This window comes from Bufo gargarizans, chromosome 2 (genome assembly GCF_014858855.1).
Source record: "Bufo gargarizans isolate SCDJY-AF-19 chromosome 2, ASM1485885v1, whole genome shotgun sequence".
Classification (NCBI taxonomy): Eukaryota; Metazoa; Chordata; class Amphibia; order Anura; family Bufonidae; genus Bufo; species Bufo gargarizans.
The window spans coordinates 64934949-65056844 of NC_058081.1; the positions used below are offsets into that span (position 1 = coordinate 64934949).

The following is a 121896-nucleotide window of genomic DNA, read 5'->3' on the forward strand; positions in this document are numbered from 1 at the left end:
TTAAAATTTTTTTGGGGGTATCTCTAAAGTCTAAGGGTCATTTTTGTAAAAAAAAAAATTATCCAATTATCTCATGTGGGGGCTCATTTTTTGTGGGATGAGTGGACGGCTTTATTGGCACTTTTTGGGGGGCTATATGACTTTTTGATCGCTTGCTATTAAACTTTTTATTATGTAAGGTGACAAAAAAAAACCTTTTTTTGCACCTTTTTTTTTTTTTTTTTCCTTGACCGTGTTAATCTGGGGGGTTAGGTCATGGGGTAGTTTTATAGAGGAGATTATTACCAACGCGGCGATACCTAATATGTCTACTTTTAATAAATTATTTTAGTTTTTTTTGGGTGTCTCAAGTCTGAGAACCAGTTTTTTTTATCCGATGTCAGTGCTAAATTGGGATATAAATTTAGTACTCCATGGAAGTGTGATACTCCCTGAAGCAACCGTCAATGCAGAGGCCCGGATGATCGGGGCAAGTGTCGCACTGAGTAGTTGTGTCCTTCCGTATCCCCCTCCTGCGACACACTCTGCACTTTTTTTGGGTTCGTCCCTTCTTTCCAGTATGGGGGACCACACCTGGAAAGTGTTGGCCAGGGACGATCCGGGCACCTACAGTTCCCGAGGTACTCCGGCCTGCTCTTTCCCGGTCCGAAAAGATCAGGGCCTTGAGGACTGCCTCATAGAACTGGAGGAATGTCCCTGTGCTGCCAGCGCTTCGGGATAGTACAAAAGAGTTGTACATGGCAACCTGCACCAAGTAGACCGCAACTTTTTTGTACCATGCCCGGGTTTTGCGCATGGCGTTATATGGCTTGAGGACTTGATCAGAGAGATCAACTCCTCCCATATACCGATTGTAAGCGACGATACAATCGGGCTTGAGGACCGTTGCCGCGGTACCTCGCACAGGGACAGGGGTGATGCCGTTACCATGAATTGTGGACAGCATAAGGACATCCCTCTTGTCCTTATACCTGACCAGCAACAGGTTTCCAGTGGTAAGGGCACGGGTCTCACCCCTGGGGATAGGTACCTGGAGGGGGTGGGCAGGGAGGCCGCGTTGATTTTTCCGCACGGTCCCACAAGCGGACGTGGATCTGGCGGCAAGGGACTGGAACAAGGGGATACTGGTATAAAAGTTATCCACGTAAAGGTGGTAACCCTTATCCAGCAGTGGGTACATAAGGTCCCACACAAGTTTCCCGGTAACACCCAGAGTGGGGGGACATTCTGGGGGTTGAATCCGGGAATCTCGCCCCTCGTACACACGAAATTTGTAAGTGTACCCTGAGGTACTCTCACAAATTTTGTATAGCTTCACGCCATACCTCGCCCGCTTGGAGGGCACATACTGGCGGAAAATGAGTCTCCCCTTGAACGCAATGAGAGACTCATCAACCGCGACCTCTCTTCCAGGTACATAGGCCTCCATGAATTTGGCCCCAAAGTGATCGATGACCGGCCGTATCTTGTACAGACGGTCATGGGCAGGATCACCTCGGGGGGGACATGCTGCATTATCGGAATAATGCAGACATTTCCGGATGGCCTCAAACCGGGAGCGTGTCATGGCTGTACTGTAAAGTGGGGCCTGGTATAGGACGTCCCCACTCCAGTACAGCCTGACACTGGGTTTTTTGACCAGGCCCATATGCAGCACGAGGCCCCAAAATGTCCTCATTTCGGCTGCACTGACCGGCGTCCAGCCACCGGGCCTGGCCAAAAAGGAGCCCGGGTGTTGAGCGACGAACTGTTGGGCGTACAGATTCGTCTGCTCCACCATCAGATTTACCAGTGGGTCACTGAAAAAATGACAAAAAAAGTCATATTCAGTGTAGCCCACTGTGGAAATCTGGATTCCTGATTGGCCTACAAAATCAGGAATCACAGGCTCGTATCGCTCTGGGTTACACCAGACAAGTTCACCGGCAGGGGGCTCCGGTGGATTTAACTGGTGGGCCGGGAAACCAGTACGAGCCCCAGAGCTGCTCGTACTAGTGTGGGCCACAGGGTCCCTAACATGGCGGTCCCCTTGCTCCGCCTGGCGGCGTCTCCGCCGCCTTGGGGGCTCATCATCATCGCTAGATGATGAGGAGGATGCGGATGACAACAGGAATGTGGGGTCATCCTCATCCTCACTGGGACTCTCGGAGTCAGAGGCAATCTGGGCGTATGCCTCCTCGGCCGAGAACGTCCGGCGGGCCATAGGGGAGTGTGTGTCTGCGTGTATATGTGCGTGTGTGTAACTCTTTATTTTGTGTGCGTGTGTGTGGGGGCACGGGTGTTCACGAACTCACCCTAAAACTAACAGAAAAAAAATAAAATAAACTAACTAAAAAAAAGGGCAAAAAATGTGGGGAAAAAAATTCAAAACCGCTGATCAACCGTCCGAAGTTGATCAGCGGTGGGGTGTGCGATGCGCTAACAGTGGCCGGACACTAAGTGCCGGCCACAGTCAGCGTACACGAAAAAAAAAAAAAATGCACCCCAAAAAAGGTGGGGGGGGGGGGGAGGCAGGGGGGGGGCAAGTGGCAGCACCCCTGGGGGGTCTAGGGTCACACAGCTGTGCTGTGGACCCCAGACACCCTAACTTAGGGTGATGCAATCAAAGTTCAAAAACTAACTTTCCCTTTTTTTTCCCTGCCTAAACCAAACTTTCCCTAGCTGTCCCTATGTACCTGATGGGGTCCTGGGGGGCACAGATCGGGTCCTGGGGGGCACAGATCGGGGTGCAGGCAGCGGTGGCAGACACGTGCAGGCAGCTCCTCTCTCCTCCGGCTCCGGAACACAAAAGGAGGAGGAGAGGAGCGCCTGCCTCTTTTGAATCTGCCGCCGGACCGCCCACAGACCAATCAGAAAGCGATCCTGAGTGGTGATGTCACCATCACCACTCAGGATCGCTGGATGGTGATTGGTGGGGTGAAATCACACCACCATCACCATCCTGTTCCGGGTTATCGGGACTTCAAAGACCCGAATAACCCGGAAACGCAGAAAACCGCAGGTCTGAATTGACCTGCGGTTTTCTGCGATCGCATACATGGGGGGGTCACCGGACCCCCCGGCGCATTTGCTCCAAGTGCCTGCTCAATGATTTGAGCAGGCACGGGGTTCCGATCACCGCCCGCCGTGCGGCGGTGATCGAAAATGCACAGGGCGTACATGTACGCCCTGTGTCCTTAAGTACCAGGGCACAAGGGCGTACCTGTACGCCCTATGTCCTTAAGAGGTTAAATCCCTTCCCAGACTCATAGGCTGCTACAATCTTTTTTCTGAAGTCCTCTGACAGCTCTTTTGCTCTCACCATGGTGCTCACTCTCACTTCAACAGTCAGGAGCACACCAAACTAAATGTCTGAGGTTTAAATAGGGCAAGCCTCATTCAACATGCAGAGTAACGATCTACTAATTATGTGCACCTGGTGTGATATACCTGTGTGAGATCTGAGCCAATTTAAGAGGGAATACATGTGAGGGTGTCCTATCTTTTTCCTCAGTTAGAATAGGCATTTTTGTAGAATGACATTTACAGAAGATCTTGAAAAGACTTTTCTTCAGTTTTCTTTGTTTAGTTGGATTACTTTAATCTCTCTGTATTGTTGAAACGGAGATGAAATAACCTTTTATTAAAAATGTTACAAAAAACCACATGCTTTCAAAGGGTGTCCTAATTTTTTCACATGACTGTAGCTGTTTTGGCACCGTTTTTATTTTTTGTTATTTACAACATTACATTCATCTGACAGGTTAGATCATGTGGTATTTTTATAGACCAGGTTGTCACGGACGCGGGGATACCTAATATGTATACTATTTTTTTTATTTATATAAGTTTTACACAATGATTTCATTTTTTAAACAAAAAAATTAATGTTTTAGTGTCTCCATATTCTGAGAGCCATAGTTTTTTCAGTTTTTGGGCAATTATCTTAGGTAGGGTCTACTTTTTTGCGGGATGAGGAGATGGGAGATTGATTGGCACTATTTTGGGGTGCGTATGATTTTTTGATCGCTTGCTATTAACACTTTTTGTGATGTAAGGTAAAAAATATGTTTTTTTTTACACACCGTTTTTTTTTACGGTATTCGCCTGAGGGGTTAGGTCATGTGATATTGTTATAGAGCAGGTTATTACAGACGCAGCGATACCTAATATGTATACTTTTTTTTATTTATGTAAGTTTTACACAATTATTTCATTTTTGAAACAAAAAAAAATCATGTTTAAGTGTTTCCATAGTCTGAGAACCATAGTTTTTTCAGTTTTTGGACGATTATCTTGGTTAGGGTAAGATTTTTGCGGGATGAGATGACGGTTTGATTGGCACTATTTTGGGGTGCGTATGATTTTTTGATTGCTCGCTATTACACTTTTTGTGGTGTAAGGTGACAAAAAAAGGCTTTTTTGTTTACCTGGGGGGGTTAGGTCATGTGATAGTTTTATAGAGCAGGTTATTACGGACGCTGATACCTAATATGTATACTTTTTTAAATTTACTTTTGTTACACAATAACAGCTTTTTTAAAACCACAAAAATGATGTTTTAGTGTCTCCATATTCTGAGCCATAGTTTTTTTTTTTTGGGGGCGATTGTCTTAGGTAGGGGCTATTTTTTTGCGGGATGAGGTGACGGTTAGATTGGTACTATTTTGGTGGGCATACGCCTTTTTGATCGCTTGCTGTTGTACTTTTTGTGATGTAAGGTGACAAAAAAATTGTTTATTTAGCACAGTTTTTATTTTTTATGGTGTTTATCTGAGGGGTTAGGTCATGTGATGTCATTTTTTTACTTTATTTGGGGAAAATTACGTTTTTGTTTATTTTTACTTGAAACTTTAAATTTTTTGGGGGAAAACTTAATTTTTTAAATTATTATTATTATTTTTTTAATTCTTTATTTCTGTATCATATATCAATGTTAACAACAGCACAAAGGAAACATTGTGTTGGGAATCATCGTCTCATGGATTAAGGTATATAATAGCTAGTCACAAAGTAACAAAGCAGGCTTGAGAAGCTGAAGAGCCCAAAAATAAGACATCTTGAACTCGGATCTACTTAATCAGATCTTCGCCTCGGATCATAAAGACCAAATAAAGACATTATCCTAAGGGTGGTAGCATGTAACAGGTTCCCTTCGAGCTTTGGGGGATATCAGAGCGGTGGAGGGTAAGACAATGCGAACTTAGGGCAAATGGGATAGATGAAGAAGAGGAGGGAAAGACGAATATAAGAAGAGAAGAAAAGAAGAGATTAGAGTGAGGAAAGAAGAAACCTGACTGTCAGCGTCAGAAATGGCGGTGTAGCCACTTCACGAAGATAACAAGAACCTGAACTCTTGGGTCTCCTGGAACGCTATCCAACCCCTCCAGGTTTTGTGGAAGGATTTCTCGGTATTCTTCAGCGTGGCAGTAAGATCCTCCTTCCTCATTATTTCCTGAATTTTGTCGATCCACAATGTCATTGTGGGGGCAGAGGTTTGTCTCCACAGAATCGGGATACATGCCCTCGCCGCATTGACCAAATGACGGACCACAGACCTCTTGTAAGTGGCTATAGACAGGTCGCACTGATGGAGCAGAAAGAAGGCGGGCCATCGGGAGGTCAACCATGGTAAATTTGGGTGTAACCCGCCATACTCCCTCCCAGAACCTAGTCAAAACGGGGCATTCCCAGAAGATGTGTAGTATCGTCCCTCTAGTCTCACCACAGCGCCAACAGAGGGGGAAGATTGTGGGAAACATCGTGTGTAGTTTGGAAGGGACCCTGTACCACCTAGAAAGTAACTTGAACCCTGCTTCCTGAACCCTGCTAGCTATAGACATTATGTAAAGGCGGTCCTTCTGTTCCGTCGAAAAAGGTCACCCCAAGGTCTTTTTCCTATTGTGTTATGTAGTTTGGGGGTGGAAGTTCCGAGGGAGAGTACAGTAGGCCATACGTCTGGGATAAAGCATGTCTAAGTACATCTCCACGGTCGCAGAGTTTTTAAATTCAGTTCTATCCCTGTTGTACGTGGTCGCTGGCGGCAATGGGCTAAGAAGTGACGCAATTGTTGGGATTGCCAATATGACAGGGTCGGAGGGATACCGTCAGGGAGGGTAGAGTCAGGTAGAGTCCAAGTGTCTTCAGTGATGAGCTCAGAATACATTCCTGGTGAGTAGAGTCTGAAAGCTCCCTGTGCCAAGCCCAGGCGAGAATTGGGGATTACCTAAGATTGGGAACAGAGGGGAAGGGGAGGGGGAAAGACCATGTTTCTCCGCTGTGGATACAAATGAACGTAACGTCAGGCCAATGGTTGGGTGTAGACGTGCTTGTAAAGGTATGAGGGCGTCTAACCACGGGGTCACAGACAAGGGAGTGGGAATGAAGGACTGTTCCACCTGCACCCATTGTTTGTGCGACTGGTGACAACACCAGTCGATGATATGGGTCAGGTGTTATGCCTTGTAGTAGGCCACGAAGTCGGGAAAACCCAGTCCCCTGTCGCTTTTCGGACGGAACAAAGTGGAGCGGGCAATCCAGGGTTACTTTCCCGCCCATATGAAATGAGGGAGCATTTTTAGGGTACAGATCAGTACAGATCAGAAATGACCGGGGTCAAGTGTATACCTAGGTACTTTAGGGAGGATCTGTCCCATTTAAACGGGAAGTCCTCTGACAGGTCTTGGACCACAGCCGAGGGCACAGTGATATTAAGTGCTTCAGATTTCTGGAGGTTAATTTTATAAGGTGAGTGTAGGTTTTGAGAACACAGAGCAGATTCGGAATGGAGATGTGAGGATTAGTGATGAAGAAGAGTAAATCATCCGCATAAGCGGCTACTTTGTGATGGGTGCTTCGGATTTGCAGGCCAGTTATGTCGGGGTCCATTCTAATGTGACTTAACAGGGGTTCCAGGCAGAGAATAAAAATCAAGGGGGAGAGGGGGCAGCCCTGACGAGTCCAATTTCTGATAGGGAAGGATGCAGAGAATTGGCTGTTCACTCGTACTGAGGCTGTGGGGTTAGAGTAAAGATTACGAATGCGGGACATCATAGTGTCTCTCAGACCCACATGCTCCAGGATTGCAAACATGACGGCCCAGTTCCCTCGGTCAAAAGCTTTGTTTGCATCAGTCGAGAGCAGAAGCATGGGCAACCGAGACATAACCGCCTTGTTAATCATGTTTATGGCTCTGGTTATGTCGCTGGCTTCTCTCAGAGGCATAAAGCCTGTTTGGTCTAAGTGGATAAGGTGTTGTAAATGGGGAGCTAGACGTGTGGCCAGGATTTTAGAGAATAGTTTAAGATCTACGTTAATTAACGAGATCGGGCGGTAACTTTGGCACTGAGCTGGATCCTGTCCTTCCTTCGGGATTACTGCTAATTGGGCTCTGAGGGTGTCCTGGGGGACATGTTGGGGTGTACCGAGCGAGCTGTATGCCGCTAGAAACTGTGAGGATAGGAGGTCCGAGAATTTTTTTATAATATGACAATGGCAACCCGTCAGGTTCCCGATCGGGAGTTTTTAATGGCGAACCGTAGCTCTGTCTCTGACAAAGGCTGATCAAGCCATGCCAGAAGTGGAGAGATATGTTTGGATGGTGGACCGAAACTCCTCAGGATTACCGCTTGTGGGTTCTAGGTTGTACAGTGAGTTGTAGTAGGACCTGAAAGCAGCAGCTAGCTGTGAGGATATTGTTAACCGACAGCCGGTATTATCCGTCAAGAAGGGGACGTAGGAGCGCATTCTCGCGGTCCGCAGTGCCCTTGCTAATGTCCTACCTGGTTTGTTTCCGTGTTCGTAATAGTGTCTGTGGCATCTAACTATGGTCGCTTTGGCCTTGGTCATGCAGAGGGAGCGGATTTTCTCCCTCAGGGAGCGTATTTCATTCCCTATTTGATCCTCTATGGAGGTCTTGTGTTGTGTCTCAAGAGTATGGAGTTTAGTGATCAGGGACATAAGGGTCGCCGCTTTCTCTCTGCCAGTACTTGTGTGTCCTTTAGGAGGGAGGTATTGAGGCACCAGTGCCAAGCTCTAGGTTGGAAAGTTGGTATAAGGAGGGACATACCAACGTAGGAGCGCTCAGCTGCCCAAAGTGACAAAAACAAGAGAGTCTCCTCATGTCGTCAGTGAATAGGGGAGCAGGGAGGTCTCGACGGCGACTGACGTCGGCGATTCCTGATGTTGGTCAGGCGGCCGTTTGCTGGCCGCTGAGATAAGGGCAGTTGATTCCAGCGAGACATGTCTTCGCGTAAGGCTGGGGTGAGGAGCAGAGGCGGAGTGGTCCAGTCAGGAACGGAGATGGGTGGTACCTCCAGGAATGTGAAGGCCTCTGGGAGGTCATCAGTCGAGCGAACTGGGAGAGATTGGCCTCCGGGTTTCCGTATGATAATGTGGAAAGTGTGACCCGCTTGTTTTATGGCCTCCCAAAGCGGACAAGGCGTCTCATATATAGCGTCAGCCGGGAGACGTCAGGTAGAATCGTAACAGGTGAACCCTCGAAGAGGACTTCCTTTTTCTCCCATGCTTTGCGTAAAATGTCCTCCTTCACTTTATAAAAATGTACACAACAGATCACATCCCGCGGCCTATCCATGCTGCGAGCACCAGCGCCCAGGGCCCTATGGACCCTGTCCAGCTCTATTTCGGTGAGCGGGGGTCTGTCGAGGATTTTGTTGAATATGGACACCACTGTATCATGGAGTCGGTCACTGGAGACTGATTCAGGCAGGTTCCGTATTTTGAGGTTGTTACGGCGCTCCCTATTTTCTACATCATCCAGGTGGAGCGAAAAGTCCTTTAATTGAGAAGTATGGGAGAACAAAGCATCTGACAGAGAGGACAATTGAGAGGCGGACGCAGCTACTTGTTGCTCAAGTGTTGTCACTCTGTCCTCTACCTCCTGGACTGATGTTCGCATAGCTTGTATGGCCTGGGTTTGTCTGGTCTCTAACCGGGCTATCTGAGATTCCAAGTCAGCCCTGGTAGGTAGGGCTTTCACCATCCCCCATAGTTCAGTTAACGTGCGGTCTAGGGATATGGGGGGAGGTGAGGCACACAGTCCTGTCCTTGTCTGTGGTGGTGAGGAGGAGAAAATGGCTGGCACTTCTTGGCTGAGGACGGGTGTCTCAGCTATCACAGGGGGTGAGGACGGTACCTTGGCGGCCTGCCTGTAGGTCCCTGCAGCAACCTGTGTTGTCTCATGTGGCGGGAAGACCGAGGAGGCCATAGGATCAGCTGCCGATCCTGGTGAACTGACGGAGCGCTGGTCTCCAGGAGAAGCCGATCGGAGAGGTGAGTAGGCATCTTCCTGGCGGTCCTCTGTTGGTGTGGGCGGAGGAGTCGTAGGCCAAGGCACTGGAGCGGCGTCTGCCATCTTAGGCGAGTCTGTCCCGGAACGGGTTTCCATTGATTTACTGTCACGGCCTGCCCTGTGGGTGTTCTGAGGAGATCTGTCAGAGTTGCTGCACGTGACTCCATCTGACAGTTTGTTTTATTGTCCCTTTGAACTGAATCCCACCTCCCACCCAGGTGTTGTTCTTTAGGTAATTGGTGAGGCTATTTATTCCTCCCTCTCCCTATAGCCTTTTTTCCTTCTGTGTCTGTTGTTACTAGGCCTCTAGGGTGACGCTAGCTCCTTCGGCTGTTGAAGGAGCTGGGTGTCTCTTCCCCTTTTCCCTACAGCTGAGGGTTTGGTTCAGTGTGTTATAGTCGTACGTGGGCATGTGCATATCTACCATCGAGATATGCACATGGGCATAGCAGCTTAGGGGAATTGTTTTAGGGATTGTTAGGAGGTGACCCCTTTGTTCCCTAGCATTTGGGGCCTAGTCAGTTGTTTTGTTTGCCTTGTTGTGTTCTGTTGCCTTCCCTTCTCTTACCTACTGTGACATAATAACCCGCCGTACCGTCATTTTCTCCTTTGCTTTTTGCTAAATGGAAACTATTGATGCTTTGGTTGATCGCATAAATTGTATTTTCGTCTGCGTCCAATTTCATCTGGAGACGAAAACCAAAGAGTAGGGATTGTTATTTCTCTGCCAAAAGGTGATGCTCAGTCTTGGTCTTTTTCTCTGCCGACCGGTTCACAGTCCCTCCAGTCGGTGGATTAATTTTTCGGAGCCCTGGGCCTGATTTATGATGACCCAGACCGGGTCTCTATGGCTCAATCTAAGTTGCGCAGCTTGTGCCAGGGAGAACGTACTGCTGAGTCGTATTATGCTGAATTTAGAAGATGGGCGACTGACTCGGAGTGGAATTATCCTGCACTCCGTAGTCAGTTCTGTCAGGGGCTATCTGAGAGATTAAAAGATGCCCTTGCATTTCATAAAAACCTGATTCTTTGGAGGTGGCCATGTCTTTGGCCGTACGGATTGATAGACGTCTTAGGGAGAGGTGCAAGGTTCCCCTCGGGCAGGGGGTGCTGTCTGGTGGAGAATCAGTCCCTCCTGTCCCTCGGGGTACTATGACACTTGAATTAGGGGCTGGAGATGAGCCTATGCAATTGGGTCAGGTTACTTCTTGCTCTGGTAATAGGAATTTTAGGAAGCTGAATAGACTGTGTTACTTCTGTGGTCAAGAAGGTCATTTCGTTAATGTGTGCCCTTTTATTAAACCTCAAAGTGGTAATGAAAAACAAATAGGGGATTCCTTCAAAGAAAAAAAAAAAACCTCCCTTACTCTTGGTAGTATGAATGGGGAGTCAGAGAAGGCATATTCGTATCCTACCTGCAGTACCCGATTTCTCCTGCCTGCCATGGTGGCGCTAGAATTTTGAGTTAAAGGTATTTGTTGACAGTGGCGCAGGGGTTAATCTTATTGATTTTAAATTTCTTCAGAGTCACGATTTTAAAACTAGCGCATTAAGCAAAGAGATACCAGTGTTTGCTATAGATTCCACCCCCCCCCCTCTTGCAAAGATGTCTAACTAATACTGTTCAGGATATTCATTTGAGGGTGGATGATTCTCATGTTGAGTTAATTTCTTGCTTTGTTATGAAAGGTTTGCCTGCTCCGATGGTTCTGGGTTTATCATGGTTGATAAAACGTAACCCTACCATTGACTGGCAAACAAGACAAATCAGTAATTGGAGTGAATTTTGTATGAACAACTGTCTTAGTGCATCTATTTCGGGGGTGTCCACTAAGGTGTTGCTTCAGTTTCTTTTCAATTTTTCTGACGTATTCTCGGAGGGTAGAGCTCAGGAGTTGCCTCCTCACCGAGAGTATGATTGTCCGGTCAATCTTATCCCCGGAGCAAAATTGGCAAAATCTTGGTTATATAATCTTTCTCAACCCGAAAGAGTAGCTATGTGGGAGTATATTGCCGAGAGTTTAGTAAAGGGACATATTAGACCATCTAAGTCTCCTATGGCCGCTGGCTTCTTTTTCGTAAAGAAGAAGGACGGATCCCTTAGAGCGTGCCTAGATTTCTGGGAACTGAATCTCATTACTGATCCTTATCCCCTTCCCTTGATTCTGGATCTATTTGAGCAGATTGTTGGTGCCAAGGTCTTTTCTAAGTTGGATTTAAGAGGAGTTTATAATCTGATTAGAATCAGGGAAGGAGATGAATGGAAAACAGCCTTCAATACCCCCTCTCACTTCGAGAACCTAGTCATGCCCTTTGCTTTAACTAATGCTCCAGCAGTCTTTCAGCGCTTTATCAATGACATTTTTTATCATTTGGTGGCGAGGTTCATTGTTATTTACCTCGATGACATACTAATTTACTCCCCCGATATGAAGACTCATCAGGATCATTTGAGACAAGTGTTATTGATCCTTCGGGAGAATAAATTGTATGCTAGGTTGGAAAATATTGTGTTTGCGGTTCAGGAGCTGCCGTTTTTGGGGTACTTGTTTTCTGCCTCCGGTTTTCGTATGGATCCCGAAAAGGCCCATGCGGTACTGGAATGGGACCGCCTGGAGAATCACAACGCCCTGATGCGGTTTTTAGGATTTACTAATTACTACAGAAAATTCATCCTGAATTTTTCCACCATTGTCAAACCTTTGACAGATATGACTAGGAAGGGCGCTGACTTCTCTGTCTGGTCGGATGAGGTATTACAGGCTTTTTCTGCTATTAAGAAATGTTTTGCTTCTGCTCCCATTCTGATGCAACCTAATGTGTCTCAACACTTCATTGTGGAGGTTGACGTGTCAGAAGTGGGAGTCGGAGCAGTCATGTCGCAGGGTCCCTCTCCTAGCAAATGGAAGTGTGCTTTTTTTCTCCAAGAAACTCTCGGCCTCCGAAAAAAATTATGATAATAGTGCAGATAGAGACCGGGGGCAAAGTAATGGGACTGGGGGAGGAATGGAAGGAGGGACTAGAACAGTCCAGAAGGAAAGGTGTAGGGTAAAAAATATACATAAACCTCTCAAATGTATGTATACTAATGCCAGAAGCCTGACTAATAAAACTGGTGAACTGGAATTAGTGATGTGTGAGGAGAACTATGACATAGTGGGAATAACTGAGACATGGCTGGATGATAGCTATGACTGGGCGGTTAATGTACAAGGTTACAGTCTGTTTAGAAAGGATCGTCAAAACCGGAGAGGAGGAGGGGTCTGCCTCTATGTAAAGTCCGGTCTAAAGCCCACACTCCGCGAAGATATAAATGAGGGACATGAACATGTGGAGTCACTGTGGGTAGAGATACATGGAGCTAAAAACAACAATAAATTACTAATAGGAGTTTACTATAAACCACCTAATATACCAGAGTCCACAGAAAATCTATTACTAAACGAGATAGACGAGGCGGCAAATCATAATGAGGTGGTTATTATGGGGGACTTAAACTACCCAGATATAGACTGGGAAACTGAAAGTTGTATATCTCATAAAGGAAACAGGTTCTTGGCAATAACCAAAGACAATTACCTCTCCCAACTGGTTCAGGACCCGACTAGAGGGACGGCCATACTGGACTTAGTATTAACCAATAGGCCGGACAGAACAACAGACATGCAGGTTGGGGGACACCTGGGAAATAGTGACCACAAAGTAATAACCTTCCAATTATCATTCAAAAGAGCGTTTATACAGGGAGGAACAAAAATACCAAACTTCAAAAAAGCTAAATTTAGCCAACTAAGAGAGGCCATAGGCCAAACTAACTGGGACAAAGTCCTCAAAAATAAAAATACAGCCACAAAATGGGATATCTTTAAAAACATCCTAAAATCTCATTGTGAGAGGTACATACCGTATGGTAATAAAAGGTTAAGGAATAAAAAGAAACCAATGTGGATAAATAGAACTGTAACGAAAGCAATAAATGACAAAAATAAAGCATATCATTCACTGAAACAGGAGGGGAGCACGGAAGCACTGAAAAACTATAAGGAAAAAAATAGAACATGTAAAAAACAAATAAAAGCGGCCAAACTAGAGACCGAGAGATTAATTGCCAAAGAGAGTAAAACTAACCCTAAAATGTTCTTCAATTATATAAATGTTAAAAAGTATAAATCTGAAGGTGTCGGCCCTTTAAAGAGTAATGAGGGGGAAGTCGCAGAGAGCGATGAGGAGAAAGCAAAGCTGTTAAATATTTTTTTCTCCAATGTATTCACTGAGGAAAATAAATTGTCAGATGACATGCAGAATGCAAAAATAAATTCCCCATTAAAAGTGTCCTGTCTGACCCAGGAAGAAGTACATCAGCGACTTAAAAAGATTAAAATAGACAAATCGCCAGGACCGGATGACATACACCCCCGTATCCTAAAGGAATTAAGTAATGTTATAGCCAGACCCTTATTTCTGATATTTGCAGACTCTATACTGACAGGGAATGTCCCACAGGATTGGCGCATGGCATATGTGGTGCCAATATTCAAAAAGGGGCCAAAAACAGACCCTGGAAACTATAGGCCGGTAAGTTTAACATCTGTTGTGGGTAAACTGTTTGAAGGTTTTCTAAGAGATGCTATATTAGAGCATCTCAACAAAAATAAGCAAATAACGCCATATCAGCATGGCTTCGTGAGGGATCGGTCATGTCAGACTAATTTAATCAGTTTCTATGAGGAGGTAAGTTCTAGACTTGACAGCGGCGAATCAATGGATGTCGTATATCTGGACTTCTCCAAAGCATTTGACACTGTACCACATAAAAGGTTAGTATATAAAATGAGAATGCTCGGACTGGGAGAAAACATCTGTATGTGGGTAAGTAACTGGCTCAGTGATAGAAAACAGAGGGTGGTTATTAACGGTACACACTCAGATTGGGTCACTGTCACTAGTGGGGTACCTCAGGGGTCAGTATTGGGCCCTATTCTCTTCAATATATTTATTAATGATCTTGTAGAAGGCTTGCATAGTAAAGTGTCAATTTTCGCAGATGACACTAAACTGTGTAAAGTAATTTACACTGATGAGGACAGTATACTACTACAGAGGGATCTGGATAGACTGGAGGCTTGGGCAGATAAGTGGCAGATGGGGTTTAACACTGATAAATGTAAAGCTATGCACATGGGAAGGAAAAATGCAAGTCAACCGTACATACTAAATGGTAAAACACTCGGTAACACTGACATGGAAAAGGATCTAGGAATTTTAATAAACAGCAAACTAAGCTGCAAAAACCAGTGTCAGGCAGCTGCTGCCAAGGCCAACAAGATAATGGGTTGCATCAGAAGGGGCATAGATTCCCGTGATAAGAACATAGTCCTACCGCTTTACAAATCGCTAGTCAGACCACACATGGAGTACTGTGTACAGTTCTGGGCTCCTGTAAACAAGGCAGACATAGCAGAGCTGGAGAAGGTCCAGAGGAGGGCAACTAAAGTAATAACTGGAATGGGGCAACTACAGTACCCTGAAAGATTATCAAAATTAGAGTTATTCACTTTAGAAAAAAGACGACTGAGGGGAGATCTAATTAATATGTATAAATATATCAAGGGTCAGTACAGAGATCTATCCCATCAGCTATTTATCCCCAGGACTGTGACTGTGACGAGGGGACATTATCTGCGCCTGGAGGAAAGAAGGTTTGTACACAAACATAGAAAAGGATTCTTTACGGTAAGAGCAGTGAGAATATGGAACTCTCTGCCTGAGGAGGTGGTGATGGTGAGTACAATAAAGGAATTCAAGAGGGGCCTGGATGTATTTCTGGAGCTTAATAATATTACAGGCTATAGCTACTAGAGAGGGGTCTTCCTCTGGATCAACTTGCGGGATAACAGGCCGAACTGGATGGACAAATGTATTTTTTCGGCCTTATGTACTATGTTATGTTACTATGTTATAATGGGAATAGAGAGTTGTTGGCTATCAAATTGGCCTTTGAAGAGTGGCGTCATTGGCTAGAAGGGGCTACCCATCCGATTACGGTATTTACTGTCCATAAGAATCTGGCTTACCTGCAATCTGCAAAGCGTTTAAATCCTAGGCAGGCTAGATGGTCATAGATTACACCAATAAGAACTCCAATGTGCTTTATACCTACCAGCAGCACATTAACTACCTGTATGATTACATTGAGGACCAAGATAATTGAGGCAGAAGGAATAACATTCGCCTCAGAGGAGTCCCAGAGTCAGTAGCGCAGGAGGCTATCCTGTCCGCAGTAAATGAAATATGTAAGACCCTGCTGGGTGAAGATTACCAAGAACCGATTATCATTGAAAGAGCACATAGAGCTCTACGCTCTAAACCCAAACCGGGAGACCCTCCAAGAGACATTATCTGCAAACTGCAAAATTTTGTGCAAAAAGATTTAGTAATGAAAAAAGCAAGATAATGCGAAGAAATTGAGTATGACGGATCCCCGATACTTCTGTTTCAAGATCTTGCCCCTGCAACGTTAAATAAGAGACGTGCTTTAAAACCGCTTAAAGAACACCTAAGACACAGACGCATCGCCTGCCGCTGGCTGTTTCCATTCGGGATGCTGATCACCTGGAAAGAAGAGAAGTATATCCTAAGGTAACTGAGAGATCTTCCAGATATATTTACAGCACTAGAAATACATGATGTGGACATTCCAGACTGGTCGGCTACTAATGACGTCTTCGTCCCTCCCGGCATCACTTTACCGACCCCATTGGAAACAGTGGGAGGTGGCAAACCTCAAAGAACAAAGAAAAAACAAGAAAGACTAACACCTAGACGTATCATTACAGAAGAAGACTAGCTAGTTCTCTGATCCCATGAATGACTGGTTGTTTAATTACTATACGTTGGGATACTAGAGACTCAAAGGGGCGAACTTGTTGAGCACTCAGGTATTACCCCAAGGCTTTTCCTTCCTTAACATCTTAAGATCATTATTTGATCTAGCCAAGGGGCTTGTATGCTCTTCAACTTGATGGTGTTAACTCATAGATCAAAAGTCTCGCTAACTTGTGGTTTCACAGCTCCTCAACGCATTCGAACAGGTTAGGTGTGAGCATTGGCTTCCATAAACATACAGATTTCACAATGACTGATGTAAAATCAGACCCAGGCGGATGTTTCTTACTAGTTAAAGGGACAGTAAACACACAGATGTACACCTTAGCTAACATTTACGCCCCAAACTCTGTTCAGAAACAATGGTTCGAGGAAACCTGAAAAATACTTAAAGAATTTAGAGAGGGGACAGTGATTATGGCAGGAGACTTTAATGTTGCCCTCAATCCTAAGCTAGACACCTATTAGAAAAGTCCGCAATCCCAACAAAAACACTCAAGTGTATAAAAAAAACTATTACATGGAGGTGGCCTGTTAGACGCATGGCGCACACTTAACCCCAAAGAAAAGGATTTCTCGTTTTTCTCTTCTCCTGACAACACATATCATAGACTTGATTATATACTCGTCCCGGCCTCCCAAATCCCCCTATGTTCTGATACCCAGATTGGCACTATGATACACTCTGACCACTCTCCAGTATTTCTCACTTGACACCCACCCCAAAATGTTTACCTGGAGACTAAATGAGACACTGTTAGATAACTCATCTGTTAAAGAAAAGATAGAAGAAAAACTAAAAGAATTCTCTCTTAACGTGTCTGAGGAAATTTCCCCACACATGGTCTGGGAAGCAAAGAAAATAGTCATAAGAGTGAATTTCATTTCAATTTTATCTCATATTAGTAAACAGAGATAAGTTAGAATACCAAGCTTTACGAGAGGATCTCCAAACTAGAAGCAACGCACAAACGCTCCTTGAATAAACAAGTCTCTCTGGAGCTCTCCACAACCAGAGATGAGCTCAAAGAGATCCTAAATAAACAGTCAGCAAAGCTTGAATTATCTTTGAAGCATAAATTCTTTGCTCATGGTAATAAACCTACAAAATGTATGCTTGCGATCACAAGACAACGTAAACTCTAGAATCTCGGCTATTCTAAATGAAAATAAGACAATAGTAAGGGATGACGTTGAGATGACGTTGAGATAGCTGAGGCCTTCTGACGATTCTAGCAGACCCGGAAAGTCTTAGAAAGAAGAAATTGAAGCTCACCAAGGACTTTCTAAGTGAACTTCAGCTCCCCTCTCTAACGTCTGTGCTCGCCAATTAAAGCAACAGAAATCTCAGAAACCATAAAATAAATGGCCAAAGGAAAGTCACCTGGACTGGATGGCTTCCCATTAATATATTATCTTTCCTTTAAGGAGACCCTCTTGCCTCACATGCTAAAGACACTTAATGCAGCTCTATCTGGTAAGCCATTCCCCCCTCAAACAGTGAATGCCCACATCACTCTCATACCTAAACCACAAAAAGACCCGAGCCTATGCTCCAGTTATAGACCCTTATCTCTGTTAAATTTAGATCCTAAAATACGCCAGGATATTGGCTTCCAGAATAAAGCCCCTTTTAAACGATTTGATACACCCAGACCAGACGGGTTTCATCCCGGGACAAGAGGGCAAAGACAATGCATACAAAGTCTTAAACTCAATTGCCTTGGCAAAATAGAATAAGACCCCATTTGTGGTTCTGGGAACAGATGCAGAAAAAGCATTCGACAGTGGCATGGGCTTTTGTAAAATGTACACTGTCTAAGTTAGGCTTCCCCGATTCCTTCATAAAGGCTATTTTTACCATGTATATATATCCCCTAGTGCAAACATCAAAGTAAACTACGCATGTTCTCAAATAGTTAATATAAACAATGGGACTAGACAAGGATGCCCGTTCTCCACAATTCTTTTTATACTCACAATTGAACCCCTCTTACAATTTATCAGACAATCTCCCAAAATAAGAGGTCTAACTTGTAGTGGGCTGGAGATCAAGCAGGCGGCATACACAGATGACCCCCTGCTAATGGTCACCAATCCAACGCAAGCCTTCCCAGTCATAATAAAGGTTTTCACTTCTTTCGGATACATCTCAAATTTTAAAATAAACATACCAAAATCTCAAGCCATGAGTATTAATCTGACATCTAAACTTTTACAAAAGCTACAAGAAGACTCTCCCTTTAAATGGACACGCTCGTCAATTACATTTTTGGGGGCCAACATCCCACCAGACCTGTCCAAACTATATGAGTTGAATTTCCCTGCATTGCTGAAAGCAATACCCGCAATATTAGATTCCTGGTTACCCTCCTTTATCTCTTGGATAGGTAGACGTAACATATTTAACTCCTTAATCGTTCCCAAAATCACCTACTTACTACAAGTCCTCCCAGTGAAATTACCATGTAGCTTTTTTGACTCCTTCAGGAAAATATGTTCCTCCTACATATGGGGAAATATAAAGCCCAGAATTTCCAACAAGATTTTGCTCCTCCCCTTCGTGAAAGGAGGGATTGGCCTTCCCTCTATTAAAATATACTATAGGTAAGTGCACCTTAACAGAATCATAGACTGGGTTAGGAAACCAGTCCATAACATTGGATCCCGTTAGAAGAAAATCTGGCTGGACTTCCACTTAGGTCCCTAGTATTTTCTGAACCAGGAAAGACCACACATCTACATAAGGGTGATTCTCTTGTGTCAACTACCTTGTCAATTTTGGTGCAACCCTGAAATAAGGAAGCTGAGTTCTGAATTCCCTTCGCCCCTCTTGACCATTAGAGACTGCCGGAGGCCCTTCAGTGAGGGTTACCAGATCTTACCTTTAAAATTACATAACTCCATCTTACCGGTTGATGAGTTATTGGATAAAGATGGAGCTTTTCTGGAGAGGACAGCCTTAGCTACCAAGTTTCCGTTAAAAGATTTTAATCAGACCCAATATTTATGTCTTAAAGCCGCCACTAACACAGCTCTAACGCAGAACAGAGGGGATAGGTCACTCACATGGTTTGAGAAATTGTTAGCCCATTCTCAATACCCTTTAAAGCGCTTATTTCCAATATCTCGAAGAACCTAATAAAACAAGAAACCCCCTCCTCTCTCTACTTTATAAAGGAATGGGAAAGAGATCTAGAAGTGAAATTCTCAGATAAATAGACACAGATTGTAGTAGGTGCTCCTAAGACAGTCTCTAGATGTGTTACTATACAAGAAAATGCCTACAAAGTCCTCACTAGTTGGTACTTGATGTATTAAGTTTGATGTATGGATCTACATCAGACAGGTGCTGGAGATGCCTAACTGATAGGGGTACCTTTCTGCATATCTAGTGGACCTGCCCATATTCATAGACTTCTGGGAATTGGTCTTTGGGGTGATTAGAGATATCCTTAAGGTAGATAGTAACGCCCTTCCCGTCTGTCCTAAAATCGCTCTTTTAACCCTAATACCTAGTAATATCGCAAATCTTAAGAATTCTCTGTTGAAAGTCCTGTTAGCAGCGGCTAGGCTACTAATAGCCTCAAACTGGAAGTCGACCTCTCCACCATCTGTTTCTCACTGGCAGAATAAAGTCAAGGCCTTAGCTAGATTGGAGGAACTCTCTCATTGGGAACTAAGAACTCATCACAAATACACACAAATTTGGGACCCCTGGGTAATATGGAAAGCCACTAAACCTCACATAGCGACTTAGATATATTGCCTTCGCTATCATTCCTATTGGATATTGCTTGTTAACTCATTATCACTGAAACAGAATGAATATGCACAAACCATTAACCTGTTAACTCATACCATTTGTTCATTGATAGTCATAGATTAAGAATATAGCCTGGTTGCCTGATAGACAGATAGACTGATAGATAGCTTTGACAGATTATCTTGATGTGCTCCTCTGTCAAGATTTAAAGAGCTTTACTTGTGACCTCTTGACAAGATAATAATAATTATAATAATATTTATTATTATTATTATTATCATTAAACTTTATCATTTACTTTCTACAATGTCTCTGTTATTCTGCAAATTGTTGGTTCTCAGCCCAATTATAACGGACTCCAGAACCCCCACCTTTTATGTGGCAGTATTTCTATTTTACTGTAATGTTTGTTGTTTATTGTATAAGCTGTTACCTTATTCAAAATCAATAAAAAGATTTAAAAAAGAAAAAGATCTACCTCCAGCTTATACAAAAGACGATATACCTCTAGACCGAGATCACATACCTACCTGTGAAACAGCCAATAAATGGGAGCTCCTATCTGTCATATCTGATGAAATGTCACCGCTGAAAGAGTTTGGTGTTGGACTGTTGATAGGCTACGATTGTCCCAAAGCCTTGGTACCACGAAAGGTAATCACAGAAGGAAAGGGTGAACCCTATGCTGTTTAAACTGATCTAGGATGGGGTGTTGTAGGAATACAGCAGATCGCAAACTCAAGACAGGTGACAGGATTGTGTCATCGAATATCTGTCCAAGAGTTACCAACTGTAAGTCCAGCAAAAGTAATCAAGATCCTTGAATCCGACTTTGCAGACTCAGGTTCTAAAGAAAAGAGTCTATCCCAAGAAGACATAAAGTTCATACACACTTTAGAAGAAAGTATTCAGCCGAATCAACAAGGTCATCTTGAAATGCCCTTACCTTTTAGAGAACGACCTTGTCTGCCAAATAACAGAAATCTTGCCCTAGCAAGGATGGGAAGAGGATGGGAAGAGATCCCAAACTCAAGAATGATTATTTAAAATTATTGGAAGGCATCCTCGAAGAAGGACATGCAGAGAAAGTTAAGAATCAGCCTAAAGAAGGAGAAGTGTGGTACATCCCACATCAAGGTGTTTACCACTCAAAGAAACCAGATAAGATTAGAGTAGTATTTGATTGCTCAGCAAAGTACGATGGTGTTACATTGAATGATCATTAGGACCAGATCTTATAAACACTCTGCCTGGAGTACTCTGTAGATTCAGAAAGTATCCCGTAGCGGTCATGTGTGACGTTGAAAAGATGTTCCATCAGTTTCATGTGAAGAATGAAGATAGAGACTTCCTGAGGTTCCTATGGTGGGAGGACGGATATACAGATACAGAGTAAGCAGAATACAGAATGAAAGTACGCTTGTTTGGAGCAGCATCGTCTCCAGGTTGCGCCAATTATGGTATCAAGTACCTGGCCAATCAGAATGAAAAGGATTGCCCATCAGCAGCAAATTTTCGGAAGAAAAACTTTTATGTAGATGATGTTCTTATAAGTCTAGAGTCCACAGAATCGGCAAACTAGTGAAAGAAAGCCAAGAGTTATAAGCAAGAGGAAACCTGCGCCTTTTTTAAATTCATCTCAAACACAGAGTACTGGAATCCATCAGTGACTCTGAATGTGCAGCAACAATGAAGAATGTAAATCTCAATTATGATCATCTTCAAGTTCAGAACGTACTTGGATTGGAATGGAATGTAGAGAACGACAAGTTCTTCTTTGAAGTATCTATTGAAGAGAAAGTTGCAACTAGACGTACCATTCTTTCTGTAGTGGCTTCTATATATGATCCATTCGGATTCTTGGCCCTGGTAATCCTCAGAGCAAAATAAATACTACAAGAATTATGCAGACAGAAGTTGGGATGGGACGAGCCCATACCTGAAAATTTGAGGCCAAGGTGGGATAGTTGGATAAGAGACTTGCAACACTTGAGAGAAGTTCGGATACCCAGATGTTTTGTACCTCATAATTTTGGAAAGTACAAGAAAATAGAACTTCATCATTTTTCAGATGCCAGTAGTTATGGTTATTGTCAGTGCTCATTCATCAGAGTAATAGGACCTCATTTGGGGTTGTCTCTCTGCTCTATCAGGCTATACTAGACCGATTTTTGCAGTGATTAGTAGGACAAAATGGGAAGTAGAGGTGGGGCCGTTAGGGGAATACCAGTGGCAGGAGATATTGGAGAGGACTCCACAGCTCTCACTCAGTGAAGCCCATAGATTGTCACAATTGTACCTTATTCATCGGGTTTACAGAACCCCTCAGTTTCTGTTTAATATACCACTTTGGATTCCAAATGTCCGTGATGTGGGAAGGTGGATGCATGTAAGTTACACATGCTGTGGTCATGCTCGGCCCTGGAGGGCTTCTGGCGTGATGTGCTGCATCTTATTAACGCTCTATACGAAGTTACATTGGATGTGACCCCATTTGTTTGTGTATTGGGATATGTGGAGGATCTGCCAATCACTGAACCCAGAAAGGTAGCGGTGGCCAGAATGTTATATATGGCTCGCAAGCTGATTGCCAAGCATTGGCTAGATGAGTGTAGTCCTAGTAGAACCAAATATATAGCCAAGATTAATTGGCTAATCAATTTGGAAAGAGGGGTGCTATGACCAAATTTGAGAAATTGTGGATTGATGCCCCAGGGCTGGCATCCAGGGAACTCTCAGAGATACCATCTGGGACTAGTGTGAGGGGTACTAATGCCTGATATGTGTAGCTGGATCCGTCTCTTGCAGGATTTAGGGAATGTCTCTCCACTATTTAAGGAGGGGAAGTTGTGTCTGATGACAAAATGTACTTTTACCCACAGGATCAAGGATCAAGGTTCAACGCAGTATTGTTCAAAGTGCTGTAGGGAAGGAGCATGTATTTATCACAGACATGACATGATGGTGGGGTCGGGTGGTGAGGAATGTGGATGATGGAGAGCATCGTAAAGATGTTATGAGAAGAGAGGTTATGGGGGTGTTGGGGGTTTGTGTTTGTAAAATTTTAAATATTTTAATAAAAATTACTTAATAATAAAAAAAAAGAGACGCTGATACAATCAATTTGCCAGGAACCCTTCATTACGGGCATCCAATATGGCGAGAGGCATCTTAAATGCACAGCGTTTGCTGCTACTGGCCTTGGACAACATCTTTTAGCACACTCTCTGACTTTAAAGTTAACCCTACAAAGTCGGAAATGTTAAATATTACGCTCTCTAAGGAGGACACTACACGTCTGAGCACCATTTCACCTTTTCCACTAGTGAAAGGACCTCTGACGTACCTGGGAATAAAAATCTCCAGTGACCTGCAGGAACTTTACACTGTTAATTATGCTCCCCTACTGGAAAGTGTGAAGGGGCTACTACGAAAATATGACTTCCCTTTCCTATCCTGGATGGGATGCAAGAATGTACTGAAGGCTTATGTTTTTCCCAAGCTCATGTACACACTCCAGATGGTCCCAATTTCTCTACCTTCAAGATTCTTTGCAGACATTAAAAGGGCCTTCTTGGGTTATTTGTGGAGGAAGAAGAGGGACAGAATCCCTTTTAATGTATTGGTTAGGTGCAGAGAAGAGGGAAGATTGGGGGACCAGATGTCTATATGTATTATCAAGCTATACAATTAAACAGATGGCTAGAAATGGTGGATCCAAAGAGACACCTAGCACACTTTTTCAGGGGCCTTCCCCACTAATGCCGGCCAGGCTACTTCCAGACATTATAGGAACCCCAGTGGGGACCTACCCAGAGCTATGGAGCTTTTTTGCCTCTACTACTTTAGGGGAATTCTTTCAGGAACGAAAGTTTCCACCTCTTGAAGCTCTCCATGCCTCTCTCAGACGATCTTCTTCCCTCTTTCTATACCAGTGTAATTTTCAAATGGTCTGCCGCAGTGCCTTCGAAGGACATTAACCCCCTTTGAAAAACGTATTGCCCCTCCAATTCCAAAACACAAGTCTCTGCTCTATATCAAACTTCCCTTCCGGATGGAGTGGGAGAGAAGACTGGAGTTGGTGCTGACAGACAAGGAGACTAAAGGAGTGTTGGCATCATCACAAGGCTTTACACCTTGCATTCGCATCCAGGAAGGTAATTACAAACTACTCTCTAAATGGTATAGAACTCCCGAATTGCTGTATAGGAGAGGGTTATCTGACTCGGCACATTGCTGGACATGCAGAGGTGAGGTGGGTTTTCTATCACATATTTGGTGGCATTGCCTTGTGATACGCTCCTTTTGGGATGACGTACAGGATGTGTTACGGAAACTTACATGCCCGGTACTTCTGTGCAGGAATGGACTCGGAAAGTTGATCAGATTTGCCAATTTGAGGAAATGTCCAGTTGGATCTACTAAAACTGGACATTTCCTCAAATTGGCAAATCTGATCAACTTTCCGAGTCCATTCCTGCACAGAAGTACCGGGCATGTAAGTTTCCACTGTTTTAAGTTTCCATTGTTTTATGATCACATGACAGATTTCTCAGGGTGTGGAAGCCATGGCGTGATATCCCATGCTCCCTCTGAGCCCCCCTTCCCCCATCCTGACCAATTTAGCTCCTATTTGATTCTGGGGGATAACTCCTCTGAAGTGCTATTATACTAGAAGTGCCTCCAATTCAAAGGCAATCTTAATGGGGCAATCTTGAGGCGATAAGGGTTTCTTCAAGTATCTTGACGTACAGCGTAGTATTACAGTGTGGGTTTTCTATCTTTTTTTTATCTCTACATCTGAAAAAAATCCACAGCAGAAAAAGGTAACATACTTCTTGTTTAGCCTGGAAACTCATGTATCTGCTGGACAGACAGGCATGCTCAGACAATAAATGACGGATGTTTTTCCGGATGACACCGGAAAGACGGATTCGGCATTTCAATATGCTTCATTGTTTTATGATCTATGCATTGGACATGGCAGGATGACCCCTATATGCAAGAATACTGGGTAGGGGTGTCATTTATAAAAATTTCGGTATCAATTCTCAAAGCTGAAAATAAAATACATTTGCGAAAAGATTTAAAAAGTTTATAAATAAAAAATGTACAAATCAGGTGTATACACAAGTTGTGAAAAAGGTGTTTGAAAGTTACTTGTGCAAGGGAAAAGTGGAGCAGTTGCCTATGGCAACCAGTCAAAAATATGAAAAATTAAAGCAGCACCCTAACTGGTTTCTATAGGAAGTTTTCATAAATGTCCCCCATTAGTATGGTGCATATATGTACCAGTATCTTAAAGGGTCACTGAGTTTTCAGATGTCTTAGGGCTCATGCACACAAACGTATTTTCTTTCCGTGTCCATTCTGGTTTTTTTTTTTTGCGGACCGTATGCGGAACCATTCACTTCAATGGGTCCGCAAAAAAAACGGAAGTTACTTTGTGTGCATTCTGTTTCCTTATGTCCGTATTTCTGTTCTGCAAAAAAATAGAACATGTCCTATTATTGTCCGCATTACGGACAAGGATAGTACTGTTCTATTAGGGGCCAGCTGTTCCGTTCCGCAAAATACGGAATGCACACAGACGTCATCCGTTTTTTTTTGCGGACCACAACTTGGAGGTAAAGAGCAGTATATGATCCATTCTTATTAAAGGGGTTGACCAGGGGTGATGGCCTATCCTGAAGAAAGACCATAAATTAGCTCCTTGGCGACCTCCGCCGTACATGTATGGGGGAAGTTGCCAGTCAGGGTGACTTAAAAAAAAAAAAAAAAAAAAAAAAAAAAAAAGTTTGACTATTACTGGCAATGTGGGCGTATATATTGTGAAGGGGGCACAGCGTGGGCATATCTATTGTGAAGGGGGCACAAAGTGGGCATATCTATTGTGAAGGGGGCACAAAGTGGGCATATCTATTGTGAAGGGGGCACAATGTGGGCATAACTACTGTGAAAGAGCACAATGTGGGCATAACTACTATGAGGGGGCACAATTTGGGCATAACTAATGTGAAAGGGGCACAATTTGGGTATATCTATTGTAAAGGAGCACAGGGGATAACTACTGTGAAGGGGGCACAGTGTGGGCATATCTTTTGTGAAGGGGGCACAGTGTGGGCATATCTATTGTAAAGGGGCGCAGTGTGGGCATATCTATTGTGAAGGGGCAGAGTGTGGGCATATCTATTGTGAAGGGGCACAATGTGGGCATAACTACTGTGAAGGAGCACAATGTGGGCATAACTACTGTGAGGGGGCACAATGTGGGCATATCGTATGCACAATTTGGGTATATCTATTGTAAAGGAGCACATTGAGGGGATAGCTACTGTGAACAGGGAAACAGTGTGGGCATATCTATTGTGAAGGGGGCACGAAGTGGGCATATCTTTTGTGAAGGGGCACAATGTGGGCATATCTATTGTGAAGGGGGCACAATGTGGGCATATCTATTGTGAAGGGGCACAATGTGGGCATATCTATTGTGAAGGGGCACAAAGTGGGCATATCTATTGTGAAGGGGCACAAAGTGGGCATATCTTTTGTGAAGGGGCACAAAGTGGGCATATCTATTGTGAAGGGGGCACAGTGTGGGCATATCTATTGTGAAGGGGCACAGTGTGGGCATATCTATTGTGAAGGGGCACAGTGTGGGCATATCTATTGTGAAGGGGACACAGTGTGGGCATATCTATTGTGAAGGGGGCACAATGTGGGCATAACTACTGTGAGGGGGCACAATGTGGGCATAACTACTGTGAGGGGGCACAATGTGGGCATAACTAATGTGAAGGGGGTACAATTTGGGTATATCTATTGTAAAGGAGCACATTGAGGGGATAACTACTGTGAACGGGGGAACAGTGTGGGCATATCTATTGTAAAGGGGGCACAAAGTGGGCATAACTACTGTGAAGGGGGGCACAATGTGGGCAAAACTACTGTGAAGGGGGGCACAATGTGGGCATATCTATTGTGAAGAGGGCACAGTGTGGGCATATCTATTGTGAAGGGGGCACAAAGTGGGCATATCTATTGTGAAGGAGCAGTGTGGGCATATCTATTGTGAAGGGGGCCAGAATGTGGGCATAACTACTGTGAAAGAGCACAATGTGGGCATAACTACTGTGAAGGAGCACAATGTGGGCATAACTACTATGAGGGGCACAATTTGGTCATAACTAATGTGAAAGGGGCACAATTTGGGTATATCTATTGTAAAGGAGCACATTGATGGGATAACTACTGTGAAGGGGGCACAGTGTGGGCATATGTATTGTGAAGGGGCACAGTGTGGGCATATATATTGTGAAGGGGCACAATGTGGGCATAACTACTGTAAAGGAGCACAATGTGGGCATAACTACTGTGAAGGAGCACAATGTGGGCATAACTACTGTGAAGGAGCACAATGTGGGCATAACTACTGTGAGGGGGCACAATGTGGGCATATCTTGGGTATATGTAATATATAATGTGGGCATATCTTGGGCACAATTTGGGTATATCTATTGTGAAGGAGCACATTGAGGGGATAACTACTGTGAAGGGGGCACAGTGAGGGCATATCTATTGTGAAGGGGCACAGTGTGGGCATATCTATTGTGAAGGGGCACAATGTGGGCATATCTATTGTGAAGGGGCACAGTGTGGGCATATCTATTGTGAAGGGGACACAGTGTGGGCATATCTATTGTGAAGGGGGCACAATGTGGGCATAACTACTGTGAGGGGGCACAATGTGGGCATAACTACTGTGAGGGGGCACAATGTGGGCATAACTAATGTGAAGGGGGTACAATTTGGGTATATCTATTGTAAAGGAGCACATTGAGGGGATAACTACTGTGAACGGGGGAACAGTGTGGGCATATCTATTGTAAAGGGGGCACAAAGTGGGCATAACTACTGTGAAGGGGGGCACAATGTGGGCAAAACTACTGTGAAGGGGGGCACAATGTGGGCATATCTATTGTGAAGAGGGCACAGTGTGGGCATATCTATTGTGAAGGGGGCACAAAGTGGGCATATCTATTGTGAAGGAGCAGTGTGGGCATATCTATTGTGAAGGGGGCCAGAATGTGGGCATAACTACTGTGAAAGAGCACAATGTGGGCATAACTACTGTGAAGGAGCACAATGTGGGCATAACTACTATGAGGGGCACAATTTGGTCATAACTAATGTGAAAGGGGCACAATTTGGGTATATCTATTGTAAAGGAGCACATTGATGGGATAACTACTGTGAAGGGGGCACAGTGTGGGCATATGTATTGTGAAGGGGCACAGTGTGGGCATATATATTGTGAAGGGGCACAATGTGGGCATAACTACTGTAAAGGAGCACAATGTGGGCATAACTACTGTGAAGGAGCACAATGTGGGCATAACTACTGTGAGGGGGCACAATGTGGGCATATCTTGGGTATATGTAATATATAATGTGGGCATATCTTGGGCACAATTTGGGTATATCTATTGTGAAGGAGCACATTGAGGGGATAACTACTGTGAAGGGGGCACAGTGAGGGCATATCTATTGTGAAGGGGCACAGTGTGGGCATATCTATTGTGAAGGGGCACAATGTGGGTATATCTATTGTGAAGGGGCACAATGTGGGCATATCTATTGTGAAGGGGACACAGTGTGAGCATATCTATTGTGAAGGGGACACAGTGTGGGCATATCTATTGTGAAGGGGACACAGTGTGGGCATATCTATTGTGAAGGGGGCACAATGTGGGCATAACTACTGTGAAGGAGCACAATGTGGGCATAACTACTGTGAGGGGGCACAATGTGGGCATAATTAATGTGAAGGGGGCACAATTCAAGTATATCTATTGTAAAGGAGCACATTGAGGGGATAACTACTGTGAACGGGGCAACAGTGTGGGCATATCTATTGTGAAGGGGGCACAGTGTGGGCATAACTTCTGATTATATAACTGCTGACATACATGTATACCATTTTGTGGGGGAAGGAGTTAAATAACCCTTATAACATCTGACAATCCCAACAAATTGCTCTGGGCATATCTGTCACTTGGATATGAGTTCACCTTCACGTGTGTATATATATATATATATATATATATAATGTCTTAGGCTGTATATGATAATCCTCAGTCTTGGTCCAGCAGCTCCTTGTTGGCGGCTCTCTGTCATGCAACTGCTTCTCTGCTTTAAAATGGCTGCCAGTCAGTCCTGTTACCATGGTTACACCTAAGAGGGAATTGAATGCCCAAATTTAAAGAAGCATCTACTTTATCAAAGGCCTCTTATATATTTATATCACTGACTTATAGGGATATTAATATATCTGGAGGTTGCGCCAACATCGTATATACACCAATCAGCCATAACATTAAAAACTCTCTGCCTAAGGCCTCATTCACACAGCCACCGTTTTGGCAGCTCGGATGCGGACCCATTCACTTCAATGGGGCTGCAAAAGATGCGGACAGCACTCCGTGTGCTGTCCACATCCGTTGCTCCGTTCCGTGGCCCCGCTAAAAAAATATAACATGTTCTATTCTTGTCCACGATTTGCAGACAAGAATAGGCATTTATATTGAAGGCTGCCCATGTTTTGTGGATCCAAGATTTGCGGACCACAAAACACACCACGGTCGTGTGCATGAGGCCTAAAATTGTGTAGGTTCCCCTCATGTTGTCTAAACCGCTCTGCCCCGTCGAGGTGTGGACTACACGAGACCTCTGACGTCCTGTAAGTGGTGAGTAGGGTTACTGTCCAAGTTTATGCTGTTAAAAGGGGGTGTTATTTGACGTCAGTGTTTTCTCAATGCTTTGAGTTTTGCTGCCCCCTTATGTGCCCCCACATAGTATAACACCCCGTTTTGTGCCCCTCACGCTGTATAGTGCCCCAACTACTCACCTAGCCCTCGTTCCCTGTAAAGAAAGCAGATCTTTAAGGTGATCTTCACATGACAGATTTTGAAAACACACTGAAAGAATCAGAAAGGAATCTGCGGGGTTTTTTTTTTTGCACATTTTTGATGCTTTTTGTTTTAACCAATACAAAGCTGCATTTTCAGATCTAAGTTTTTGGCGCGGATCTGCCCCAAAAAATGAGCAGAAAACACACCACATGGACTTACATAGAGCTGTTTTTTAATGCTTTCTATTCATTTCAATGGGAGATCTGGCGCATATTCCACCCCAAGACAGGGCCACGCCGCTTCTTTTTTCCACACTTCTTTTTTCACGTGGTAAAAAAAAAAAAAAGCAAGTGCTGCTTCCCATGGAAATGGGTGGGAAGTTGTTTTGAGGCAGTTTTTAAGCTAATTTTGAGGCAGAAATGCTCGAAAATGTAAATTGGCCCTTATTTGCAGATGTACTGCAATCTGGCTGGAGGCTAGGTGCAGCAATGACGTCACTGCATTGCGTCTGTCTGTGCCAAACCAGCCGAGTCTCAGATGGTGTGATGATGTCATCATGAACACATGTGCCAGGACAAAGCTGGCACTTTGACTTCACTGCGACTGCCCGGGCGGAAAAGCCAGCAACTCATGCTTCAGCCTGCATCGCTGATGGCTGTGAGGGGTCAAGTGAGTATTTTATTTCCCTCACTATGGGAGGGGGGCACTACAAGGGATAAGTACTGGAAGAACTACAGTGGTTCACTATAATACTGGAGCACTACAGGGAGCCATTTTAACTACTGGGGGTACTACATAGGGCCATTAGTGGTGTACTATAATACTGGGACACTACGGGGGGGGCATTATACCTAATTGGAGCACTACCGAGAGCTATTACAAGGGATAGATACTGGAAGCACTACAGTGGTTCTCTAATATACTGGGGCACTCTTAACTACTGGGGGCACTGCATGGGGTCATTATAATTACTGGAGGTACAACAGGGGGCTCTACAGTCAGGGCATTATTGTGACTGGAGGCGTTTTAAGGGGACATTACTACTGGAGGTTCTGTGGGGGCATTAGTATTATTGGGCACAATATGGAGGGCAATACTACTAACAGGGGCACTCTTGGAGAGAATATCACTTTAAGGCTAAATGCACACAATCAGGATTGCGTGTCGAAAATCCGCACCGTAGGTCATGTATATTGTATTCTATGAGAATTTAAAATTCTCATGCACACTATGCAGATTTTTTTTTTTTTCTGCGCGGATTTTTATCTACAGTGCAGATTTTTTTTTCCTGACTGGATTTTCTCCATTCACTTAAATGGGGAGAGGAAAATCCACACCAATTGATGTGGCTAGACTGCGCGAATTTCCCTGCGAGAACTGAACGTTGACATTTACCCTAAGGTACACTTACTAATGAGGGCACTATGCAAGAGAATTATTACTATTGGTCGGCACCGTTATATTACTACAGGGGAACTATCTGTATGGCACTGTTATTTCATTAGTATAGTATTTGGGAGCATTGGGGAACACAGTGGGCAGCAGCAAGATGTTGGGTCACCAGGAGGATAGAAAAGTGAGGAACCTAAGATGTCTCTGTGTTATCATGGAGGTCTGGGCCAAATGGTGAAAATAATGAAACAGAATAGTCCCATCAGAGGAGACATCTCTGGCTGTAATAGGTATGTAGTGCTGTATTCTCATGTATGTGTGATTTTTGCGGATAGCACACTGACCATGGGGCCATGCATACATCTGCATTTTTTGTGGACGCATGCGGCCATTCTGCAAATTATAGAACATGTCCTGTTCTGGTCTGTATTGCAAATGAGAATACGAGAACACACGGAAGGTGTCCGTATTTAGCAGATTTGTGGTCTGCGGACTCAAATACAAACAGTGCAACCAAAGATCGCTGTGTAGCAGTGCAGCCATTAAACTGAGTCACACTGTAAAAATGGCAACCAATTTTTGCAGTTCTGGGGTCGAGGTAACTTGTATCACACGGAGACCCCATTTAGTTAAATGGCTGCACTGCTACACAGTGATGTGTGGTCATAAGATGTGTTGTGGCCAGTATCACTGTGTAGCCCCAGCCTTACAGTCCGACGCAGAGCCTCGCGGTGCCCATACTCCTTTAATAGCTGCAAGCCAAGCAGATATTCCTCCTAAACATATGCATGCTTCATTTGGGCAAGCATGCATATGTTCTGAAGGGGGAGAGGAGAAAGCCTCATTCTGACACCTCCTGCCACGGGTCATGTCCAGATCCATCTCTGCCCAAACATTTGTTGTCAACCGAAGAGTCGGGACACCACCATACACAGCGTATGGTCAGCTGGACCAGTGGCCTTCGCTCCAATATGGATGGGGCTTTAGTCAATGTGGTCTTGTCAGGCATTGATTCAATACGTCATATGAAGAGTCCAGAACAGTATCATGGCCTCCATATTACTGGAAGCTGTGACGCCAAGATGGGTAACCTTAGACAGCGATGGCTAACCTCTGGCACTCCAGCTATGGAGAAACTACGACTCCCAACATTCTCCATTCATTTCTATGGAGCCAAGCAAGGGGGACATCTTGGGAGTTTTACCACAGCTGGAGGGCCAGAGGTTATGCATCACAGACCTAGGAAAGGCTTTCAGGTTGGGCAATCCCCACTTACCTTCAGATACTCTAATGCAGGGGTTGGCAACCTGCGGCACTCCAGCTGTTGTGAAACGATAACTCCCAGCATGCATACTTCCTCTGAATACTTCTCAGAACTCTCTTAGAAATGAATGGAGCATGCTGGGATTTGCAGTTTCACAACAGCTGGAGTGCCAAAGATTGCTGACCCCTGCTCTAATGAGTGGATGTGATGGAGAATTTCTTTTTTTTCATGTGAACTCGTGGCATGTCATACTGAAGCTTTATTACAGAGATCGCTGGAATATGGTGCTGTATTTCAGTAGTACGTAGGGATTCTGTGCACTGCTGTCTACGAACCATACAATGTTAAAAGGGGTATTCTTAGTGGTCAGATGAAAAACTTGTAAGAAGGCTGTAGGGTCATTACACAGCCATAGAACGGCAAGAAAAAAAAAAGAGCCCCTTTCCCTTTTGGCATTAGACTGCTGCAACTGGTTTGCCGGTAACTAGGCTTTGTGTGCCTTTATTCAATGGCAGAGCACCTGTGAAATCCACACTTTAAAGCTCATCTCCTTTTGCCTGTTAGCTTTTGGAGGAATCGTTAAAGGGGTTGTCTGCTTTTTCTATATTGATGACCTATCCTCAGCGGCTGTAATTACACCTGCTAGCCGCTGCAATGTCGACAGGGAGTAAGTAAACAGTGAAGAGCGCCGTGTACTCTTATTACAACCGATTGGCGTCAAGCTCCTGACGATCTGATCTTAAAGGATATGTCATCAACATAGGAAAAGTGGAGAACCCTTGAAGGGTGCCCGCATACAGTGCAGTCAAGCCACTGTATCCACATTTGGATTCTACTTGCCGAGCTGCACCTGTACTGCTATTGTATCAAATAGTAAGTAGAGGGGTGGCCCGGCAATTACCGGTTATCAGCGTGTGGATTCCGCAGCCAGCCGGCACCGTTTTTTTGCCGCCCTAAGAGCAAGGTTTTTTTCTCTCTGCATTAAAGGGGTTGTCTCACTTCAGCACATAGCATTTATTATGTACAAAACATTAATACAAGGCAGCTACTAATGTATTGTTATTATCCATGTTGCCTCCTTTGCTGGCCGGATTCATTTTTCCATCACATTATACACTGCTCATTTCCATGGTTATGACCACCCTGCAATCCAGCAGCAGAGGCCGTGCTTGCACACTATAGAAAAATAAAAAAAAGCACCAGCCTATGTGCGCTCCCACGACCACTGATGCTGGATCGCAGGTTGTAACCATGGATACAAGCACTGTATAATGTGATGGAAAAATGAATCCAGCCAGCAAAGAAAGCAATATGGACAATCACAATACATTAGTAAGGGCCTTGTATTAACTTTCCCTACATGATAAATGCCACTTGCTTTAGTGCTTACTCAGTTGGGATGACTTACTCATCAAAAATGTGGCATATGTACTTGTTTTAGGCTCCTTTCACACCTGCGTTCAGGTGTCCGCTCGTGAGCTCCGTTTGAAGGGGCTCACAAGCGGCCCTGAACGCAGCCGTCTGGCCCTAATGCATTCTCAGTGGAGGCGGATCCACTGAGAATGCATCCGTCTGCCAGCGTTCAGCCTCCGCTCCGCTCAGTGAGCGGACACCTGAACGCTGCAAGCAGCGTTCGGGTGTCCGCCTGGCCGTGCGGAGGCGAGCAGATCCGTTCCGACTTATAATGTAAGTCAATGCGGACGGATCCGCTTGAAGATGACACCATATGGCTCAATCTTCAAGCGGATCCGTCCCCCATTGACTTTCAATGTAAAGTCTGAACGGATCCGCTCAGGCTACTTTCACACTTAGAAAATTTTTCTAAGTTATAATGCAGACGGATCCGTTCTGAACGGAGCCACCGTCTGCATTAATATGAGCGGATCCGTTCAGAACGGATCCGCTGAAACGCTAGTGTGAAAATAGCCTTAGACATTTTCTGTGAATCGGCAGCCAAAGATGTGTGGTCTGGATGAGAGTGCACCAAAAATACTTTTCTGGAAGTCAACCAATAGGTGGTGTAAAACTAGACTAGACCAGGGCTGGCCAATCTGCGGCTCTCCAGCTGTTGTAAAACTACAATTTCCACCACACCCTGCTGTAGCCAGTCTTGGCATGCTGGGAGTTGTAGTTTTGCAACAGCTGGAGAGCCGCAGGTTGGCCATCCCTGGACTAGACAGTCTAAAGATGCATCTGATTATTCCTGCATCAGCCATTGTGAGCAAACGCTCATTCGATGGCAGATTGTATATTTTCCACAGTTCCTAAAATGGTTTCCTGGAAGTAGGTGGCCCTGTGCAAACAGGGAATCTGAGGACAAGAGATCCGCAAAACCTGGAAGAACTCTAAAACGCACTCAAATCGGTGCATTTTTTTTTGCAGCTTTTTTGACATATTTCAAAACAATGCACACCCTAAACATTGGTTTTATTCAATAGGCTTCTCTATAGGAACTGAAAAATTGTATATTTGCAAGCAAAAAAATAAATAAAAAAGTACCTGTGAAAGAAGAATCACTCACATGTGCAGCATAGTAAGAAAAACTGTTGCTGTACCGAAACCAACCAGCATTGAAGACTGCATTTTTGAGGGCTTTCTATGAGCGCCAACTGTTTCTTTGGAGGAAAATAATAATAGTTCTTGGTGATTTGCGACAACTCACCTGCTTACTGATTGCTTCCAGGTAAAAAAATAAAATAAAATTCTACACAGGAAAAAAAAAAAACCTAAGTGGAAAATTTAGGGGCTTGCATTAAACATGCATTACATACGTTAGATTTGCTGACTACGTGGTGGGAAATACAGCTTCAGGTCAATACACAGTGGGTATAGACGGTGCGTGAACCCAAGCCCTTGCATAATCCATGTATGTAGCGGAAAATAAAAGACATCTCCGGGAGGGTAAAAACTGAATGCTTTACTTGAAATTCTACATGTTAACATAGTAAATCAAAGGTGAATCTGGAAATTAAACAGCAGATGGGAAGAATGTCATACAGTCCAGGGATGGGAGGCCATTCATGGTTTCACATCATAGTCTTCAGCTCAAAGGGGGAAGAAAAAAAACGAAACATATAAAAATGTACGAATTGCCCCATTTTATGGGGTGGAACGGAGAACAAATCCTATGTATAATAGCTACATCGCAAGGTGGGCGCGGTCGACACCCCCCTAGAAGACAATATACACAACGGCGGTCAATAGGCAGTCATGTTCCGTAACAGTTTCCAATGATCATTAACATAGGAAAAGTGGAAGACACTAAGGAGCTAAAGGACATCTACCCCAACATGGAGGAAGCCGTCGAGGGATCTACTCCAACCAGAAGAATGGCATCGTGAGACAGCCCCAATAAATAAGAGCCCTCCGCAATCAAAGGGAGGAGGATTATAATACAGGTGACAGCAAAAAAAAAAAAAAAAACTTATAGTTTTGCGTGAAGTGAACACTTTCAGGTGTGCGGGGGAAGGTTATATTTGCCCTTGGATATAAAAAGGTCAACGGATTAACTAAAAATCGTAGATGTGGTGCCCCCAAATAAGGTGGGGGGAGGGGTAGTGACAAGATATACAACCACAATATTACAACGTATATATTATATACATATAGGCTCCTTGCCTGACAACCCTGCAACTGTCCCGGTCTTCTATAAGACACCCGTCCCAATGTCAGCAATTGACCTGTAACGGCATCGAACCATCCCTACACCAACCGTACAGGCGGCCAACTTTCATCACGTTATATCTGGGCTTTTACTGCACCGCATCCCAGCTCTGTATTCTGCCCCATGAAACAGGTCTTCAAGGACAGCTCCATAAGCAGACACTGCCTTTCAAGTTATACTGGGAGAACCATTTCACTGGAATATACCCTATTTTAAAAGGCATATATGGTAATATTTTTTACTCAAGGTCTTAGGTTTACAAAGGGATATTTCTGCCAGAGCGGCCCATTTACAGTAGCTGTATTAGACTATTAAACTCCTGCAAGCACATATCAGGCGAGGGATACATTTTCTTAAAGGGGTATTCCGGTTATGTAAAGTTCTCTCTTATGCACAGGATAGGGGATAGCTATTAGATTGGTGGGGGGTCTTACCACTGGGATCCTTTACCCCGTGGAGCCCCTCTGACAACGGAGCAGCCGGTCGATTCATTTCTATGGGAGATCCAGAAAGAATTGTGGATAGGGGCGACTATACATAACCGGAATATCCCTTTAACACTGAAGCGGTGTTAAAAGGGTTGTACAAGCCAGAAATTAAGAATGGACCATTACTTACCTAGCAGATCCAGTGCCGCCACTCCTGTTTTCCCGGGCAGGCTCTGTTGACCCGAGCAGCAGTGGCAATGTTATGTTGAAACATGGCCACTACAGCAAATCGCTTCTTGAGGCCAGTGTTTGGCTGCAGCTGGGTCGACAGAGCCTGCCCAGAACCGAAGCAGTGGCATAGGATGTGGTGGGTAAGTAATGGTCTATTCCTAATTTCAGGCATGTCCCGATTTCCTCCTGAAACCAGACAACCCCTTTAATACCACAGTTTTAGGATGACCAAATGACACTGTGTAGCCTGTGCCTCATTCTTAAAGGGGTTCTCCAGGTATTGATAATGATGACCTATCCTCAGGATAGGTAATTATTATCAGATCAGTGGGGGTCCGAGTACTGGCCGTTACAGTGAGCCGCCAGGCTCACTGGAGCCCGTTCCGGCAGCTTACAAGCACAGCGCCGTATATTGTATTGCGCATTCACTTCAATGGGGCTGAGCAGCAACTCGACTATGTGACCAACGTACGGTGATATCACATGGCCTAGGAAGAAGCTGCGACGCTCAAGGAATGCTGGCCTCTAACTGCTGATGGGCGGAGGTCCCTGGTGTCAGATCCCCGCCAATCTGATACTAATGGCTAGAGATGAGCGAAGCGAGCTTCAGATGTTAAATCCGGAGTTGCCTTGGTCATAACTTTGGATTAAGGGCTCTTCACACGACCATATGATTAAGTCCACATCCGTTCCGCAATTTTGTGAAACTGGTTCGGACCCATTCATTTCAATGGAGCTGCGCCCTAATACCGTTCGGAGATCAGTCTCCGTACAGTATTTAAACATGTGGGCTTCGCTGAGCCGAAGTAAGTTATTTGCAAAGTTGCACGTGGCTTTGTTAAAAAATCTATTACAAGTTATTCAAGTGGAAAACCACTTTAAAACTTGAAACCGAACTCTGCCTGGGTTCTGACTGGTACCTCGGAACCAAAGCAGAGTTCGGTTTCGGGTTTTCCCCTTTAAAAATCAATTGCCAGTGTAATTCAACGAAGCCTTGTGCGACTTCGTCAATAACTTCGGCTCATCGGAGCCCATACATTCTAATACTGTACGGTATTATTCCGATGCTTGCTTCGCTTATCACTACTGATGACCGATAGGACATCAATATAAATTGCCAGATACGGGTATTCTCATCTTAAAACAAGATGGTATATCATGATTATGCCATCACTATGATCAGTGGGGGTCAGACTTCAGAATGGAGGGGTTGCAGCTGTGTGTCCCCCTCACTGTTTTCCACTGCGCAGCTTGGACGTGGCTGTGCAGGGGGAAAAAAACACAGCACAGCCCCACACAAATTAGGGCTCATGCACATAAATGCATTTTCTTTACATGTCCATTCCGTTCTTTTTTTTTCAGACTGTATGCGGAACCCTTTATTTTAATGGGCACGCAAAAAAAGGGAAGTTACTCCGTGTGCATTCTGTTTCCGTGTGTCCGTTCCACAAAAGAAATTTTATTGTCTGCATTACAGACAAGGGTAGGACTGTTCTATTAGGGCCAGCTGTTCCGTTCCGCAAAATACTGAATGCACACGTTTTCTGTGGACCGCAAAATACATACGGTCTTGTGCATGAGCCCTTAGAGGGAGATGCAGCACTGGATTTACTTTTCAGGACTGATGGTGTCCCAGCAGTCAGACCCTCACCATTCTAGTGATGGCATCTCCCCGCAATACGCCATCACTTTAGAATTCGGGTAGAATGCTTTTGACATGCTCACTACCTAAATTTTTAAAGGAAAAAAAAAAAAAAAAGGGAGCAATGGGTGTGACGTAATGTAGACTGCTGCCAGCTAGAGTCCTCATCTTGGCCAGTCTGACTACTAGGGCACCCTACAATCAGTCTTCACTGAAGATGGTTGGATGGCAACTTTAAGCCTGTGAATTTGGGTAAAAATACAAAAATTCTAGGTGTTACCCCATTTAAAAGAAACCCCATCGTATCTGAGGCTTCTTGCACCACAGTGTAAGACTTCCTAGGTCGCACCTTAGCGGCGGGTTACCAAATGTCAACCGATCATCAAAGCATTACAAATGAGGAAGAAGGGGGGGGGGGGGGGAGGAACTATTTCCAATTTTGTAATGTCTTGTTTCCTAAGGGTGCCGCCACACTATGTCTGTTTTGGCCTTTTTTTTGGCTTGTGAAAAACTATTTTTAGAACACAAGGTTCTTAAGACTTTTTTTTATTTTTTTATTCTATAGAGAAGTCTATAAGAAGACAAAAAAAAAAAAAAAAAAAGCCACTGCAGCATAGATTACCATAAAAAAAAAACACCATGGGACAAGAAAAACACCGGGAAACTGTCTTAAAATACCACTACAGACACAGTGGGTGAGATTTATCACAGACTGGTATCTCCTGTGCTGCCAGAAGATGCTCCAAATTTATGGCAAAGCTCCAGATTTCGTTCTTCATTTGCGCAGGAAAACTGGGTTAAAAGTAGATAAATGTAATGGGTCCCACCCTCACCACTCTCCTTTTTGTAAAAGTGGCGAGAGTGAAGCAGAAATTTGTTGCCAACACTGTCACTTTTTTCTTTGGCCAGAAAACTGGCAAATCTGGTAAACCGCCCACAAAGGTTGGTGCATAAAACACCGGTCCTGAAAAATGTCCACCAGTGTTGGTAAGTGTTGTTTAATTTGGCCATAGCATTGCTTGCTCCACAAAAAAATAAAATAAAGATCTCTACCGTAAATGACAGAAGTGGACTATTGTATGGGACTCCATTATTTGTCATGGAAGGGGCAGGTAGGTGCACAATGCTATAGCTATATAGCAGATAACCAGCCATAATCATTAGTTGTAAGGCACAGTATATCACTCAGCAAGGCATACTTGCTCTTCATGGTGCCGTCCACAACAATGCCAACAGTGAACTGGGGTATGGAGTTAAACATTTAGAGGATAAGTGCACTTTTATCTATTTATCATTTTTTAAAATTATTAATACTAGTTCATACAAATATCCAATATTGGTGTATACAGCTCCTAAGCAGACTTGTCCGCATGGTTACAGGCTACAAGCTGTGCGGTCTTACCTTGCAGTTGTAAAACAGGCTAGGGTGGTGTTAAATCCCACCCATTAGTGCTGGTGACATCACCGGGAACAATGCTAGGCAGAAGCCTCCGCCTAGCAATGTAAAAATATAAACAAAACAGCACTTGCCCAGCAGCGCAAGACAAGGGAGACCATCGGAGCATTCATGCTCCGATGCTCATGTCAGAGGACCCGGAAGGGTGAAAATGGGGATATGTCCGGGTTAAGAGCTAAGGAGTTATCTGGGATTTAAAATGGCTACCAGCACCCTGTCCTGGAATAGAAGCAGGACTGGTTGCCACCGCTTGCAGAGCTGTCTGGGAAGGAGGAGGCTCACTACACTGCTCTACAATAGATGGTAGGGATGCAATCCGGCCTACGATATACCATCATGGCTGAGCAGCCTGACAGGAACACTCACCAATATGTAATATATGCAAGTACCAGAGTGTAGCGAGACCCAACCTCCAGCAGCTCAGCAACCGGAGGGCAACCAGTGCTGCTAACATTTCTGGACAGGGTGCAAGCGGCCATTTTAAATCATTCCTGGAGAACCCCCTTAACAAGAAGAGAGGAGCCACAGTGCATGATCAGACTACACTGGGTTTATTTGTAGTCTGTAACCATGAAGACTCAAGTCTACATGGCAATTCTATACACAAAACAGTAGTGGGTTTTTTTTTTAAGTCAAAACTGCTGCCACAGTTGCCTCATTTGCGAGGCATTGCAGCAATAAGAACATGAGCTGCCAAGTGTACCTACCGGTTTAGAGGGTGCACGCAAAACCAGAAGTGTGAAAGAGGATTTAACAAATTAGGGGCATAGTGTGAACTGAATAACTCAAGCTCTGTCCTGGGATTGGGTGGCACATACATAGGATCTAATTGCAATCAAAAACCCAACCCTCCAAATGCATCGTGAACAAACAGTATAAGAAATAGCCAAGTTACTAGAGGGCCTGTAATCCCAGTCTGCTCTCCGCTCTGTAACCGGTAAGGAGACGAAATCACCACAACATCGAAGTCACCAGATAAAGTGAGCAATGGCGCTAGAAGGTGATGTGCCAGTGAACCGCTTTTAAAACCAGCCCGGGGTGTGGTCCAGGGGACAGTGATACGCTCGCCTATCAGAAGTCGTCACCAGATCACAGCTTTATTTTTGCACCGTGTCATCATTACACAACATCCTTCATAGCCTGAGGCCAAGTAGTGGGAATTTCGTGACTTGTCAGGATTTCAGACAAGTTCAATAAAATACCCTACACCTTCAAAAAATAACCTTCCATAACATTCCCCACAGCTCCATAAGTACGGTCACTTCTCCACCCCTCCCCCTACATACTGCAATACCAGCTCCTGCAACCTGGAAAGGTGCTTCTGAATCTTTACACAAAAGCCCAGACCATTACTTTCCACATAACCTTCTTCTAATGGGTCCATTGGTTCCTACTATGATGTAAGCCACCATCAAGAGTTCTATTACAAATTGCATGCCACCATTGGCCAATGGACGCGTCGTATAGGGCGCTCATCGGTCCTTTGGGGTCAATGCAATGTTGATGCTGGAGGTTACTGAGCTTTGGCAGGCTCAGGCTGCTGGTCCTGTGATGAAAGAGTATGTGGTGGGCTGGAGGATTTAGAGAAGTTCATTTCCAGTATGTGATGTTGGAGGTGACGGACCCATTGCTCTTGGATGGAAAGTGGACCTTGGAACTGGACATCACAGAACCTGGTTGGGGGGAGGCAAAAGAAAAATTAGCATTTAATGTTAAAATCTAAAAGACCAGTCCTACAAGTATTCATCTCAGGCATAAGGGATAAGGGTAAGGCCACGGTTTGGCTAATGTGTAGAGACTCCCAAATATCACATCAACAAGGCTAATAGTTAAATCTAGGGGTTTTGCACATGCAATTTTTACTACTACCAGATATCAGCTGAGGTTCTGGTAAACCCTAAAGAAAAAAGCTTTAGCTCGAAATTACATAAAAGTTTACAGCTAAGCTTAAAAGGGTTGATCGAATGAATGGGGCAAAGTACAAAGATATTAATGAGGGCTTGATCTAGAGACTACTGGACCTCAGACTGGGGTGACTGTTCACCTCCCTAACAAGACATTGACCTAAACACACAACCAAGACAACACAGGAGCTTCTGAGGGACAACTCTGAATCTCCTTGAGTGGCCCAGCCCGAGCCCTGACTTGAACATCTCTGGAGAAGCCTGAAAATGGCTGTCCACTGTCCCCATCCAACCTGACAGAGCTTAAGTAGGTGTGCAAACCTTGTGGCCTCATCCCCAAGAAGACTGGAGGCTGTAATCACTGCCAAAGGGGCGTCAACCAAGTCCTGAGTAAAGGGTCTGAATACTTATGTCAATGTAAGATTTTAGTTTTTCCTTTTCATTTTTTTTTAAAGATTTCTAACATTCAGTTTTCACTTTCTCATTATGGGGGACTGAGTGCAGATCAATGAAAAACGTGCTTTTTAAAAAAAAAAAAATTTAAGCACAAGGAGCAACATAACAGAAAAAAGTGAAGGGGTTTGATGACCTTCCGAATGCGTTGTAAAATCAGTTTCTATGAGGAGGTAAGTTCTAGACTTGACAGCGGCGAATCAATGGATGTCGTGTATCTGGACTTCTCCAAAGCATTTGACACTGTACCACATAAAAGGTTAGTATATAAAATGAGAATGATCAGACTGGGAGAAAATGTCTGTATGTGGGTAAGTAACTGTCTGAGTGATAGAAAACAGAGTTATTAACGCTACACACTCAGATTGGGTCACTGTCACTAGTGGGGTACCTCAGGGGTCAGTATTGTGCCCTATTCTCTTAAAGGGAACCTGTCACCGATATTTTGTGTATAGAGCTGAGGACATGGTATGCTAGATGGCCGCTAGCACATCCGCAATACCCAGTCCCCATAGCTCTGTGTGCTTTTATTGTGTAAAAAAACGATTTGATACATATGCAAATTAACCTGAGATGAGTCCTGTATGTGAGACGAGTCAGGGACAGGACTCATCTCAGGGTAATTTGCATATGTATCAAATCGTTTTTTTTTTACACAATAAAAGCACACAGAGCTATGGGGACTGGGTATTGCGGATGTGCTAGCGGACATCTAGCAACCCATGTCCTTAGCGCTATACCCCAAATCGCGGTGACAGGTTCCCTTTAAATATATTTTTTAACGATCTTGTAGAAGGCTTGCATAGTAAAGTATCAATTTTCACAGATGACACTAAACTGTGTAAAGTAATTGATACGGAAGAGGACAGTATACTACTACAGAGGGATCTGGATAGATTGGAGGCTTGGGCAGATAAGTGGCAGATGAGGTTTAACACTGACAAATGTAAGGTTATGCACATGGGAAGGAATAATGCAAGTCACCCGTACATACTAAATGGTAAAACACTCGGTAACACTGACATGGAAAAGGATCTAGGAATTTTAATAAACAGCAAACTAAGCTGCAAAAACCAGTGTCAGGCAGCTGCTGCCAAGGCCAATAAGATAATGGGTTGCGTCAAAAGGGGCATAGATGCCCGTGATGAGAACATAGTCCTACCAGTTTACAAAATCGCTTTTCAGACCACACATGGAGTACTGTGTACAGTTCTGGGCTCCTGTAAACAAGGCAGACATAGCAGAGCTGGAGAGGGTCCAGAGGAGGGCAACTAAAGTAATAACTGGAATGGGGCAACTACAGGACCCTGAAAGATCAAAATTAGGGTTATTCACTTTACAAAAAAGACGACTGAGGGGAGATCTAATAACTATGTATAAATCTATCAGGGGTCAGTACAGAGATATCTCCCACCAGCTATTTATCCCCAGGACTGTGACGAGGGGACATCCTCTGCGTCTGGAGGAAAGAAGGTTTGTACACAAACATAGAAGAGGATTCTTTACGGTAAGAGCAGTGAGACTATGGAACTCTCTGCCTGAGGAGGTGGTGATGGTAAGTACAATAAAGGAATTCAAGAGGGGCCTGGATGTATTTCTGGAGTGTAATAATATTACAGGCTATAGCTACTAGAGAGGGGTCGTTGATCCAGGGAGTTATTCTGATTGCCTGATTGGAGTCGGGAAGGAATTTTTTATTCCCCTAAAGTGAGGAAAATTGGCTTGTACCTCACAGGTTTTTTTTTTTGCCTTCCTCTGATCCAGGATAACAGGCCGAACTGGATGGACAAATGTATTTTTTCGGCCTTATGTACTATGTTACTAAATGAACAGTGAAACAGGAGGAAAGGACAGCTGGAGGGAGAAATCAGATTGAGAACATAGCTTCTATGGGACAGAGCTTGTCCCCCTAGCATGCATGGGGAGAAAGCATGTACATTTACAGAAAGGAGCAGGGGGGAGGAAATACATCCCTCATCCATTTACAATGCAGACGCCTCACCTGCATTTTAACGTGTAAATATTCCCCACAAACTTGACCAAGGATGTCTGCGGAGGTCTTGGCACCAAAGAGGGGACAGGACGAGCTCTTACAGGTGGTCGTGGCTCCTCAGCTTTGGAAAGGTGGTCAGAGACCGTCTCATCCCGTGTAGGTGGGACCTCAGCAGGCTTAGGATGACGTCTCTCAGTTTCTGTTGGGAGTGGGAACACATATTAGAGCTTACTTTAGTCATCTACAAGACTACATCTAAACTAGAATTTTTTTTTTACAAATACGGTATTTTTAATGGACAGTTCCATCTTGTGTATACAATTCCTATGTAGACCCATAGGTCTTCATTGTTACTAAAAACCCATCCTCCGATACACTCATTGCACCTTAGCCACTGTGTGTATGTTAGCAAGAAGATGGAATGAAATAAGACTGCAGAATCAGACTACACATTGTAGTCTGTAACCATGGAGACATTATAGAACTGCATAGGAGCTGCACATCTCGCATGTCCTGGATCTAGCAGGACAGCTCAAGTTCTTTAGTTCAGGGACTGTCCAACTATGCCCCTAAGGGGAAGGAACCTCATCACAGACCTTGCCTTTACATCAGGGTTTCACAAGAGTTTTTGTTTTTTAGAATTGATGTGAGTGCAGCCATTGAATGCCTCCACTATGGTCCACTTGGCACCATTATGTCTCAGCTGGCTAGGACTGCTTGCACCGTGGTTTCACAATGGTTTGCAAAACTAGGTACAGCGCTGGGGATACAAGACCATAGCTAGCTCCAGTGATCAGCTTTTGGGGGTGCTGATGGCCGACATATGCACACAACGGACCAGGGAATCTGCATAAAAGCATTGTCTCGTATAACAGCCGCCACACAACTGAAAGGTGGCCAAAAGCCACAGGTCCGACTATATAGCCAATGCAGTAAGTGCCATCTCGTTGTTCCTTTTTTGATGGCCACCCAGTTCGCCAAATACCATTAAATAGCAGCGAGTTTGTCACTTACTTCATTTGCAGACAACATGGACTTGTGGGAGCCGCTATGTGGTACGCCACCCTCAGACACACCACGCGGGGAGTGGGAAGCCTACAACCCTTCTGTGCTGTAGCCTCTATAGCACTAACTATATGGGCTGCATGTACAGCTAGCTACTGACACTTTTTATGAGACGCTGTATAGCAGTATATAACCTGTGGCTTTACAACGGTTGAGAAACTACAACGCTCAACATGCCCCGACAGCCAGAGCTTGCAGAACACTTCTATGGAGACCGTGTAGTTTTCCCTAAATCTTGCGAACTCTTTGGGCTGGGTTAACAGAAAAGTGCTGTGGCGCACGCAAAGAGCAGATATGCTTTAACTATGTACTTACTGTGTCCATGTACTTCTACTGGCTTTTCGGCTGCCACTCCATGAGCTCCAGCGCTCTGTTCTGCTTCTGCCACCTTGACTGGGGTAACGGATGGACTCTCCCTCTCAGTCACTCCAGGCTTTGGTGACTGCAAAGCCCGTTTGAACTTTTTAGTGTAGGGACGCCCTCCTTGAATATAGCTGAGATAAGCTCCAGCCTTTTGGGGCCGCTGCTTCATCCACTCGCGTAGTGTTTCTATTGGAGAGCCATTGACGCACCACTCTGTGACTCCGAACTGACGAAGGTGAGCCCTGGCATGGCTGGCAAGCGCTTTCCGGTTTTCAAAGAAGAGGCCGCATAGTTCACAACATGCCTCCACTGCAGAAGGAAAATACAATGGGTGTATGGAGAAATGACACAGATGAGAAAACAGAAATATTGGAAAACGCCAAACAGGTTCATAAAATATTCTACTTACATGAGGCTGCTGTCTTCTCCGGAGAGGCCTTTACCTTCACCTTGAAAGGAAGCTCCGTCTGGATGTAAGCCTTTGGCTTACCATCAGGAGAATAAACCTTGGGTTTGCTGTCAGTATGCATGAAGTGTTTGGGTTTTCCTTCTCCGGGAAGATAAGGTTTGGGTCTACCGTCACCTTGCAAAAAGGGCTTGGGCTTGTGCTCCCCATGCATGAATGCCTTAGGTCTGTGGTCTCCTGTCATGAAGCCCTTTGGTCTTCCTTCATGAATGAAAGTCTTCGGCCTCCCATCAGCACTCTGCAAAAACGCTTTGGGTCTTGCATCGCCCTGAAGAAAGGTTTTGGGCCTACCGTCATCTTGAATGTAACTTTTCGGCCTAGGTTCCCCGTGCATGTAAGACTTAGACTGATTGCAAGTCTTTGGCTCTATATTCACAAAGCCCCTTGGATCAGGCTGTCTTGGTCCATGGGACAACGGCCTCTTAGCTGGCATTGGAGACAGGAAGTTGTTATGGGGACGCCCATGAGCAGAAACGGACATATCTCGACCCATTCCTTGAGAGCCAGTCCCAAGGGGAGACAGTCTCTGTGATGGACTGGGTGGTTCATCATCGCTTCGAGGCTCCTTTTTAATGGTAGAAATTTGCTGCTGTGGACCTGGGCGCCTTTTGCGTATAATTTCCCGCAAAGTGTCAATAGGTGAGCCATTCACGTGCCATTCAGTAACCCCCATTTGACGTAAATGAGAGCGGGCATGACTAGACAGTCCCTTGCGGTTCTCAAAAAATTCATTGCAGAACTCACAGCGGATGTCGCGGGTGGGGTCTGCTCGAGAGGCTGGAGAGAGGAAAACGGGAAACAATTAGGAAGGACAATGAGACGAAAAGAGGTGTTGGCTCGAAAAATAGTTAAATAATGAAAAAGCAAATGAGAAGGATCACACTGAAAAGGGAAAAATACAAACAGCAAAAGCAGAATACGCTCCGGTATTCACACAAAGCAGCCAAAGTCACTCCCTAATAAAGCTCAAACACCGCACATGCACCCAAAAGGTGTCCAACAATATAAAAAATAAAAAATTCAGGATTAGAATTGCTAAAAACGAAGGCTAAAACTCACTTTTGCTTTAAACACGTACTAGAGGGAGTAGGGACAAGTTACACTGGGTTTAACTGAGCCAAATTTACCAAGTCTTTCCCTTAACTTTTTGACTAAATATGCAAAAAGTTTGGTATCACAGAATATCAAACTTTGGGTTGGATGCCCACTGCTGCCCCCTTTCCGCTTCCCTTGTATCTCACTGGACTTCTATCAGAAGGGTGGGTAAATTTTCAAATTGGCATTCTAGACCACAACCACTTTCAACTATAAAAATCTATAAAAAGGGAACGAGAAGCCATTTCCACTGCAGATGACACAAAATCAGCTCCCCCTCCCCCCCCCCCGTACTGGTTCTGAAAGCATAGTAAAAATGCAAAACCACCATAAACCTTACATTTCAACAAAGCTAAATATGCCTATGGTCTACAACGGCTACGCAAATACAAGCTCTCTACCCTTGCGCCAAATAAAGTCATGAGCCTGGCCCCTAATAAAGCGATATTCGTAAAGAGGAAAGGGTCACTGACTAATAGATGAATGCAACATACAAGATGGGAAGCGATGAAGATGACGAGCAATGTACATGTAGAGCTTGCGGAATACTGGCCCACTTACACAAGTTCAGAGGTGACAGATCGGTGGGCCACTCGCTGGCTGTGAAGGTGGGAAGCCGAGGTGGCTTGCGGTGCATTGTTTGAGATAACCCACTGAATGAGTGGGATCCGGAAGGGGAAGAGGGAGGATGATGTGAGAGGTGCTTGTCCGGGCCTCCAATTCTGTTGGCCGATCTAGGGCAGTTCCCTGTGGCCATGATCTCCCTCAGGGTGTCGATGGGCGAGCCGTTGACATGCCACTCTGTGACGCCCATCTGGCGCAGGTGGGAGCGTGCGTGGCTCGACAGGCCCTTTCGGTTCTCAAAGAACTCGCCGCAGAACTCGCAGCGGACTTCTTCCGAACTTGGGGCTGAGGAAGGAGGGGATAACAAATGAATGGTAGCCTTGGAAAACAAAACTGTGGCATGGGGCAGTAATAGGGTTTCCACGCACTCACGTGGCTTAGCCTATTCTAATAAAACATATCATCCAAATGCCCTTCAAGGATAACTTACACATTTCGGGCACTAGTATAACTGAGCGGGATGCTGAGGTGCCCACATCAGCCACATCTAGGTGTGCACCAAACAAGACCATAAAGCATCACAAGCAGTTAGATTCAATGGTCAGTAGCGAAGCAAAGCGTTGAGTCTTTTGACCGGCATCAGTAATAATCATAGGGGGGGAAAAAACAAAACTGGAAGACCATCTGCAAGCAGAGAAATTGACGCAGGATAAAAGGCAAGGTGCTCGCTTGAGCCATGCAAGACAATGAAAAGTACAATGCAAACTCCATTTACATAAGAAGGTTCTGCTCCATCTTCCTCAGTATATTTTTTTACGTATCTCGGGCTAGGTTCACATCTGCACATTCTGGCATAAGAACAGAATACCGGAATTGCTGGATCTGGCATTCACTTATAAAAGGGATCTATCGGGTTCGAGCACAAACACCAGCATTTTGCCGCTCAATATATTTCTTCCTCTTATTTTTGCCGGAATCTGTGACTGAGGCGCCTGCCAGAACCTCTGCAGATGTGCTCTCATCCTTAAAACAAAAAGTTTATGGAACGGCTCAAGTCACAGGGTCAAGAACATCCTCTTCTCAGGATAGGTCATCAATATCTGAATCTTGGGAAAACCCCTTTAAAAAAAAAAAGCTAAGTGGCCACAGGTCTGGCTCCCTGAACACCTGGTAATCACTGGGGAAGCCTTGACCAGATGCACTATTACTCTGCCCAGTTGTGGGTGAAAATCCATTGCCACCTGCCAATTACAGAGTCTCCCAGCCTCACTGGTGCCGTGGTAGCAAACACGTGGTGCCCACTCAGTCCAGGGAGCCCTATAATAGGCGTATTATGCCAGTTTTTAAACATCCCAAAAAGACGTTCAATGCCAGCCACAACCTGTCCCCTTCATACGTCTCTGATCTCCATACCTAATCTCTGAGCCTCACACACTTAGTCTCAGATTTCTGCTGGGCACCCCTCATGCTCTGGATTTTGTTAAACCACCACATCAAACTCTGTCCTCGGATCGACACCTTCTAAAAGCTACCCGCCAACTAACCTCTTCAGGAAAGCCGACAACATACAGTAACCCTGCTGCACTACACAGCCGTCGGAGCAGCTACTACCCTCACCTGTCTCTTGGCCCCTCCCATTATAGATTGTAAGCCCCTGTGGGTAGGGTACCAGTCTGCGCTTACTGGATGGTGGATAGACGTTAAAATATCCGTACATAGGTTAAATTTAGGACGCCTGCCATAGTAAGGTCAACACATTCCTGCCACTACTAACCGCCTTCCATGATTTAGGAGGTGGTCTTCCTTCACCTTTGCAGGAAAGAAGGTTTCCTCAAGAGTCGTAGGTCTTGGTATGAGTGGCACAAAAGATTCACAGAAGGGTAGTGGGCATTAAAAGCCAATATATTGCAGTGGGGATCAGGCGAGCACTGATATTAGTCGCAGAAATAAGCGCGTTAGCGTAGGCAGCATGTGATACGCACAGCTCACACACAAGCATCCCATGCACAAACCAGAGGGCAAAAACTCTGAAAGCAAAAATCATGCAGCAAAAAAAAAAAAATACAAAAAAAGAGGGAAAAGCAAACAGGAAAGATTAATAACCATCACAAATGCAAAGATCTGGTGACCCTGCCAAGAGAACGGCCCCTGCAGTGCTAATAGTCTGCATTCATTGCTGGCTACTGACCATTACAGTGCACATAGCACTGGTAGGAGAACACTGGAGTAATTGCCAGTTGTCATCCCAGGCTCCTTGGGGTTGTCTCTTCAGTAAATGACATTTATCATGTAGAGGAAGTTAATACAAGGCGCTAACGTATTGCGATTGTCCATATTGCTTCCTTTCAGTACTTTTTCCATCACATTATACACTGCTCGTTTCCATGGTTACGTCCACCCCGCAATCCAGCAGTGGTGGCCGTGCTTGCGCGCTATGGGAAAAATCACTAGTCTAGGCTGACACTTTTCTGAGCACGACCACCACTAATGGATTGAATAGAAAGGAAGGAATCCAGCTCAATACGTAGACTGTGCAACGGTACTTTATTTCAGCGATTAACCTCTTAAGGACACATGGCGTACAGGTACGCCCTGATATCCTAGTACTGGTGCATTTCCAATCACCGGCGGGCGGTGATCGGAACTGGGTGCCTGCTGAAATCAATCAGCAGGCACCCTGGGTCAATGTGGGGGTCCTGTGACCCCCCGTATCAACGATTGCTGCGGATTAACCACTTCCATGCCGCTGACAGCGGCATAGAAGGGGTTTGTGTTTGAGTGAGCGCATTAATTTCCCGCACTGCTGTGGCAGGGACTCGATGTCTCAGAAGGCAGCCCGATGCCGTGCAGATGCTGCCCAATGCCTTGCATGGCATCGGGACCTGCCTTCTACAGGAGCTGAGGAGATCCAGCCTCAGGCTGGGTCTTCTAGGCAATCTGTTTGTGTACTACTCACTGTAGTACACGAACAGGCAATGCATTACAATACAAATGTATTGTAATGCATTGCAGAGGGATCAGACCCCCAAAAGTGAACATCAGAAATAAAGTAAAGAAAAAAAAAAAGTAAAAAAAAAAAATGTTTAATAAAATAAAAAAAATTAAAAAGCCTCTTCTCCTTATTTTATAATAAAAAAACAGGGAAAAAAAAAACCACAGTATCGCCGCGTCCGTAATGACCAGTTCTATAAATATATCAAAAAGTAAAAAGCGATCAACAAGTTATACGCACCCCAAAATAGTGCCAAATAAATTCATCCCGCAAAAATCATACCCTACCCAAGATAATCGCCCAAAAACTGACAAAAATAAGGCTCTCAGACTATGGAGACACTAAAAACATGATTTTTTTGGGTTTAAAAAAAATGAAATCATTGTGTAAAACTTACATAAATAAAATAAAAAAGTTGACATATTAGGTATCGCCGCATCCGTAAGAACCTGCTCTATAAAAATGACCTAACCCCTCAGGTGAACACTGTACAGTTTTTTTTTTTTAATAAAAACTGTGTAAAAAAAAAGGAGATTTTTGTATAACTTACCAGTTAAATCTCTTTCTCGCTCTTCCTTGGGGGACACAGACCTTGGGTATAGCTCAGCTCCCTAGGAGGCGTGACACTAAGTAAAACTGTTAAGCCCCTCCTCCATCAGCTATACCCTCAGCCTGGAGATAGAGGCTACCAGTTGCGTGTCCAAGTAGTGAAAGGATAACAACCAATAACGGAAACAACCAGCCAGCAACCCAACGGGGCGCCAGACCATAACCCTGTAACCAAACACAGAAGGGTGGGTGCTGTGTCCCCCAAGGAAGAGCGAGAAAGAGATTTAACTGGTAAGTTATACAAAAATCTCCTTTTCTCGCCCATTTTCCTTGGGGGACACAGACCTTGGGACGTTCAAGAGCAGTCCAAGAAGGGAGGGACCACAAACCCAAGGCGGAACACCACCAGAGCATCAGGAAACCGCTGCCTGCAAAACCAGGCGGCCCAAAGCAGCATCCGCTGATGCATGCGTATGCACCCTATAGAACTTTGTGAAAGTGTGCAGAGAGGACCAAGTGGCTGCTTTGCACAACTGTTCAGCCGAGGCCCGATGCCTCTGCGCCCAGGAAGCTCCGACTGCTCTGGTGGAATGAGCAGTGACGCCGAAAGGCGGAGGTCTGCCCTTGGCTCGATAAGCCTCAGACACCGCCAGTTTAATGAAACGGGCAATAGCCACCTTGGAGACCGCCAACCCTTTGCGCGAACCCTCCGGAACCACAAACAGGGAGTCCGTGCGCCGAAAGGACCCGGTGACCTCCAAGTAAATCCTCAACGCCCTGACCACATCCAGACGGTGCAGTTCCCGTTCTCTGGGGTGGGAAGGAGAGGGACAGAGCGACGGAAGGACGATGTCCTCATTGATGTGAAAGGCGGAGACCACCTTTGGCAGGAAAGTCGGGACAGGCCGAAGCACAACCTTATCCTGGTGGAAGATCAGGAAAGGTTCGGAGCAAGAAAGAGCCGCTAACTCCGACACCCGTCGGAGAGACGTGACGGCCACAAGAAAGATGACCTTGCAGGACAGAAGGCGAAGGGAGACCTCCCGTAAAGGCTCGAAGGGGGCTGATTGGAGCGCCGAGAGCACCACATTCAGGTCCCAGGAAGGAACTGGAGGGCGGTACGGCGGAACAGAGTGAGCCACCCCTTGTAAAAAGGTCTTAATTGGCCCTAGAGGGGCCAGGGGACGCTGGAGAAGAATAGACAGCGCCGAAATCTGACCCTTCAGAGAACTGAGGCACAGCCCCAGGTCCAGACCCGACTGGAGGAAGGACAGGATTGTGGGAAGAGAAAACCGGAGAGGTGGGATGCTCCGGGACTCACAGAACCCCAGATAGGACCTCCAAACCCGATAGTAGATCCTAGAGGATACGGGCTTACGAGCCCGGATCATGGTGCGGACTACGTCCGCGGAGAAACCCCGTCGCGTTAAGACGGCGGTCTCAATAGCCACGCCGTCAAACGTAGCGAGCCTAAATGCTCGTGGAAGATCGGTCCCTGAGAGAGAAGGTCTTCCCTGGAGGGCAGTGGCCACGGTGCGTCTGCCAACAGCAACATTAGGTCGGCGTACCAAGACCGGCGGGGCCAATCCGGGGCGATTAGAATCGCGGGGACGCCCTCTGCCGCGATCCTCCGAAGAACCCGTGGCAGGAGGGGAAAAGGAGGAAAGACGTACAGAAGGGAGAATTCGCGCCACGGAAGGACGAGCGCGTCGGCGCCGTATGCCTTCGGGTCCCGTGCCCTGGCCAGGTATAGGGGGACCTTGTGGTTGAATTTGGAGGCCATGAGGTCCACGTCGGGGCGACCCCAGCGAAGACAAAGGGCTTCGAACACCTCTGGGTGCAGGGACCATTCTCCCGGGTCGATGGTGGACCGGCTGAGGAAATCCGCCGCCCAGTTGTCCACCCCCGGGATGTAAATCGCAGATAAGGCCGGCACGTGCGTCTCCGCCCAGAGGAGAATGAGGGTCACCTCTTGCATCGCTGCGAGTGCCTCCCTGATGGTTTATGTATGCCACAGCCGTGGCATTGTCCGATTGGATCCGAACAGGGTGGCCCCTCAGCAGATGGGTCCAGTGTCTGAGGGACAGAAGAATCGCCCTCAGTTCCAGAATATTGATTGGAAGTCTGGACTCCGATAGAGACCAAACGCCCTGGACGGACCGGGGAGGGAAAACCCCCCCCCCCACCCCCGTAAGCTGGCATCTGTGGTAATCACCAGCCAGTTCAGTGGAAGGAAGGACTTCCCCCTTAGAGGGATATGCAACCACCAGCCGAGGGAAGCCCGAGCCAGGGGAGGCAGAAGAAAGGTCCTGTCCAGACTCCTCGGTGATTTGTCCCAGGCCGACAGAATTGCCCTCTGAAAGGTGCGGGATCGGAATTGTGCGAACGGCACCGCTTCGAAACAGGCAACCATCTTTCCCAACAACCGCATGCTGGATCTGAGGGAAGGGCGGTGATGACGGAGGAGACTGCGAACCGACCCGCGAAGGGCCAGACGCTTGTCCGACGGAAGGCGGACCTCCGCCAACTCTGTATCCAGGAGCATCCCCAGGAAGATCAGCCGTCTGGAGGGGGTAAGGGAAGATTTGGGGTGGTTGATAATCCAACCGAACCGCGTCAGGGTCTCCAGAGTGAGTTCCACACTGCGGGATGTCTGAGAGAAGGAGGGTGCCTTGACCAGGATGTCGTCCAAGTATGGGAGAAGAAAAACACTTCTTGAACGTAGAAGGGCCAAGACAGGGGCCAGGACCTTGGTGAACACTCGAGGAGCCGTCGCCAGACCAAAGGGAAGGGCGACGAATTGGAAGTGATCGTCCCCCACCGCGAAGCGCAGGAAGCGGTGATGACATGGAGCAACCGGAACGTGGAGGTATGCATCCTGAATGTCGATTGAGGCCATGAAATCCCCTCTTTCCAGGGAGGCCACTGCGGACCTGAGAGACTCCATCCGGAATCTCTGCAGTCGGAGAAAACGGTTCAGGCGTTTTAGGTCCAAGATCGGACGCACTGAGCCTTCCTTCTTGGGAACCACAAAGAGGTTCGAGTAGAACCCCCTGAACCTTTCCGTCGGAGGCACGGGGGCGACGACACCCTTGTCCATTAGAGAGTGAATGGCCGCGAAGAAGGCGGCCACTCGTACGGGATCTCGCGGAGGACGGGATCGGAAGAAACGGTCTGGCGGAATGGACGCAAATTCGATTTTGTATCCGCAAGATACAATCTCGAGCGCCCATGCGTCTGAGATGTGGGCCCGCCATACGTTCCTGAATAGGAGAAGGCGGCCCCCCACCCGGGTGGGTGGGGGCGCACCTTCAGGCAGAGGGCTGCTGGCCTGTGGGAGCCCGTGCAGGCTGGGACTTGCGCCAGGTAGGTTGCGTCCGAAAAAACGGCTTCTTGCGTCTATCCTGGGCTGGGCCAGAGGAAGAAGAACTGGCCGCGGGTCTAGACCCGGTGGGCTTGCGAAAGGACCGAAAACGGGACGAACCAGCGCGACCACGGGGGGCGCCCATTGGCCTGGACTGGGGGAGGTGAGTACTCTTCCCACCCGTGGCCTCTGATATAAGTTCGTCCAGACGGGTTCCGAACAGGCGGGAACCCGTGAATGGTAGGCCGGCCAAAGAGCGTTTGGAAGCGGCGTCCGCCGCCCAAACCTTCAGCCAGAGTTCCCTCCTGACAGAAACTGCCAGGGCAGAGGAACGGGCAATGAGGGCACCCGCATCAAGGGAGGCCTCACAGACGAATTTTCCGGCCTGAACAATTAGTTGGGCTAAGGAACGGAGGTCCTGAACAGGGACGTCCGACCCTAACTCCCGTTCCAGTTGCAAACCCCATTCAGAGACCGCTTTGCCAACCCAGGCGGAGGCAAAGACCGGTCTAAGGGCCGAACCAGAGGCAGTAAATATGGCCTTGGAGAGGGATTCCGTACGACGGTCCTCAACAGACTGGAGGGAAGATCCGTCCTGTACAGGAATAGTAGTGCTTTTGGACAGGCGAGCCACGGGAGGATCAACCTTAGGCGGGGATGTCCACGTGGTCACAGAATCCGCTGGAAAGGGATAACAAATGTCCAGCTTTTTGGGTGTAATAAAGCGGACGTTAGGCCGAGTCCAAGCCTTGGATACCACAGAAGAAAAATCAGCGTGTATGGGAAAAACCTTGGAGGCCTGTTTGGGGCGGAGAAAGGACACGCCGGCCTGTTCAGAGCTGGGGGGGTCATCGTGTAGCTGAAAGGTATCACGGATGCTAGTGACAAGATGCCCCACCGCGGACGCCAATTTGGACGGAAGCTCTGAGTCCATGTCCACGTCCGAATCCGCCAGTTCTCCCTCAGAAAGCGTATCCCTTTGAGAGGATAGACTTGACTGAGCTCGCACGCATGGCGGAGAGAGCGAAGCATCTGGAGAAGATGTGCGCTCAACCCTTGAACGTTTCTGAGTATGCCGGGCCCTGGAAGATTCGCTGGGAGGCAGGGAACCAGTGGGGGCGGCAGAAACGGTAGTCCCAGCGGGTGCGACAGGGATTGTGGCAGCCTGCGGGAGAGGCGGTCTATCCACGAGACGGCCCACTACGTGTGTAAGGCTTTCCACCGCCTGAGACAGAGACCTAGCCCAGTCAGGGGGTTCAGAGGCACCGGGGGGCGCAGCGGGAAGCGGGCCCTGCACCGGGGCCTGACATGCAAGGCAATGCGGCTCAGATTGCCCACGCGGAAAAAGTTCCTTACAGGCGGTACAGGCATGGTACCAGGGTTTGGGGGCACCTGTGGGATCTGACATGCTGAAGTGTGGTTGTACTCTAATATAGAGACCACAAAGGGTTATAGCAGCTATGACCAGGAGGGTTAGGAGAGGGTTAACTGTCCTACCAGTGCCTCAGAAGAACGTCAGGAGATGGCCCAGATCAGCAGCAGCAGAGAAGCAGTGAACAGCAGTGAGCAGCAGAGAGCAGCAGAGAGCGCCCACAGAAGCCGAGCGATGTACACAGGAGGTTAGAGTCCCCCACCGTGTCCCAGCTTCCTGTCAGGAGTGAGGAAGCGCGGGAAACCTCAGCAGAAAGCACGGGGAACAAGCTCCGCCCCCTCCAGCGCTTGAAATGTCTCCTGTGAAGGAGAACGTAGCTCCGCCCCCAAAATGACGCGCGCGTAAGCCCCGCCCCCTGCCGGGACCGCTAAGCCCCGCCCCCCGTTCTCGGCGGGAAGGGGGAGAGAGAGAAGAGAAAAATGGAGTCAGCCCCGAATGAGGGGGAGGGGGGGGGGGGGGGAGAAAGATAGCAGCGTGGGGGGGAACGGCGTGGGGGTGCTGAGGATGCTGCTGTGCTGCATTGTCCTGCAGATGAGCGCTCAGAATGAGCGACCACGGGTGCCCCCCTTACCCAGAGGGGTAGATGCTGCAGATAGGGACGGGGTATGGGCTGGAATAGCCATCTCACCGTCCGACGTCTTCACCCTCAGTCCTTTCCAGCAGGGTCGCCCCTTCAGCCACTGGCACCGCAGTGGCAGGAAGCTGGAAGAGGGGCTTGGCGTGCGGGCGACCCCCTAGCTGGCGGGATGTAGGGGAGCCATTGCTGCCCAGATCCTCCTATTGCTTCTGTGGGGGAGGCAGCAGTGCAGATAAGTTGGCACTGGCGCAGCTCAACCCCGGGAGAGCAGAGAGGTCTAATGCGTCTCTGGTATCCCTAGGAAAAAATAAAATAACAAAATTAGAAGAAAAAGTAAAAATAACAAGGAGAAAACAGCCCTGCAGTAGCAGGGAGTGTCTTGCCTCCTTGGACACTAAGCTAAAACTGGTAGCCTCTATCTCCAGGCTGAGGGTATAGCTGATGGAGGAGGGGCTTAACAGTTTTACTTAGTGTCACGCCTCCTAGGGAGCTGAGCTATACCCAAGGTCTGTGTCCCCCAAGGAAAATGGGCGAGAAAAAGCAATTTTTTGTCACCTTACATTACAAAAAGTGTAATAGCAAGCGATCAAAAAAAGTCATACGCATCAAAAAATAGTGCCAGTCATCTCATCCCGCAAAAAAGGAGTCCCTACACTAGACAGTCGCGCAAAAAGTAAAGAAAACTACGGCTTTCACAATGTGGAGACACAAAAAAAAAATATTTTTTTTCTCAAAAATGCTTTGTTATGTAAAACTGAAACAAACAACCCCAAAAAGTCATATTTGGTTTTGTCGCGTCCGTGACAACCTTCTCTATAAAAATACCACATAATCTAACCTGTCAGATGAATGTTGTAAATAAAAAAATAAAAACAGTGCCAAAACAGCTATTTCTTGTTACCTTGCCTCACAAAAAGTGTAATATAGAGCAACCAAAAATCATATATAGCCGAAAATAGTACTAACAAAACTGCCACCTTATCCCATAGTTTCCAAAATTGGGTCACTTTTTGGGTTTCTACTCTAGGGGTGCATCAGGGGGGCTTCAAAACCTTATTGGCGTTCCTTTCCTTCTGCGCCCTGCTGTGTGCCCGTACAGCAGTTTACGACCACATATGGGGTGTTTCTGTAAACTACAGAATCAGGGCCATAAATATTGGGTTTTGTTTGGCTCTTAACCCTTTTTTTTTTTTACTGGAAAAAATGTATTCAAATAGAAAATCTGCCAAAAGTGTGAAATTTTGAAATTTTCTCTCTATTTTCCATTATTTATTTTGGAACACCTAAAGGGTTAACAAAGTTTGTAAAATCATTTGTGAATACCTTGAGGGGTGTAGTTTCTAAAATGGGGTAATTTTTGGGTGGTTTCTATTGAGTTAGCCTCACAAAGTGACTTCAGACCTGAACTGGTCCTAAAAAAGTGGGTTTTAGAAATTTTCTGAAAAATTTCAAGATTTGCTTCTAAACTTCTAAGCCTTGTGACATCCCCAAAAAATAAAATGGCATTCCCAAAATGATCCAAACATGAGGTAGACATATGGGGAATGTAAAGTAATACCTATTTTTGTAGGTATTACTATATATTCTAAAAGTAGAAAAATAGAAATATTTCCAAATTTTTTGTAAATTTGGATTTTTTTTTATAACTACAAGTAATCTTTTTTTACTCAATTTTACCACTGTCATGAAGTACATTGTGACGAGAAAACAATCTCAGAATGGCGTTTTAAAAGTTATCACCACATAAAGTGACACTGGTCAGATTTGCAAAAAAATGTCCTGGTCCTTAAGGTGAAAAATGGCCCGGTCTTTAAGGGGTTAAAAGATAAACATCCAGTTTGACGAATCCCCATCTACTGGTTTCGGGCTATTGTGATGTCTGCCCTTACTCATGACATGTCATGAGTAAGGGCAGACATCACAACAGCCTGAAACCGGTAGACGAGGATTTGTCAAACTGGATGATCATCTTTTAATCGCTGAAATAAAGTAGCGTTGCATCGTCTACGTATCGAGCTGGATTGCTTCCTTTCTATTGGATTTCTACTTACCCACATCCAAGTGCGGTTGTTCCGTGCTCATAGTAGATGAAGAGCAAGTGAGAGCCGTTTTGTCTTTTTTGCTGTGTACTAATGGATTGCAGGGTGGTTGTAATCATGGAAACAAGCAGTGTATAATATGATGGAAAAATGAATCCAGACAGCAAAAGGAAGCGGTATGGACAATCACAATACATTAGTGAGTGCCTTGTAATAACTTTCTGTACATGATAAATGCCACTTGCTGAAGTGAGACAAATCCTTTCAAGGGGTATTCCCATCTGGGACATTCATCACAAATCACTAGGATATGCCATCAATGTCATAAGTGTCGGTCCCAGATGTAAGACCCGCTTTTGTCTCTAGCATGGGATCTTTTAAAGTGAAAAGAGAACAGCCGCACAACTGTGGCCACCCTCCAGTCACCGCTATGGGAGTTACAAAAACAGCCAAGCACAAGTTCAGCTATTTCCAGGAGTCCTACAGCAGCAATCGGCGATGCAGTGGTGCTTGCACGCTCCACTCACCGCTATGGGACTATAGAAAACAGCAGGGGGTGCTTGCTGGGCTATTTTTGGAACTCCCATAGGAATAAATGGAGAGCAAGTCACGCATGCGCTGTGTGCCCTCCTTTATGTCAAGGGCCCCATTATGGAAATAGGACCCGTAGCCATCTGACATTGATGGCATATCCTAGCGATAATCCACCAATGTCCCTTTAAGCTTATGAAAAGGCAATGGTGTCTCCTTTCACTATTACAAGAAGCTACCAAGTCCTGCGCCACTGATTGCAAACCTTATGGATACATTCACACGGGACAGATCTGCTGAAGAAGTTTCCGAAAATCCAAATGAGGTTACTTCTGCCAACTCACTTGGGTCACAGAAATTTCTGCAACAAAACTGCCACATGGGAACACACACTTAGAGAAAAGTTGAGAGACCTGATATCTAGTATTGAAGCCTTCGGTATGTGTTGGCCATGCTGCACAGTAAACTATTCCCTAGTACACATCAATGGGTTCTTGCTAGTATAAGCCATTACTTCCTCACCAAGGGGGTGCCAGAACCCCTACAGATTTATAGTACTAGTTAAAGGGTACCTAACGTTTCATAAGACTCCCCCCATACACATGCACGCTCGGTGCAGTTGAACATGCCTGTGTTGTTGATGGGCAGTAAACCCCTGCTAGACATTTTCTGGTGGAGCCGAAAATATTGGGTGATGAAAACGAACATGCTCGGTGCTTCCTTCTCTGCCCGAAGAGTCAGGAGGCCCCCATATGCATAAGATAGTCGCCCAGCGATGCCGAAAGCGGTGGGTTAGACTGACTTTTCTCATGTATGGGGCGCCCTTCTCGCTGCACCCATTCAAATTATACAGGTACTAGAAACTAATTGTCTTCTACTGACAGCTGCGAGATAATCCTAATTCCTCTGCTGTACGAAACAGTTCCCTAGCATGAGAGGCAACGTATGACCCCACCAATCCCCCATTATGTACAGCTACTCTGGTCATGAGAAGCCTGAAGCCTACACTTCACAGAATGTAGCCAGAGGGTGCTCTTTACAGCACCCTACTGAAGCAAAGATGGCGGGTGCACCCACATCAAACTAAGGGTCGAAAGACTACCGGACAAGTGGGTGCACTTCTTTGCCTCACTTCAGTTAGCGTATCCCCCAACATAAAGACAGGTGCCTAATAAGGACCCTACCCAACTATCATCAAGGCTAAATATGAGGCTACTTCTGGCATCTGTACTCTCCCCTCCATGTATCAGGCAGACAGTGTCATACTTACATAAATTAAGCGGAGTCGAGACATTTGTTGGTGACCAGTAAGACTCCATGGAGGGTGAAGGAGACATCTTCAGCTTTTTGGTAGGTGGAGTGTGAGATGGACTAGGACGAGCGTGCCCTGTCAATGAGGGCTTGGGATGGTGGGGGGGTTCCATCTTGCCATGAAGGCGCACAGCATCTGGCTTTCGGGGAGAGCTGCCAGCCTCCATCAGTTTGGTATGGTGACCAACTTCAGAAGACAGAATACGTGGGGCACCGGCTTCAACAATTTTTATCTGGGTACTGTTTCCTGACCCGCTGGGGCATTTGAAGTGTGCGGAAGTCTCTATGGGACCTGTGCTGTCAGACAATTTTAAGTTACTCTCTACTGGCACAGAACGAGGACTGGCATCAGAGACCTCTTCAGAAGAGTCATCGCTCCCCTTGTCGACTCCTTCGGTCCTCTTGGTGAAAATGCTGGCTTCTTTTCCCTTTGACGTGCTTTGCTCTGTGCCAGGTTCTTTGGATGTGCTAACAGCAGCAGCTTTGGTAGGACCGTCGTCAGCGGCCGGGAAGGCTCCAGACAGTCTCTTCTTGAACTCGTCACTTTTGACTAGAGAGTTGAGAGCAGCAATTGCGTGACCTTTGGCATCCGGGTCATTCACTCCCAAGTGGCGCAAGTGAGCACGGGCATGGCTGGATAAGCCCTTTCGCGTCTCAAACCAAGCACCACAAAACTGACAGTCATTTTCTCTGCTGGTTTCACCTTCTACAGCTGTGAAATGAAGGGACGGGAAGAGGGAAGGTGGGGGAACCACAGACAACACAAACGAAATGAGGAAATGGGTGAATAATGAAAGATGATGCATGAAAAATGTATACATGAATTTAAAAAATATATAAGAACGGGTTTATGGATATAAGGAAATAATGCAAGGGAGGAAAGAGACGAAGGAGGTGACATGCGACAGAGAGAGGAGAGGATGGAAACAAGGGAAGAAGAAAGGAATGAAGTAAGAAAGGGGCAGAATAGGCTGTATAGTACAAGAGGTGCCTGCATCAAACCCACCCAAAAGCCCTGAAAAAAAAAGCCTGTGGCCAAAGAGGGCCCCCAACACCACTCACTCAGATTCAGAGGCCCGTCCTCCACCCCCCATTGGGCCTTGGGGGATCCGGGCTGGGGGCTTGCCACCTTCTTGGCCCCCAATAAACTCTCGTCTTTCGGCAGCTTGCCCTGTTTAGCCAGCTCGTTCAGCAGGTCAATGGGGGCCCCACTGCTCTCCGACTCTGGCACCCCGAGGTGCCGCAGGTGGGAGCGCGCGTGGCTGGATAAGCCCTTCCGGGTCTCGAAGCATGCTCCGCATAACTCGCACGTAGTGGGACCTGGGCCTGGCAGGGGTACCAATCACAAACTGAGTTACTGAGAAGGCCGAGGGCATTTCTACTAAGAAGCCTTACAACCCTGCAACTACTGCAAGATGATTTTCTGCTAAAAGCCGGACTTAAAGGGGTTGGCCGGTTTATATTACTAACACACGTGCAGCTAGTAATAAGCATTATTGAGCTATCGGCATGGACTTCTGATAGCTTGATATGAACCTGGCTGTGGTCGCTGGTGGAGAGTTCTGCCCATGAGTGGTCTCCATTCACTCCATGCGCAGTCCAATTCCAGTGTAAGTGAATGGAGTACGCTGATGGGCAGAGCCCTCGATCAGCGGCCATGTTTCTAGCGCAGTATTTGCAGGCAGGTCAGGGGTTAATATACATATTAAACTATCGGACATCAGCATCAATAGCTTAGTAGCCATTACCAGCACGTGTGCAGCTAGTAATATAGACAGGCCTATAAGACCCACACATCAATCTGGATCATGGGAAATGCTTATATTCTGCAGACATACAATTAATTCATCATGTATCTAGAATCTTATTTAATATCATTTACCCTCGCTGAGGTCATAAAGGCACGAGAAGGCCGCAGCACTCAAAGGAGCGCCGGTACATTCTCATCCAGCTGTTCACCGGGGGTCCCGGGTGTCAGACCCCACTGTATCCAGAGGATAGGTCATCAGTATTAGGCCTCAGTCAAACATACGTGGATTTTCACAGACCACGGTCCGTGAAAACCCGTCCTGCCGAGTGCACAGCGTTATTGGTTGCTAGGACACCGTGCGATTCGTGCCGCTGTACAGTAATACACTCATATGATCTATACAAGTGTATTACTGTACAGCGGCGGCGAAGGCACAAAGCACTTGGCATCACAGCAACTAATAACGCTGTGCGCTCGTGCACTCAGCAGGATGGTTTTCATGGTCCGTCAAAATCCACCTGTGTGTGAATGAGGCCTTAAAGTCTTGGAAAACTCTTTTAAGGTCCCAAATCTGCCCGTATCAATCAGTCCCTGCGGAGAATAGCAAACGAAGATCTATCTTACCGGGACATGAGACTGGGGCTAATCAGGCACTGATGATGCCACTGCACACCCACTGCTCTTGGGGCGAATATGGGGTGTACCAGCTTAATCGGCGCATGTGCCCAATGCTGCTGCAAAGGAGTTCTGGACTCTCACAGTAGGTTTGGTTTTTATGTGTTATTCTGCGCAGGAAGAGACTGGTTTTGTGGGGGCAGATTTGGGACCCAAAACCTCAGCCGTCTAATGGCAAGGGCTGGCGATTTGGTGGTGCCAGGATCTGCCACAGAAATCAGCGTTGAATCCTAGATGTGTGAACTTATCCTAAGAGTAACTCGCATGTAGTTTATATGAAAAACATTGAAATAAGACATAATGACTGTCTACTGAGCAAAACCTACAGAGACCATACCAAGGAAATGACTTCAGTGAATTACACTGTAAAACCTGGCAGACTGCTGGATTATAGATAGGACTTTATTATTCGTCCCCTGCAATGGAGGCATGGTAGCTGTCATAAGGGTATTCCCATAACAGACAATGGGGACATATCGCTATAATATGCCCCCATCATCTAATAGGTGCGAGTCCCACCTCTGGGACCCACAATTACACTGAGAATGGAGCGAGGAAAGGTGGTGGAGAGCGCAATGCGCAGCGCGCTCCCATTCACTTGCATGGGGAGAGCACTTGGCGGTGGCCAGACCCCAGGAATCCCGGGGTCCTTTAGCCACCACTTTGCCCACTCCATTCTCGGTGTAGGTGCTGGTCCCAGAGGTGGTACCCTCACCTACCAGACAATGGTGGCATATCCTAGCGATATGCCCCCATTGTATCTGATGGGAGATCACCGCATGTAGCCAATAATCCACCTATATTTAGCTAAGGGGGTATTCCGAGCTGATGACATATTTCTATAGGGGGGAAATCAGAGCTCTCACAGTAGGTTTGGTTTTCATGTGTTATTCTGCGCGGGAAGAGATTGGTTTTGTGGGGGCAGATTTGGGACCCAAAACCTCAGCTGTCTAATGGCAAGAGCTGGCGATTTGGTGGTGCCAGGATCTGCATTGAATCCTAGATGTGTGAACTTAGCCTAAGAGTGATACTGAGAATGAAGGGTTCGAAATACTGAATCAGCACAGCTGCGCTCCAGCCAACGAGCTGTAAAAGGACTGGTGCTGCAATGCCATATCCTAGCAATATTCCATCACTTTACAAGATGGGAACTCCCCTTTAAAGGCTCCATTCACACATCCGTGTGTGTTTTGCGGATCCACAAAACACAGACACCAGCAATGTGCGTTCCGCATTTTGCGGACCGCACATCGTCGGCACTAAGAGAATATGCCTATACTTCTCCGCTATTGCAGGCAAGAATAGGACATGTTCTATTTTTTTGGGATCAAGATTGCGGACCCGTGCGGCCCCATATAAATGAATGGGTCCACAATTCCATTCCGCAAAATGCAGAACGGAATTGCGGATGTGTGAATGGAGCCCAACACCCACATATAAGATGGGTGTGCATTTGAGGCTCTGTACACACTATGTGCCCTTTCCAATGTCTGACTGGATTCTGGCAGATACCCTGACCAGTGGATGCTGCTCTAGCCCAGCAGTCAAAGGCAATAAGAATTCTCACGGAAGTCATTCCAACAATAAATTTATATTTAAATGTCCTTTACTGCTTTGTGTCCAAAGACCTCAATCTACAGTGTCTGAATCCTGCCCCATAAACATCTATGGGAGATTCATTGGAGGCTTCGCACAACTGGTGTGAAAGGGAAAATGGAGCCGCTGCTCTAATATTCAATATATAAACCTAAAATCTCCACCACTTCACAGTCGCTCCAGTTGTGATAAACCCCTTGCCCTCTAAAATGCTTAAAGAGGACCTTTCATCTGTTTTAATTATAGGAGCTAAATACCTGCGCTTGCTGATTATATTAATATATATATATATATATATATATATATATATATATATATATATATATATATATATACACACACACATATACATACACACACACACACACACATATATATACACACACACACATACATACACACATCGCCCCCTAAAGTTTTCCCACTCCGTATGTTAATACTGAGCATCGGGAACAGGGAGGAGAAGCCAGGGTTTCTCAATGGGCGTCTCCTTCTCCCCGGCTGTGACTGGATCGCGGCACAGCCAGGGCAAAGAAGACACTCATTGAGAAACCCTGGCGTCTCCTCCTCCCTGTTCCCGATGCTCAGAATTAACATACTGAGTGGGAAAACATCAGTGGAGCATAGGGGCAATGTTTAAAAAATATATAAATAAATGGGTGGCAGCATCAGCAGGGTTGTTGCAGGTATCCAAATATCGATACCCAATCGATACTTTTGTCCCGGTATCAATACGATACCAGGATTTGACATTTATCAATACTAGGCTGCCCTACTGAGAAGCCTAGCATAGAGAACATGAGCGCGCTGCTGTCAGTGCGCTCATGTTCCCTCAGCAGCACAGGGGAGTAGGAGTCACTCCCTCCCCTGTGCCGCCGCTGCTGCCAATAAGAAGAGAGAGAGTCGGAGGAGGGGCGGGCGCACTGCGCCACCAATGATAGTAGAGGACCTTTCATGGGTCCAAACATTGTAAACCATCAGGATATGTAGAGCGGCACCCAGGGATCTCACTGAACTTATTATTCCTAGGTGCCGCTCAGTTTGCCCGCTGTGGCCCCGGTATAGTCTCCAGATCTGTATGCTAATTGCTAGCATCGGAGCAATGGGGAGGAGACTGTCCAGCGCTACAGCCAGGGAGAAGGAAAGGGCAATCGCCTCCCAATTGCTCCAATGCTAGCAATTAGTATACAGAGTGGGAGAATATACCGGGGACCTAAGCGGGCAAACAGAGTGGCAAGGCACTCAGGAATAATAGTAAGTGCAGTGAGATCCCTGGGCGCCGCTCTACATATCCTGATAGTTAGTTTACAATGTTTAGACCCATGAAAGGTCGTCTTTAACCTTTAATACAGGAGGCGGGTGCCGGCAGAAGACACATAGCCGGCACCCTGCCTGTGACAGGGAGCTGCGATCAGCGGCACCTGAGGGGTTAACTGCCGCTGATCTGCTGCCGACACCCGCCTCCTGTATTAAAGGTTAATTATCATTGTTGGCTGCCGCTTGAAGAAAATTACCTACAGGGACAACCAATGTCATTTACTGTAAGAAAGAAATATGAAGTTAAGGCTGTATTACACCAGCCGATCAGCCAGACAACTGTCGGGAGGGAAGCGTTCCTTCCCGGCAATCGCCTGCTCGTCAGTGGAGTAGTATAGGGAGTAGCCATCGCTATGCCATCGTTCATCTCCATTGCGACTAGTTGTTTGCCAGTTCAGATCGTGATTACACGGCACAATCTACTGCCGGCAAGCGATTTTTAAAAACCTGCTGAAAGATTCCAATTGCCCGATGAACGAGCGTTTGCTCGACGGATAATCAGCGGCAATATTACACTGCCAGATCATCGCTAACGGGCATTACTATGAACACTTGTCAGCAATGTTCTGTCCTGATAATCGGTGGATGTAATCCAGCCTCAAGTCTCTGCAGGCCCCTCTCCTCCCAGCACCCGTCTGCACAACCTGATCACTGTACGACTTGTCATCACTTCCTGCCACTGCTGGGTGTAGCAGCCATGTGGGTGACACCTGATGGGTCTGCCGACCTCTGTAGCCCGATACAACTTCACACATCAGATCAAGGACAAGTCTTATGATTACACCAAATGATGAATCAGGATTTCCCACTAGCAAATCTGCAGACGGCAGGTTATAGAGCAGGAGGAGCTGAGCAGACTGACAAAGTTCTATGCAAAGGATCCAGTAAAACGTGTAAGGCTCCTTTCACACCTGCGTTCAGGTGTCCGCTTGTGAGCGCCGTTTGAAGGGGCTCACAAGCGGCCCTGAACGCAGCCGTCTGGCCCTAATGCATTCTGAGTGGAGGCGGATCCACTGAGAATGCATCCGTCTGCCAGCGTTCAGCCTCCGCTCCGCTCAGTGAGCAGACACCTGAACGCTGCAAGCAGAGTTCGGGTGTCCGCCTGGCCGTGCGGAGGCGAGCGGATCCGTTCCGACTTATAATGGAAGTCAATGGGGACAGATCCGCTTGAAGATGACACTATATGGCTCAATCTTCAAGCGGATCCGTCCCCCATTGACTTTCAATGTAAAGTCTGAACGGATCCGCTCAGGCTACTTTCAGACTTAGAAAAATTTTCTACGTTATAATGCAGACGGATCCGTTCTGAACGGAGCCACCGTCTGCATTAATATGAGCGGATCCGTTCAGAACGGATCCGATCGAACGCAGGTGTGAAAGTAGCCTAATTTAATCATGTACATCCCTGCTCTTTCTATGAGTCCAGAGGGTGTGATGGCCTTCCTTGTATGACCGTCACCGGCTAATAGGACCGCCCACTGGACTCCTAAGACAAAAACAGATATCAATGACTAAAATACTGAATCTTTCCCCACAATTCAATGTGCTCAGCTCCTGCTGCTCCATAATCTGCAGTTTTCAGAAAGGACTGTACAACATGACAGGTTCCCTTTAAGATTTCCCACCAAATATCACCACATGCGTAACATGGCAGAGAGCAGTTTTCCCATAAATCTATCAGATAAGAGAGCTCCTGGTCCCTGGAACAGAGGGGTGCATGCGCGCTCACATTTGTTTATGGCCTATCAACATACTGCAAATGTATAAAAGACTCCAGCGCTCCAGGGAATTATGATGCAATGTGTGATTTCCTGAGGGACCTTCATCAAACAAATACTGCTCGGAGAAGAGACGTAAGAATCAGCGCCTGGAAAGTCTGGAGTCACACATGGAAATGCATCAGAATTCCTTCCGTTTAGGGCCATTCACACAACTGTATATGTGTCCGCATCCATTCTGCAATGTTAGGGAACCATTCAGTCAACGAAGGTGCAAAAGACGCAAACAGCACACAGAGTTACGTTGCCCCACAAAAAAGATAGAACTTTTTCTCTTGTCGCAATTGCGGACAAGAATAGGCATGTCTATCATAGGGCCGGCCGTTCCGCAAAATGCAAAACAAACACGGCTGGTATCCGGGTTTAGCCCACCGCTGATACGGTCGCCTGAATGAGCCCTTATATTGTCTTTACATGGTGGGAACCCTAATGCTAGCACCAATGCTTACAGAGCAAGACATCTTTGCAACTGCCCTGTAAAGAGACCCTGTCACTATGGCAGACCTCTTACTGTTCATCCATTACAACCACAGCCCCCCACAGTGTCAAACGTGATCCCCCCAAGAGACTCCAGAGGACTAGGTAGGGATTTCTCTTCAGAACCAGTTTGACACTATGGAGGCAGTATCACGGACTTAAGCCCCTTTCACACAAACGAGTTTGCCCGCGCTGGTGCAATGCATGAAGGGAACGCATAGCACCCTCACTAAATCCAGACCCAGTCATTTCAATGGGTCTGTGTACATGAGCGTTGTTTTTCACGCATCAGTTCTGGGTTTTGTGAGAATTGCAGCATGTTCTATATTCTGTGTTTTTCACGCAGCCCTGGCCCCATAGAAGTGAATAGGGCTTCAGTAAAAAACACATCGCATCTGAATGTAGTCTGGTGACGCAGTGCGTTTTTCACTAGTGATGATTTGTAAACTGCGCGTGAAAAAAACATCAAAGCTGATTGCACCCGTGCGGAAAATCTGAACGCAATTACAAAACTGACTGAACATGCTTGTGAAATGGTCCAAGTTTCACTGAACGCACCCTTACACAATCCGTATCGTTCGTGTGAAAGAGGCCTTAGAATAAGGGCTCATGCACACGACCGTTGTTTTTTGCGTTTTTTTTTCCCTCCGATATAAGTCCTCTTCCGTTATTCCACAAAACATATCCATATGGTTTCCGTATGCGATCCGTTTTTTTTTGCGGATTGGAAACGGAAACAGTAACTTATTAATGACCAAACACATGAGAAAGACATGGCATATATACGGATGTGTTCCGTGTGCGTTCCGTATTTTTTGCGGACCCATTGACTTGAATGGGGCCTCGGACCGCGATTTGCGGACATTAGGACATGCACACTGAGTACCTTTCGTTGTTTTTGTGGACCCATTGAAGTGAATCGTTCCGCATACGGTCAGCAAAAAAAAATAAAAAATGGAACGGAAGAGGAAAAAAAAAAAATACGTTTGTGTGCATGAGCCCTAACGGTTAGTTGGGAATCACATGTGCACTTTTTAATCAAGTTATTTGAGCCAAAGACAACAGTGGATACAGAGGAAAGTAGATGTAGGAGTCTTGCCTGTTTTTTTTATTTTATCTACTCAAGGCTTTGACTCAAAGTTTGTATCAAAAACTCCAGGTGTAATTGCAGCCTTAAAGGGGTTGCCTCACCTCAAACACTGGTGGTGTATGACTACCAATGTCAGATAGGGCCCCCCCAAATAAACTCTTTTGGGAAGTCAGCTGCGACACTACATAGCTCCATCCATTGTGCGCTGGAGAGAGATGTAGTTCCGGCACCACTGCAGAATAGCTGATGGGTGGGGGTGCGGCGTGTCGGACACATGCCAATCAGGTAATGATGATTAATCCCTAGGAGAGGCCATAATGTAAAAGTGCTAGAAAACCCCTTTAAGGCTGTGCAGTTGGAAGCAGCCGAGCTAAACTGCACTACATAAGACACACTGATCACCTACCTTTAGAGTCTTCGGTTTTCTCTCCACTCTGATCCGATGCCATTTTCTCTACCTGGCCCCGATCTGGTTTCGAGATTTGTGGTCGCCCCAGATCTAATGGAGACCCATCATCCTCATCGGACAGTGCTGAGAAGGACGTGAAAAGAGGATAGGGAGGGGGTGAGACAGGAAACAGACAATGCAGTTACCACCAGCAGTAAGGTATAGTCAGGTAGCAAGACAATGAGATCTGCTCGGCACGGATCAATATTGGAGATGGGGCGGAGGGGGTTAGTGATTGGCTTCCCACAATTCTTGTCGCATATGAAAAATACAAAGAAATATGTGAATGGTAAGAGACGCGTGGTGCATAGTTCATAGACCCCACTCGTGTAAGACGGACATGGAAGCAGCATGGCATCTGTGGCACTTAAGCTGAATGGATGCAGATGTGTCTATTTATCCCTTTACGTCACTTATATCACAGTCACAAACTGATTATAGGGCGCTCTGCCCCGCAGCACCACCAAGATTATCTATCCAACATGCGTCCCCTCCTGTCCAAGGACTGATGCTCACAATTACAGACTACTTAACTTTGATGACGGTCTCTTAGCTCTCTAGATGCTGCGGTCAATAGCGACTAGGAAAGAGCGAATCGACTTCAGATGAAACATCCGAAGTCGATTCGCATATCTAATACTGCTCCGTACAGTATTAGAATGTATTGGCTCCGATGAGCCGAAGTTATTGCTTTGCATAATACCTTAATAAATGAATTTGTACTGTAAAAAACAATTTACCGAAATCGGGTTCGGTGCCAAGTGGTACCTTCTAAATGATAACTTCGGCTCATCTGAGCCAATACATTCTAATACTGATATATACTAATAAAACAAAGTTTTATGCAAATCGACTTCGGATGTTTCATCAAAAGTCAAGTCGCTCATCTCTAATAGCGACCGAAGAGTCTAGGGAGTTAGAAAGACAGGACTCTACGTCACCATGGCAGACAGGGGCCTGACAAAGCCCCCCCCCCCCCCCCTCAGAACAAGCAGCATACACAGCCTAATAGACTGCCACCAGTACAGTGATATAATGGCTGTGGTATACAAGGTATACTAATTTACTATAAAGTGATCTCCGCTAATGTGAATTAAAAGAATAATAATCTGGATCCGTCTCACAAATGCATTGCAAGAATGGATCCGTCTCTCTGCTCGTCATGCGGACAGACGGATCCGTCTTGCATTTTTTTCCCCACATTTTTACTGGTCTGCGCAGGCGCAGTCCGAATCCGGCACTAATACATTCCTAGGGGGAAAAATGCTGGATCTGGCATTCAGGCAAGTATTCCGTTTTTTTTCGCCGGAGATAAAACCGTAGCATGCTGCGGTTTTATCTTTCGCCTGATCAGTCAAAACGACTGAACTGAAGACATGCTGAACGGATTGCTCTCCATTCAGAATGCATGGGGATATGCCCGATCAGATCTTTTCCAGTATAGAGCCCCTGTGACGGAACTCTATGCCAGAAAAGAAAAACGCTAGTGTGAAAGTAGCCCAAGCGGTGTTATTTTGTAAAAGTGGTAACATCTCAGGCCGCAAAAAAAACAAAAACAAGCTACATACGAGTACATAAACGCAAGAACTTCTGGCTCTTGGAATGCGGCAACGTAATGAGACGTGTTGATATTGTGCAAAAGTAGTAAAAAAAAAACAATATGGCAACAAGGCAATTTTATGTTTTCAAAAGAAAAGTTAAATTTTTTTTATTTCCAACAGTAGCAAAACATAAGAAAAACTATATAAACTAAATAAACTTGGTACCGACCTCAAACTAACCAGCACTGCGCTTTTACCACAATTCGCAATAATAATCCCCCCCACAAAAAAAAAAACCAAAAAAAAAAACACGGACTTCATCTTTGATCAGAACTTCTTCAAGGCTGCAACTGCCCCATGTAAAAAGGGCCCTAAAATGTAAAGGCCCTACTACGTCACATTTTTTTTGAGACCGGGCCTTCATGGGAACGCTTGTTTCCCGTTACTGGCCCGTAGATACAACCGCCTGATCAGCTGACAGACTAAGAAACAGACACAAAAAAAAAAAAGGCGATCAATGCGCTCGTCCTGCCCAATACTATCCTAAAAGTCCCCCCCAAACACATTAGCAGGTTCGGCTGACAGTCTAATAATGTGTACGGGGCGCTCCCAACTCTCCGCTGACAAATTGGGCAAAGTGAGCATTGTACCTAATACCTTTGTGCTCACAGGAGATAGGCTGCCGCCGGAGCTTTCTCCTCTCCTCCACTGAAGACACGTCCAGCCAAAACTGAACATGTGTGTGTATGGGAGAGTTGGAGGAGGCGATCGGTAACCTTCCTGTAACCTGTACACTCAGCTGTCCGACCAGTTGTTGCCCAGATCTTATCACTGGGATAACGTCGTCTCCGGGTGTTGCCACCACACAGGACATTCGTGTACTGCACAGCTTCCTTACGTATGGTGCAATCTACACCACAAACCTATCTGGACCCGCTCTCCCCCTCCCCCCCAGCAAAATAAAACTAAAAAGAGGCACCCAATCTTACCAGAGGCTCCCAGTATGGGGCTGTGGGGGTTTTACGGGTCACCTGAGCCTTGTGTACACAAGAAGGGAGAACTTTCTAATCCAAACCAATATATCAAAAGTAAAACAAAGGACTGGCTGTCTGCTGCGGGCGGCTGAAGACTGAGGAGGCTTTTGTTGACTCCCCGGCACTGTGTCAAGATCTGTTTGCAGTCAGTGAATGGGAACATTTTCTATCCAGAGTTCTCCTGTTCCTCACAGCCTCAGGTTTAGCACAACTGTATCCAGTGAGAAAAGCAGCAGGGACCCCGGAGTGACACAGCACGGTATAGGGCAGGGATCGGCAACCTGTGGCATGAAGCATGTTGGGAGTAGTAGTTTCACCACATCTGGTATAGGGGCAGGTGATGTGTGAGTGACCAGTGGGCACGGCGCCCAGAGGGTTGTCTATACTGGATGCTACTGCAACAAACTGTCAGCTCTCAGACGTTTTAAGGCACTGACTAGGTATACAAGAATGTGTCCATTCACTGACAGCAAACAAATTTTGAACACTGATATCTTAATATAGACTATTACAAAAGTTCCTAATCTTATTATATGATTATTAAAGCGACTCTCCGCTTCTCCATAAAGTTAACATAAACACGGGGAATGTACAGTTAAAGGGAAGCGGTCACGTTGAACATGGTGTCTGAGCTGCAGGTGGCACTGAGCAGACAGATATGTACGGTAGTATTATGGGAAATTACTCAGTATAAGGCCCAATGCACACGACTGCATCCGTTACGCATCCGCATTTTTTGCAGACTCAGACTTCAGACTTTGCTGCCAAGCGCAGGACATGTTCTATCCTTCTGCAGAACAAACATACGGATGCAGAAAGTACATGGGTCGTCTGTGTGATCTACGTATCTGTATGTCCCTTCCGCAGAAAGGCATATGTCCACAAAATGCAGACCCCGAGCCATTGAAATCAATAGAGCTGGAATGAAAATGGGAAGGGTACACGGACTGCATCCGTATTTCGCGAATATGCAATTTGAGGACTGAAAAACGGATACGGTCATGTGCATGGGGCCTAACTTGTATTTTATGCATTTACAGTATATTCGGGCTAATTCTGGGCTGTGAAGTCCAGGAGACGATCCCATCACTGATTGACAGCCTTCCCTCTATGAGGAGGAGGTCCTATCAGTGATCTAGAGGGAAGGCTGTCAATCACTGATAGGACCTCCTCCTCATAGAGGGAAGGCTGTCAGAGGAGGCGGTCCTATCCGTGATTGACAGCCTTCCCTCTATGAGGAGGCGGTCCTATCCGTGATTGACAGCCTTCCCTCTATGAGGAGGCGGTCCTATCCGTGATTGACAGCCTTCCCTCTATGAGGAGGCGGTCCTATCCGTGATTGACAGCCTTCCCTCTATGAGGAGGCGGTCCTATCCGTGATTGACAGCCTTCCCTCTATGAGGAGGCGGTCCTATCCGTGATTGACAGCCTTCCCTCTATGAGGAGGCGGTCCTATCCGTGATTGACAGCCTTCCCTCTATGAGGAGGCGGTCCTATCCGTGATTGACAGCCTTCCCTCTATGAGGAGGCGGTCCTATCCGTGATTGACAGCCTTCCCTCTATGAGGAGGCGGTCCTATCCGTGACTGACCGCCTTCCCTATATGAGGAGGAGGTCCTATTAGTGATTGACAGCCTTCCCTCTATAAGGAGGGGGTCCTATCAGTGATTGACAGCCTTCCCTATATGAGGAGGAGGTCCTATCAGTGATTGACAGCCTTCCCTCTATGAGGAGGGCCTGTCAGTGATGACACCTTTCCCTCTGAGGAGGAGGTCCTATCAGTGATTGTATACACAGTTAGAGAGAGCTGTCAATCACCGATAGGACTGCAAAGCTCAGAATGAACAGGGATATAAATTAATTAAATAATTTAATACAAGTTTTACTGAATCTTTTCCCAAAACCCTATAGATCAGTCTGATCAGCTCCTCCTACTCTATAACCTGCTGCCTGCAGATTATTATTATTATTAAAGATCAGACACCGTCTTCAACATGACAGGTTCCTTTTAAAGTACCCAGTGGTCTTTGGTGACGATCCGTCTCTCCAATTATCCAGACAGAGGGGAACAGGATTCTCTCTATAAACATACAGACGATGCAGCACTGTGTGATGTGCTCCAGCAGAAACCATCCATACACCACGGCATGGAACCTGTGTGTAACATGAGGCCAGGTATATTATAGAGCCACTATGTATATAACATGTGATATGAGGTCAGGTATGGTATGTAGTTACTATGTAGACTTGTAGAGGATGTGTGATATATGTGGAGGTCAGGTATGGTATGTAGATATGCGATATATGAGGTCAGGTATGATATGTAGATGAGATGTGATATATGTGGAGGTCAGGTATGATATGTAGTTACTATGTAGAGGTGATCTATGAGGAGGTCAGGTATAATATGTAGATATGTGATATATGAGGTCAGATATGATATGTAGTTACTATGTAGATTATATGTGATATATGAGGTCAGGTATGATATGTAGATGAGATGTGATATATGAGGAGGTCAGGTATAATATGTAGTTACCATGTAGATATGTGATATATGAGGTCAGGTATGATATGTAGATATGTGATATATGATGAGGTCAGGTATGATATGTAGTTACTATGTAGATATGTGATATATGAGGTCAGGTATGATATGTAGATATGTGATATATGATGAGGTCAGGTATGATATGTAGTTACTATGTAGATGATATGTGATATATGAGGTCAGGTATGATATGTAGATGAGAGGTGATCTATGAGGAGGTCAGGTATAATATGTAGATATGTGATATATGATGAGGTCAGATATGATATGTAGTTACTATGTAGATGATATGTGATATATGAGGTCAGGTATGATATGTAGATGAGATGTGATATATGAGGAGGTCAGGTATAATATGTAGTTACCATGTAGATATGTGATATATGAGGTCAGGTATGATATGTAGATATGTGATATATGAGGTCAGGTATATGTAGTTACTATGTAGATATGTGATATATGAGGTCAGGTATGATATGTAGATATGTGATATATGAGGAGGTCAGGTATGATACGTAGTTACTATGTAGATGATATGTGATATATGAGGTCAGGTATGATATGTAGATATGTGATATATGAGGAGGTCAGGTATGATATGTAGTTACTATGTAGATGATGTGATATATGAAGGAGGTCCCGTATTACGCGTACATATAACGTACGTGAGGACACACGTGTAACACACACCCACCTCCCCCCGGTCCCCCTCCCGCAGTCTCACCGTCAGACCCCTCATCCCCAGCGGCCTCCTCTGCTTGTCCCCACCGCGCAGGCCCCGCTTCCTCCCGCTGCCACGGACGGCCGCCTCTTCCCGCCGCACTCTGCTCTTCCTGCTCTTGGCCCCTCCTTTCCGGCGGTGTCCCCAGCTTCCCTGACCCGCCGGCGCGCAGGGCCGCGCTCTCTGCTGACTGACCCGGCCCGGCCTCCTTTGTCCGCTCGCAGGGCGCAGACATCATGGGTTACTGAAAAGGAGGGGTTTGGGTGGTGCGGGTGCGAGGGCAGGCGCTCCCAATGGAGTGCCGAGCGGCGGCGAGAATCGGGGAGTAGCCAATCAGAGGGAAGGGCGCGGATACAGTACAAGCAGAAGCACACAGCAAGACAGGCAGGATCAAAAGAGCACAGAGCAATCGTACACACATCAAAGGTCTGCGGCTGTTTGAAAACTACAACTCCCAGCATGGTGTGGGTTGTAGTTTCCAGGTCACTATACAGACTTGGCTGTGAGCCTGACTGGCCGTCTCTCCTGGTGAGTCTGGTCACTGGCATCAATGGTAGTCTTCCCTAGGGTCGGATTACCTGGCATCCTGCCAATCTATAGACAGCAATAGCCTCTGGTGGGCACTGTCTACCTCCAACTAATAGGAGGTTTTCCTAATCTTTACATAAGTTACTATTTCAAGATCTCAGATTGCTGTCAGTGAATGGAAACTATTTTTTTTTTCTTTTTTTTTTTTTTAAACTGTCACAAGGTCAATTGCAACCGTAATTTTACCGCAATTTAAAGACAACTTTATATTACCGTATAACATGGAAAAGCCTGAAATCCAGTCCGACAGAGACCTCTGCTAAAGTGGAAAGGCCTTTTACAAGGACTGATATACAAGGCAAGAAACCAGACATTCCTGATAATTGCCTGATTGCAGAGGGCGGCATTTCCATGCAGCAGTCACCTCCGCTGTATGCGGACATGCAATCAATACAGTGATCGCTGGTCCCCATAGGAAATAACTAGTGACGAGCGACGCGAGCGTCGGATGTTACATCGGAAGCCGCTTTGTTCATAACTTCGGAAAACCACTTTAAAACTCGAAACAGAACTCAAGCTTCTGTTCAGAGGCAACAGTCGGAACCGTAGCCGAGTTCGGTTTTTACGTTTTAAAGTGGTTTTCCCACTTTAAAAATCAATTAACAAAGTTATTTGACAAAGACTTTGTGGATAACTGACTTCGGCTCATCGGAGCCCATACCTTCTAATACTGTACAGAGATGGATCTCCGTACAGTATTAATACAAAGTTATGAACGAAGTGACTTCGGATGTAAGATCTGAAGCTCGCTTCGCTCATCTCTAGAAATAATGATTCCTGGTCAGCTGATCCCTGTGCACACAGTACAATCCAGTGCACCGGAAGATTTTTGGCGTCAGCAGACAGACAAGATCGCCTGATGAATGTGGGCTTCATCTTTCAACTTGCTATCAGTGTCAGATAGGGGCAACAGAAACAAAAACACGTCTTTGTAAATGACCCCCAATCCACCATGCACTAATCCAGCCTGATGAGGTAGCCAACATGAGGAGCATGTGTTAGGTTTCCCATTCACTGAAAGCATGCCGAGATCTTGAAAATGTTAAGCAATTCAAAACTAAAAGTATATTACAAAGCTATGCAGTCACACGGCACTGTAATACCGTTGTGTGCGACACTAAATATCAGTGGAATTGACAAAGGCACAAGGCCCATATTTATCAGTGCTGGCTACCAAAATAATTTTTTTTAGTTGATTTTTATTAACATTTTTCAGGGTTTTTTTCTACAGGGTTAAGTTTTAGTTTGTCTGTAGAGTATATTGCGTTTTTAAATTCACACTGAACCCGTCAGGTTGCTGCTCTGATTGCTCGATGTATAGCCCCTGAACTCCTGACAGCTCCTAAACACGCACCATAGCTAAATTCTTATCAAACTGATAGCCGTTCTCTTCTGTGCAGGATACTGAAGCGCCCGCCACAGGGCAAGACTTTAGGAGCCAGGCGTCATCACATTTACACTGGCTGGTCCCATCAAAGTGCAGAGGGTGCGGCAGTTCCAGAGAGGGAAGAGCCTCAAAGTGTAATAGCAACGCCCCCGTTGCTCCTAGAGGCTCATTTGCCTACAGAGCGGGAAAGCTCCTGCTGTAACCTTTTGCCTCAGATCAAGATACAAGGAAGAGGAAGGAGGAGGACACAGCTGCTGGGACTCACAGAGAAGATTTGGATGCAAGTGAAGAAGGCCAAAATCTATCAGACAGATAGCAGAACCGTTACCAGTGGTCATATTGCTCAGCAACACCAAAAGGTCTGGAAGACAGCAAAAAGGAAGAGGCACTGATCCAAGGATTCAGGACGAATGCCATAAGGAGTCAGGAAGGAAATCCCCCCCCCCCCCCAATGTGTCACAATTATGCAGTTTGAAAGTCACTTCAGTCACATCTTGATGACTTTATTTCAGATCCATTGTACTGGTGCCCAGGGGCTAAATGATGAAAATACTTCTGGACCCAACTATGTCCAGCTTTGGATACATCTGCGTCCATTTGCAATAGAAGCCACGACACTCTGCTGGATTTGTTGCACAATGGATACCAATGGCCAACAGATTTCCTAATAGGGTCCACCATTAAGACAGAAAAAAAAAAAAAAAAAGCATGCAGGGCTATTTCTTCCATCAAATTTAATGGGAAAGAATGGAAATTACCCATATGGGAGATGTCTTTGTACAAAGTCTGTTCAGAGCTACACTCATCGAACGTAGGAAGAAAATCTCCGTACGTGAAGCATCTGAGGGAGCATGCCACAAAGCTGGAGGCTTACAGAGGTACGCTAGAGCAATGCAATAAAGTGGAAGCTCTATAACGCCTCCAGTTAAAGTGCATGAGGCCTTTTGGACCCCTTTGTCCGACCATCTTTTAACAACTTCAAGATGGCAGTCTTCTGTCTGCCGAAAATGTCATCTGTCCCGTTCGAAAATTTAAGCCATGGTTGGCCAATACTACATATGTGCAGGGGAGCGGACGCTTGTACGAACGATCCAACAGACTACTGATCAGCCCCATTCTGCCCGAATAAAACCTTACATGTACGACCAGCTTTAGCATGAGAAGATCAAGCCATCGGCAAAGACAACAAAGTAGTATAACTACAGAAAACTTCTACCATATTCCAGGTCCCCGGTTCTTCGAGAAAAGGTTTCAAGCAACCAATAGCTTTATCCCACTAAGGGAAGTCTTACAATCTAGTAATTTGCATTTTGGGACATGTGTAATCATAAAAACACACATACAGTGTACTATTACCATAGTAAAGCAAAGTTGTATAGTGTAGTAAAATCTGATATAGTGCGGAGATCACCCTTTTGTTCATTGGAACTCCAGTCAAAATGCCATAGAAGTATGAAGGAAAGAACAAATATAGGGAAAATCTTCTAGTCCGCAGTCTGGAAACCCTGAGGATGCCAAACTTCCCCACCAAAAATTTCCTTAATGATTGCATATAAATTGCCCTGTCCGGCCATGGAGAGAACAGGTCTGTGTAGAAAAAAGTGAAGAGAACTGTTGTTCGGACAATTCTTAAAGGATACTACTAAGACAACTCCACATTTTAGGAACAAGCACGACAGAATTTCAGCAGGATTGCACGACGATCTAGGGGCAACCTAATGGCAGGTAAAAAAAAAAAAAATGGAGTGGTCTGACCACAGGTTATTTACCTCTCACTATTTAAAAATACATGCATGCTCGACCAAGTGTGTATGCTTATGAGGTAGTCAAGACAAATACCTCCCACTGAGCATCATTTGTATGACCACTTGTGATCTTTGTAAGGAACACTTGGCCGTTGTACACCACTTAAACAATAAAATAACCCTTTGCACCAGGTCTACAGCCATAAATGATGCATAGGGGGCAATCAGAGCAAGTTTGTATCTACAAGTTTGTGTTTGGCTCTGGTTGAAGGCCACAAGTAGTCCATCATCCACACACTAGAATACCTTCTGGAAAAAAAAACCTATGAAATAACACAAGCAACTGCTATAAAAGATCCAGACAAACACATATAACAAAGTTCTGCCGATGTCCTCCAAAGAACCAACTGGCCACCCTACAGCCAAGGCCTCAACTGAGATGTTGGGTATGACCTGGATCAGTCGAGCCACAAATGCCTTCAAATGAACTTCAAAGGAGTTTACTAGGAGAAGGGAAAAACTGAAGGCAGAATAAATGGTGGAACACTGAAAAGGTCAAATTTTGTTCTTGAGGCTTCGGTGCAAGTTTCTGCCGCTGAAGAATGAATAACCCATTTTGACTTGAAATACAAGTACAATTTATAGTACACTAGCAGAAGGATCCGGCTTTGCACGGGTATATTTCATCTATTTCATTTAATGTTTGTGTGTGTCGTTAAAAGATGATATTGACAGTATCCCCCATAACAGTGACCTCTACAGCAGTGTTTCCCAACCAGTGTGCCTCCAGCCGTTGCAAAACTACAACTCCAAGCATGCCCGCACAGCCAAAGGCTGTCTGGGCATGCTGGGAGTTGTAGTTTTGCAACAGCTGGAGGCACGCTGGTTGGGAAACACTGCTCTACAGCACCCCTCCCCTTTAACAGAGAACTTTACAGTCCCCCACCCCTTAACACTGACCCCAACCCCCACAGTGCCCCGCCACTTTAAAATGGGACCTCCACAGCAGCCCATCCCCTTAACTCTGACCTTCACAGCAGCCTACCCCTTTAACAGCGAGTTTCACAGCACCCCACTCCCTTGACAGTGACCACCTCAGGACCCCGCTGCCTTAAGTGACATCACAGTACCTTGCTGCCTTAACAGTGACCTCTACAGCAGTTGCCCCTTTAATGCTAGGGCTACACGACGACATGTGTTGCGCAATATTTTGTCCCAACAATTTAATTATAGGCTACGCATGTCGCAGTGCAACACCATAGACTATCATTATAAAAAATGTCGCTTGACACATGCAGCAGTGTAGTTGTGCCCTATGTGTCATGCGACTTATTGTCGTCGTGCAGCCCTAGCCTAAAGCTGACCTACAGCAGTGAAGAAAAATGGTTGGGTTGTTATGGAAACCTGGAGTAAAACTGTGTGTATGTGGAGACTAAGGACCTGCGAGCTTCTTCTGGCTGATAAGGGACATGTGACAGTGTGTATGGCAGTTGGGATATGAAGAGAAAGACTTGGAGGCTTGTATTAGCTAATGCAGGTCATTTTTTGGGAATATCTCAGGAACGGTACGACCTAGAGAGCTGAGACCCCCACAAGATTTCTTTCCAGGTAGCAAGGTATGTGCATACCAAGTTTCGTTGAAATCGATGGTTGCGTTTAAGTGATCGCAGAACACACATACATTCCACCAACCTCTGACGACCATATAACCAAGTGAAAACGGAAAATGCAAAACTAAAGTCGACAAGGTTTTATTTTATTTTTTTATATTTGTTCTGTGTTCTTAATGTTGTAGCTATTTACTTTTTAAAAGGCTAGGTCCTCATGTCTTACATTTTGCTGCCAATTAGCCACAGCCTTGCAAAATCTATTTTTTCAGCTTCTATAAGGGAACGCCATAGTATGGCTTTCTATGGCGTATCAGGGCATCCTATCCCTATCACATTCGTGACCCACTGACTTTTGACAAAATGGCTTTAATTTTGAACCTGTACAGTAATTTATATTTCTGTGCACCAGGGACAGAGCAGGAGGACGGCCATGTGATGATGCAACCAGCGACGTAACGACCGGTGACATTATCACTGCACAAGATTAAGGGTAGAAGGAAGAGACGCACAGCCACAGATGAGGTCGTTAGCATAGAAAGGTATAAGAAAACAAAAGCCAGGATACACACTTGGGTCTGATTTCAGGCTGGTGATGATGCAATATGATGTCATCAGTGATGTCATAAAAGCAGGTACAAAGGCTTCTTACCGTCTGTATCGGTGTCCTGTTGCCAAGGTGGAAAGGGTGGCAGTGGACGACCGGGTGAGCGGGCTAGCAGTCGAGCAAGAACATGGATGGGAGACACTGTGAGCTCCCAGTTGGTGATACCAAAGTCTCGCAGGTGGGCACGGGCGTGACTGGAGAGGCCAGCACGAGTGTCGAAACCAGCACCACAGAACTCGCACCGCATCAGGCTGAAGGTACTGGGGTCGAAGTTCGCCACTGCAGAGGGGGAGATGAGATCACCTGGCGTCTCAATGTTGCTCACCCGGCCTCCTCTGCAACTAAACCCTGCTCACCTTATTTTAACTGTGCTAACCAATGAGGCAACCAGACTCCTGTACAAAGCTGTGGTCACTTCTTTCTGTGCTCCTCTGTTGTCTTATCATGCCTCTCTGTCCTCCTTAGTTTACATTTACCATAGCATAGTCCCTTCCATCCTTCTCAGCTAAGACTCCTATCTAGTATAGCCCCATACACTATCCTCCTCAGCCCATAATCAGTCCACCTAGCATAGCCCCATTCTCATCCTCTGCTCAGACTCACTCCATCTAGCCTAGCCCTTTCCCATCTTGATCAGCTCAGATTCATTCCACTTAGCATAGTCTCAATCCTCCTCCGCTCAGACTCGCAGTACCTAGCATAGCCCTATTCCATCCCAAGCCCTCACTGTTCCTAGCATAGCCCTATCCCATCCTAAGCTCTCACTGTACCTAGCATAGCCCTATCCCACCCTAAGCTCTCACTGTTCCTAGCATAGCCCTATCCCATCCTAAGCTCTCACTGTCCCTAGCATAGCCCTATCCCATCCTAAGCTCTCACTGTTCCTAGCATAGCCCTATCCCATCCTAAGCTCTCACTGTTCCTAGCATAGCCCTATCCCATCCTAAGCTCTCACTGTTCCTAGCATAGCCCTATCCCATCCTAAGCTCTCACTGTTCCTAGCATAGCCCTATCCCATCCTAAGCTCTCACTGTTCCTAGCATAGCCCTATCCCATCCTATGCTCTCACTGTTCCTAGCATAGCCCTATCCCATCCTAAGCTCTCACTGTTCCTAGCATAGCCCTATCCCATCCTAAGCTCTCACTGTTCCTAGCATAGCCCTATCCCATACTAAGCTCTCACTGTTCCTAGCATAGCCCTATCTCATCCTAAGCTCACTGTACCTAGCATAGCCCTATCCCACCCTAAGCTCTCACTGTTCCTAGCATAGCCCTATCCCATCCTAAGCTCTCACTGTTCCTAGCATAGCCCTATCCCATACTAAGCTCTCACTGTTCCTAGCATAGCCCTATCTCATCCTAAGCTCACTGTACCTAGCATAGCCCTATCCCACCCTAAGCTCTCACTGTACCTAGCATAGCCCTATCCCATCCTAAGCTCTCACTGTACCTAGCATAGACCTATCCCATCTTAAGCTCTCACTGTTCCAAGCATAGCCCTATCCCATCCTAAGCTCTCACTGTTCCAAGCATAGCCCCACTCCCATCTTCCTTACCGCAGACTCGCTCCACCTAGCAGAGTCCCATCTCCCTCAGCCAAGACAAACTGTATCTAGCATAGGCCCACTATTATCCTTCTCAACTTAGGCTCACTCCACCTAGAATAGCCCCACTCCCATCCTCCTCACCTCAGGCTCGTTCCACCTAGCATAGACCCCCATCCTGCCCAACTCAGACTTACTGTACATCGCATAGGCCCCCCCCCCCCAATTATCCTCAGTTAAGAATCAATACACCTAGCATAGCATCCATCCTTCTGAGCTCAGACTTAATCCATCTAGCATAGCCCTCCTCTTCTTTCTCAGCTGAATCACTCAACGATCAGAGAAAGACAAATGAAAGCTGAAGGCTATATTCATATTATATGCCAGAATAAACACATATGACCTATTCACAGGATACATAAGTGTCTGATTGATGGGAGTTCCATTGTGCACCATGTTCTCGTGATAGGCGAGTGCCCTGTGGATAGGTGATAACTGTTGATTCTGAGACAACCTATTAAAAGGTGAAAATGCTCCTTTGGGGTCACCTGGACTAGTTTCTCCCCCATTTAATATCCCTGCACACAAAGCCTCTGTACATTCTGACTACAACTAGCCAAGTCCTACAAGCTGATGACTACTTAATTTGGTATTCAGTGCATTACAGACCAAAAAAAGATCAGCAATCTACAACAGAGATTACATTTTCTTTAATATCTATAATATATTTCTATTATAGCTATTTCGGAAAGACATTTTCACCATATTCCAATAAATATAAAAAAGACGAACTATACTATAAACACTGTCAAAATGTTCAAACATAAAATACTGCCTGGGCATCAGATATGACCTATTCATAGTAAAGAGTGATTGTGCTACTTACTTAAAGGGGATTTTTAGACTGATGACCTGTCCTCAGAGTAGGCCTTCAATATCCGATTGACGTGGGTCTGACACCCGCTGATCAGTAGCTCCAGTGCCGGAGCGGATGGAGATGGTTACTACTGCACTGAAGTGACCAAGGAACCAACTTCATCTACTGCACAATAGACGAAGCTGTGTATTTCTGGCTCAGGAGATACTTGGAAACAGCTGATTGGTGGGGTATTGACGGTCTATCCTGAGGACAGGTCATTAATCTTAAAATTCAGGAAATGCTCATTTAAAGGGGAATTCTACTTCCTGCAACAATCCACAGTTTAAATCAATTCCTTTTCTAAGAAAAGAGGTTGTTTTCTTTGATAACTGCCCCTGCCAAAATCAACATGCTAATTATCTCTACAGACACTTTATTCATGTATGCTCCAGATAGCATGCACGCATCGCTTACCTTTCTTGCGTTTCTTCTGAAAGGAGTAGTTCTGTTCAATAGCCTTGACTTCTTCTGCCGATATGAAATGCCGTACGTTATAGCTAACTCCAACTCGGTTCAAGTGGCCCCTGACATGATTGGCGAGACCTATCCCATTGTGGAAGCGATCTGGACAATATGGACATTCTCGTTCCTCACTCCTAAGCCCAAGGGCTTCAAGCTGGCTTGCATATTTCGGATCCGTTAACAGGGCATCTAAAGGTACATCCTCTTCTGCTTCTCCCCAGTCATCTCTGGTTAGATGGCGTTCATAGCGTGACAGCAGCCCTTTGTTGCCTGCTGAAAGTTTTTTTCCCAAAGGCTGATGTCCCTTTGGTCTCTGCTTCTTGGCTCCAATATTCTTTAGAAAGACAACAGCAACCTGCTCTCTTAACTGTTGCCTCTGGTCCTCCTCACATTTCCCACCTGATCGGAGGGTCTCTTGAAACCTTTTCTTTAACTTTACGGCAGCCTCTGGGAGTTTGAGAGCCTTTGTGGACTTACCAATTTCTCCCTCAGTATTTAGCTTTTCATGCATAGAATTTTCAGAGTCTTCTTTAGTCATATTGTTTCTTGTTATCTTACTGGGCCCTTTCGCCACAGGTTTGTGTAAATCAGATCTCCACCCCTTTTCTATTGTAGCGTCTGCATCTGGAGCCTTCCACATTGCTTCATTTGCCATTTCAGAGGTTTCACCTCCTTCTAGAGTTTCAGAAGATGATCTGAAAGATGCTGGATTTCCCCGAGTTTCTCCAGCGACCTTTCTCACATGGGTCTTTGCATGTTGAACAAAAACTTTGGAAGAATTTGTACCAAAGAGGCATTTGGGGCACTGCAAACGGGCATCACGTCCTTCATCTGCTAGATTCTCCAATTTGCCAATTTCTTCTATTATTTTCTGTCTGGACTCCTGATGAAGTTGGCGGTGAGATTCCAGACTCTCCTCATCTACAAATCCCTTTCCACATTCGCCACAGGTGTGAGACTCTTCACCTGCCTGCAACCCCTCTCCTTCTTCTTGAGAGTGCTGGAACATATGCTCCAAAAGATGGGCTTTTTTCTTGAAATAAATGTTGCACTCGATGCATGTGTAAACCGAACCCTCTTCCTCCTCCTCCTCTTCTACTTCTACATGTGCATCCTCTTCTGAGTAGTTTCCTCCTTGCCAGGCCTCATGAGCTCTTCCTAGGTGCAGGGCTCTTCTAAAGGCTGGCATGTTAATGGGTGGTGGGTCTGATCTTATCATCAATAACTGTGACTGTCCTTCTTCCTCATCCAAACCTGAAGACCACTCATACCTTCTGCTCTGCAAGTACTGATCTTCTGAAGTCATTCCATCAGATTCCCTTTCACCTTCTTCATGAGCATCTGAAGCTGAATACCCCCAAGGGGCAGTATGGGTGCCAGGCTGGTGTAAGGTCAGATGGTCAGGTGCTGGAAGATTATATTTAGATGAATGGTGGTCTTGATCTGGGCTGTAAGATATTAGGCAGGCAAGAGAAGTTTAAGACTGAGTGTATCTAAGGAGGCCTTCATGCTAACTTTCCCAACTATAAGTTATTTTTCCAGAAGCAAAATACAAACTCCATTTGCTTCAACCTTTCATTAAAAATTGGGACATCTATCGTAAATCAGCAGAAGATAAAATCAACGCATGATTGGCCTACAGCTATTCTATCCAAGTGTTTATGTGAATAAGGCCAGACACCTTATTTCCTGAAGGAATAAAAGGATCAGCATATTGAAATCCAATGTGCCCAATCATTAACTTTAACCCAACACCTGCTCTCAGTCCCCGACAGTTAGCATGTGCACTGCCGCTCCATTATGAGACTACCAAAGAGAAGACAAGTACTACTAGCACTTGCCCATCTCAGTCAGTCTTCTGAACCTTGAATGGAGCAGCACCGTGCAAACTCAATAACCGCTACATTGAAATGGAGGACACGTTCTCATTATCGATTGGACCCCCACCGATCAGACATTTTTCGCCTATCCTGTGGGTTTAGAGGACCTGTGGCTGAAGGTTGACCTTAAAGAGGTTCTCTTTGATGACAGAAACATGGCTGATTTCTTCTAAAAACAGCTTCGCACCTATCCATAGGTTGTGTGTCGTATTGCAGCTCAGCCCCATTTACTTCGATAGAGCAGAGCTGCAATACCAGACACAACCCTTGTACAATTGTGACGCTGTTCCTGGAAGAAAGCAGCCATGTTTTCCTGATCTTGTGCAACCCATTTAAAAGCTTCATATTACTTATCCTACTAAAGGCAGCAGGGGGGGGGGGGGGGGGGGCAAGAACAAGGCACAAGGTATACACTATACTGTAGGTAACATATGCATTCTTCTGAAATATTTGACTGTTATAAAGGTAATAGCTGTAGCCTTCATACAGTCGACAGGACTACATACTAGTCCTTACCGTCCCATAATGCCAGAGTTCATTCCATCCGAATCCCTGGGGTGGGTTATTCTGATGCCTGAAGTAAAATAAAAAAATAAAAATAAAAACTTGTGCATAAAATCATATCGTGCAAGTTCAAAATATGGATGTTCTCTGACTACTTGACCATGGTGTTATATATGTATACAGGCCTATGTGTTAGACTGTGCATATGAAAAAGCAAATAAATGTTTTACCTAAATCACATGCACTGCTCACCTTCTCGGTTGTCTTCTCTATATCCTATGTGCGGGTAGGATGTGAGGACACCACCTTCTTCTGGATAGGCCCCATCATTGGCTTCTCCACCTCCCACAAGGACAATCTCCACACCTCCTGGACATGGTATTGGGGCACAAGCTTCATTCTTCCCAATGGATGGCAGTGGGTAAGGTAAATTATCCACATCATCCTGTCCAGAGAGGTACGTGGAGGGAACGTCTTCCATGAGGAGGAAGGTTTAGGACAGGAAGATCAGAAAGACAAAACGGTGGACAAACAAGAAAAAAAAAATGGAAGTGGGGACCTTAGAGCACCACAGTGAAATCAAAGCCAAGAACGTGAGAGATCTACAAAAAGGTCAAGTTGGATGGTGATAAAGAAGATGTCAAGAGGAAAAAAAGAGAAAAGAATCAAGAGAAAAAAAAAAAGGACTAATTAGTTTTGTTTCAACTAAACTGTACTATAATGTAGATACAAACTGTGGGCATCACATAAAATAAGGAATCTTTTCATCATACTTTATCTTATCATAAGCATCATTTCTAATAAATTCTAAAATTTATACTCCAGATCCAAACTTGCCATTATTTCAGCTAAAAATAGTCAAAGAATCAAAACTAAAAACAGTCCAGGCTTGTCTTATCGCAACACAAAATGGCCATATATGAGGCAGATGGAGCTCCTAACCAAAACACCATGCACATTGAACCAAAACTTGGACAGGCTTAGTTAGGATGAAGAGGATAGGGTCCCATCATTATATTGTGTTTTATAATACATGTACATTTTAGAAAAGTATTGTAGATAGTGGATGATTACTTGTGGTTCCACAGGACCATATCTTGGCCTTTAGCATAGGAGCGGCAATAATCCAGAAACTCTATCCAATGGCTTTGGAGTAAAGTTCTCCATTGACCCTCCCCAACTCTTGCCATCCCTTCACAGAAAATAATTACAGTTAACAATTTCCACAAGAGCGGTAGACTCCCCTGATGGAAGAAGGCACAAGGAAATAAGAAACCCAACTTCCCGAACCTTTTGTTTTTGAAGAGATAAGCTGCCGCCAGAGGTGCCTGTCAACAGCTTTCTCCCCAGTCAGAACACGGGCAAGTTCTGTGAAGCATTGGCGTGTATAGATGGGATGAAGACATATCGTATGTGTATGGGCAGCCTATTATTATATTATTATTCAGACAATTTCAACTTTCCTGTGGCTAATCTGTCTCACTTTCTACTCTTTCCGAAAGAAAACTTAACGCGTTTCCTGTTCATCCCTTAAGTATTTCTGCAGAAGTATGTAGCACACTTGAGTCAAGTTCCAGTTGGAATGCAGAACAAGGAGCTTCTTTAAAGGGGCTAGTCTGGACACGACGTTACATATCAAAGGAAAAGAACAACCCTAAAGCTGACTGGGTTCAGTGTTCTAAACCCGTGCACTGCCATTAGATTTCTGGTGTCCAGAAATTAACAGATGTCTTGTCCAAGCAGCCATATGTCCGACAGTTGTTTCTAGTGTTGAGTGAAGAGAGCTTCTGATGCTTCATCCGAAGTCGCTTTGTTCAAAACTTCGCAATAATACTGTACGGAGATTCGTCTCTGTACAGTATTAAAATGTATGGGCTCCGATGAGCCGAAGTAAGTTATTCGCAAAGTTGTGGGTGACTTAATTGAATAATTTCGGCAGTTGATTTTTTAAAGGGGAAAACTACTTTAAAACTTGAAACCGAACTCTGCTTCGAGGTACCAGTCAACACTAGTACTTCGCTCAACACTACTTGTTTCTCACCCTAATGACGATTTCAATAAAACACAATTTTCAGATTGAGATTTTATTAATATCTGATCATGGTCCGACACCTCGGATGCCCACCGATCAGTTGTTTGAGAAGGCACTGGTGCTCACAGTAGCACCGCGACCTTCTATCAGGTCACCAAGCACAACGCCGTACATTATAGAGCGGCTGTGCTTGTTATCGCAGCTCATCGCCACTCACTTCAATGTGGCTGAGCTGCACTTAGGTCATGTGAACGATGCACGTGACATCACATAGTCTAGGTCAGTGTTTCCCAACCAGTGTGCCTCCAGCTGTTGCAAAACTACAACTCCCAGCATGCCCGCACAGCCAAAGGCTGTCCAGGCATGTTGGGAGTTGTAGTTTTGCAACAGCTGGAGGCACACTGGTTGGGAAACACTGGTCTAGGTAAAGCTGCAACAAGGCTGCCGCGCTACTACGAGCGCTGGTGGGCCCGGGTGTCAGACTCCCACCGTTCAGACACGGACGACTAGGGTTGAGCGAATCGACCTCACACACCGAGGTACCCACCGTTACCGAAGCAGACTTCGGATTCCTATGTTTTTAAATCTCCAAATAGGAACACCAAAGTCATTTACCCAAGTCTTGTGCAACTTCGGATGAGACAAAGTTTTCCTACACGGAGCAAGTACATGCTGTACACAAACAGCATTACAAATGAAGTTTTTTAACTAATCGGTTTCAGATCTATGATCAGAAGCTCGATTCCCTCAACCCTACTGACGACCTGCCCAGAGTACAGGTCATCAGTATAAGTTTTTTTTAGAAAAGCCTTTTAACTGGTTGGACAATGACTTACAGGGGTGCTACCTGTAGGTGGCACAGCGGTCTTCCTTCTGGGAGAGAGCTAATTTGCATACTTTTCCCAAGGAGCACTGCCTGAAAGACTCCATACACCAGAGGGATCTCCCTTAGGCTTCTTTCACACGTCAGTGAATCACGGACAGTACATGTACTAATTGACTTTAATGTGTGTATTCACCCTATTTACCACAGACATCACACGGATGCCACCCGTATTTGGTTCATGGTTTTCATTGATTGTATCTAGGAGATGCTTTGGAAATTAAATGCGGTGTCCCACAAAAAAATTCTACCGTTTTGAAATCAGCACCTGGGTCTGAATACTTTTGTAATTGCATGTAATTAGGGCTGCAACGATTAATCGACATTATCGATAATATTCGATAACGGGATTCGTTGTCGTTGATTCCAGTTATCGAATATACGGCCGATTTGTTGCTATGCGGGCGGGAGCGTGTAAAACTTACTAGTACACTTCGCAGCAGGCAGGAGGCCGGGCTGGCGGCAGCATAACTCACTACGTCACGCACCTGCTCCTCCCACTTTATGAATAAAGGCGCAGGCGCATGACGTAGTGAGTTACGCTGCTGCCGCCGCCCGTCCAACTGCCTAGCCTCCTGTGATAGTTTAATACTAGTAAGTTAGGGTCTGGAGTGATTTTGCACTATCAGTAGTAGTTTAACATCCCCTACTTGATGGATATGATTAGGTGAGCGGGGCCCGGTGTAATAGAAGACAGTGACTGCACCTGGCCCCGCTGCTATTACAAAACCGAAATGCCAGCCCCCACCCCTGTATTGGGGGTCTTTCACAATCACTACACAGGGACACTGTTATGGGGGGGGGGGGATCTGTGGATGACATGTGTCATTCACAGATCCCCCATAAAAGTGCCATCCACAGATGCCCCCATAACAGTGCCATGATTGCCATCCACAGATCCCCCCATAACATTGCCTTCCATCCACATATGCCCCTATAACAGTTCAATCCACAGACCCCCTCCCAATAACTCAGCCAGGTAATCAGGATAATAGTAGTAGGGAGGAGTACAAGTCTTGGAGATTGAATGTGCAATAAATTATAAGCTGTACATCCACACCGTCGGAAAGTCTCTTCTCTGCTACAGGTAACATAGCGTGTAAGAAGAGAGCTAGCCTAAGCCCTGACCATGTGGACATGTTGTCTTTTTTAGATTGTAATGCAACATTTTTATAATTATGCAAGTCCTAAAATAGTTTGAATATGGCCTTTGAACATACTTTTTCAAGTAAAATCATATAAACCCCTTTTTTTTGTTGTCATTTTGGTGTCCGTCCCCCCCCCCCGATTAAATTATCGGTATAGTGCCACCTGCCGTTTTTTTCTTATTTCTTTGACCCGCTCACTGAGATGGCCGCACATGCTCAGTTCCATCCTTCATCTGCCTCCTAAACTGTAATAGGGAGAGCTGAGACACGCCCCCTGAGCTGTGATAGGGAGAGCTGAGACACGCCCCTTTAGTTGCAGCAGATAAGACACTCCCCTTGAGCTGTCCGATTGATATAAATCTAGCAGAGCAATGAATGTGGAGATCTCTGGATCCATGTGAGGTACAGGGCTGGTTCTAGCTCTGTTAGAAAGAGATTGTCATGTACTATGTGGTCTGATTTGCATTGTTTACATTAATCACAGGATAGCACCTTTAATTTTCAGCCCTACAGTATCCGTGGAACATGGATGACAAAAAACGGACCAAACATAGATTCACCATCATAGACGTGTGAAAGAGGCCTAAGGAGACTGGGTGCACCCCTGTGCAATGTGCCAGGAACGCTATCCGCACATTAGCTATTGACATGCATTTTACAGAACCAACCGTGCATACGGGATGCAGTCCATTAATTTTTGAAGTGGTCACCACGTGGGCAAGCACTAATGCCCCTTGTGAGAGACCAGCGAACACCCATTGTACTCTCTGTACAAATAATTTCCATCTCCTGTCAGTTTCATATAAATAGAATAAGCAGGAACCCGAAGAACCTTGTGCAACGGACGCAACAGTAATGGAAAATCTTAAGAGAACATTCTAGCCAAAAGTGATGCACTGTGTTAGGCCGAGGGCAGGGGGCTAAGGGGGAGGTGCATGTGGTGCAAACACATCGGACTGTATACCCATGTTAAAGGGGTTGTCCCATGAAAAATATACTACACTTTTCAAAAATCGGCTCCTGGATCTGAATACTTTTGTAATTGCATGTAATTAAACATTTTGCATAGCTACTGAGTTATTCAATAAAATTTATCAGTATAGCGCCAACTGCTTTGTTTTTTCTTATTTCTTTGTCCTGCTCACTGAGATGGCCGCACATGCTCAGTTTCATCCTTCAATTGCCCCCTGAGCTGAGAGAGGGAGAGCAGAGACACGCCCCCTGAGCTGAGAGAGGGAGAGCAGAGACACGCCCCCTGAGCTGAGAGAGGGAGAGCAGAGACACGCCCCCTGAGCTGAGAGAGGGAGAGCAGAGACACGCCCCCTGAGCTGAGAGAGGGAGAGCAGAGACACGCCCCCTGAGCTGAGAGAGGGAGAGCAGAGACACGCCCCCTGAGCTGAGAGAGGGAGAGCAGAGACACGCCCCCTGAGCTGAGAGAGGGAGAGCAGAGACACGCCCCCTGAGCTGAGAGAGGGAGAGCAGAGACACGCCCCCTGAGCTGAGAGAGGGAGAGCAGAGACACGCCCCCTGAGCTGAGAGAGGGAGAGCAGAGACACGCCCCCTGAGCTGAGAGAGGGAGAGCAGAGACACGCCCCCTGAGCTGAGAGAGGGAGAGCAGAGACACGCCCCCTGAGCTGAGAGAGGGAGAGCAGAGACACGCCCCCTGAGCTGAGAGAGGGAGAGCAGAGACACGCCCCCTGAGCTGAGAGGGGGAGAGCAGAGACACGCCCCCTGAGCTGAGAGGGGGAGAGCAGAGACACGCCCCCTGAGCTGAGAGGGGGAGAGCAGAGACACGCCCCCTGAGCTGAGAGGGGGAGAGCAGAGACACGCCCCCTGAGCTGAGAGGGGGAGAGCAGAGACACGCCCCCTGAGCTGAGAGGGGGAGAGCAGAGACACGCCCCCTGAGCTGAGAGAGGGGAGAGCAGAGACACGCCCCCTGAGCTGAGAGAGGGAGAGCAGAGACACGCCCCCTGAGCTGAGAGAGGGAGAGCAGAGACACGCCCCCTGAGCTGAGAGAGGGAGAGCAGAGACACGCCCCCTGAGCTGAGAGAGGGAGAGCAGAGACACGCCCCCTGAGCTGAGAGAGGGATGAGCGAGACCAGCCCCCTGAGCTGAGAGAGGGAGAGCAGAGACACGCCCCCTGAGCTGAGGAGAGGGAGAGCAGAGACACGCCCCTGAGCTGAGAGAGGGAGAGCAGAGACACGCCCCCTGAGCTGAGAGAGGGAGAGCAGAGACACGCCCCCTGAGCTGAGAGAGGGAGAGCAGAGACACGCCCCCTGAGCTGAGAGAGGGAGAGCAGAGACACGCCCCCTGAGATAGGGAGAGCTGAGACACGCCCCCTGAGCTGTGATAGGGAGAGCTGAGGCTTCCCATCTAAGGCTACTTTCACATTAGCGGCAGCCTTCTCCGGCAGGCTGTTCTGGCGGGTGAACATGTCGTAGTTTTATTCCGGCCTTCCATCAGCACGGTGCATTAGCGGCAGCACGGACCGAAAGGCTGTTCCGGAGAAGGCTGCCGCTAGTGTGAAAGTAGAATTAGAATGGTGCCAGAGAACGCAATGCACATGCGCGCATGCCCCCTATTCATTCCAAAGCGAGCACCGAAAACCGGCGAGCAGAGTTCGGCTATTTATTGAAGTCCCATCCAAATGCTGACGGAAATAACCGAGCAAGTGCTCGGCTATTTTCGGTGCACCCATAGGAATGAATGGAGGGCGGCTGTGCATCCGTGGTGGGATCAATTCTAAGAATAGCTGTGGGTCCCAGAGGTGGGACCCGCACCTATCAGACATTGGGGGCATATCCCAGTGATATGACTCCAATGTCCAAGATGGGAATACCCTTTTAATTTCTGTTTTTGGTGGAATGATTATGTTTAAAAATGACCGGGTCATGTAAGCAAGAGAAGTGCCACAAGACGAGTCAGGCTAACAGTCCATGTTGGTACACAAGTAGGGTCTTCGGGTCCATTCACACGTCCGTAGTGTATTGAGGATCCACAATACACCCGGCCGGCGCCCCCATAGAACCGCCTATTCTTGTCCACAATTGCAGACAAGAATAGGACATGTTCTATTTTTTCCGGAGCCGCGGAACATTTTGTGCTGTCCGCATCTATTTCTGCCCCATAGAGAATAAATGGGTCCACACCTGTTCCGCATTTTGCGGAACGGATATGGACCCATTCTGCGGACGTGTGAATGGACCCTTAGGAGGACATTTCTTAAAGGGGTCATCCCATGATTAATATAAAAGTTGGCAGCTTAGGGGACGTGTCCTGTCTGCCACAGATGGTGGCAGAAGAAGGATGGAACTGAGCATCCACTTCAGTGAGGTGGACAAACAAGTTACAAAAAGGGCAAACAGCAGGTGGCGCTATACAGATAGATTTCAGTGAAGAGCTCAGTGGCTAGATTACATTTTTCATTATATGCAGATACAAGGTGGTGGTGTGAAAACTGCAATATATATTTTGTGGGACAATGCCTATTAGTCTGCCACGCCAGATTTGTGGTTTAAAAATGTCACAAGTGATGCCTGCGTTCGACATTTGGTGCATATTTTTTTTGTGACATTTTAGAAGTGCAGTGAAAAGAAGGTCAGGATTTTAGATTAGAAGATCTTTAAAAGCTATGTGCACCTGTTTTTATGATTGCATTTTACAATGTTTTTATGATTGCATTTTACTCATTTGTGGCTAAAAATACTTTTTTCAATTGGTCTTTATAAAAAAATATTCTGTCACAAAAAGTTCACTGTTTGTCTAGCTGTGCGAATCCTACTTACACTTTCATCTATAAAACCTAATCTCTAAACACTTATTTAAGCCACAATCTTATCAGTAAGATACCAATAGAGCTATAATGAGTGTTTAGGAGGTCAGAGATCAGGAGCCATCAGCTGAGCTGCCTGACAGAACAGAGTGAACATCCAGAGCCTTCTACTAGAGAAACTCAAGGCTGTACAGAGACATTAAAGGGAGTCTGTCACCACAATTTGCCCTTGTAGCCCACTTACATAGCACTGTAGCATAACTATAGATCAGTCAAACGGTACCTTTGTCTTTTTGTTTGGATGTTCACCAGGGGCAAAAACAGAGTTTTATTCATATGTAAATGAGGGCTCACAAGTGCCCAAGGGTGGCGTTCGGGCTGTAAGTGCCCAGGCCGCTCTGCCTTCTTCTCACATAACCCCTCCCCAGCCTGTTGCTTGGCCCGCCCTGTAAGCCTCTTACATCATCCAGTGTACTGGCCGATATCCCGCCGACGCATCTGAAAGGTAAGATGTACAAGATCAGCCTTATGGCTGATCGCATACATATGCCGCGGGTCTCTGCTATTTAAAATAGCAGAAACCCCGCAGCTAAGGCGCCCGCTGCACAGGCAAGCGGGCGACATGTTTAGGGATCGGACCCATGACGTACAGCTACGTCATGGGTCCTTAAAGGGTTAAATGGCATCTGTCAGCAGATTTGTACCTATGTACATGTACGCTTGGCAGCTGAAGGCATCTGTGTTGGTCCCATGTTAATATGTGCCCGCATTGCTGAGAAAAATGAAGTTTTAATATATGCAAATGAGCTTCTAGGAGCAGAAAGAGCAGAGCCTCTAGGTGTAATGGCAACGCCCCTGTTGCTCCTAGAGGCTCATTTGCATATATGAAATCATCATTTTTCTCAGCAATGTGGACACATATGAACATGGGACCAACACAGATGCCTTCAGCTGCACATGTAACAGGCCAGCCAGTGTCATAGGTACAAAGCTGCTGACAGATGCCCTTTAAGTCGTAACTTTTTAAAAAGTCGCATCTCCAACGCCAGGCAGCCCCCCTGCTGTACTTTTACGGATATAGGTATGCGTGAATGGACATATTACTGTATGCCATTTGATACATTTTGTGCAATCTCACAAAGCAAAGACAGACATAAAACTTACACTAAAACCACCGCAAATGATAAATTCCCTCTTTAACCCCTTCCCGACACATGATGCACTATTACGTCACGGAAGCCACTGCGTTCCCGCAATTTGCCGTAATAGTACGTCATGGTGATTGGGCGAACACCGGAGGGGTGCGCGCCCGATCACTGCCGGTGTCCAGCAGTCCCTGGTAGCCGGGCCTCTGCTGTATCCGTCGGCATCGCTGTAAAAGCCAATGCCAGCAGATTAAAGGAGTTCAGATATAAGAGCTACAGGTACACTAAAAGTGAGCTAAAGTAATAAAAAATATATATTTTTAGCCCAAAATTGAATAAAATGTAGTAATAAAAAAATTGCACCCAAAAGGTGTCCATAGCCTTCAAAGAGGTATTAGAACATACCTGCTCCTATCTCCAGAATGGGGTCCCCAAAGTAAACAGAGCAGCTGTGGGAGTTCCGAAGACAGGTGAGAGCTGGCTCGGCTATTTCCGGCAGTCCCATGGCAGTGAATGGAACGGTGGGCGTGCTCGAGGACGCCGCACATACATGGTGGGCTCTCCTTCACTTCAGGGGGCACTGTTCTCTGGGACCCGCACCTATCTGACATTGGTGGCATATCCTAGTAATATGCCATCAACATCCCAGGTGGGCCCACCCTTAAAAGGCGTATTTTAAATAATGACCCGTCTCAGGTAGTGAGCAAGCAGTCCAAGCTTCTCCCAGCACGTTGAGCCAGAGAAGGGACCGGAGCAGTGGCCGGGGAGTGGTAAGGAGAGTACTCACTGTTAGTTACTTAAGCATTCTCTGACCCCATTTATTAACAGCATGCCCCAGAATACCCCTTTAAACTGCCTGATCTAAATTTACACTGTCTAAATATAAGGCCGGATTAGCAACTGTGCCCCATGGTCTTAGGATTTATAGGTTTACCTCAGTTTCAGCAAGGAATGATATTCTCAAGCCAAACCAATGGGGGTGCTGGAGGATAGCAATGGGAAGAGCCCCATAGCACCTTTATAGAGATTGTAGGGGGTCTTTACTAGCCATTTTGTCCAAAAATAGCACCCCTCGTCAATGGGCTGTGTGCGGACTGCAGCTCGGTCATGAGAAAACAAAAAACAAACAAGGCCTCGTTTTTCAAAACTGACTGTTGCCCATAGCAACCAATCAGAGCACGGCTTTCATTTGTCCAAAGCAGTTTACGAAATGAAAGCTAAGCTCTGATAGGCAACACAGACAGTCTCACTATTAGACAGTGCTGACTATGGAGGCCCGCAGTATTAAAAGTGAGACAGGCACAAGGAGAAGAGCGTGTCGAGCGGCTTCTTCTCGCCCTGACTGACAGGTCTGTAATATTTGCATACGGTGAGAGAACCGTCAGTCAAGCCGGGCAGGACGGACGGAAGTCGCACAGCAAACTCCTCTCCACACTCTTGGCTCATAAATAGCGGTGTATCCATATTTGTACCCCAATTTGCACTTTTTGCCTCTTTTACTGTAGCATTTTATATGACTATGTTGAGCCATTCCTCTATTATTCCTGCTAGACGTTTCTGAATGAAGGTCTAGCTGAGCGTTGTTAGGGGTTTGTCCCGCACAGTCTGTCGCTGGCAGCACTGATTGAATAATGTCAGACTAGGCAAGGACACCCCCCCCCCCCCCCCCAAACCTGGTAACACCCAGATGTGAATTGATTCATAAACTTTTAGTAGAAATAACAGAGGAACAGCACAAAAGACACTCATAAGAATAAATACTCAAGAAACGCCACTTTGCTTACTGAAACAGATGTGCCGTGGGGGATCTCCTCTACAGACCACTGCAGCGTGGGCGTGCCTGGGTTGTGGCTCAATCGTTTCCCCATAGGCTCTGCAGGTCCCGGGTCTCCATGTGTCGTCATACAGTGTAAGGCCAAGTCACATGGCCAGTGCAGCCAATGACCGGCCGCAGCAGTCATGTCACTGTGACCCCTGACCGCTGTCGTCAGTCACTGGCTGCAGCAGTCATGTGACCCACAGTCAAACTGAAGGTAATTAGGAATACCGCCGAGGATCAGGCCTCATTCCGCGGTCTGTAGAAAAGGTCCCCGTTCGTGAAAAACCCCTTTAAAGCGATGGCCTTTCCTTACGATAAGCAATCACTATCTGATCGGTGGGGGTCTGACACCCTGTACCCCTGACAATAAGCCGGTCATTGTAGCTCAGTCGACGGAAGTAAGGATTGGCGCTACCCAGCACCGTGGACACCGCCATTGACTTCGATGGGAGCAGCGCTGTAGTAGAGAGCTGCCGCTGCTAGTGTTCCAGCACAGACTTCTGTCGACGGAGCTAAACAGACCGGCCGATTGTCAGGGGTGCAGGTTGTCAGACTATGCTGTGGACAGGCCATTATTTAAAAAGCCCTGGACAACCCCTAGTACTACATACACAAGGCCACATTTACAGTCATGGCTGCCCCTGAATTATTAAAAAGCAAGTAAGGCCTTGTTCACACATCAGTTATTTCCATCGGTAATTGTGAGCCAAAACCAGGTGCAGAACTTTCACTTATACCTGATCTCTGCGTAGCCTCCGCAAAAACTGATGGAAATAACTGATCAAATAACGAATGTGTGAACAAGGCCCAAGTCAAAAATAATAATCAACTGTGATTTAGTGGAAAAGGGGTGTGGCTTAACAAGATCGGGAATAGGGTAACATGCACCACTTTGCGCCAAAATTTTGGCACAAGATTCTCTTGCAAAGTCAGGTAACTAATATTTGGTGCAAAGTCTAACCGTGCGCCAAACGTCTCCTGCCTGAGCCACGGTGATTAACCGCCTCCGGACCGCCTAACGCAGATGTGCGGTCCGGAGGCGGCAGCCCTGCGAACGACGCCGCATATACGCGTCATCTCGCGAGGGCGGGGATTTCGTGTGAACGCGCGCACACAGGCGCGCGCGCTCACAGGAACGGAAGGTAAGCGAGTGGATCTGCAGCCTGCCAGCAGCGATCGCTCGCTGGCAGGCTGGAGATGTGATTTTCTTTAACCCCTAACAGGTATATTAGACGCTGTTTTGATAACAGCGTCTAATATACCTGCTACCTGGTCCTCTGGTGGTCCCTTTTGTTAGGATCGACCACCAGAGGACACAGGCAGCTCAGTACAGTTGCACCAAACACCACACTACACCCCCCCCCCGTCACTTATTAATCCCTTATAAACCCCTGATCACCCCCCTGTCATTGATCACCCCCCTGTCATTGATCACCCCCCTGTCATTGATCACCCCCCTGTCATTGATCACCCCCCTGTCATTGATCACCCCCCTGTCATTGATCACCCCCCTGTCATTGATCACCCCCCTGTCATTGATCACCCCCCTGTCATTGATCACCCCCCTGTCATTGATCACCCCCCTGTCATTGATCACCCCCCTGTCAGACGTCCGTATGATTTTTACGGATCCACGGATACATGGATCTGATCCGCAAAACACATGCGGACGTCTGGATGGAGCCTTACAGGGGGGTGATCAATAACAGGCTGGTGATCACCCATATACACTCCCTGATCACCCCCTGTCATTGATCACCCCCCTGTAAGGCTCCATCCAGACGTCCGCATGTGTTTTGCGGATCCGATCCATGTATCCATGGATCCGTAAAAATCATACGGACGTCTGAATGGAGCCTTACAGGGGGGGGGGGGTGATCAATGACAGGGGGTGATCAATGACAGGGGGGTGTTCAGGTAGTCTATATGGGTGATCACCCCCCTGTCATTGATCACCCCCCCTGTCATTGATCACCCCCGCTGTAAGGCTCCATTCAGACATTTTTTTGGCCCAAGTTAGAGGAAATATATATATTTTTTTGTTTGTTTTTTCTTACTAAGTCTCATATTCCACTAACTTGTGTCAAAAAATAAAATCTCACATGATCTCACCATACCCCTCACGGAATCCAAATAAAATAAACATTTTTAGACATTTATATTCCAGACTTCTTCTCACGCTTTAGGGCCCCTAAAAAGCCAGGGCAGTATAAATACCCCACATGTGACCCCATTTTGGAAAGAAGACACCCCAAGGTATTCCGTGAGGGGCATATTAAGTCCATGAAAGATTGAAATTTTTGTCCTAAGTTAGCGGAAAGTGAGACTTTGTGAGGAAAAAAAAATAAATAAATAAATAAATCTATATCCGCTAACTTATGCAAAAAAAATAAAATTCTATGAACTCGCCAGGCCCCTCATTGAATACCTTGGGGTGTCTTCTTTCCAAAGTGGGGTCACATGTGGGGTATTTATACTGCCCTGGCTTTTTAGGGGCCCTAAAGCGTGAGAAGAAGTCTGGGATCCAAATGTCTAAAAATGCCCTCCTAAAAGGAATTTGGGCCCCTTTGCGCATCTAGGCTGCAAAAAAGTGTGACACATCTGGTATCGCCGTACTCAGGAGAAGTTGGGGAATGTGTTTTGGGGTGTCATTTTACATATACCCATGCTGGGTGAGAAAAATATCTTGGTCAAATGCCAACTTTGTATAAAAAAATGGGAAAAGTTGTCTTTTGCCAAGATATTTCTCTCACCCAGCATGGGTATATGTAAAATGACACCCCAAAACACATTGCCCAACTTCTCCTGAGTACGGCGATACCAGATGTGTCACACTTTTTTCCTGCCAAGGTGGGCAAAGGGGCACATATTTCAAAGTGCACCTTTCGGATTTCACAGGCCATTTTTTACACATTTTGATTGCAAAGTACTTCTTACACATTTGGGCCCCTAAATTGCCAGGGCAGTATAACTACGCCACAAGTGACCCCATTTTGGAAAGAAGACACCCCAAGGTATTCCGTGAGGGGCACGGCGAGTTCCTAGAATTTTTTATTTTTTGTCACAAAATGATGATTTTTCTTTTTTTTTCTTTTTTCCTTACAAAGTCTCATATTCCACTAACTTGCGACAAAAAATAAAAAATTCTAGGAACTCGCCATGCCCCTCACGGAATACCTTGGGGTGTCTTCTTTCCAAAATGGGGTCACTTGTGGCGTAGTTATACTGCCCTGGCAATTTAGGGGCCCAAATGTGTGAGAAGTACCTTGCAATCAAAATGTGTAAAAAATGGCCTGCAAAATCTATGAACTCACTATGCCCATCAGCGAATACCTTAAGGTGTCTACTTTCCGAAATGGGGTCATTTGTGGGGGTTTTCTACTGTCTGGCCATTGTAGAACCTCAGGAAACATGACAGGTGCTCAGAAAGTCAGAGCTGCTTCAAAAAGCGGAAATTCACATTTTTGTACCATAGTTTGTAAACGCTAGAACTTTTACCCAAACCATTTTTTTTTTTTTGCCCAAACATTTTTTTTTTATCAAAGACATGTAGAACAATAAATTTAGCGAAAAATTTATATATGGATGTCGTTTTTTTTTGCAAAATTTTACAGCTGAAAGTGAAAAATGACATTTTTTTGCAAAAAAATCGTTACATTTCGATTAATAACAAAAAAAGTAAAAATGTCAGCAGCAATGAAATACCACCAAATGAAAGCTCTATTAGTGAGAAGAAAAGGAGGTAAAATTCATTTGGGTGGTAAGTTGCATGACCGAGCGATAAACGGTGAAAGTAGTGTAGTGCCGAAGTGTAAAAAGTGGTCTGGTCATGAAGGGGGTTTTAGCTAGCGGGGCTGAAGTGGTTCATTTGGTGCATATTCAGACAAAGGCTACTTTCACATTTGTATTTTTAATTCAGGTTTTAAGATCCGGCAGAGAATCTCAAAACCTGAATAAGGCCTCGTTCACATTTCCGTGTCAGTGTCTCGTCCGTGAAAAAAGCGCACGCTGTTTCATCCGTGAAGGATGCATAGTTGGTCCATGTGTCTGTTTTTACCATCCGTGTGTCATCCGTTATTCACCGGCGTTGCTCAGCTGAAAACTAATTTCCAAAGAATCTCCTATTAGTCTTCAGTGAAAAACGGACGCACCACTTAAATAGGCGTGCTTGGTCCGCATCACGGATTAAAGTAGTGCATGTCCCCGTGATTTTTTTACTGACCCACGGTGAGTAAAAAAAAAATACTGAAATATGAATAGACACATTTATATCAATGGGGGACGTGTGCGGTCCACGGAAAATGCTGTGAAAAACGGAAATGTGAACGAGGCCTAAGGGTACGTTCATACTGGCTGTTCCCCTGCCGGATCCGTGCTAACACCTGCACACGTGTGCTGCCCGTAGTCCACCCCGGCCCCATTCACTATAATGGGGACTGGCGGGAGATGCGGCCCAGCATGGCAAACATACCGAGAGGCGGCCAGACAAAAACGCAGCGTGCTGCCAGAACAGCCTGCAGGACAAGTGTGAAAGAAGCCTTAAACATTCATTGTCAATGGGGACAAAACTGATCAGGATGCATCAGTCAAGGCTACTTTTACCTCTGCGTTTTCCCTTTCTGCTAAAAAAACGGAAGAAAACGCTTCAATTTTGTCCCCATTTGTTGTCAATGGGGACAAAACTGAACTGAAGGCAATGGAGTTCACCAGAATGCATTCCTTTCAGTTTCATTGCATTCCCATGACGCAAACGCTGCAAGCAGTGTTTCCGAGTGCGTCCTGGGATACGGAGCAAAACGGATCCGTCCCGACTTGCAATGAAAGTCAATGGGGACGGATCAGTTTTCTCGCACACAAAAGAAAACTGATCCATCCCCTATTGACTAAGGCTACTTTCACACTTGCGTTTTGTGCGGATCCGTCATTGACGGATCCGTTCAGATAAGGGTACTTTCACACTTGCGGCAGAGTGATCCGGCAAGCAGTTCTGCCGCCGAAACAGACAAAACGTATGCCAACCGATGGTATTTCTAAGACTGATCAGTCTTAAAAATGCCTGATCAGACAGAAAAATGCATTGAAATGCCGGATCCATCTTTCCTGTGTCATCCGGCATTTATTTTTTTCACCTTTTTTTCGGTCTGCGAAGGACGGATCGGGCATTCTGGTATTTTGAATGCCGTATCTGGCACATACATTCCTGTGGAAAAGAATGCCAGATCTGGCATTCAGGCAAGTCTTCAGTTTTTTGGGGGCCGTAGATAAAACCATAGCATGCTGCCTGATTAGTCAAAACGACTGAACTGAAGACATCCTGAACAGATTGCTCTCCATTCAGAATGCATGGGGATAAAACTTTACGGCATTGAGCCCTTTTGACGGAACTCATTACCGTAAAAGAAAAACGCTAATGTGAAAGACGGATCAGTCTTAGCCATTTTGAGATAATACAACCGCATCTGTTCATAATGCATAATGCAGATGGTCGTATGTGACAGAGGATTCAACAAAAATGTGAAGATGTGAAAATAGCCTAAGTTGCGATTTTGTGTCCATAGACCCCTAAAATACTACACAAACATGAAAACCCTGTGGGGCAGACTTACTAATCCCCTCTACAGAGGATGTCAAAACCTGAATTAAAAGGATCCGTTCCATTTAATACCTCCGGTTGGCTCGGTCAGATCAAACTGAACAAACCTGATCAGGCAAGAAAATCCATGTAAGTCAATGGTGCCTGATCCATCATTTTCGTTTTCGAAAAAAAAAAAACGGATCCGCCACCCATTGACTGATTTTGATTTCTGATCCAGTTTGGTCAGTTTTGATCTGGCCGAGCCAACCAGAGGTATTAAATGGAACGGATCCTTTTATTTCAGGTTTTGACATCCTCTGCCGGATCTCAAAACTTGAATTAAAAACGCAGGCGTGAAACACTGTAAACGGGATTAGTAAATCTGCCCCACAGGGTTTTCATGTTTGTGTAGCATTTTCGGGGTCTATGGCTTTTTTTTTTTTTTTTTTTATCAAAAGGCAGCATTGTGTACATTTTGGCATTGTCTCTGTATACTTCTCTATAGGACTCCAAGAAAAACACCAGTGCAAACTGTAAAAAAAAAAAAAAAAAAAAAATGAAAAAAAGGCACTTCAAATGGCATCTCTTGGGGTTTAAAATGTGATTTTAAAAGGGTCAGAATGGCTTAAAACACAATAGTAAAAAATAACACCCTGCCTATACCCCGCCACTCCCATTTCAACACTTCCCAGGGGCCGTGCTGGTCTCTAGGTTTTCCAGATTTTTTAACCAGAAATCTCCTTAAAGGTGCATTCACACGACCGTAAGTGTTTTGCGGTCCGCAAATTGTGGATCCGCAAAACACGGATACCGGCCGTGTGTGTTCTGCATTTTGCAGACCACACATGGCCAGCGCTATATAGAGAATGCCTATTCTAGGACATGCTCCATATTCTTTGCGGGGCCGCGAAACAGAACATCGGATGAGGACAGCACACGGTGTGCTGTCCGCATCTTTTGCGGCGCCATTGTAATGAATGTGTCCGCACCCGTTCCACTAAATTGCGAAACGGATGCGGATCAATTTATATGGTCGTGTGAATGCACCCTAAAGGCTTGGGGTGGTAAGAAAACTTTGGCGGAAAAGAGGACATAGCCTTTTGTTAATGTTTTGGAGGAAATATTCCTTAAAGGGGTTGTCTCACTTCAGCAAATGGCATTTATCATGTAGAGAAAGTTACTACAAGGCACTTACTAATGTATTGTGATTCTCCATATTGTCTCCTGTGCTGGCTGGATTCACTTTTCCATCACATTATACACTTTGTTTTTATGGTTACGACCAGCCTGCAATCCATCAGTGGTGGTTGTGCTCGCACACTATAGGAAAAAGCACTTACCTCTCTGGTGGCCGGGACTGTGGGAGCGCGCATAGACTGGCACTCTTTCCTATAGTATGCAAGCACGACCGCCACTGATAGATTGCAGGATGGCCGTAACCATAGAAACAAAAAGTGTACAATGTGATGGAAAAATTAATCCAGCCAGCAAAGGAGGCAGTATGGAGAAACACAATACATTAGTAAGTGCCTACATGAAAAATGCCATTTGCTGAAGTGAGACAGCCCCTTTAAGGAATATTTCATCCAAAACATTAACGAAAGGCTATGTCCTCTTTTCAGCCAAAGTTTTTACCACCCCAAGCCATCCAAAATGAGAAAAAGAAGCAAATTCTCTGTTTCGTGTCTACAGCTCCTATGCAGACCTCTGTCTCCATGGTAACAGACTACAAACAAACCCTTGGTAGTCTGGTAATGCATCCATGCTCTCTTCCATCTGCTCCTTACTTCTCGTTAAGCGTTACACTTCAAAGAAAGTACATCTGCTATCCACTCTGAGTAAACTATAAAGAAAGCAGACCTCTCAATTAACCCTTCCGCTACCAACGCCGTACATGTACGGCGCTGGAGCGATGTGTAAACATGGCGCCCGTTCGCACGTGCAGCGGGCGTCATGGCCGGCAAGTCTCTGCCGTTTCAAACTCAAGTCTCTGAAGTCCAAAACTAATTAAATCCCTGATAGCACAAAATGAAAAAAAAAAAAAAAAAAAAAAAAAAATGAATTTATAAGCTCGTATATGAGCGTCAAAATCATAAAATAGTTTTTTAAAAAAAGGTTAGAAAATATAAGAAAATAGAAGCTTAAAACCACCCCCCTTTCTGTATAATAATAAAAAAAAAAAAACACTAAATAACAATAAAGATCATAGGTATCACCGCGACCGAAAACGCCCGTACTATTAAAATATTTTGTAAAAAATTCCAATACAGCAAATGGCGTAACGGAAAAAAAAAAAAGTCAAAATGTCTGATTTTTCATTGCTTCTCTTACCTAGAAAAATGTAATATGTGATCAAAAAGTCATGCACACTCCAAAATGGTATCAATAAAAACTACGGATTGTCCCACAAAAAAATTAGATATAGCTCAGTAGAAAAAAAAAAAGTTATGGGGGTCAGAATATAGTGATGTAAAAAAAAAAAATATATATATATATATATATATATATATATATATATATATAAGTTTACATTTATTTTTACACTATTAAGACATAAAAAAATAAAAAATATATACACGTGGAGTATCATTGTAATCGTACTGACCCAGAGAATGAAGAGCATGGGTCAGTTCTGCCGCAAACAAAACGCTGTGGGAACAAAACCCGTAAAACAGTAGCACAATTGCGTTTTTTTCCAATTCCACCCCATTTGGAATTTTCTTTACTGCTTCCCACTACATTTTATGCCATAATTAGTGCTGGCATTAGAAAGTGCAACTTGTCCTGCACAGCACAAAAATAAGCCCCCATACAGCTAAGTGACCGGAAATATATATAAAAAAAAAAAAAAAAGAAGAAAAATGAAAACACAAAAACGAAAAAACCTCCGGTTAAAGGAATGTGCCATTGTTCTCCAATAAAACATGCACTTGTGTGATCATCACATGACCTGGACACATTTCTATCAGCTGGAATTGAAATCGGCGTGCCTCATTCGCACGTCAGTGTTCGGTCAGTGGTTTCTTTCAGCGATTTGGATCCAAAAACCAGGTGCGGCTCTAAACATAGAACAGGAGCAGATCTTTCCCTTAGAGCTCATGCACACAACCGTATGTATTTTGCAGTCTGAAAAACACGGATCCGTAAAAAATACAGATGACGTCCGTGTGCATTCCGTATTTTGGGGAACGGAACAGCTGGCCCAGAATAGAACAGTCCTATCCTTGTCCGTAATATGGACAATAATAGGACATGTTCTATTTTTTTTGTAGAACGGAAATACGGACATACAGAAACGGAATGCACATGGAGTAACTTCAGTTTTTTTTTTTTGCGGACCTATTGAAATGAATAGTTTCACATACGGTTCGGAACGGATACGGAAAGAAATATGTTCGTGTGTGATCGAGCCCTTCTACCTTATGTCTGTTTAGGCTCCAATCCTGGTTTTGGCTCATAATCACTGACCGAACACTGACGTGTGAATGAGGAAACCCCAACTGTTGTCCACAGAAATGAATAACCTCAAAGTGAAACCACTGAAAGGGGTATTCCGATTGTTTCAAGTTATCCCCTATTCACAGGAAAGGGGATAACTATTAGATTGGTGGGGGTCCTCTCACTGGGACCCCCACAAATCATGAGAATGGGGGCCTAGAACCCCCTGCAATGAACAGTGCACGCGGTTTCTCTTGCGTGCGGCCGCTCCATTCATTTCTTCCGTGGATAGGTGAGGGCAGTACTCCACTATCTCTGGAACTCCCATAGAAATGAATGGAGCGGCAGAGCGCATCTAAGGGCTATGACTACGGCCGTGGCCGTATTGCGGTCAGCAATACACGGGCACTGGTCGTGTTCGCACCGGCATCATGGATGTGGACCCTTTCACTTGAATGGGTCCGCAATCCGGGATATGCGGTGCGGAACGGAAGCCCACAGAAGCACTTCGGAGTGCTTCCTTTGTGTTTCTGTCCATGCCTCCGCACCGCAAAAAAAAAAATAGAACATGTTCTAGTTGAATGGGTCTCGATCCGTCCTGGCTGCCGCACGGATGTTGCCTGTGCATTGGGGACCACAAACTGCGGTCCCCAATGCACAGAACGGCCGTGTGCAGGAGGCCTAATAATTATCCCCCATCCTATAGATAGGGGATAACTTGAAACAATCGGAAACCACTTCAAAGGGGCTCTTCCTGCATCGGCAAACACTGGAGCCCCCTCTGCTTCTTGTCAACCACATCGCCAGTCAAAACTGGTGCGGTCACTATGGATGACCGCCAATCATTACAGTGGTCAGTGATTGCTGTGGACAAAGTGCGCACCTAGCGGCAGCGCAGGAACAGCTCTAAAATGTTAGTAAAAATGTTAAACCATTTGTGCCAATAAGGAGTCAGAAAGGTCACTGCCTATAGAGTGTATATACCAACCACACTGTTCTGGGGCCCATCAGGAGCCACCGCTGTCATAGAATCCATACTGGCCATGTGAACGCAGCCTTAGATCGCCAAAGGATTCTATCACGATAGGACCCTATATTGCGACTCGGTTTTGGTATACAGGTTTTTAAAGCGTACCGCCATACTTATGCCAATACACTGTCACAAACGCTTGCCACGGGCGTCCATTGTGGAAAACGGTATAACTTTTGGGCGGTGGAGGAAAGATACACAAAGCAAAATGACTGCCATCCATTTGGTTATTAAACCTGCGGGCATGTGAATACGCCAAGCACCCATCACCAATGTAATGTGAAGAGCACGTAATTATTTCTATAGCGTTAGCCCAGGCGCCCACCCATCCCACTTTTCCAGGGATCGGACGTGCCATAAAAGTACTTCATTTCAAAGCCACCTTCAAAAAGGTAAACGATGAGGGCACAGACACGGGAATATAGCACGGCATAGTAACCCGTACAGTATATTGGTGTGTCACATGGCCCCAGTATGGCGGTATTATAGGGTGTGCGTCACTTGGATCCGCAATGATCTGCGCGGCTCAGTAGTGCGGCAGGTACTCAGGTGTTGTGGCACGCCCTATAATACAGCCAAGTGACACCGGACTGACCGCTATAGACCTCTACTGCCCACATGGCACGTGCCCAACCCGGGACAACAAACTTTACTGCTGCTGAAATAATGAAAAATACATTTTAAAATGTCCTAAAAATGTAAATGTCCCCAAAAATTGTCACCGTGACTCCTGCAGTGACGATGGGTACCGGCACCCGCCGTTGGTGACACTCACAGGCTGCTGGCCATCCTCTCTGGCACACTGTGTACAAGTGCCAGGCTCAGCACCACTGCCCACACTCCAGCTCTGGCACAGGGGCCCCGCACGCTACTTATCAGGGACTCCATTCACTTGCCCCGTTGCCCCGCACAAGTCCTCCCGCCTCCCCCTCACTGACAGCTGTTAAAGTGGCAATTCTGCCCCTTCCCACTCTACAACCCAGTGTCTCACCCCCCGGTCCGGGTGTCCGGGCTCGGTCTCGGTGCATTGCCCCTTTAAGAGCGGCTCCGGTACAAGACGATCCGTCCGGAGACAGGAGACAAGGGGGGGGGGGAAGCTAGAGAATACAGACTGGGCGCATGAATGTGACGTCACCGGCGACGCCGACTTAGGCACGTCGCCATGTTGAAGGAGGCAAAAGAATGGGCGTGGCTAACCTAAACATGTGCAGGCAGTGCAATGTGGTTGAAGAGGGGAACGGGATAGGCTGTATCTGGGCGGGAGGACGTCATCTCTTCAGTGCAGTATCATCTTGTTATATTTCACCATGTGCAGGGGCTTATTAGTTACTTTCATGACTTTTCATTCATAGTCATTGTTCTGTTTCAGGTAATGCCCCTTTAAATTTGAAAATGTATTTTCCTTCCAGTTATTACAATCATCTCCCATCCACAGGATAGAGGGCGGGCAACCTCCGGCACTCCAGCTGTTGTGAAACTACAATTCCCAGCATGCTCCATTCATTCCTATGGGAGTTCTGAGAAGAGCGGAGCAAGTGTGCATGCTGGGAGTTGTAGTTACACAACAGCTGGAGTGCCGCAGGTTGCCTACCCCTGGAGGAGATAACTATTAGATTGGTAGGGGTGCTCCGTGAAATTTCTCTACCCTCATCACTTCCTGTGACGTTCCCAGCTTTGGAAGGAGGTGTGCCGCGTAGGCGCACAACGATGGGGTAGCGAAATTTCACCCCGCTTGCGCCAGGAGCCTCAGCAGCGGTTAGAGGGTAGGGAAAAATTACAGGCCAGTGTGCAAGCGCGGCTAACTACTCCCGTCGGGATACACCGCACGTGCGCACCAGTGGACAGGGAGATCTATTATACCGAACATCCATCCGATCACCGCGCCTGCGCGGTGTGGGGGTAGGGAGATCTGATGGCCATTTCTTCTGTTTATATGGAGCCAGCTGAGAGGTAAGGCGCAAGAGCATTAGTTGCTCTTCTCCCCAACTCTGGTGTGAAATTTCCCTACCCCGTCGTTGTGCGCCTGCACGGCGCGGCACACCTCCTTCCAAAGCTGGGAACGTCATGTCCGATGCGGCCGCGTCACAACAGGAAGGGACGAAGGTAGGGAAATTTCACGGAACAGGGGTCCTACTGCTTCGACCCAATGAGAACGGGAGCCTACGCCAAAATGCGCACACTCTCTGTCATGGTCTTACCTTCTTGCTGTTCTCCTTCGTTTGACATGTGCTGGCGGCCATCTTGGTTTCTGGGTTTCTTGTAGCCTCCCACCCTGCGGCTTCTCCTTCCCACTGGGAGGAGCTGGATGCCTAGCTCATATATATAGGAGGTCTGTGGCTTCAGTTCCTTGCTTGGTCCTCCTGTGTGCACATGCTTCTAAGACTGCTGCTGCTTCTGGTTCCTGATCCTGGCCTCGTCTGACTGCCCCGCTGGTTCCTGATCCTGGCTTCGTCTGACTACCCTTCTGGTTCCTGATCCTGGCTTCGTCCGACTACCCTTCTGGTTCCTGACCTCTGGCTTCGCAAGACCCTGCCTCGGTTTAGCCATCCGTTTGGACTTTTGCTTACAGCTTGATTTGCAATAAAGCCTTCTTATTTCCACGCATCTCTTGTTGTACGTCTGGTTCATGGTTCCTTGACATTAGGACCAAGCCATGAATTTTGACGGTACAGGGCCATCCTCGCTACCTACGCTGGTTGCCAGACTTGATCAGCAGGATCACCTGTTGGGTCGGTTCGCTGTGGCGTTGCAAACCCTGCTTGAACGCACGGCTCATTTCGCTTCCGTTGCCGATGGGTCGGTTGTCGCTCCTGGGTCCGCTCCTACTGCCGCTCCGGTTGTTGCGCCAGAGTCTACCCCGACACCTGTTGCTGCGCCTGCGGTGTCTCGGGGTATGACCGGTTCTGCCCCCCTTCCACAGCGCTTTGGGGGAGAGCCAACTCAGTGCCGAGGTTTCCTTAACCAGATGGGCATTTATTTCGAGTTGCTGCCACATGCCTTTCCTACTGAGAGATCAAAGGTGGGCTTCTTGATCTCGCTGCTCTCGGACAAGGCCTTGGCCTGGGCCAGCCCTTTATGGGAGAACAACAATCCGGTGGTTGCCGAGTTTTCCGGTTTTGTTGCTTCTCTTCGGAAGGTATTCGATGTGCCGGCTCGTGCTGCCTCTGCTGCGAAGCTCCTTATGTCCATCAGACAGGGTTCACGATCCGTAGCTGAATACGCCATTGAGTTTCGTACCCTGGCAGCAGAGGTGGGCTGGAATAATGAGGCTCTGGTCGCTGCTTTCTCTCATGGTCTCTCGGATGCCTTGAAGGATGAGGTTGCAGCTAAGGACCTACCAGTGGAGCTCGAGTCTCTTATTTCTTTCCTGATTTTGATTGACACCAGACTCAGGGAGAGACCTTCCTTTAAGGAGAGCCTGCGGAGGTCTTCTAACAGATTGGCGCCTACGTTTGCTGTCCCACCCGTGCCTCCCTCTCCTCCCACGCCTCCTGGGGATGACTTGTCTGGGGGTGAACCCATGCAGCTGGTGTTTGCTCGCCTGTCCGAGGGGGAGAGGGTACTCCGGAGACGCGAGGGCCGATGCATGTACTGTGGTCTCGGTGGGCATTTTCGGTTGGCATGTCCGAACCGTCCGGGAAACGCTCGCACCTGAGATCCTGTCGGGGGCAGATCTTGGGTGGAGTCTCCTCGTCCCCGGTTTCCCGTGTTGACAAACCACTGATCACTGTTGTCCTCTCCTGGGTCGGGGGCTCGGTGACGACCCAGGCGTTGGTGGACTCTGGTGCTGGTGGTTTTTTCATTGATAGTGTGTTCGCTGCCGCCAATTCCATTCCTCTGCAGCCTCGAGGTTCCCCACTGGCTCTTGAGGCGATAGACGGCAGACCCCTTCTGCCACCACATGTGACTCATGAGACCCTTCCAGTGGGGATAGCCATTGGTGCCGTTCACAGAGAGTCGGTCTGTCTCCAGGTTATTTCGTCTCCACACTACTCGGTGGTCTTGGGGTACCCCTGGCTCCAGAAGCATAATCCGACTTTCGATTGGAGATCGGCCGAGATCCTCTCGTGGTCACCGCAGTGTGGGGCTAGTTGCATCCATGGGCCTGTCAAGTTGCTGTGTACTTCCTCGGACTCTCTGTTGCCTCCTGAATACGAAGAGTACCGGGATGTATTCGATAAGGTGCGCGCGGTTGCCCTACCTCCGCACCGCCCATACGATTGTGCCATAGAGTTACAATCTGGTGCCGTTCCTCCTCGTGGCAAGGTCTATCCACTGTCGGTAGCGGAGAATGAGGCCATGGTGGAGTACGTGAGGGAGGCGCTTTCACGCGGACACATCCGCAAATCCTCGTCCCCGGCAGGGGCTGGATTTTTCTTTGTGAAAAAGAAGGGCGGTGAGTTGAGGCCTTGCATCGATTACAGGGGTCTCAATCGCATCACGATCAAGAACGCTTACCCGATACCCTTGATTTCCGAGCTGTTCGATCGCCTCAAAGGGGCCACGGTCTTTACCAAACTCGACCTGAGGGCGGCATATAACCTGGTAAGGATCAAGGCGGGCGATGAGTGGAAGACCGCGTTTAACACCAGGACCGGTCATTATGAATCCTTGGTTATGCCCTTTGGGTTGTGCAATGCGCCCGCAGTCTTCCAGGAATTCATCAACGATGTTTTCCGTGACCTGTTGCAGCAGTGTGTGGTGGTCTATTTGGATGACATCTTGGTATATTCTGAATCCATGGAGGCCCACATTATGGATGTCAGACGAGTGTTGCAACGGTTACGAGAGAACAGGCTGTTCGGTAAGCTTGAGAAATGCGAATTTCACCGATCCCAGGTAACCTTCTTAGGTTACATCATTTCCGCTGAGGGGTTCTCCATGGATCCTGAGAAGGTTTCGGCTGTCTTACAGTGGCCCCAGCCAGTGGTCTTCGTGCCCTGCAGCGCTTTTTGGGCTTCGCCAATTATTATCGGAAGTTCATCAGGGATTTTTCTATGCTAGCCAAGCCTCTCACGGATCTGACCAGGAAGGGCAGTAATTTCCAGGTCTGGCCGCTCGAGGCCATCCGAGCTTTTGAGGCTCTAAAGTCCGCCTTTGTGTCGGCTCCGATTCTGTCGCATCCCAACCTTGGGTTGCCCTTTGTCCTCGAGGTGGACGCGTCTGAGACGGGAGTAGGCGCCCTTCTGTCTCAGCGTAGAACACCAGAGGGTCCTCTGCTTCCTTGTGGGTTTTACTCCCGGAAACTGTCTTCCGCGGAGTGCAACTATCAGATTGGTGACAGGGAGTTATTGGCCATCGTGCAGGCCCTTAAAGAATGGAGGCACTTGCTCGAGGGTTCGGTGGTTCCGGTTCTCATCCTGACGGACCACAAGAATCTGACCTACCTTTCTGAGGCCAAGAGATTGACACCACGTCAGGCCAGATGGGCTCTGTTCTTGTCACGTTTTAATTACGTGGTCTCCTACCTACCCGGTTCCAAGAACATCAGAGCGGATGCCTTATCACGGCAGTACTCCGAGCTGTCCGGGGAGGAGTCGATTCCGACTTCGGTCATACCTCCGAATCAGATCCTGGCCGCCATTCGCACCAGCCTGACCTCTCCCCTGGGTGAGCAGATTTTGGCGGCTCAATCTGGTGCTCCCTCTGGGAGACCCAACGGCAGATGTTTTGTGCCTGAGGAGTTGCGCACTCGGTTGTTGCGAACCTACCATAACTCCAAGGCCGCGGGGCATCCTGGAAAGAATCAGCTGTCCTGGGCTGTTTCACGTCTGTTCTGGTGGCCTTCTCTACGTTCCGACATCGCCGCATATGTAGCGGCATGCTCCGTTTGTGCCCAGAGTAAGTCCCCTCGGCACCTTCCGTTGGGCCTTTTGCAACCCATAGCCACCGGGGAGCGCCCAGGGTCACACCTGGGGATGGATTTCATTGTGGACCTCCCTGCATCCCGAGGCCATACGGTCATTCTCATGATTGTGGATCGGTTTTCCAAAATGTGCCACTGTGTTCCTCTCAAGAAGTTACCCTCTGCACAAGAGTTGGCCACGATTTTCGCCAGGGAGGTCTTCCGGTTGCACGGTTTGCCCAAGGAGATTGTGTCGGATCGGGGGAGTCAGTTTGTGTCCAGGTTCTGGCGCGCCTTTTGCTCCCAGTTGGGGATTCATCTCTCTTTCTCCTCGGCCTACCACCCTCAGTCCAATGGGGCCGCAGAACGATCCAATCAGGCCTTGGAGCAATTCCTTCGTTGCTATGTCTCCGATCACCAAGACAATTGGGTTGACCTCCTGCCTTGGGCTGAGTTTGCCAGGAACACGGCGGTGAACTCTTCCTCTGGGACGTCTCCCTTCATGGCCAATTATGGGTTCCAACCTGCCGTGTTACCGGAGGTATTCTCTCCCCAGGATATTCCGGCTGTGGAGGATCACCTTTCCGTCCTACGTGCTTCTTGGGTACAGATCCAGAGGTCCCTTGAGGTCTCTGCGCAGCGCCAGAGACTCCAGGCTGATCGCAGACGAGCGCCCGCTCCTTCCTACCAGGTCGGAGACCGTGTATGGTTGTCCACCCGCAACCTCAACCTTCGAGTGCCCACTCCCAAGCTGGCGCCTCGCTTTGTTGGTCCCTTCCGAGTGCTTCGCAGGGTAAACCCGGTAGCCTATGCCCTTGCGCTTCCTCCTGGCATGCGGATCTCCAACGTGTTTCATGTCTCCCTGTTGAAGCCATTGGTGTGTAATCGTTTCACTTCCTCGGTTCCTCGGCCTCGTCCGGTCCAAGTGGGCAATCGTGAGGAGTATGAGGTGAGCAATATCCTGGACTCACGCCTGGTCCGCGGTCGGTTGCAGTTTTTGGTCCATTGGCGTGGTTATGGTCCAGAGGAGCGTTCCTGGGTTCCCTCCGCAGATGTCCATGCTCCTGCCTTGCTCCGAGCCTTCCACGCACGCTTCCCTCAGAAACCGTTCCTTACTCCGCGGAGGAGGGGCCCTTGAGGGGGAGGTACTGTCATGGTCTTACCTTCTTGCTGTTCTCCTTCGTTTGACATGTGCTGGCGGCCATCTTGGTTTCTGGGTTTCTTGTAGCCTCCCACCCTGCGGCTTCTCCTTCCCACTGGGAGGAGCTGGATGCCTAGCTCATATATATAGGAGGTCTGTGGCTTCAGTTCCTTGCTTGGTCCTCCTGTGTGCACATGCTTCTAAGACTGCTGCTGCTTCTGGTTCCTGATCCTGGCCTCGTCTGACTGCCCCGCTGGTTCCTGATCCAGGCTTCGTCTGACTACCCTTCTGGTTCCTGATCCTGGCTTCGTCCGACTACCCTTCTGGTTCCTGACCTCTGGCTTCGCAAGACCCTGCTCCGGTTTAGCCATCCGTTTGGACTTTTGCTTACAGCTTGATTTGCAATAAAGCCTTCTTATTTCCACGCATCTCTTGTTGTACGTCTGGTTCATGGTTCCTTGACACTCGCCGCTCTCTTGTTCAGTGGTCAGCAGATCTGAACCACAACTCCCAGCTTGTGAACTTGTTGGATTTTCTCATTAAAATGAATAGGGCATGGTGGGAGTTGTAGTTTCACAATACCTGGAGTGCCGCAGGTTGCCGACCCCTGACATAGGTGAACAGGTCAGAAATGGCAGAAGTAGAAGTGACCCTCGAGTCTACTGTCTAGTCCGACCAAACGCATTGATCGCCTATCCCCAGTAGGCTTGTCACGATACCAAAATTTTGATTTGATTTCGATACCATAAAAAAGTATTGCGATACTCGATACCAGACGAAAGGAAAATAAAACGCCAAAAAAGCCGCCTGCATAACGCATTTTATGAAACGTCCAGCCCATAGCAGAACATTCCTTTACTATTTTTTTGGGGGGACAAGGTGACTAAAAATGGCGAATCACGAGTTTTTAAATTATTTTTTTCTGTTACGGCGTTCTCCGCATAGGACATATTTTTAAATATTTTATTGGTTTACACTTTTTCGGACGTGGTGATATGTAATATGTTTATTTTTTTATTGTTTATATATTTTATATATAATATTGGGAAAGGGGATGATTTAAACTTTTAATATTTTATTGGTGTACACTTTTTCGGACGTGGCGATATGTAATATGTTTATTGTTTATATATTTTATATATAATATTGGGAAAGGGGATGATTTAAACTTTTAATATTTTGGTGTTTTTTTATTTATTTTATTTTATTTACTATTAGCCTCCTTAGGGGCTAGAACCCGTGTCCTATTCACCCTGATAGATCTCTATCAAGGTGAATAGGACCTCACACTCTCCCTGCGGCCCTGTACATAGTGCACACAGCAGCAGGGAGATTACCATGGCAGCCAGAGCTTCAGTAGCGTCCTGGCTGCCATGGTAACCATTAGGAGCCTTGCGATTACACTGCTGGGGCTCCGATCGGAAGCTGCCACTGACACCAATGAATATTCTGAGGAGGGGGGGACCCTGTGGCCACTGCCACCAATGAAGATAATACTGAGGAGGGGCGGTGGCTGGTGGCAGTAGCGCAGCCTAGTATAGGAAATTAGCAAATCCTGGTATCGTATTGATCTGGGTGCAAAAGTATCGATTAGGTATTGAAAGTTCTATACCTGGTGCAACCCTGATCCCCAGTATGAGAAGCACAATTTAAATGGGTTATCTCATGGACAAAATGTGTCACCTATCCAAAGAATAGGTACTAAGTGTCAGATAGCTGGTGGGACCCCCACGATCATGAGACTAGGTGTTCCCCGCCTGAATGGTACAGTGGTCGAGCATGGGCAATGCCGTCCTCTATATGGCTGCTGTGTCAGGAGTGCTGTTCTGACATATGCACTAGCGCTCCATTCACACAGTCAGGGTAGTCGGGCCCCCAGCGATCCTGTCCTTTGATTAAGTGATAAATTCTGTTTATAGGAGGTTTGACTTCTTGATTTAGCTACTCTCCACTATTTATCAGGTTGTTTTTACAGGGTATGCCCAGGCTTTTTAGAAGAGATAACAAAAAAGGCGGCTCTCCAGTGGTTTTCTGGAAATAGGTGCTCTTGCCCAAAATGACTCACCCTGGTCAGTTGCGTATGGTAAAAAAATAGAATAAGGCCTCGTTCACACTTCAGTCTTTAGTCAGTGATTTCCATCAGTGATTTGTGAGCCAAAACCAGGTACAACTGTAAACACAGAACAGGTGCAGATCTTTCCCTTCTACCTCATGTCTGTGGAGGCTCCACTTCTGGTTTTGGCTCACAAATCACTGATGGAAATCACTGACCAAACACTGAAGTGTGAACGAGGCCTAATAGTGGGCAGGAACTCCAATTATGGGTTCATGAGAATGAGTGGGAATATTTTATTCAGTTTAAAAATACATATAGCATTCATAACAATAATATTAATAATATCAATGGTAGTAAAATTAAATACAATAAAATAAATAACAATAGCAATACTATAGCAGCAGTTAATGGCAATAGAAATATATACACTCACCTAAAGAATTATTAGGAACACCTGTTCTATTTCTCATTAATGCGATTATCTAGTCAACCAATCACATGGCAGTTGCTTCAATGCATGTAGGGTTGTGGTTCTGGTCAAGACAATCTCCTGAACTCCAAACTGAATGTCAGAATGGGAAAGAAAGGTGGGCTACAACAGCAGAAGACCCCACCGGGTACCACTCATCTCCACTACAAATAGGAAAAAGAGGCTACAATTTGCACGAGCTCGCCAAAATTGGACTGTTGAAGACTGGAAAAATGTGACCTGGTCTGATGAGTCTCGATTTCTGTTGAGACATTCAAATGGTAGAGTCCGAATTTGGCGTAAACAGAATGAGAACATGTATCCATCATGCCTTGTTACCACTGTGCAGGCTGGTGGTGGTGGTGTAATGGTGTGGGGGATGTTTTCTGGGCACACTTTAGGCCCCTTAGTGCCAATTGGCCATCGTTTAAATGCCATGGGCTACCTGAGCATTGTTTCTGACCATGTCCATGCCTTCATGACCACCATGTACCCATCCTCTGATGGCTACTTCCAGCAGGATAATGCACCATGTCACAAAGCTCGAATCATTTCAAATTGGTTTCTTGAACATGACAATGAGTTCACTGTACTAAAATGGCCCCCACAGTCACCAGATCTAAAACCCAATAGAGCATCTTTGGGATGTGGTGGAACGGGAGCTTCGTGCCCTGGATGTGCATCCCTCAAATCTCCATCAACTGCAAGATGCTATCCTATCAATATGGGCCAACATTTCTAAAGAATGCTATCAGCACCTTGTTGTTCTTAGTTTAACAATAATTCATCCTCAAATGCAATGTCAATGTCTCAATAGGTTGTATCAATATTCCACAGCAGCAAATATGTAAATAACAATGTTGCAGCAATGTTAATGCTGTTGGTTAAAATAACAGCAACAACGTTGTTAATAGCAATAGCTGTAGATGATGCTGGCTTGATATTTCCAAATGTGGTGTCAATCAGACTTCACTTCTCATATGGTGGAAATGATCGCACCTTTAAATATAGTCACACTTTTAATGTAAGCGATTCCTCCGTTGCTGCAACATTGTTATTTACATATCGCACTTTTACTTTGCTGCTGTGGAATATTGATACAACCTATTGAGACATTGACATTGTATTTGAGGATGAATTATTGTTAAACTAAGAACCGGCCGACTATTGAGGAGCTTTTGCTGCTATTTCAGGACTATATTCTGTTATAACATACTGTTTATATATATTTCTATTGCCATTAACTGCTGCTATAGTATTGTTATTTATTTTATTGTATTTTATTTTACTACCATTGATATTATTAATATTATTGTTATGAATGCTATATGTATTTTTAAATTGTATTTTTAAACTGAATAAAATATGCCCAGGCTTTACCAAGTGATGGTCTATCCTCAGGATAGGCTAGGGATCAGCAACCTTTGGCACTCTAGCTGTTCTTAAACTACAATTCCCAGCATGCTGCATTCATGAGAGGACCTGAGCAAATATGCATGCTGGGAGTTGTAGTTTCACAACAGCTAGAGTGACGAAGGTTGCCTACCCCTGGGATAGGCCATTGATAGTCCAGCACCAAGCACACCCACCGATCTACTTTTCTGCAGGAGCTACTACTTCACGTAAATGGGACGAGCAGTTGTAACGATACTGCGCCACCTCTACAAGCGAGACGATGCAGAAGCAGCACCATTACCTCTTCAAACAGCGGATCGGGGGGTGCCGGAAGTCGGACCTCCGCCTATCTGATATTGGTGACCTATCCTGAGTACATCAATATCTTTGCACTGCACAACCCCTTTATAAAATTATCCATTACCAGGGGTGGACTGGGAACTTCAAGTGGCCCTGGAAAAAAATACTAAAAGTGGCCCCATTTTGTAGTCGGGTCCAAATTAATGGAAGGCAGAGCCAGCAATACCATATTGTGGCACATTATACCACCCCAACAGAGCCAAATACTAGTGTCCATCACAAAATACTCCCCCAGCAGATCAAAATACATCCCTAAAAACTTCCACTGGCCAGGCGTGAGGAGGGCCCAGGCGGCCCCCTGGGCATCGGCCCACCAGGAAATTTCCCTGTAAGGTCTATGACCAATCCGCCCCTGCCCATCATTGGTTTGTATATTTTTTTTAAAAAAGGCAAAAAAAGTTTTTTATAAAAATAGAAAAAAACACCCCTTTCCCCTGATTTTATATATATACAGTCATGTGAAAAAATTAGGACACCCTTTGAAAGCATGTGGTTTTTTGTAACATTTTTAATAAAAGGTTATTTCATCTCCGTTTCAACAATACAGAGAGATTAAAGTAATCCAACTAAACAAAGAAAACTGAAGAAAAGTCTTTTCAAGATCTTCTGTAAATGTCATTCTACAAAAATGCCTATTCTAACTGAGGAAAAAGATAGGACACCCTTGCCCCTAATAGCGAGTGTTACCTCCTTTGGCTGAAATAACTGCAGTGAGACGGTTCTTGTAGCCATCTACCAGTCTTCGACATCGGTCTGAGGAAATTTTACCCCACTCCTCAATGCAGAACTTTTTCAGCTGTGAGATGTTTGAGGGGTTTCTTGCACGTACAGCCCTTTTCAAGTCACCCCACAGCATCTCAATGGGATTCAAATCTGGACTTTGACTTGGCCATTCCAGGACTCTCCATTTCTTCTTTTTCAGCCAATCTTTGGTTGATTTACTAGTATGTTTTGGGTCATTGTCATGTTGCATGGTCCAGTTCCGCTTCAGCTTTAATTTTCTAACTGATGGTCTCACATGTTCTTCAAGCACCTTCTGATACACAGTAGAATTCATCGTGGATTCTATGATGGTGAGCTGACCAGGTCCTGCTGCAGCAAAGCAACCCCAAACCATGACACTTCCACCTCCATGCTTCACAGTTGGTATGAGGTTCTTTTCTTGGAATGCTGTGTTTGGTTTACGCCAAACATGTCCTCTGCTGTTGTGTCCAAATAATTCAATTTTGGACTCATCTGTCCAAAGAACATTATTCCAGAAGTCCTGGTCTTTGTCAACTTTATCTCTGGCAAATGTCAGTCTGGCCTCGATGTTTCTCTTGGAAAGCAAAGGTTTCCTCCTTGCACACCTCCCATGCAAGTTAAACTTGTACAGTCTCTTTCTGATTGTAGAGGCATGTACTTCTACATCAACAGTAGCCAGAGCCTGCTGTAGTTCTCGAGATGACACTTTAGGGTTTTTGGAGACCTCTTTTAGCATCTTGCGGTCTGCTCTTGGGGTGAACTTGCTGGGGCGACCAGTCCTGGGCATGTTGGCAGTTGTTTTGAAAGCCCTCCACTTGTAGACTATCTTCCGGACAGTGGAATGGCTGATTTCAAAATCTTTTGAGATCTTTTTAAATCCCTTCCCAGACTCATAGGCTGCTACAATCTTTTTTCTGAAGTCCTCTGACAGCTCTTTTGCTCTCACCATGGTGCTCACTCTCACTTCAACAGTCAGGAGCACACCAAACTAAATGTCTGAGGTTTAAATAGGGCAAGCCTCATTCAACATGCAGAGTAACGATCTACTAATTATGTGCACCTGGTGTGATATACCTGTGTGAGATCTGAGCCAATTTAAGAGGGAATACATGTGAGGGTGTCCTATCTTTTTCCTCAGTTAGAATAGGCATTTTTGTAGAATGACATTTACAGAAGATCTTGAAAAGACTTTTCTTCAGTTTTCTTTGTTTAGTTGGATTACTTTAATCTCTCTGTATTGTTGAAACGGAGATGAAATAACCTTTTATTAAAAATGTTACAAAAAACCACATGCTTTCAAAGGGTGTCCTAATTTTTTCACATGACTGTATATATACATATATATAAAAGAAAACACACACATATTAGGCTACTTTCACACTTGCGGCAGAAAGTATGCCAACTGATGGCATGAGGGCTCTTTCACACTTGCGGCAGGATGGATCCGGCAGGCTGGTCTCCCTGTCGGATCCGTCCTTCCGCTGTTTCGCCGGACCGCCACTCCGTCCCCATTGACTATAATGGGGACGGGGCCTGAGCTCCGGCGCTGCACGGCGAAAGCCGCCGGACTAAAGAGTCCTGCATGTCCGACTTTTTAGTCCGGCGGCTTTCGCCGTGCTGCGCCGGAGCTCAGCCCCCGTCCCCATTATAGTCAATGGGGACGGAGCGGCGTCTCGGCGAAACAGCAGAAGGACGGATTCAACAGGGAGACCAGCCTGCCGGATCCGTCCTGCTGCAAGTGTGAAAGAGCCCTTAGTAAGACTGATCAGGATCCTAATCAGTCTTAAAAATGCCTGATCAGTCTAAAAAATGGATTGAAATGCCGGATCTGGCATTTATTTTTTTCCCCTTTTTTTCGGTCTGCTCATGCCGGATCCGGCACTAATACATTCCCATGGAAAAAAAATGCCGGATCCGGTCTTCAGTTTTTTTCGCCGGAGATAAAATCGTAGCATGCTACGGTTTTCTCTTTTTCCTGATCAGTCAAAATAACTGAACTGAAGACATCCTGATGCAAACTGAATAGATTACTCTCCATTCAGAATGCATGGGGATATGCCTGATCAGTTCTTTTCCGGCATTGAGCCCTTTTGACGGAACTCAGTGCCGGAAAAGAAAAACGCTAGTGTGAAAGTACCCTTAGGTATCACCGCATCCGTAACGACCGGCTCTATAAATATATCACATGACCTACC

General features: G+C 46.2%; 2 protein-coding genes across 7 annotated transcripts in view; both read right to left on the reverse strand.

Annotated features, from left to right (window-relative positions):
- The window catches only part of LOC122925649 (volume-regulated anion channel subunit LRRC8C-like), an 18507-nt gene extending 11304 nt beyond the window's left edge, over positions 1 to 7203 (reverse strand). Inside the window, exon 1 of the mRNA XM_044276998.1 lies at positions 7051 to 7203. Within this exon, the coding sequence (XP_044132933.1) occupies positions 7051 to 7203 (153 nt within the window). The remainder of the gene's footprint in view (positions 1 to 7050) is intronic.
- Positions 7204 to 35407: 28204 nt separating this feature from the next.
- On the reverse strand, positions 35408 to 108804 carry WIZ (WIZ zinc finger). Of its 6 annotated transcripts, none has more exons than XM_044279067.1 (13): positions 108683 to 108804; positions 87102 to 87451; positions 86862 to 86919; positions 84418 to 85913; positions 81586 to 81819; positions 69719 to 69844; positions 61692 to 61955; positions 60589 to 61341; positions 47832 to 48179; positions 46119 to 46952; positions 45662 to 46018; positions 44291 to 44480; positions 35408 to 41604 (listed from the first exon to the last, which is right to left on the reverse strand). In XM_044279067.1, exons 2-13 carry the CDS (start codon positions 87328 to 87330, stop codon positions 41445 to 41447), a joined length of 5049 nt encoding a protein of 1682 aa, XP_044135002.1. In that variant the 5' UTR covers positions 87331 to 87451; positions 108683 to 108804; the 3' UTR covers positions 35408 to 41444. The 6 variants fall into 6 exon arrangements, with proteins under 6 accessions (XP_044135002.1, XP_044135004.1, XP_044135005.1 ...); XM_044279069.1 differs by lacking the exon at positions 108683 to 108804 and adding an exon at positions 103696 to 103716; XM_044279070.1 differs by lacking the exon at positions 81586 to 81819.
- Positions 108805 to 121896: the final 13092 nt, after the last annotated feature.

What these genes read in the sequence shown, in the direction of transcription:
- WIZ (XM_044279067.1), bottom strand. Translation starts at nt 87,330, where the DNA reads ATGGAAGACGTTCCCTCCACGTACCTCTCTGGACAGGATGATGTGGAT. An exon ending in ACAGGACACCGATACAGACG is followed by an intron (nt 69,845 to 81,585) that starts GTAAGAAGCCTT and finishes CGTCCTTCTCAG; the next exon opens with CACTGTCCGATGAGGATGAT. An exon ending in ATTTACACGTTAAAATGCAG is followed by an intron (nt 41,605 to 44,290) that starts GTGAGGCGTCTG and finishes CCCCCCAACCAG; the next exon opens with GTTCTGTGATGTCCAGTTCC.